Consider the following 144,179-nt stretch of genomic DNA (forward strand, 5'->3'; position numbering starts at 1 on the left):
CCAAAATTATGGTTGTAAGTTGTTGCAGTCATTAAGCTGGTCATCTTGTGACTGTAGCTAATTTTACCCTCTTTCCTATGGCAATCATTAAGTATATGCTGTGATCATTAAGCAAATCTATTTTATCCAATATCTGGTTTTCACTAGAAACCAAAGGCAAATAGTGGAAGCCATCAAAAATTGTCAAAAGCATAGTCACTTGACTGTGCTGCAAATGGCTCTAAAGATGAGCTGATTGCCAAGTGCCCAAAATGTGATCACATGACTGTGCAGGGTAATGTATGTGGTGATTGAAATCAGGTCAAGTGACTGCTTTTATGAAAAGCAAACTGCTTCTGTGATTATGCTTCCATGAATTTTTCTTGCTAGTTAATTTTGAAGCTCATTTAGCCATATTAAACAGATCCTTGATATGAGGCCTAAAACAAGCAAAATTAGTTTTCCAAAGAGATAGCTGATATGACATGTTTGGCATATTTGTAAAACAGCAAATATCCTACCTCACACAGAGTGGCTGGTATAAGTTGCAAATAGTAGCTTATAAAGTCAGATTTAAAGAGTCTGAAACAATAAGGGTTATCATCACATCAGTATTTAATGCAGCATTTCAACAGCTCTTTAAAGATAACAATAAACCCAAATAGTTTTTGCTTTTCAACCCGGATCTAAGGGCCTTTCCATATTACCATGCCTTCATTATTAACTGAATCTCTCAAGAACAATTTAACAATGACCCATTATAGTCTTAATAATAAAAAACAAAGAATAAATGAAGTTCACTATACTATCCTGAGCTGTTTCAAGTCCTATAATGAGAAAAATCCTCACACAAGGGAACAAAATAAACGGGAACTTGAAAACTTAGAATATTGGAGTTTAATAGACTAACCTTCTCTACAAGAAAAAGTAGAAATTTACAGAATAACTTTGCTCTGATGCCTACTGTCTTGATGGGGTTTCTTAGGAGCTGTCAAGGAGTGAAGCCAAAATTTTCCTTGCTAGGGTGACTGATACTCTGAACTTGGGAGGAAAGTTTTAGGCAACAGTTCTTTCTAGTGAGTAAAAGGCACATTAAATTGACTCTAATGCTAAAGTAATGATCAAGTGGCTGCAAAGTCAATTCAGGAATGATTCAGATATCTCCTGTAGAACCATCTTAGGTTACCAGCTTCAGGCTACAGATTCATCTTAATGATACCTGCTTCCTATTTCTTCTCTAATGTATTATTTACATCATCTTCCTACTGCAACTCACTGATTTTTTAGTAAATTTTATTACACATTATTTTACAGTTGCACCAGATTTTCTACATTACTTTAAAAACAATGCAAAGAAATCACATGGTATCTATGACAAATGTCTGTTGGTCCTTATAGAATAGAATAGAATAGAATAGAATAGAATAGAATAGAATAGAATAGAATAGAATAGAATAGAATAGAATAGAATATTCTTTATTGGCCAAGTGTGATTGGACACACAAGGAATTAAAGATAAAGAGTATTCATATATTTGAGTTTGAAATCCTATGAATAGTTTTGTTTGCTACCTTTACATTTTGGCCAAGAATAGATTTATTTATTTATTTATTTAGATTTTTGGTTTAAAATATTTTGCTTCATTAGAATGTAACTCTTTTTTCTTGTTGCCTTTTCCTCCTTTCTCAAATTTGTGGCAGATGAAATTATATCTGGTTTGTTAAGCCAATTGCCTTATGATGCAGAGGTCTCCAACCTTTCCAGGCTCAAGGACCAGAGGGAAGGAGAGCAGTTTCAAAATTGGTGTGTGTGCGCATGCGCACAAGGCCATACACACAGGCGCACTAGCAACTCCTTTCGCGCATGCGGCATACATTGGGACCATATGCATGTGTGAACGGCCATGCACCCTCACGGCGGCTAGCAGCCCATTCGCGCATGCGCAAACGGGCTGTGCAAACCACCTGGGCTAGCGGCACATGTGTAAACAGGCTGCGGATACCCACCCAATGCTAGCATTCCTGTTCATGCCCATGCACATGTGGAAACAGGGCCACAGGCACTAGCGCGAGTGAGGGGGGAAATGTGTGCTCACACGTGCGTGCACCAACCAGCCTTTTCCACGGCCCACTGGCCATGAGACCACGGCCCAGTCCCCAGCCATGGACCATAGGTTGGGGACCCCTGTTATAATGCATCAGGAAATAAACAAAACAAAAATATGAGAGAACTACTAAATCACATGTAAATTAGAGTGAGTTACACAGAAGAGGAGGAAAACAAAGAAATAATGTGATGCTTGAGCTTGCCACTAGCATTTAATAAATACGGTCAAGATGGGTCATTTCTGTAGGATTAAGATTGCCTCAAATTAATTATAAAGGCGGAAGTGGATATAACATGGCATTTTTACTATATTAGTAATAATTCGGCTGCTTTCTGACAAAATCACATACACATCCCTTAATTATTTTAATGAGAACCTTAAATATGTCCCACTGAAATGAACAATGTACAAAATTCCTCTATAATTATTTTGATCTTAATTACTTATTGCAATTAGTATCAGCCTCTGAAGGCTGTGATGAAAGAATGACATGTATGGATACATGTACAAATGTATGAATGCATGTAAGTATGTGTATTATGTTATTCTTATATGACATATCTCAGAATATCATATACATTATGTTACATTACACTATTTGACAAAGTAGACCACAACCTGCTGCTTAGTAAGCTAGAAAAAGGTGGAATAGATAACATCATCACCAGATGGATCTGTAGCTGGCTGACAAACCGTACTCAGCGAGTAATCCTCAATGGTAGTACATCCACATGGAGAGAAGTAAGCAATGGGGTATCACAAGGCTCCATCTTAGGCCCAGTACTATTTAATATCTTCATAAATGACTTAGATGAGGGAATAGAAGGGGAACTCATCAAATTTGCAGATGACATTAAACTAGCAGGAATAGTCAATACACCAAGACAAACTCAAGTTCCAAACAGATCTTGACAAACTTGAACAATGGGCCCTATCCAACAAAATGAATGTTATTGTGGAAAAAAGCAAAGTTTTACATTTAGGCAGGAAAAAATCAAAGGTATAAGTACAGATTAGATGAGATCTGGCTCAAAAACAGTAACTGTGAGAGTAACCTTCAAGTCCTAGTGAACTATCACTTGAATATGAGCCAGCAATGTGCAGCCGCCGCCAAAAAAATCCTGTGTTGTATAAACAGAGGCATAGAATCAAGATCAGGCAAAGTATTAGTACTGCTTTATAAAACCCTAAGACCACACCTGGAATACTGCAACCAATTTTGGTCACTATACTACAAAAAAGATGTTGAGACTTTGGAAAAGTTCAAAGAAGAGCAACTAAATGATCAAAGGCCTGCAGACTAAAACATATGAAGAACGGCTGCAAGACTTGGGCTTGGCTAGTCTAAAGAAAAGAAGAAACAGGGGTGACATGATAGCAGTATTCCAGTATTTGAGGGGCTGCCACAAAGAAGAGGACATCAAACTATTCTCCAAAGCAGCAGAGACAGGACAAGAAACAATGGTTGGAAGCTGACCAAAGAGAGAAGCAACCTGGAATTAAGGAGAAACTTCCTAACGGTGAGGACAATTAACCTGTGGAACAGCTTGCCTTCAGAAGTCGTGGGTGCTCTATCACTGGAGGTTTTTATGAAGAGACTAGACAATCATTTGTCTGAAATGGTATAGGTTCTCCTTCTTGAGCAGGGGGCTCTAAGGTACCTTCCAGCTCTATGGTTCTATTCCAGGCATGTCAAACTCACGTGACCTTGCACGATGTATCACTTTTTCCCCATTGCTGGCAATTGGGTGGGCGCAGTTTCAGCATGACGCATCCAGCCCATGGGCCAGGAGTTTGACATGCCTATTCTTTCTATTCTATTCTATTCTATTCTATTCTATTCTATTCTATTCTATTCTATTCTATTCTATTCTATTCTATTCTATTCTATTCTATTCTATTCTATTCTAATTCTATTCTATTTCTATTCTATTCTATTCTATTCTTCTGAAATATATTTCCATGCGTTATATGTGTACAAAATGTTGATGCATATTATTTTTATGTTTTAAACCGATCTGGGAAGATTTAATTCTAAAATGAAGCCTACAGATTAAATTAAATAAATTGATCATGTTTGTCCATATGCAGTTTTTTTTTTATAATTTAACATCTTCAACCGATACTTCCCTTCTCCAAATGCCTTCTCAATTGGAAAGTGTTAAGACATTGCTTCAATTATGAAATGTTTCCCCAAACATGTAAAAGTTTATCTTTGTAACATTTTAATTTACAATTCCTCTAATCTAAAAGTTTTTTATTTTTATTTTAATTATATTTGTATACCGCCCTTCTCCCGAAGGACTCAGGGCGGTGAACAGGGCAATACATGTTAAAAAAGTTGTACTGATGATCAGTCTTAAACCAATACCTTATAGGCTAGATGGACAATTGCAATCTCTCAAATGTCCAAATGTTATCAGCCTTAAAAATACATACAAAATATATAATTTTTAATAATAATATTGCCTGATTTTTTTTTATTGTTTTGGCCTTTTCAAGTCAATTCGATTGCATTGTTTTTTAGATCAATCACTATAGATTGCAGTTGTAGAGGGACTTTTTCACGTGTTCATGCTGGTGCTTCATCCGATTTGTTTCATTTTCTTTTGTTCATTGCACTGACAACACTGTTATTACACTTCTGTACAATTCCTGCATATGAAATGAACAAAAAGACAGATCAGCAGATCCATCTCATTTCACAATGAGAAAATGGAATAGATGGCCAGCTTTTTCCCCTCTGAGGGGAAATAAAGACCATACCTCACCACGTGAGGTAGCTCCGTACCGTTCTAACAAATCTGCCGGCAGGGACGGACTACAATTCCCTTCTCTCCTTCTTCTCTCAACCCCCTCCCCCCAATTGCATGCCGGGAACAGAACTGCCCGAGAAAAGAATTGCCAGGGCGGGTTTGGTTCTACAGCCTCGCAAAATCAGTGAGGAGACTACGAATCCCGGCATACCTCGCTGCTGATACCCATTTCCCCCACTGAAGTGGGCGGGTATTGCCTGTACACGTTACTGTCATGTGAGATGATGGAAGTCAGAGATTCCTGCTGAGTCTGAGGGAGTGAAAGCAGGAAAGAGAAAGAAAGGCATCGTGCGGCTGCCGGGGACTCTGAAGTTATAGCTGCTTCTAGGCTGCGAGGAAAAGATGAGAAGTCCAAGCTAAAGTGGCCTCCCCTTCTTATTCTCCCCGCAGCGACCCTGTCCTGTTAACTGGTGCGAACGTAGACGAAGGGGTCCCGCCCACTTCTGCCGCGAGCTTGGTGGTTGCAGGTAACTCTTGTTGGCGTCTCTTCCCTGGCCCGCCAATCTAGGGGAAGAGTTTCCAAGAAAAACCCCAGGGTCACGTGACCTGTTCCTCACACACAAAATAGGGGCCCCAACTTGGGATGGGGTAGCTTAGCACTGGCCAGCGTTTTGTTTCCAGCACTGGTTACTGAATTAACCCATTGATTAGTTTTGTAGAATTTATTGAACCACAAACTGACCATGAGATCTATATATGCGAATAAGATACAGCAAGGTCAACATAACCAACCTTGGCATTTTGTGCAAATTCCTCTGCTGGGTTTTATCTAATTAAAAATATTATAGGAACTGAGTTCTACTGTGTTTAACAAGTCTTGGTGCGTTGTATGTGCGCATAGGATTGCAGTTTTTCTTTATGTGGAAAATAATTGCTTGACTATCTCTAATAACTTTTTTCCACAAATGAGAGGATTTGTTTGTGGACTATTACTCTGATACACAAAATACTAAAGGCCAAGCATATATTCCTTTTCCTTCTATTTATGAGAATTCAAATTCTCTGAAACCTTTCTTTATAAATCACATTTATAGCTACCTAGGATTGTTATGAGTTGAGCAATGTATAAATGTGATTTATAAACTTTTCCTTGAAACTTCTCTGTGAATATCTAGAACTTTCAGTTTTGAAATTGTTTGCAGAGGTCACCAGAATCCTTTCCTTGTATATGCTTAGAACTGAATCTTTGTAATTTGAATTTGATTGTTAATGAAAGAATAAGGAGAAATTTAGAATGAAAAATAACTGACAGCATTTCAGAAAGGAAGGGTGCTCTTCATGGTAGTTATCAGGGATAATCAGACCAGATAACATGTTATTTTGTTTGATTTCTAAAACATGGCCAATACCAATGTATGTTTCAAATGAAAGATGCAAGAAACTGTTAGTGCTGTTTATGAATGGTTAGTTAAGCTTTGCAGAATAAATTGTAGGTTGGGGTAAGGTTCAGTTTGGAATATAGATATACCTCATTTAGTGATGGTCTCGTTTAGTGACTGTTTGCAATTACAGTGGTGATGAAAAATTAACTTTGCAACCAATCCTCACATTTATGACCTTTGCAAGTCTGTAAAGCAAATGAATGGTGAAGTAAGGTCTTAAACACAGTTGTGATTTCACTTGCGACTGTTCTCGTTCTGAGATTTGGTCTTTTAACAAGTTAGGACAATTTAATTGACTCCTGCCCTAATTATTTTTTAAATATTTTAAATCTTAATGGTTCTTTTCTGGATGGATTTGATTTAAAAAAAGTCGATTTAAATCAGGATTTAAATCAGGATTTAAATCACTAGTAAAAAGGTTCAATTTAAATCAATTTGATTTAAATCATAATTTTTAAAGAGCAACTGTCATCTCTGTCCCACAGCGGATTTTCCTCTGACCCGTTGTTGACTCACCGACAGTCCCACTCACTTTAATGGGACGGCTGGTGATGCGGCAGTGATACAACAATGTGAGGGACGTGGCTGGGAGCAGGTGAGTGGATGCCCACTAACAGGCGCTGCCATGATGGATCTGAAATGACAGGTGCTGTTTAAATGTAAGGATTCATTCTTGCATTTAGAAGTTAGAATCTTTAATATTACTATTTACAAACAAAATTAAGGTTTCCTATTTAGAATAATAAGCTGTCAGTTTAGTAAAACAGTGATTTCAGAACCGATTTTAGGTTAATAGGTTAATCACACATAGATGGAAAACTACTCAAATTCTTTAATTAAAACACTTAGAGCCTGGTACAGATGCATTTCTCTTCAAACAATCATAGAGTTTGTAGTGTACATAGATTTGCAAAACAATGGGATAAAGGAATATTCCTAAACTTTGTTTTATGATTTATCTCATGGCTACTATGAAATTGTGTGAATGCATCAACGCAGTTCATGTTATCTCAGCTTGCAGAGCTTGGATTCATTGAATGAGTTTACCAAAAATGTAAATATTGCAGAAGATACAGCTTCATGCTATATAACTAAGCTCCATTTAATGCTGAATAAAGTAAATTATTAATATATCTTAAATAAAAAAACTATATTTAGACAGATTTTAATCCAAAAGCATTTTATTAAAATAAATTTGATAAAAATAAAAAAATCCAATTTAAATAAAAAATCCAATTTAAATAAAAAAATCTGATTATTTATTTATTTATTTTTAAAAATCATCAATTATTATCCACCCTAGTTCTTTTAAGTTCCAGTGTTTCATAGGAAGACTCAGGAGTTACTAAGATGCTTTTTTAGTTTATATATTTCATATGCTCATCTCTGTCTCCTCCTTTGGTTTCTTTTTATATAGTATTTTATTAGTTTTCTAATTTTACAATTAAACATTTAAAAAGGAACGTGGTGGCTGGGTAGTCAATAATTCAATAACAGACATAAATCTTTAGCACAAATCTCAAGTTACAACATCAAATATTTTCTCTCTTTTTCCCTTAGTATCTACTATCTCATATTGAGCTAATATAGTTCTTATTGTTATCAACCATCTTTGTTACATTTATCAATAGTTTTTAGCTTATACATATCTTAATTGTGTTTGCATTCAATCCTTATACAATCAATGTCCTTTATTGCTTTTTTCCCCAGGCTTTAATTTCCCCTCAATATTCAAGTTAACATTTGGTATATTATAATTTCCAAGCTTTAGGTGACCAGAGTTTCCCTTATCTCAACTTCTACATTTTTCCCTTTTTATAACAAAATCTAAAATTCTAAATACACATCTTGTCTATTTGCATATAATATTATATTTTCTAAAAGTTATGTATTTTTCACAATATTAAACCAAAAGTCTATTAATTTTATTACACATCTTACCTATTCAATTTTAATATTACTTTATTTTCTAAAAATTATCTATTTCCACCATATTCAACCCACTAATCAATAGTATAAAATCCCCTCTACTAGATCAAAACCCTAGTTTCTTTCAGCCTTACTCTGGCTTTTTTCCTTTGCCAACTAACCTTCCACGTCAGTACTTTTGAATCCTCAAACAGTTTCTCCCTCTATTATTATATGTATTATTTGAAATAAGAAAGATCATTTAATTACAGTTTTTTTTGGAAGGACTAGCCCAATTATATTCATTTAATCTCCTCCCTATTACTCCAGTTTCCCACAATTGTCCTGATAAATTTATCTTCCATTCAATCTGTTCTTCCTTTTCCTCAAATTTCTTCTGATTTATGTAAAAGTCTTTTCCATTTTCAGTGTTGTCACTCTCTTTTCTAATTTTCCCGTTGGCCGGATCTGTTGGTCAGTTGGGTCTTCTGTCTTAGTATGTAGTTATTCCACTTCTCCTGTGGAAGAAGTTGCACTGTTAGTTCTTTGGTTGTAGTCAAGATCTGGGTTTGTATATCTAAGCAGCCATCTTGTTCCTTTATGTTGCCTCTTATTTTGTTACACGTTGAAAGAATGGTTTCAACATAACGAATTTTTTCCTGATCTTCATCCATATTCTCTTGAAAAATTTTAAAATCAAACATTAAAAAAAGTTTTTTTTTGTTTTTTATATCTAGGTATGGGATGTGTTGTAGGTAGTCTTTATAGTGGAAATTGTTTGCCAAATAAGAATTTATAATCCAAAGTATTCCATCATCTTGTATAATAACAGATACTTCTCATGTAAAGAAATAGGAAAACAATTTCCTACATATAGCTCTGAAAATCAGTAAAGGTTTATCTTCATAATTCAAGCAGGCCAGATATGCCACCCTGCAGTTCTTTCTTTACAGCTGAGTTTTTCACAGGTGGTATCTGACAAGGTCAAAGAGTTTTTTCTAAATTCTAGGCTTCAAGCCAAGTCTCTTTTAGTCTATAACAAGTTGTAATACTTTGCCACAAGATGTCACCGATGCCGTTTAAAACTTTTTAAGTCCCCCGTTTTTATAATAATTTTTCAAAGTTTATTTCTTTTCTTTTTAGATAAAAATCAGCGTATCCAGTGGAAATAGGAATAAGAAAACTTAGGAAAACTTTTTTGTCCCGAAATTTCAAAAGTATATGCATTCAATTAGATTAAAGTTGTTTTTATAATTGCTTTGTTTCCCCTGGGTAGTCAGTCGCCACTACTCTTAGAGGGTGGGGCAGGAATTCCCTTCCCTCTCTCCTCACAGGAGGAAAAATACTTAGGGCAGCTTTTGCAGGAAAGATATTTAGAATCTTAAACAGAAGATCAGATCTCACCCAGTTTCATCTGTATTGCTTTAAAGGTGCTTGGTAGTAATTTTGACTTCGGCTGTCAGCAGCTTAATGACGAGCCATATTGCTATGGCCGGTCTTTCTCCTGCCGGTTTGGAGAGCTGTCCCAGATCAAGCGGAAGGGCTACCGCCCTCCCGCGATCAGGCGGGGATGCCCTCCTCGCTCATCGCCCCTACAGGGCGAATTTCAACCCTTTCCAGGGTCCCCCAGTGGGATGAAATCAGACGCTGAAGACGGAGTTCGCCTCCATGCGTCCACAGGCACCGATGGCAAACCAGAAGTCCTTCTCCTTGAAACAATGAGAAGAATAACTTTAAAAATAATTAATGTATTATATTTGTTGAAAAAGGTTTGAGGCTGGAGAAAATGGAAAAACCTATTTGAAAGTTAAGTTAAACAATCAGAAATAGATGAACATATTCAAGATTTGATTTATGCTCTTGTACTACATGAAGATAAATTATCTTCTAACAAGTTTATATCTTTCTGTAAAAATTTGAAGATACCTGTTCTTCTCCCACCTACCTATCTGTCTGGTACTTGGCCTTCCTGTTACAATGCAAGTTTAAATGTTTCATTATGTAGAATCCTCTTCCTAAAAATGTATTTTCAGATACAACTCTTTGATTTGTATCTTTTGTCTGAAAGGACCACTTTTAGGTACCTATAATATTCCTTTTTATAAATGCTCTTCACAAAGTCTTCACCAGCTATCTCAATTAATATCTGAAAGCAAACAATATATCTAAAATTTAAGACAAGAATTTATGCTAAACTAAAATTGATGTAACTTATTCAAAGGGGAAGATGTCAGCAACTTCTGTAAATCTCTGCTTGAAACTTTTGGATGAAATGCCATTATCCAATACTCCAGCTAAAGCAGACTGAAAAAGCTCTATTTTTGTTACTTTTGTAATGATACTTTTTAGTGGGGCTACTTTTAAGTGGATTTTTTTTTAATAGATATTTTACTTCACTTGTTTTGGTTATATACTTTGCAATTACTTTGCCATACTGAGATGTGAAAATGAGATGATAAATATTATCTTAATATGGTGGAGCAGTGGGCTAATGCCTCCTTAAGTAACACCAGCTGCCTGCAACTAGTGCAGGTTCGAGTCCCACCAGGCTCAAGGTTGACTCAGCCTTCCATCCTTCCGAGGTAGGTAAAATGAGGACCCAGATTGTTGGGGGCAAAAAGCTGACTTTGTAAAAATGCCGCTTGGGGGGGGGGCGAAAGCCCTAGTAAGCACGTATATACATAGAATGAAGGCTATTGCTAAGCACATTGATTTGTGCTTCTTAGATTGCAAGCCGCCCTGAGTCTTTGGAGAAGGGCGGGATATAAATGAGATTAAAAAAAAGAAAGTTCAACAAAACATTGACAGCCCATAAGTCCAAGCTGTGCTCTTTTGTTTCCAAAATAGCCATCTTTAAGAAGAAATTTTAGAAAAAAAGCAGCTTTTTGGAAAGTTCTTAGGTTCAGCTTTAAAAGAATGGCATGGAAGCAAAGAACAGATGAACCTCTTTCTATGTATGCACCCCAGCCCTTTCTAATTTTTCTCCAGTATGTTGGAAGGCCTGCCAAAGCAGATGGTAGAAGGGTGAGTAGCAGGAAGGATAGAAGATTAAGAGGAAATCGTGTTGTTCTATGGAAGACAATTCAAACAAGATTGGATATAGCCCAATATTTTGTCAGAATTGCAAAAATCCAACAAATGCCATGTATGTGCATACTGGATGCTTAACAATGTTATGATTATTTTTATTTAGCTATCATGGAAGAACTAGCTGAAGATGATATTGATATCCTGAACCATGAAAAAGCAGACACTCATTACAGACAAGATGGACAATTTCCTATTCCAGTGTTTTCAGGAGAAGAATCAGTTGCTTCACATTTTGCCCTTGTCACTGCTTATGAAGATATTAAAAAGCGTCTGAAAGAGACAGAAAGAGAAAATTCTTTCTTAAAGAAAAGAGTAAGATTGTTAGAAGAAAAGGCAAGTATTTTTAGCAAAATATGCTTTCTTTCAAGATTATATCATTCAACATTATTGTTAGTAACTATGATTTTTTTTAAAAAAACTAGCTTTTATCTTAAGTAATGTGTAAAGTAATTAAGCAGATTCATTCAGTACTTGGAAGTCATTACCCAATACTTATGGCTGGGTCTAAGGTAATTCACCTGGTTTAACATTAAACAAATATTTGAAAGTGTTTAAATAATAATTAAGCCACATCTTGTTGTAATCTTTTAGCTTCTTGAATCCCATTTGGAAGAAGCAACAAGTTCTGTGGGTCGTGAGCAAGTTAACAAGGCTTATCAAGCATATCGTGAATCTTGTATTGAAAGAGATCATCTAAAAAGTCAACTGGATAAAACAGTATGTTTTGGAGTAGCATAAAAAAAACAAGAACGTTGCATGAATCTCATGTAAAAATATTTTAACATTATAAAGAAAATTAAGTTTGGATCACTGAAGACATTGAATATGATCTAGCAAAAGATACACACTAACATATTTATTTCTATGTATGGGTTTAAAATGAGAGTATATCCTTTTTTAACATCAAAAGAACTCGATTAAGGAATACTTATGTGTGGCTTAAATCATTCCTAGATTTTTAAAAATGTTGAATTTCTGCATCTACTTTCATTGATATTTTCTCTTTTTTTCAGTGACCCCATTTGTTTCCTAACTGTTCTGTTATTAAATGTCTGAATTTGCTGTTTAAATAAATGAAAGGGAGATTCACACAAAAACATAGTTGTCAAAGCTCCAGTGATTCAGTACAAATGACTACAGGTAGTCCTCGATTTACAACAGTTCAATTAGTGACTGTTTGAAGTTACAATGGCCCTGAAAAAAGTGATTTATGACTGGTTTTCACACTTAAGACTATTGCAGCATTCCCATGGTCATGTGATCAAAATTCAGAGGCTTGGCATCTGGCTCATATTTATGACAATTGCAATGTCCTGGGGTCATGTGATCACCTCATGTCACCTTCTGACAAGCAAAGTCAATGGGGAAGCCAGATTCACTTAACAATCATGTTACTAACAACTGCAGTGATTCACTTAACAACTATAGCAAGAAAGCTCATAAAATGGGGCAAAACTCACTTAACAAATGTCTCATTTAGTAACAGAAATTGTGGTGGTAAATTGAGGACTACTTTATATATGTTGTTTAAAAATTAAGTGGAATGCAGAAACTTTGTAGGATGAAAAATAGATTGAATGAAAAGCTGGTGATCAGTTTGGAAAGCATGCCAGCTACCTGAGTTCAGTTTGATGTATTATTTATTTAATTGATTATTAATTAGCAATTAACAAGATTTTTCTTCTGCCCTAAAAGCAAAACAATATTTTCAGGGTGCATAAAAAGTACTCACATGCTATTTTTTTCAACTGGTAAGGCTTTTGAAACAGTAAAAGTAGCACAGTAATTTGGCCAAACCTTTATGAAGTACCAGCTGATCTTTAGAATCGGACTTCAACTAGAATAATAATAAAGTCCTGACAATTTCTATATTTCTCAAATTAGATGAAAGAGAATACAGAATATGTGAAAATCTTGAATGAGCAGTTGCAGTCTAAAGAAGTAGAACTCTTACAGCTAAGAACAGAAGTGGAAACTCAACAAGGTGCACTTTGTCTGAGTATATAACAGTATCCATATATGCCAAGTGCTGTGACCTGCAATCTTTTTTAAAATTAATAATTAATATATTTAATTAATATTTTTATGTAACTAAGGCATTGTTATTTCTGGTGTATAATGTAGTATAATGTTCAGTAGTGATTAAGGTATTGAAAGGTATTGATTAAGACTAAGAGACCCAACTTCAAACATCAGCAATGAAAGCTCACTGGGTGACTGTAACAGGATATAAATCCAACAAATAATAACAAAGTATTAGAGCAATTTCAGAACATGTGAGAATTTAGTGCAAAACATTTCTTTTGTTATAAAAACTTAGAAACAAGTCTTAGAGTTAGTCCAAGAGTAACTAGCTGGTATGTGTCCATCTCACTGGAGAAAGAATTCTGTAAGCAAGAACCAATTCTAAGTAGGCCCATCTATACATAAAAAAGTAAAGGTAAAGGTTCCCCCGCACATGCGTGCTAGTCGTTTCCGACTCTAGGGGCCGGTGCTCATCTCCGTTTCAAAGCCGAAGAGCCAGCGCTTGTCCGAGGACATCTCCGTGGTCATGTGGCCGGCATGACTAGACACCAAAGGCGCACGGAACGCTGTTACCTTCCCACCGGAGCGGTCCCTATTTTTCTACTTGCATTTTTACGTGCTTTCGAACTGCTAGGTTGGCAGAAGCTGGGACGAGTAACAGGCGCTCACTCTGTACCTATATAAAGATAAGGAAACTTGAGACATCAAGACATCAACATCTCTAAGCTACTTTGTTTTAGTAATAAAAACAAGGACTTTTGAGTTGAGCCTGGAAATAAACTGGATTAATTTTATAGTTGGCAACAAGCAAGTAAGATGTTAATCATGATATATCCCAGTTCTGCAACCTTGTGGTTATATTTTGATCTAATTGTAGTTACTGAATCATCTTTAAAAGCAGATTCACAATTAGGAGCAATATAATTCAGTAATAAACTCAGTGTGGCTCATTGAACTCGTTCTTTCTCATCAGATGAATTGAGGCTAGTACACCTATCCATGCTTCAGAGACAGGTTAATTTTTTTTTATGACAGCCTTGGCTTGGATCAGTGACATCCTAATATTGCAGACTTCTTATTGAGATTTGTGGGGGGGGGGGGAGTACAGTCTTCTCAAGCACAGTATGACTCTATTAATTTGATCAAAAGAACCATTTATCATCCTAGCCTTTTTTTTCTTGGATTGAGATTCTGCTTATTCACCAGGAAAATTCCATTGTTGCATCCCTGCATCACTTAATGCTACCATAACTTTACATGTATTGTGGAAATATACAATTAGGTGATACCCATATATAGCTGATAAAATTATGAAATATTTCACCCCAATACATTCCATTCTGATTTTGTTGTAGACTACTCCAATGTCTGAACAGGTTGTTTTGATCTTGAAACATTTTGCGCTTCTCTACTTTATGATGCCTCACCCCAGACTTTTTAATAGTTTCATTCAGAAAGATGTTGACATCAGAAACTCAGAAGAGGACAAACTAAAGTGATTTCAGGCAATGAAGTCACTGTTTACCCAGCACCTTTTCTGAACTTGGCTGTCAAAATAATACCCAATCTAGATATCCTATGCTGAAGAATGTCCCACTTAAAAGCTACTAACAGTTCTGGAAATCATGCTTTGTTTTCTTGATTAGAACAGAGCCAGTGCCAGACCTAAATATTAAGAGTGCTTAAAATGGATATACCGGTAATTCTTGTTTATGCGATAGTATTTGAAGTTTTAGAAGAAACTACTAATTCAAATACTATGCCTTAGAAACCAAATCTGGCTGATAAAAAGTTTTGTGGGGGAAAAACACTTCAGTAGTAATTATATTTTTGTCTCTTAAGGTAGATGGGGCTACTCTCCCTCAAGGAACTATTTTTTTCTAGACTTAGCTGAAAAATCCTTACTGCTGATATAATAATAAACACACATATAATAGTATGCTGATAATACCCAACTTGACATATTGACTCCTGGCTGCGTAAGTGAAGTTGTTGAATACCTGGATGAATGTGGTATCTATAGAACTGTCTTCTCCCAACAGTATTTGAAGTTCAAATAACATTATTGCAATCATTAATCAGAAAAGAGAAAAAAGAGAATACAGTATTCAAATACCCAGAACATCCAAAAATAAATAAATGAGGAGTGATACATTAAAAGTATGCTGAAAACCTTCATTCTTATCCCAGCAATATTTGCCTGTTTGATAAGATCTAGTATGGCAGGCTATTTATGTGTTTCATCAGTTAGAGATGGCGGTCTTCATGGACCATGGAACCACAGCTTCTTATCTGTTAACTTCCTTTCCATGGAATAATATCTCCTGGACATTCAGATTTGCCTGTTTTACCAAGCCATGGGGGTTGGTTTGCTCTAATTATTACTCCTAAATGTGTACTGATTTTCTATTTCTTTCAGTTTTATGCTATTATAATATATTGTTTAATCCCAAATATATATTGGGGAGTTGCATGTCACCCAGAATCAGTCAGCTTATTAGAGCAGCCTATACACCCTGTAAAAATAAATGATTAAAATAAATAAAATAAATTCTTATGATTATCCAGTTGGTGTGTTAGTTTCAAGCCTCAAAAAAATAAAACCCCTTCATTAATATTGGATAACTGTTCCCTTGGATAATTCCATAGACTTGCTGTGTCAGTCTTTTCTTTTTCAAAGTACCAATTAAAAATTCACTGGTTGAGATTGTTATTGAGGATTCAATGATTTTTATATTGTAATCTATATGCACTTCGTTATTAAGTAATATATTCAGGTTTTCTTAAAAAAATTAAAGATTTTGTGTCTAGAGATTAATATCAGAGAACATAGACAATTACAGTATATTTCTATGTGAATATTCCTTTGCTAAAGGTTTATCAACACACTCACTTGATGATTGGTCAAAAACTTTACACTTAAAAAGTAAGATTGGATTCAAATTTACCACTGTACTCACAGAAAGATATATGAGAAACGAGTTTTAGTTCCATTTTATTATCTAATTTGACTATTCTGAGGAAATAAAGGTGTTTTCTTTCAGTGATGAAGAGTTTCAATTCTAACCCATCTAACTGGGAAATAGACAGACTGAACAGTGAGCTGAAAATACACAATCTGGAGCTGGATTTGGAGAAACAGAGAGAAGAATGCAACCATCTTAGGAAGGAATTGCAAAAATCTGTAAGGAAAATACTTTTGAATTATGATTTTTGTTATGAGGAGAGTACATAAAGGGGTAAAATTAAATGTTGATATGTACAATTTCTAGTTTTGAGTTTAATGGAATCTACATGGCTAGGTTTTGGTAAACTACATGAATGCTTACTGAGACTTCTAATTTTTTGTGACTTTTGGTAACATTTCTAAATAATGTCAAAAACAGGCTTTGTCTCTTTATATCTTTAGTTCATTTTAGTGTATTAGGTAATAAGATGATTACAATTACTGTTACTTTGGTAGATCTAAAATGTACTTTAGTTTAACTCTTGCCCAGGTGAAATTAGACTGCATATTTTGAGAACTCCACTAGATGGTGATAAAAGCAAGATGCCAAAAGTAGCTTAATAATTGTAGCTTGATAATTCTCTTAGGAAGAAAATTATTTTCCAATCCGTTGCCTAAAATTTGCTGAACTATGTAATTAATGACACTTATTTGTGAATCTATTAATTACAGTAGGACTATTCATTTCAACTTTTATTCCAGTTGTTTCTCAGAAAATCTAAGTTTCATTTTTAATGTGGGTTTTTGACTTGCTCATCCTTTGGAGCATGACATACATAGAATCCCAATGATTATATCAAACTAAAATTTAAATCTTAACCTGTATCATAAGCAATCTTGATTGTACAATGATGTTTATTTAAATTGCTAATGGAAGTAGTAGTAATTTAGTAGTAAGTAGTAATTTTTAAAAAGACTTTGATATTTAAAACCAAGGTTTCATACATGTTTTAAAATTAATTTAAGTAAACCAGAGGATACCAGTTATTGGAAAGATTAGAAATGAAATAATTTCACTAAATCATACTGTGATTTAGGGGTTTTTTGGCTTAACATATGGTGTGATTCTATCCAATTTGACTTAGCAGTATGAATGAACTACAAAACTCTTTTCTTGTTCAAGAAATGATTGTTAAAAAATCCTAGGCTAACTTGAAATGTGAATTTAGCCATAGTCTGAACTGGTATGTGTTAATATGACCAAAATAATATGGTCTTAGGGAACTGTACTTGGGAACATTTGAATTAGAATTAGAGAGGTTAACTTGTGCAATAGAAAAAAAATGGAAAGATTTATTTTCTTAAAATATTGTTTTTCTGCAGTAAGAACTATTTTTAAAAAATGCATAATGAATAATGTGGTCAGGCAAATGTCCCTTATATGGATCTGAAATATGAAAGCATATTTAAAATGTTATGCTTTCAGATAATTCATTAATACGTAGGATACAAAAACATTATTCAGTTATTATGTCTCAAAATATTTACCAATATTCCAGTAAAAACAATTTAAAACATATTAAGCATTTTTCTATCTAACCTGAAAAATATTCAATACACTAGAGTTCATGTTTGTTTCTAGAAGTTACTTTCAAATCACTGAATATAACATTGCAATTTTAATTGTGGTTTCCTGTTCTCTTTTCCTTATCCAAACAACGTATCTACTGTTCTTAGTCATTGGATGCTTATACAATATGTAATATATAATTAATTTGGCACTGTGAGCTCAATATGTCAAATGGAAGAATCAGATATGATAAATTAATAAATTACCGTATATACTTGAGTATAAGCCGACTCGAGTATAAGCCGAGACCCCCAATTTCACCCCCAAAAACTGGAAAAAGTTGTTGACTCGAGTATAAGCCAATCCGCCGTTCTGCAAGCCTCTGCCGCCAGCAGAGGCTCGATCCGCCATTTTGCAAGCCTGAATACACAGGAATACCCTGTGTGGCCGCGGCTCTCGGGGAAGCCCTGGCTGTCCGCTTCCTCGCTCCACGCTGCCATTCGGGGCCCGCACGTTCCCCGGGCAAATCGCGGCGCCCAGCAGGCGAGGAAACACGCCCGCTCGTCGCCCCCCCTTCCCTCAGGAGACGCGAAGCAAGTGACCGCCCGGAGCTTACCGAGGACTTGCTTCGGTGCTTCCAGGATCGCGCGCACCTCTCCCAAGCCGCCGCCGTCCGGAGACCTGCCGAAGTTTGGGGAGGTTTGGGGAGGTGCGCGCGCACCTCCCCAAACCTCCCCAAACGTCGGCAGGTCTCCGGACCTCTGCGCCCTGCCTGCCTGCTTCTTTCCGCAGCGGAAAGAAGCAGGCAGGCAGGGCGCGGAGGAACGGAGACCTGCCGACGTTTGGGGAGGTTTGGGCACGGAGGAACGGAGACCTGCCGACGTTTGGGGAGGTTTGGGCGCCTCCCCAAACGTCGCCGGGTCTCCGTTCCTCCGCGCCCTGCCTGCCTGCTTCCTGGCTGTCCGCTTCCTCGCTCCACGCTGCCATTCGGGGCCCGCACGTTCCCCGGGCAAATCGCGGCGCCCAGCAGGCGAGGAAACACGCCCGCTCGTCGCCCCCCCTTCCCTCAGGAGACGCGAAGCAAGTGACCGCCCGGAGCTTACCGAGGACTTGCTTCGGTGCTTCCAGGATCGCGCGCACCTCTCCCAAGCCGCCGCCGTCCGGAGACCTGCCGAAGTTTGGGGAGGTTTGGGGAGGTGCGCGCGCACCTCCCCAAACCTCCCCAAACGTCGGCAGGTCTCCGGACCTCTGCGCCCTGCCTGCCTGCTTCTTTCCGCAGCGGAAAGAAGCAGGCAGGCAGGGCGCGGAGGAACGGAGACCTGCCGACGTTTGGGGAGGTTTGGGCGCGGAGGAACGGAGACCTGCCGACGTTTGGGGAGGTTTGGGCGCCTCCCCAAACGTCGCCGGGTCTCCGTTCCTCCGCGCCCTGCCTGCCTGCTTCTTTCCGCTGCGGAAAGAAGCAGGCAGGCAGGGCGCGGAGGAACGGAGACCCGGCGACGTTTGGGGAGGCGCCCAAACCTCCCCAAACGTCGGCAGGTCTCCGTTCCTCCGCGCCCTGCCTGCCTGCTTCTTTCCGCTGCGGAAAGAAGCAGGTAGGCAGGGCGCGGAGGTCCGGAGACCTGCCGACATTTGGGGAGGTGCGCGCGCACCTCCCCAAACCTCCCCAAACTTCGGCAGGTCTCCGGACGGCGGTGGCTTGGGAGAGGTGCGCGCGATCCCGGAAGCACCAAAGCCTCGGCCGCGCACAAGTCCTCAGTAAGTTTTTTTTGTTGACTGGAGTATAAGCCGAAGTGGAATTTTTCAGCCCAAAAAGTGGGCTGAAAAATTCGGCTTATACTCAAGTATATACGGTAAATCCCAATTCATTGAGAATATCCAAAGCCCAGAAGTCTGCTCCTAGTATGTGGGTTAGATTTGCACACTTAATCTTTTTTTAAAATTCTATTGCATTTATAATTGTTTATACTATTTATAAGACACTTTTATAGGATTTGTATTCTGAAAGGGAAATTAAATGCAACCGCAAATTTTTTAAAAAATCAAAACATTTTATTAACACTAACCATTTTTGGTATGTCTGGAAAAGGTTTTTTTTTCTTTGTACAAGTGAGGCACATCTTTAAAAAGCCAATAGGATCTCTTTGTTTTGGCTTCCTTCCAGGTTGAATCCCAAGGAAGTTTAATAAATGGAGAGTTTATCCAACAGCAAAATATCCATAGGTATGCTTTTATTTATTTTTAATGCATTTCAGCTAAGTCCCTTTGACTAGCTTATTGAAGTCCAAGAAAATTGTTTTGGATAAGAATTATGTCACTCAAGTAATGCATCTCACATTTCAATAACTCATCGCTGTCTTTGATAATTGGTCAAAAATGCAGAGCAGGCTATATAAGACATTGTACTCTGATACTCAATCATTTATTGGTTTTCAATAAATGTTGTTGATTTTGATTTCTGTATGGGACAGAGCAACTTTAAATATTGTCTCATCATCAATCCACCTATTCAAATTGGCCAGTTATTAGTGATCTTGCAATAAGTAACTTTTTCTTCTCTCAGAAATTTTGATAAATTGTTATGAAGGATAGGACAGATCTTTCTTCTGAAGGTATGTTTTACTCCATTTTTAAAATTAGCTTTTCTCAGCTTTGGTTTTCTAATACCGTGTTTCCAAGAAAATAAGACTTATCCCGAAAATAAGCCCAACCTTGATTTTTACGCATGCGCCTAATATAAGCCTTCACCCCAACATAAGCCCTAGTTTTGGGATGAGGCATGCGTGTTAAAATCAAGCTAGGGCAAGGTGAGAGGGTGGAGCTGACCCGTACACAGTTACCTTAGGACTGCTGCAGCCGGGCCTCCCACACCCCAAGACCTGTCGTGTTGCTGCCCAAGTTCTTTTGTTCGCAGCTGCACGCTACATGGTGCATTGCACCAGTGCTGCCGCTCCAGCAGAAGGCTGTGTGGTTCGTTGCACTGATCGTGGCGGTGCCGCTGCCTGCAGAAGGTTGCAGGGTTTACTGCACTGGTACTGCCACACGTGCACCACATGCGTGCACCATGCAGCCTCTTGCCCTGATCAGCAGCACCGGTGCAATTGGCGCCACACCAGATGGCTTCTTGCCAAGAATTATGGCACCATGCGCCATATGGCCTCCTGCTTTGAGGGGCAGCACTGGTGCAATCGGCGTGATGAGGCATGCGCCTCCTGCCACAAGTGGTGACACCAGTGCGATGTGCCAGGAGGCATGCAGCCACAAGCATTCACAGAAGAACTCAGGCAGTGGTGCAACAGGTGTCAGAGCGTGGGAGGCCTGACTACAGCAGTTCTAAGGTAAGCGCAAAAATAAGAACTGATGCCTCTTAGAGGCAAAACAAATATAAAACTGGGTCTTATTTTGGGGGAAACATGGTATGTTGGGCGCATTTCTTTAGTTGTGGTTGGGAATTTTGATAATTGCAATCCAATAGTACATGTAAATAGCTTGAGAAATATTTATCTAAATAATGTGCAAAATAGTTTGCTAGCAAAGCGGAATAATTTCTAATGTCTTAACTGTTAGGCTTATGTAAGTTACTTGGCTCTTTATTCACTGGTCCCACGGGTGCTATTTTGGAATATTGGAATAGATTGATCTAGATTTACATTTAGAATTTAATTGCACCACTTCTTGATTTCACTTGTTAATTCTAAACATGACCAAACTTGCATCCAACACAGTGCTTTTAGTTCTGTAAATGAAAAACTGAAGTAGAAGTAGTTTTGAACAGATAAACAAGATATAAGTGTAGGTAGGTAGGTATATCATGGGATGAAAATATAGAATTTGAAGCTGAAGAAAAGTACCGTATTTTCCAGCGTATAAGACGACTTTTTAACCCCTGAAAATCTTCTCAAAAGTTGGGGGGTCGTCTTATACGCCGGGTCGTCTTAAACGCCGGAAAATACGGTATATTTTAGAAAGTTGTTATCAATTAACATTTTCTCCATCTAAGCCAGAGTTGTCCAACTGCCGGCCCATGGACCGGATGTATCATGGCAAAACCATGCCTACCCCATTGCTGGCAATGGGGGAAAAAAAGTCTCACTACATCGTGACACGCCAGGTGACGTTGCGAGTTTGACACCCCTGATAAGCCAATCTTTCCTGTGATCTAGCTTTTAGAGCCAGCTTTTTAAAAAGCCCATAATTCAGATGGCAAATAGTAATTGTGTCTATTTGAGACATACAGTATTGAAGGAATGTATTTACTGTATTTAAAATGCTTATAGTTTATGTTTTAGTTAGAAAGTGATTCTCAGGTGATTAAAAAGAGATAATCGTTACTTTTGGTTTTGCTGCTGAGACATATGTCACTTAAAAAAATAACACTCAACTTTTATATAGATCTTACCATAGCTGGCAATTATACCATCTTCTTAACATCAGTACTTGCAGGTGGACGTTGCTGCCATTAGAATCTTAGTGAACAATGAATTATATAGCACAGTGTCATACAAATGTCACAACTTATGTATTTGTCTGATGACATCGCTGTACACATGCCACTTTAATATCATGAGAGTTTGCTGCTGACACTGGTAATCATGTTAGCTGGAGACAGAGGGCAAATTCTCCCTTTGTGTGATGAATGGCTTTTAGGGAAAGGCTAAAGAAATGTGCTTTCTTTGCCTCTTTTTCTGATCTGGCAGAATCCTACTTAAGGTGGTATTCCATATGAATAATACGAACAATTGCTCTCATAGATATTACCTCTGCTGAATGACTAAGCTACCTACATAAGATTTTAATATTGAAATTAGAGTGGGGTGTGGAATTATTTTATTCCTTATTTTTGTTTCTGATGGTATATTTTTTAAAATGTTTCTATAGTGAGTTGTCCAAAATCAAGGAATTGGGCAGCATACAAATTTAATAATAAATGTGTTTAAAAAACAGACCCATTAAAATTAGTAAAATATATCTTACACATATGTATAAAGCCAACAATACTCATTCTCTGTTTTAGCAATTATAGTACTGTTTTTGTTTCTGGCAGTTGAACATATAAGATGCTCCAAAATTTGCAAGAATAATGCATTTTGATGAAAATAAAGCCTAATGTTGCATTTTATTCAACCACTGCCTTTTTCAGAAAGCTGTAGGAAATTGTTTCTTGACAGTAGTTACTTCTTAGAATTAGTAGCTGCTTGTGTAGTATTCATTGCAAGACTGTGAATGAATTCACAACAAAAAATTGGCATGGTGACAAAGTAAAGTAAACCTGTTCTAGTGCTAGTGTATTTTTCTAAATATGTTATGGGGGTAGTTAAGTCCACAATAATGCAGGTTGAGACCAAATAGATATGGAATTCAATTGCTAGTCCTTTCTTCAGAACATTGTTTATACAGTTGTTTTTTTAGAAGTTAAGAAAATGATATACAGGTGAAACTCGAAAAATTAGAATATCGTGCAAAAGTTCATGTATTTCAGTAATGCAACTTAAAAGGGGAAACTAATATATGAGGTAGACTCATTACATGCAAAACAAGATAGTTCAAGCCGTGATTTGTCATAATTGTGATGATTATGGCGTACAGCTCATGAAAACCCCAAATCCACAATCTCAGAAAATTAGAATATTACATGCAACCAATAAAACAAGGAGTCTACATAGAACAATATCGGACCTCTGAAAAGTATAACCATGCATATGTACTCAGTACTTGGTTTGGGCCCCTTTTGCAGCAATTACTGCCTCAATGCGGCGTGGCATGGAAGCTATTCAGCCTGTGGCACTGCTGAGGTGTTATGGAAGACCAGGATGCTTCAATAGCGGCCTTCAGCTCTTCTGCATTGTTCGGTCTCATGTCTCTCATCTTTCTCTTGGCAATGCCCCATAGGTTCTCTATGGGTTTCAGGTCAGGCGAGTTTGCTGGCCAATCAAGCACAGTAATCCCACGGTCATTGAACCAGGTTTTGGTGCTTTTGGCAGTGTGGGCAGGTGCCAAGTCCTGCTGGAAAATGAAGTCAGCATCCCCATAAAGCTCGTCTGCGGAAGGAAGCATGAAGTGCTCCAAAATCTCCTGGTAGATGGCTGCGTTGACCCTGGACTTAATGAAGCACAGTGGACCAACACCAGCAGATGACATGGCTCCCCAAATCAACACAGACTGTGGAAACTTCACACTGTACTTCAAGCATCTTGCAGTGTGTGCCTCTCCATTCTTCCTCCAGACTCTGGGTCCTTGGTTTCCAAATGAGATGCAAAAGTTGCTCTCATCAGAAAAGAGGACTTTGGACCACTGAGCAACAGACCAGGTCTGTTTTTCTTTAGCCCAGGTAAGACGCTTCTGATGTTGTTTGTTGTTCAGGAGCAGCTTGACAAGAGGAATACGACATTTGAAGCCCATGTCCAGGATCCGTCTCTGTGCGGTGGCTCTTGATGCACTGATTCCAGCCTCAGTCCACTCCTTGTGAAAGTCCCCAACACTTTTGAATGGCCTTTTCCTGACAATCCTCTCCAAGCTGTGGTCATCCCTGCTGCTTGTGTGCACCTTTTTCTTCCACACTTTTCCCTTCCACATAACTTTCTGTTAAGGTGCTTTGATACAGCACTTTGGGAACATCCAACTTCTTTTGCAATTACCTTTTGAGGCTTTCCCTCCTTATGGAGGGTGTCTGATGGTTTTCTGCACAACTGTCAGGTCAGCAGTCTTCTCCATGATTGTGATTCCTACTGAACCTACTGATTCCTACTGAGAGACCATTTAAAGGCTCAGGAACTCTTTGCAGGTGTTATGGCTTAATTAGCTGATTAGAGTGGGACACTTTGAGCCTAGAATATTGCACCTTTTTACAATATTCTAATTTTCTGAGATTGTGGATTTGGGGTTTTCATGAGCTGTAACCCATAATCATCACAATTATGACAAATCACGGCTTGAACTATCTTGCTTTGCATGTAATGAGTCTATCTCATATATTAGTTTCCCCTTTTAAGTTGCATTACTGAAATAAATGAACTTTTGCACGATATTCTAATTTTTTGAGTTTCACCTATAAATCTGAAAAAAGGCATCAGAAACATAACCAATGAATTAATATTTTCAGTTCTCACAAATGCATTTTTCTTGTTTTCCACTTGAGGGAGGAATAGGACTTGATTACAAGAAGTTATTTTATTTGTGACTTGTGTCAGAAAAGAAGTGAATGGGTAAAAATATATTTGGTTTCCATTCTATTGCTATCTCATTTAGTTTGTCCCTTAATCTTGACTATTTAATTAGCTAGCCAATGTTTTTGCTTTTCTTTTTCCCCCACCAAATAGGTATTTGATATGTGATGCTATCAATACATCATTATTACAGTTTTCTTTTTAAAACATCTTTTCTGTATTAATCTTTTATGCAAATTAGATATACACATTTTGTATTGTAAAACCAGCTGTAATTCATATAACCTGTGAAAACAAGTCTACAGTTTTTTTCACACCTAAAGGAACTTGTTTGAAATGTTTGTTTCAGCAAGTACCCTTTGATTTAATATGGATGCCAATATTTAACTGCTAATATTCTTGTAAAAATTTTGTCACTTCGCAGTGATAGGAAAGTATGCGATCAACTATGAATGTTTAATTTTAACATTTTTATACATGTTTGTGTAGATGTGTATACGTTGTGTTGGTTCAAAATAATTAATTTTGATGTGATTAACGAAGTATGTGACATTGCTTTTATGTATAGTAAGAGGTTAAAAACAATAAAGGCTCTTTACCTTTCATACAGATGTTAGGTTTACCTTTTGATAAATGGCTGTTTTGTGATTGCAGTGGCAGGTATTTGGTTACATTACCCAAACTCTGCTCTTAAATTTGTCTACAGCTTTTGGCCAAAACATTGTCCATTCCTTTAATTTAAAAAAGGTAGATCCTTAAAGTTACAAAAGCTATCAGTTCAGTGCACTAAATGCTACTCTAGTAGGAAATTTTAGTAATGGAAAGTATACAGTACTTGCTCTTTGTCTATAAACTACTTGCTTAATCTGTCTAATCCAGACATGTCAAACACAAGGCCCGGGGGCCGGATCTGGCCCGCAAAGTGGTTTCATGTGGCCCACGAAGCCATCCTGGAAACAGTGAGGGAACGGCCCCCACTGCCTTGGCCCTGGCCCAGAGACCCTCCTTCTGCCAGAGACCCTCAGATCTGTCCCACTCCTGCTCAGGCCCCCATAGGCACCCTTGATGCGAACGCTGTAGAGCTGGCCACGCCCACCCAGTAAGCCATACGCACTCTAGCCACGCCCACCCAGTAGGCCACGCCCACCTGGCCCCCTGAGGGCAACCGCAATGCTGATGCGGCCCTCAATGAAATTGAGTTTGACACCCCTGGTCTAATCCTTCACATCAACAGAATAGGAGCATGTTTCCCAAAAGTAGTTCCCAGTGATGAGTTAGTTGACGAGATGTTTTCAGAGATGCAGAGACTCTTCAGGTTTGATAGGCAGATACGATCATTCCCATTAGAAATACAAGAATTAGTATTTCTTAATTTCTGGGTAAATTAGTGGTTAAAGCAACAGAGTAGAAGGATGAGTTCTTGTCTCATTTTACGCATGAAAGCTTGTTGGATAATTTTCAGCCAGTCAGTTTCTCTTAAGACCAACTAATTGTTATTGTAGAAAAATGGGAGGAAAGAGTATGTTCACCACCTTGAATTATTTATAAAAGTAGTAAAGATGAGATTAAAAACAATTTTTTTTCACTCAAAGTCGAGTCCCACCAGGCTCAAGGTTGACTCAGCCTTCCATCCTTCCGAGGTAGGTAAAATGAGGACCCAGATTGTTGGGGGCAATTAAGCTGACTTTGTAATAATGCCACTTGGGGGTGTGTGAAAGCCCTAATAAGCAGGCATATACATAGAATGAAGGCTACTGCTAAGCTTGTAAGCCGCCCTGAGTCTTCGGAGAAGGACGGGATATAAATGGAATTAAAATAAAAAAATAAATAAAAAAAGTAACATTATGGAATTTTCAGGTCTATTTCCATGCTTTAAGAGAAATTACTCCTGTTCAGGGATTCAATCAGCTTGGAATGAGAGCCCTCTAATATTTTTATTCATCTATGAAGATACTGAGTTACTGCCTTACAAGAAGGCAGTAGGAACATAAAAGTTAAACATGTGTGGTTGCATAGCAAGAGATAGGCATTTATGGAGATCGAATCATCCTTCCACACTGCTATTTAGAATTTAAACTCAGAGTCTGTTTTTCCCCATGACCATTGCTATAAACTGCAATACTCTTTTCAGCTACCCACATTTTTAAATTCTTTTATTAGCTATCTACACATACTAGGTCACAATTTTGAGGAAGGACTGTATGATGCTTAAAGCTAGTTATTAGGGAAAGACGAAAAAAAATATTTTAAGCATCCTGATGCTTAGTTGAGATGAGAGTAATTTGTATATTTTTTCTAGAGGTTAAGTATTAGACTAGGAACATGGACATGTGACCTGCTTATGTTTGGAAGTTAAGTGGGTGACTTGTGGCCAGTCATTCAGCCCTTGCAACAATGCAGTGGCAAACCACTTCTATAAATGGTGCTTAGAAAACTGCAGAGACTTGTTTATTTAGTCACCAGAAGTTAGATCTGAGAGGAAAGAGTCCTATATTTTACAGTTATAAGAGATCAGTGGTAGGGGGTGGTAAGTAGCAAATTATTTTTTCTCTATAATTTTAGAACTAGAGGTTGCCCAATGAAGCCATTTGTGGTGGTTCAGGATGAGCAAATAAGTGTGCATGTGTATCTTAAAATAAGATTGTTAAGCGAAGGCCATCAGTGTCAAAGACAGAATTAAAACACATTAAAAAGATGCAGATAAGCACTGGTAGGGAGCCATTATTAATACAGGTAGTCTTTGGCTTACAGTGGCAATTGCAACCAAGTTGCTATTGTTTAGTAATTCCAGTAGGCCTGATTGCTGCTCTTAAGTAAGGACCTCATGTGACTTTTGAATTCCCGCTAGCTTCTCCGTTGACTTTATTTGTGCAAAGCTGGTTGGAAATTGTGGTATGACCGTGGCTTGCTACAATGTTGTAATTGTGAGCTGGATACCTGGATTGCAATCATGCAACCATGGGGACACTGCAGAGACTGGAACTCTGAGGACAAGTCTTAAGTACCATTTGTTCAGCACACTGAATACATATTTATAAACTAAGAATTACATGAACATTTTTTGCATTCATATGCTGAAGCTGTCTGATTTAATCAGCTGTAACTTTCTCTTCATCTCTTGCCTCACAGCATTTTTGTTGAACCAGTGAATCAAAAGTATAATTTGTATAAATTAAGGAGTTAGACCTTAGTCTTTTATAGCAAACTATTGCAGCTTTCCTTTTTGTTCTTTGAATCATTATCTTTTCTTATGAAAGTTTCTTATCTGTTTTAAACTCTTAAAATGTGTTTTAGTGAACACATTCAGCAGGTATACAGGGAACTGAAGAGGGAGATGTCCAATTTGCATCTGGTGACTGAAGTACAAGCTGAGATGCTAAAGAAACTGACTCCATCTACAACTAAGAAAGGCAAGTTTAGGTTTGCACAATCAGAAATCTGAAAACAAGGTGTAGAACAATACTAAATCATCTTAAAATGCAGCTTGTTACTACATCTTACCTCAGTTGCATCAATTTAGTCTGATAAGCCTAATTTTTTATTGTGAATTCCAATCTACTTTCTCTAACTGGTCGACTTCAGACATAAAGGTATTGCTGATGGGCCTTTCCTTTCATGCTGTATCCTCTTGTCACTTTCCCCTCTCAATAAGATCTTAATTGTACAAGGCGAGGTATGAGTTGTATTTGACCTTTTATTGTAACTATTTTATATTTTTAGAAACACCAGAAACACTCTTCAGTTTTCAAATGTACTTTCACACAAATAGTAACTTTTTAAGAATATTAAAAGAAAAATCTATTATTTGTTACATTTTACTATGGCAATTTGTTAACCTTAAGCTTCATATTATATACAATATTTCTACAGAGAAACTGTGATTCCAAGCTTATTTTTAAATGGAAAATTCTTGACTGCTCAGGAATTTTTTTGCATTTTCAAATCCTTAAGTCACAATCTTTTTTCCTACATTGAAAAGCACTTGAATACAAATTGTCATCTGTTTTTGTGTGAATGGAAGCCAAATCAAATATGTATGTTTAATTGGCCCATGCTGATGTGGTCATAAGGTGAAAATGAAAGGCGCACTTAAAAATAATTTTAAGAAAATGTACAGGGCCAAAACCAGTCTGCTGTCTGTGTTATCTCATATACTTTGTTGAGAGATTCTCTCTGAGGCTGCTTGTTTTAAGGAAGCACAGGGCTAAGTGTTAAAAGTTTGGGGTGGGGAAAGAGTTAGCTCCCGTTACTCCCCTGGTGTGTTAAAAGTTAAAAAGGCCATCCATACTGGATTAGCCCATATAATACAGGTTGTGTAGGAATAAATATGAGAACTAATCAAAGGAAGAACAAGCTTCCTACAGTCTCATAGCAGCAAGAGATAAATCTGTAATTAGAGGAACAGATATTTGGTAGGTACTGTTAATAGCATGTGAACTGTATTAAGTGTAAATTATTCACATACTTGATTCTTTCCACAGTGCCATTCTATACCTCTGTTCAGTGTATTGAAGATCTTGAAAGGGACGCTACCAACCTCCATTTAGATGCTTCTGGAGCCATATGCAAAAATAGATTACTTTGTGATGATGTTTTCAGTGATCTTGCATCTTCCTCACCATGTACTAATGAGAAATTTAGCTCTGCGTGTGACTCTCCAATTCTGGAACATAACTCGTATGGAAAAAATTCTCTGGAAGATAATTCTTGGGTATTTCCAAGCCCTCCAAAACTTAGTGAAACAGTATTTTGGGAAAGGAAAAACAGAGTGACTCACTTAAACTTTCCAGGAAACAACTTGGATCAGTATAACCAAAACTGCTTGCATAAGAGCTAAGAATAGTAGGGGGAACTTGAAAGTAGTCCTGAATATGGTCTTGTATTTGTTAATAGAAAATAAGTAATGGGGAGGAGTATAATGAACTTTCAAGTTGGATGAGATTTTCCCTGTTATCTAAACTTGAAAAACACTAAATTCAGAAGAATATGATGATCTGTTATATCCTCAATTTTCTGATTCCACATTGGCAGATTTCTAAAGTATTAAATTATGGAATAAAACAGAAACAACATGTGGTATGAATAATATTACTCCACAGTATGTTCATTCAAACATTTTGACAGACTACGAGAAGGACTTAGTTTTTGGATAAGTTCTGATTTAAACTCAGGTAATTAATATATTCAATTCTTAAGCAGTCTCTGTTTTTTTTTTATTAATGGACGATATGCGGAAAAGGAGCAAATGAATTGTGTAGAAATTACTTTCATTCCTTTTTTCAATTTATCAACTTATCCTCGTTACCCTATGGTGAAAAAATTGAAATAGTGTAAAATGGAAAAGTTTCTAAATGCTGTAGTAAAATATTTCACCACTTCACAAATAATATCATGTACTTATTGCTTCCCGTATTGAGGATTTCCTGTCCAAAATAGTTATTTTGAGGTGAAATATCCAGGCTCCTTAATATATAGCCAGGAAGAACTGTAACATTCCAAATAATGTCATCTTTCCACACTTCTGATATTCTATAACAGACATGTCAAACACAAGGCCTGGGGGCCGGATGGGACCCGCGAAGTGGTTTCATGTGGCCCACGAAGCCATCCTGGAAACAGTGAGGGAATGGCCCCCACTGCCTTGGCCCTGGCCCAGAGACCCTCCTTCTGCCAGAGACCCTCAGATCTGTCCCATTCCTGCCCAGGCCCTCATAGGCACCCTTGATGCAAACGATGTATATGGCCCAGTAGGCCATATGCACTCTAGCCACGCCCACCCAATAGGCCACGCCCACCCTGGCCATACCCACCCGGCCCCCTGAGGGCAACCGCAATGCTGATGCGGCCCTCAATGAAATTGAGTTTGACACCCCTGTTCTATACTAAAGATGCATTGAAATAATTTTGCATCCTTTCTATCTCATTTTATTAGCAGTAAATCTCAGCTGAACTCTTAAACCCTCAAGTCAGTAGAGATGCTTTTATTAGCATATTGTTGGGTAGATTTCCAACTCTAGTTTTATGTACCTGGTCTTTAAGATGCAGAGGGAGGGAGGGGGGGAAGGATCTAACAATATAATGATGGACCAGCTGCAAGTTTTGTTTACTTCATTGCTCAAATCTCACCTGGTCATTCCCACATGTACAAATTCATGTATGCTGCCCTTTCCCCTTTGTTTCTGAATGTGTATTTGAAATGCGAATAAGAGAAAAGTAAAATCTGTAGTGGAAGAAATAATTGTATGTTTCTGAAAGATAAAAACTTCCCATGTGGTTGTGCAGATGAGCAGCGCTATCTTCCCTTCCCTTTCTTTGCATTGCATTTTGTATAATTCAGTACTGATGCTTTCTTCCTTGTCATTACTGAAGAGAATATAATCTGTGGAGGGAAATGAAAGGGTGGAGGTTTTCTTCCCCGCCCCTGTATTAATGAATGGCACACCTAAATAATGTTCATCAGATTCGTCTTGTTCACATATCCTACCTTGTCTGTGATTAATGGAAATGGTGTCAGCTGCAGGAATTCATTCTGACCAATGAACATAACTGACTCAAGGGAGTACAATCTTCCTGTAGAGTAATAGAACAAGCCCCAATATGCATATAATAAATCTAAGCCACTGACTTCAGCTGACAGAACCAACTACCTGTGTAATAACAAAGTAGCAGCAACCATTTCTCATGTGGCTGCATAGCTGTAATGTTTTCAGGACTGCTTTTTTGGACTACAGATCCTTGAATAAGTTACCATTATTCAGCATGCCAAGCTGCTTCGTGCTTTTAACAATGCATTGAGGATACAGTCATGTTTTTAAATAAGTTAGTTTTTGTTTGAAACAATTGTATGCTAAGTGGTAGAAACCTTTTTTTTAATTTTGAATGCTCTGAGCTGTATATTCACCTATACTAATTAGAATCCTAAATTAGAGCAAATTCTGATTCTGGCCAAAATTCTGTATCTGAGTAGAAAACAAATCCTGTAGTAGTCTTTCATTGTTATAATTAAGAATGTATAAACTTCCTTCAGTTTAGGAATATAGCATTCTCTTTCCCTTTCAAATCAAGATATTTTTGGGATAGAAGGGCTTTAAGTTGACCCTGACATTTGATTATTTGATTTATATATCTATAATACCAAAATCTTACTTAAAATTTATATTTTTAAAGAGATCAATGTAGAATACATTAGAAAAGGAAGTGGGGGAAAAAGCAAATATAACTCCAGTACTAAACATCAAAGCCTGGGTGAACCATTTATAATCAGTGCTGTTGTGTTTTATGAGCTGCTCTGATACACTGAAATAATGTTTTCATCTCTTAAAACTCCTTGAAACAGAACCCTTGAAAGCCTATATTAATGTATTTTCTTAAAGGATGGCTAATTCTAAATGGCTAATTCATAGAAAATAAACAATTTTTTTGATCTGAGAAATAGTCACTTTTTGATTCTTGCTACCATCGTGAGAAACTGAGTTCAAAGTCACGAGGGAAGTGTATAATGAAGCATTCATGAAATTATGAATTTGAAGTGCTTACAGGTAGATTTAATCAGTTTGCTTCTTAAATCTATTATTCTTACTCATGTTAATGAAAAGAGAATACGTTTTCTTTCAAGTTTCATGCAAAAAGCACCATTTAAAAACTTTTGAGCTGCCAATGTGCTCTTGGAATGAGAATTTCTAGTGTTTCTGCCATAAGCAATAACTGGAATTAAAGATCAGCTACCCCCTTATTTTTTATTCCGTAGCTACAAAGGTAGGTTCAGGATACACTATGTTAAATGCTACAACCCAAATTGCAGAACATTTATTTTAAAAATTGTTGTATGAAACAACTGGAATACAACAGCTCTTTCAGGTCTTCTATTAAAAATCTACATAGAACACCATATGATATGATCTAAAACAATGGTCCCAACCTTTCTGGCTTGGTGGACTGGTGGATGGGGGAAGAGGGGATAGTTCCATATGAGCAGCAAGCACGCACATGAGCATGCGCAACTCCATTTGCACTTACAAGGGTGAGCTTCATTCACAAGCACAAACACCCACTGCTCACAAATGGAGCTTCATGCATGAGCATCAGCACCCATCGATTGTGCAAGTGCAGCTGTGTGTGTGCTCACCCACTTGCACAGTCTGATAGTGGAATGCGGCCCAAGGTTGGAGAGTCCTGATCTAAATGACTGCATTAGCATTAAAAGGAGACCAGAATTATTTCCTTGTTTTTAAAGCCCTGTGGCTCAATTTTCTGTAAGCTCTCTATTTTCTTTTTAATTGATAGCCTGCTGATGCTTAATTGCAAGAAATTATAGCAGAACTCTGGAGCTCACAGACTGCACATGCACACCAAAACGTTCAGCAAGTCCTTCAAAGATCAGCACACTCTATCTTCAGCAAATGCACATGCTTGTGTATACACACCCCAAACTGCTTGCAAAGTAAACTGCAGTACAATATTCATGGAATCTACCCAATCGTTCATGGGCTTTCCCATAGCAAAGCTCAGAGAAAGGCAATTTTCCAGGCAGATGTTTGACCATGTGTTTAAATATTCTTTCAACACTTCACTGCCATATTCATTCTGGCTAAAACTGATAATAGGGACTTGACTTACCTCTGTTGCATTGGTTAGAAAAGTGCAAAAAAGCAGCCAAATCAGAAGTCATAAAAGCCTAACTGTAGGACTCAGAATGGGATTGTTTTGTTTTTCATGGACAGCACACTCAGCAGTAGTTAAGAGAGCATGTTCCAAAATCATGTTTTACACCTCAATGTTCTTTACTGATTAATCATTTGCTGCCCTAGCACCTTATTTCAGATATTATAAAAAAGGGACCATCTATTTTATATATAGAAACTCAACCAGCTGATCATTATAAAAGAATGTGAAAGCTGGAAATATTCTGTAGTGTGCAATATATTTCTCTGCAAATGAAATGAGGAAAAAGTACAAACAATGAAAAATCAGTTAAATTTCAATCAATTTTGAGATGAGTCATTACATACCACTTATTTAATATGACATAAGTGATACAATATATTTTGTGAGATGTTCTTCACATTAGGGGGGGAAGCAAAATGCTAAAATTCATGAAGCTTTATTTTCATAGTTACTGGATGAAAATAAATTCCCTGAGAATCAATTTAACCCTGTATTTGCATACGCAGTTAAATAAAGAAACATTTTTTTTAATTTGATGCCATTAGAATAGCCCCACATTATAAAGCTCAACCTGTGAGCACTTTTTTCGGTAGCATAATTCTGTTACCTGCTTTTGTCTCGGCTTTCCACATTACCTATTTTATAATCTTTATCTATCCTTTGACAGGATATTCAGTTCTATTTCTTTGCATCTCAAAAAAATAATATCCTAACACCACAATACTGTACATTTTGAAGGTAGAATTGATGAATATCGGATGTAAAATGATGTTGACACTGTCTTCCCTCTTCAAATGTTGGATTTTAAATCTTCTCACAAATCCAAGCTCTGCAAATGGATCAAAATTTATTTCCCTAAATACCACAAAAACAACATTGGGAAATATTGCACAAACAATAAATTATATGACTAAGAAACCTATGAACTCTTAGTAATTTGTTTGATTAAATGCAAAGGTAACATTACATCTTCTGAAATTTGCAGCATTTATAACCAGAGATAGTGGATTTTTAGCGATCTATTTGCTTTTATTATTTATTTTTACATCTTTCTTCTAAGGAAATTATCCCCACAAGACCTAGCATGGTGGTCAGGAATAACGGAAGTTATAGTCTAATAATACCTGGAGGATCATAGGATTTTTCCACAATTATTTTTTTCTTTTGAAAATGAGTACTTGTTCTGATTGAGATGAGAAAATATGGGAATAAAACTATTGAAAAGTATCTAATGATAGGGCAATTTGAAAAAAAGTCCTTATTCAGAATGTACTGAAATTCTGAATATAAGGAAGACTGTAGACTAGGGTTCTACCTCTACTTTTTTGAAACAGGAATGTTGCTTGGAAGAATATTTTAGAATCTATGCAAAGTAACAAAAACACAGGCCCAGGTTTCTTGTTACAGTTTAACCAACTAGGGGTTAGACGATAACGTGGCAATCCCCACTGCAAAAGTCAATGAGAAACCTGTTTTCCATGTACAAAAATGTCTCAATAATAAGAGCAGTAGAGCCTTAAGAGCAAAACACAGTTTGGTATTCAACAGCCCATTATTCCATGTGTAACTTACACTAATCAGTCAAAGGCACTATACACTTACAATCGCAGTAAGGATGCAGACTGAACTGTATTATTCCTGTACATGTTTTCTTGTTAAGAGATATAATTTACTGATGCATATAACAGAAAGATTAGCAGAATGGCTTATTTTCATCTTTAACAAGCAATTTATATAGGTAGTCATCAATGTATGACAACAATTGAGCCCAAACTTTCTGTTGCTAAGTGAGACAGTTTTTAAGTGAGTTTTGCTCTATTTTACTACCTTTCTTGCCACAGTTGTTAAGTGAATCACTACAGTTGTTAAGTTAGTAACATGGTTGTTAAGTGAATTTGACCTCCCCATTGACTACTTGTCAAAAGTTTACAAAAGGTGATCACATGACACTGGGACACCACAACTGTCATAAATATGAGTCAGTTGCCAAGGATATGAATTTTGATCATGTAACCATGGATTGATGCAATAGTTGTAAGTATGAAAAACATTCATAAGTCACTTTTCAAGTGCTGTTATAATTTTTAACAGTCACTAAACTAACTTGTTAAATCATGGACTACCTGTATTCACTTGTGGGTGTTTTTTTTTTGAACCATTCATTTCCCTTCCTAAAAGCTTTCCAGCAGCCTTTTCAAATTCAGTGATTATTAGATGGGTTGGGATTTCAAAATGAGGATTATATTCTTCATATATCTAACATCCATCAGGTGGCAATCTATAGGAACTATTCTTAAACAATTCTATTTTAAAAAAAAATTGTGTGGAGTTTCTCCTAAAGTGAGGATCTGAAAGATCGGCATTCAGTTCAGATATATCATCTTCTGGCGGACATTCATTGGCAAACCAAACTCTTTGAGGGTTTGAGAGGGAAGAAATCTTGCAAAGGGCCTCTCCTTTGTTACTTGCAGATATTAATCATGTGCAATCAAATAGTTCACTTGTTATAGACAAAAGTGGAATGCCATTAACATTAAAAAATAACCACTGGAAATCAGCACACGCCTTTCTTCCCAAAGAACTACATTCTATCATATTTTAAATATTGTTACATTTATATTGTCTAAATAAATAAGAATAAAAGATGGAGATTTATTTTGCAGCGTCCTGAAAAATAGGTACATATAGTGATTTAATGTGTTGTGGCACAGCTGCATGTTTAAATGAACTGAGGAATTACTACTGATGTACCAAACTGAATACCCAGATTTGATCAGCATGTCCTTCAGGATTTTTGTATTTTAGTTTCATTTATTTTGAGAGATTTAGACTGAGGAAGTCAGAAAGAAGTTGATGTGCTTACATAAGTTCAGGTTTAAAATGTCACCCATACAACTTGCCTAGGTGCTAGTAGAATGTTTCTGATGAGGAACACCTTGTGTTGCCCTGTATTCTTCCCTGGCTTTCAAATACTCAGCCTTGCATTCTTCATAAAATGCTGGATCACTATAGCTAAAAAAATAGGCAAAATATGTGCATTAATTTCTCCACTCAATTACATAGATAACCTATAGAGCAAGAAGGAATAGTGCTGAGAACCCACTGATACCAATTACAATTATATACCTTGTTTCCATGAAAATAAGACCTAACCAGAAAATAAGCCCATGCATGATTTTTCAGCATGCTTGTAATATAAGCCCTACCCCCCAAATAAGCCCCAGTTAAGATTCTCCGCATTTAGTACCGTATTTCCCCCCAAATAAGACATAACCGGAAAATAAGCCCTACAGTGTCTTTTGGAGCAAAAAGTAATATAAGATTTGGTCTTATTTTCGAGAAACACGGTATTTTATAGAAATGCCAATCACTTCAGCCTTAAATGTTTAAATGAGAACCTATCTGCTATGGCAAAATACTTTAAAAATAATTCTCTATGAGGGACACTAATTTTCAGAATTCTGTGTCTTCATTGTCTACCTAAACACATAAACATGAGGTGTATATGAAATAAAAGACACTTAGGAAAAACAATACATGGAATTATAAAAATGTATGATGTGCCTCTTGCACCCATGTCCTATGGAAGGCTCTATTAGGCAGCCCTGGATACTTTGCAGGTATTCTTTGCACACACAAACATTTTCCCTTGGACTGGAAGCCAAGTGCTTGTGCACAAACATGAATGGGAAAGCCCATAGGGAAACTCTCAAAGCAGCTACTGTTATGTTGAACCTTCTGGAGGATGTGGATGTCACAATAAACCAAGGAGGAGGGCTTAATGTTGGACTTTGTAAAATGCTTTGCAAAGCCCTAATATGGAGATTTCATAGGCACAAGTAAACAATTTTGTCTATGAAAACATAAAGCAAATAACCCAGCAGGTGCAATTTCAGTAATAGAAGAATATAAACTTCCCCACAGGGAAGAGAAAGAGTACAGGAAGTCTTCACTTACTGATCAAGTATTTCAGTGACCAAAGTTATGATGGCACTGAAAGAGGGAACCTATGACAGGTCCTCATAGTTATACCCATCACAGCATGTACACAGTGATTTCATTGTGATTAGAATGCTTGGCAACTGATTCATAATTATGATAGTTGCAGTGATCCTATAGTTATGTGATAGCCATTTGTGACTTTCATTGCTGGCAAAATCAATGGGGAAAGCTGGCAGAGGGTTACAAATAGTCATCACATAACTACAGGATGTAGCCATGCAAAATTCACTTAATGATGGCAATTGGAAGGACCACAACCACTGTCAAAAGTTGTTGCTTTACATTCATTAACCCTTAGTTGTTGGCCCTAATTACCACTGTTAAACAAAGACTACCTGTATTCTATCCAAAATAGAATTCTTAATTATTTAACCAGATACTTGCCTGTATTCTCTGACATTTCTGGTAAACAGTATTCTGAAGTTTCAAATTACAGAACCTGATACATGTAATTAAATTTACATTTTGTCCTAGCCCCACCTTTTCGGTTTTTTGCTGTGACACCTAACTTAGGTTGACTCAGCCTTCCATCCTTCCGAGGTAGGTAAAATGAGGACCCAGATTGTTGGGGGCAATAAGCTGACTTTGTAATAATGCCGCTTGGGGGGGGCGAAAGCCCTAATAAGCAGGCATATACAGTACATAGAATGAAGGCTATTGCTAAGCACATTGATTTGTGCTTAGATTGTAAGCCACCCTGAGTCTTCGGAGAAGGGCGGGATATAAATGGGATTAATAATATTCCATAGTAGTACAGAACATTTCAGATCCCTTCATGAAACTGAATCTCCATATTGGCTATCTTAGTGCAATTAACAAATTTTTTTGAAAGTTTCTTAACTTTGGAATTTTTTTAAAAAAAATAAATAGAAGAATTCCTATCCAAAATAGTCTTTTTCTCCAAAACTAAATCTTATTTATGTATTTTTTTATTTTCCTTACAACACAGTTTTTTTAATTTTTTGTTTGTTTTACGTTATCTGTTTGGTTTTGTTTAACATTCCCTTAATGCTCAGTATTGTTGCTACAAATCAAATCATTTTAAAAATAGAGACCATAAGTATCTTTCATATATCATGAACTTTCTGAATAACTCTAGCAATTCTACAGCTTTCAAATACCGTATTTTTCGGACCATAAGACGCACCCAGTTTTTAGAGCAGGAAAACAAGGAAAAAAATTCTTTCTCCTTCTCTCTCTCTCCGTCTCTTTCTCTCCCTCCCTCTCCCATTGTCCCTTCCTTCCTTCCTTCCTTCCTTCCTTCCTTCCTTCCTTCCTTCCTTCCTTCCTTCCCTCCCTCCCTCTTTGTCCTTCCCTCTCTGCATTAGAGCAGTACCCGCGGAGGCGGCCCTGCAGCCTGGCTTTCTCTTGCAGAAAGCAAGCTGAAACGGAGTGAGGGAGATTGCCAGAAATGCAAATCGGCCAATCTCGCGCTCCTGCAAACTCCCTCACTCGGTTTCAGCTTCCCTTGCTACAAGAGAAAGCAGGCTGAAATGGAGTGAGGGAGATTGCCTGGAATGCGAATCGGCCGATCTTGCGCTCCTGCAAACTCCCTCGCTCGGTTTCAGCTTCCCTTGCTACAAGAGAAAGCAGGCTGAAACGAGGCAGATTGCAGCAGCGCGAGATCAGCCGATTCGCATTCCAGGCAATCTCTCTCACTCCGTTTCAGCCTGCTTTCTCTTGTAGCAAGGGAAGCTGAAACCGAGCGAGGCAGAGTGCAGGAGCGTGAGATCAGCGTTTCTCAGCACGTGCCGATTCGTGCTCCTGGCAATCTCCCTTGCTTTCCACTTGCGGAGGTTGGGGCTGGCCATATGGATCACCTTCGGACCATAAGACGCACCCTCGTTTTCCCCCCCACTTTTGGGGGGGAAAAGTGCGTCTTATGGTCCGAAAAATACGGTATATGGCAATACAGAAGTGATTCTGATCTTGGATAATGAACTACAACACAACACTTTGTCTCCCCAGTGTGTTAGGCCAACAGCTCCCATTATCATAGACCACCATAGCCAAGCTGGCTGGAAATACTGAGAGTTATAGCTTAACATGACTGGAGAATGGCTGGGTTATAGATACTCCTCCTCAAAATGTCCACCATGAAGAGTTGTATTCTTTTATGAAGAATCTGCTACACTGATGACAACAAAAGAACAAAAGGAAGAAAAATCAACTCACAAGGAACAAATAAATAAAAACCAGTGCAAATTATCTCAGTGTCCTGATATTATAGATTTTCCCAATTTAGTGCCTTCTCAGATTTGTCAGTCAGTCAAACTGATAACCAATACACTGCTGATATCAAAGAATTAAAACAAGATCTGTATCATGCCATTTTTCAAAATAAAACAGCAGGGTGGGGGCTTCCAATTCAGTGCCTTTATACTTACTAGCCAGTGAGACATTCTTGCAGGAGTTTGTTTTTCTTTTGGCACTTTACCACCATAAGAAAACCTGTGTCTTTGCAACATTTGGTAAACTCTGGAAAAAAAAACAGATGCAAAGTGGTTATGCTTCAATAAAGAAACAGGTTCATATATCCTCATGAAGATGAACTTTACTTTTGACTGGTGCTTAAATTATTCATTCAAAGTAGGAGGAAGAACAGGTTAAAGGATGTATAATAAAGTGGGCTAAGAATTTTTGTTATACTATACAGATGAATCAACGGAAAATATGTTATTAGCAGATTTAAATTTATGTTATATTAAAATGAATTCTTATAAAATGATGCACTGTTTGGTACATGACATCAGAGAAATTATCCAGAAAGTAGAAAGGCACTTCAAATGTATGCTCAAAATGTGAACAATGTCCATCATGTTTGGTAAACATGTAAAAAAGCTAAAAAAAAGGATTCAACTATATGTATTGATACAGAAAGTTTTAAATGAATAATTAATTGAAGCTAGAACTTTTTCTTTTAGTATTGATGGGTAAACAGAAAAAAAGGCTTATAAGATTATTTCAATTTATAATTACTGTGATTACCGTATATTACTATATGCACTAAGATGGAAATATTTGGCATTACTGACTGTGGAGGAATCTTTGTGAAATTTGTGTTATGGACAAATGGACTTCTTTGAGAAAAAAGGTCATTGCTAAAATTCATCACTGACTGGAAATCATGTATGGGCCTTTTGTGTGAGAAAGATAAGGATTTTGTGATTTACAGTTTTGATGATTAGAAAGAATAAGTTATAAAAAGAGGAGAGTTATGATGTAATTAGAGAAAGTGGCTTGACTAGGGTTGTATGCAGTGGTGGGATTCAGCCGGTTCACACTGATTCAGTAGAACCGGTAGCTAAATTTTGCTGCATTCTGAGAACTGGCTGGCTTCCATAAGTCCAGTCTAGCCTCCCAGGCCTAGAACGGCCTGCCAGAATGGCATGGATGCCACTTCTGGAAGTCTGTTCTAGGCCTCGGAGGCTCAGGCCTGCATCGAATAAGAGAACCAGTTGTTCAGATATTTGAATTCCACTAGTTGTATGCATTTCTGACTTTCTTTGTTTTTTGCTTTATTTTTTTCTTTTCTTTTTCACACTTATCCTGTGTATTTTATATGACTGTATGGGACATTTTCTATATGATTGTAAACCGCATAGAATTGCCTTGGCAAGATGAGTGGCATAGAAATCTAATAAATAAATAAATATTTTTTATTCTTTGAATGTATTTTATTATCTATATAAAATCTATTAATAAAGGTTATTAGAAAAAAAGTATTCATTCAGAGTAGGCAATTTGGTTTCCAAAAAGTTTAACTACAAAAATGTTACTCATTTTAAAAAAGTGTTAAAGTTTTATATTTGTGTAGAATCTCTTAAATGCTGAAGCTAAAGGCAAACAAGGTATAATTGGAAGTTTCTGCCACATCCTAGCAGTAAAATAACTAGGCGTGCTGGGTTTTTTTTTAAACTAAGCCAGAGTTCAGAGTCCTCCAATGCAACCTGTTTTATTGGAGCTATCCCTGCCCTTTGATACGATGTCATGATACACAGTTCTATCTTTTTCTGACACTGGGAACTAAAATTGTTTACATGGAAGGAAAGAGAAGAGACAAGTATATCATGGCTAAAAACAGTTGTCAGCCCTGTTTTCATGGTACTTTAGTGGTTACTGTTAAAGAAACTATTGGGCTAAAAAAACCCCTAATATTGTCACTATTAGCATCTTTCACCTACAATCATAAAAAGCAAACATGGCATTTGTTTATCCTATCACCTACCAGCAACTGAAACCTGCCAGTTTCCCCTATAAACACAGTAGGAAATGTACAATTCAATGATTCACATAGATTAAATCTGATTAAAACTCCAACTTTCTGCAATCTGTTCCTCCCACTACTGGAAACTGATCGTAGGCATATTATTTCTGACCCTGGAAATAACATAGGCTGGGTGCATACTTTATACTGATCATAAACTTATTTGCTTTTACTAAATAGAAAGGATAAAGCTGATATTTATGGTTTAATGTTATGCATGAATTTATCTGCTGTTTGTGCTGGCTTAGAGTAATGTGTGAGCAGAGCCAAAAGGTTAATCAAAAGCTGGTTCTACAGCTTTTGTCAATTAAGAAATTGGAGTCTAATGTTTTAAAGAAGCCTTGGTTCAGATCTCTCCTCAAAAAGCCACAGCTGGATATTACCATACTGGTCAATGTTCCTTTAATGGGAACATTGTAAAGAAAGTAGTTGGATAAAATAGATTATGTGGCTCCCTTTCAGTCAGAATTCAGGCTATGAAATGGGATGAAAAAATAGTATTGGTTATGCTTTTGGATGACTTCTGGAGGAGCAGGATTGGGATAGTGCATCCTTGGTGCTCTCTGCTAGCCCTGATGATGTTACTTAGTTGGGTAATGAAACGTCTGCAAGAAAATAAGCAAGCTCAGAGAATACCAAGGACCCCTTCATTTCAAATCTGAGCTACAAATACTCTCCTGTATTGGTGTCAGTTATATATTTCTTCCCCAGTGTCAGGTAAGTGATGTTGTTGATATCCTTTCTTGGTGCCTGGAAGCTGTGAGGATCTGGATAGAGAATACCTCGATTCAACTAAAACCTGGCAAGATTGAGTCACTTTGGTTTTCGGGATTTCCTGTATCTCTGCATTTACCATCTTTGGTGCTGGATGAGGTTGTAGTGCACCAAACATAGCTGCAATCTGGAAGTCCTTCTGTACTCATGATTCCTGCTCACAGAGCAAGTGGCCAGGAGGACCTTTGCACAGCTTTGTGTTGTGCACCAGTTACGTCCATTCCTGGATCAGGAAGCTCAACTTCATCCTCTAGTCACCTCCCAAATGGATTACTGTAATGTGCTCTATATAGTTTCCTCTGGAGAATATCCAGAAGCTTCAACCAGTACAACATGCAGCAGCACAGGTATTTATATGTGTTCCAAGGACTGCACCCATTACATCTCTGCTTTGCAAACTGCACTTTGCCATCTTCTTTTGGGATCTAATTCAAGGAACGTGCTGGTTATGAGTTTTAAAATCCTAGCTGCAAAGTTATTTGAGGGACTGCATGTTCCTGGTTGCATCTTACCAGGAGAGACATGCCATGTCTCATCAGCCAGAGAATTTTGCTATGTGTGGGACCTAGCAGGAAAGATTTTTCTGCAATGGCCCCAACCTGCAAAATATAATTCCCCGCCAAGGTGAGGCTGGCTCTGTTGACCTTCTAGAAAACCCTTAAAACAAGGTTTCATCCACTGAGTTGGGAAACCCATCATTGAATGGACCCTGCTAGATGGTTGTAAGATAATTAATAGGAATACACTCTCTTGCATATTTTTTCACCATCCTATTTTTACCACTTTTGGTTGAATTTTAATGTTTTTATATATTTGGATTGTTTTATTATGTATGCTGCCCAGAGTCATCATGTGAAATGGGAAGTTATATAAATGTAATAAATAAAAATACTTCATGCAAAAGAGGGAACCCATTGCTGAAATTATATGATGTAATTTTAATTTTCATAGAACTAAAACCACTTGCTTGTCTTTTACAACTGATATCCATGTTCATTTGTTATTAAATTTGATGCTTTAGGAGAACAATTTTTTTTAAAAAAAAAGCAACAGGGCCATCTTGAATCTAGGAACTATTATCTGTTCCCGGTCTTCTATGCTATTCCTTTTGGGGTCCTACCTTTTAGATTGTAAGCTTGTACCTCCATAAGATGGCGGCGCCTGGAATGGCTGCGGCTGCATTGGCTGTTGAAGGTGAATAGTTTTGGGAGGGATAGTAAGGGCTATAGGCCACATGATCAGGAAGATTTTAATGTGTTTGAGCAACATGGTGGAACTAAGGTAACATACGACATTACGACCAACAATCTTTGCTGGCATGGCGAGTTTCTAGTTGTTTTGGAACTGTTGGTGAGACCGTTAAAAGTCATTGGTGCTGTTTGAATTTGTTCTACCAGCAGCAAGATCTGACTGCTGGCCCAGTGATGGATTGTATTGCAAATCAGGGCTGTTTCCAGAGGAGGCAGAGGAGGAGAGGACCTAGAGCTTATGGGGCGAAGGAACTGGATGAGGCTGTCGGCAGGCCCAGAGGAAGAGAGAGAGGCTTTTGGAGGAGTTGGTGGTGGTGGCAGCGTGCTCCAGGGGCAAAAAGAAGCAAGGCCTCTTTAAGGAAAGGGTGGAAGAGTCAGGATCAGAAAAAGGAAAGAAGGCGAGGTTGTCAGAATACAAGCTAACTTGAGAGCTAATCCACATGGAGCCCCATTTCCATCTGTCCTGTTTGCCATCGTTCACTCCCTAGAGACTAAAATGGACAATGTGAAATTTGAGTGGGCCCCAAACAAGGAGTATATATCAGAGGTGGTGACCCTTTGAGAGCTGTATACAATGAAATTTCATTTTGATGTATGCCGATTGGTGTACATTCAAAGTGACAATAAAGTTATCATGTTGAGAGGATGGACTATCTCATTGCTATATTCATCTTTGTAAGATGCAAAAGGATATAGAGCAGACATTTTTTTTCCCTCAATCAATCTGGGTAGACAAGGAAGAATGCTCTTGAGTTATTCCTGAAGGTATAAATTATGACACATGGCATACCAGAGTGCACAATGCTTTGGATTCAATTCTGAAAGCCTTGGAAGTATGCAGGAAGGTCGATATTTACTTATTTAAAAGATTTGTAAAGCTACCCATTTTAGAACAGAACTCTGAGTAGTTTACAACAACACAGCAAATGTCTGCAACTCTTTAAAGCAGACTTGTATTTCCATACAAATGTCACTATTGGGGTTGCTTTATTTTAGAGAGTCGCAAAGCAATGCACGCTATAGCATTTGGGGGATACTGAATCCAAAATTTGCATGGCCCTGCTGTAGGGCCATTTAGTAGTTAGGCAAATCTCCCCAAATCTATTGGCCTTCAGAAGTGATGGGATTAAATCATTCATTTTTTTAAATCTCATTGGGATTATATAATTGAAGAAATCTTACAATCAACGGATTAGAAAAAGGATGATCAAAATTCTAATGTAAAAGCAGTTTTATACATCTGTTTTTTCAAACAAGGATCTTTGCCCTTGTTTTAATTAAGGGCAGTATTATAGCATAAAATGTCTACAACAGCTTCTTAGTGAAGCATGCAAACCACACAGAAACATTAAAAAAAAATTATTTTAAGCTATATTTTTTTTGCATCAGCTGAATTGACCAAGGTCTACTAAAAGGATACTCAAACAAAAATTCCATAACTTCATTAATTTCAGTTATGAAGTTATGGAATTTCCCACAGACCTACTTTCTTCCTAGTCAATTAAAAATATTATTTATCCAAGAATATAAATCTTCCTATGCAGTTTATTTCATAAAAAGGAACCAACTTCTCTTTTATTAATAAAAGGCTTAATGTAAAAACAGAATTACTATAGAAAAATACAAATCACAACCCAAATATAAGTAAACCTTAATGTGGTCTTTTTGTGCTATCTTCTGTTGAGAAGCACAGCAATAGCAAAACCATTCTTTACAAGAGCTACTGATAGCATTTTAAAACCTGAAGACATAGTATTTAATCCTTACAATGCTGTCAAATTTCCTGAATTAAGCATCTTAACTTAATCATCTTGAAGAGTAATGACTTATCTATTCACCCCTTCCATTTCTAGCAGAAGAGGTCTAGAATATTTTCATAGCTTTGGCATGAGAAAAATATTACATTTGACTTTAATAAATTATGAAAAATCCAAAAGGTTGTTGAAATATAGCAGGATTAAAGTCTTTTAAAATGTCAACCATCTTGCAATTTCACCATATTTTGCCAACAACAATAACCACAAACAGCTGCACGTATTTTAATACTTTCCTACAATTGCTTACCATAATTTTTAAAAAAACCCTCAAAGTTCCCAAATCATGAATCCAGACTGAATTATATTCTGTTCAATTCTGAATTTCCAATTTGAGTCACAGTGGAGCTCATTTGCATAGACCTAGAAAATGACTCCTAGTGGAGGAAATATTTCATTTTCTCATTTAATGATGCAGTCTGATCTGCAAGCTTAGCCTCTCCTGGCCTGCTGCCTCAAGCTTTTGTAAGGTCTTTCTCGCTTGTTTAACAACAGGGTTTTAATTAGGATTTTCTTATCACACTATGTAACAAATTAACACAGCTCATAGTTGACTTTCTTTTCAATATTATCGAACTATTTATGAAACTGTATTCCTTTCTAACAAATTCAAGAGTGAAAACTTTCTCCCTTTCATACTGCTTTCAACAACTCACACTCCGTGTGATAACACTGTTGGCCTTTGCATAGTATTCTGTACTGCTGTTTCTGATGCTCAGAATCATGCAATCTACGGTATTTCTTCTGCAGTCAGAAAGCCAGTGAAACTTCACACTGTGCAGAAAATACAACATATATTTTGTCACACATATAAATACTCTTTAACGAAATTCTGAAAATGAATGGCTCTCATATAGCAGACACACCAGAGCTCCTGTTATGCTGATGTGTGCTAGAAGCATCTCATTACACATCAGGTTATCTTCTTCTTTTATTCTTAAATTTCTTAAAGAATAAATTACATATGCCAATCTCCTATAAGAATTGTATTCATACTAAAAAAATGAATCATTTTATAATTATGGGTAGTATATTAAATTGGTTAGATTAATTAATTTAGGTCAATTATTACAGGTGCTTATTTCACCATGCTGGCTCAGGAATTCTGGGAGTTGAAGTCCAGGAGTCATAAAAGAGCCGAGGTTGCCTACACCTGGACTACACACTGCAGACATTTTAAGGGACAACCCCCTTTATTATTTTACATAATCATAATCACAATACCTCAAAATATTACTAGATCTGCCTTCTTTGCTTACAGTTGGTGAAACTGATGGGACCTAGAATTCAGCAAGGCTGAAATTATATCAGGAAGACCCAGGTTCTAATCTACCCTTAGCCATGGAGACTCTCTGGGTACCAGTGTGAATACAATCTTGTACCCCAAATTATTTTATGGAATTGTTGTTGTGTAGATAAAACAGAATAGAACATTCTCATAAACACTTGACAGGACAAACTGCTGAAATATAAACAGCCAAGCTCAGAGACCTCACTTATATATTCACAGACATATTCACTTCTCCCAAAGCATGTGGTTTTAACAGATATGGCTCCTTTAATCTCTATAAATATATGCAAATGCCATTAATAAAACAAATCAAATATTAATGATTAATATTCTCCAGCAACAATCCTATTTTATGTACAAAAGACAGAACTAAATTTAAAATCTATTTTAAGGAGATATAGCTTAGACACATGGTATCCAATAGTTTAAAAGTCAGCCATATCCCAACTTCTATAACCTCTTAAAAATATATAGCCCAACTGGCTTGGAGCTATACAAGCATTCTCAGCAAAAACATATAGAGTTTGGGTGGATCACAAACACAGATGTTTTCATCATTTCAAATAAACATGCTGGCTATAATTAGCAGGAAAAAAATGTTGTTGGCATTCTCAAGCTTAACATTTGGTCCACAGAGCAATTGGATTTCTGCTTCCCATTGGTGCTTGTTTAAATAGCGCAATAGCCTTGATACAGTTTTTCTTCCTTTTGTAATCATTCATCCTGAAAGCTGTGAAGCAAAAACACATGTGTGCACACCCAAGCAAAATAAAATAAAAGCCTGAGACAATGGGAGGTCTCTCTCACTTGTTAAGTTACCAGCTTCAGCTGGTTAAAGGTGTGATAGCCTAGTGAACAAAGAGTGAACTGACTACAGAGGGAGCATAGCCCAAAAAGACCCACTGCAGATTGCAGTGGATGGGCCACAGGAAGAATTATCACAATGTGATAAAAAGGCTTCCAGATACAAAACTTTATGTTGTTAATGCTAACTAAAAATGAAAAAGGAAGAGGAAAGGAGCAGGCTCAAGAATACTAGAATCCCACCAAGGGACATATGCAACACCATATAATTACTATGAGCTTCTGTAACCTCAGTCTTTGCATCTTTCTCTTTCTCTCTGCTAGAACGGACTGTAATTCAGACCATTTTCAAATATTTACTAGAAGCTGTCAAGGAATCTGAAAAGTAGTGCTCATCTTTATTAAACAGTTTTGATCATTCAAGAAATCTTCTTCCCCCATCCTGGATATCTGCCCCCAGAACAGCTTCCCGATTAATTTTTAAAAAGGGAAATGCTGACATATGCATTTGAAGAGCAAAATGGGAGTTGACACATGCTTGGGTGTGCATGCAGCACCTGTGAAGAACCCTGAAGCTAAGCACTTCCTTTCCCAATATTAGTGGCAGCTGTGCAAGCCCAGAAAAAGATATAGCTGCTTCAAGGTGTTCCCAACAAGTAATATCACATGTCGTCATTTGAATCTGGATCTCTGCCCAACCTTATTAAAAAAAGACTCAATTCTCACAAAACCTAACTTGAAGAAAACAGACTCTTTCTTCCCTCTGGTTTCCTTTTGTACTTATTTCTATATTGAGCATGGTCAAAAACTAGCTGTACTAATAAAAGCAAACTTCAGGAAGATAGCCTAAAGATAAACAATGTGCTTAATGTTTTCACAGTGTTACTCATAATGCAAAAATTAAAATAATAATTGCAAGGCACTAGACATCTAACGATCAGGCTGAATAATCAGAATGTTAAGGAAGGAACTGTTGGTCTTCAAATCCAGTCTCACACTCAAAGACAGGAAAAACAAACCATATAAGAATCCATTGTTAATTAATTTGAGCCTGCTTTAAAAAAATAATGACTTGTTGCAAAAAAAAATAAAACCAATTTACTAAGTTTAAGAAATTACTGTATTGCAAATGAGAAAAATGTCTGTGAGACTACATTTCTATATAGCTTTAAGTCACCATTCAAAAGTCTGGGGCCATTTTTCTTTTAAATGCAATTACCTTTCTCACTTTTATAGCAACAAATTACATTCAAAATATAGTACTAGTAACAGTAGTAACAGTGATGGAAAGAAATAAAAAAACACAAATGAAAATTCCAAGATTAAACAAATTGCATACTTTTAATTAATATATTTCTTTCAAATTGGATCAGCCAGCAACATATTGGCTTTGACTTGTAGTTCTGGGAAGTGCATTAAGAGTTCCTTCATTTAGTGAAAACTGAGTCGTCCTCATTTAGTGACAACCCAGACATTAAACAAAGTGGTGGCTCAGTGAAACTATGACTGTGCTTACAATGTTATTTCACCTTACTTTTGCCTTTCTGACATGCAAATGTTGTAAATGCGAGGGTTGGGGACAAAGTTACTTTTTCATCTGCTGCAACTGTGAACAATTTCTAAATCAGTCAGTCAGGAAAGAGGGTTGGTTACCTGTGTCTATTTAATGTATTACAAACATATAGCATCCAGCCAGCCAGATGCTGGCCATATATTATAAAAAATACTTTTCAAATATTCAACAAATTAAAAAGCTTCTCAACTAGCCACTGCACATCTTGAATATAAAATGTTAAATCTCTTGTATGTTCAAACTACAGTTTTTCTCTTATGCCAAGATTAGTTTCTAATAAAGCCTACATGACATATTTCAGCATTTACTCCATATGATCTTTAGCATAGTTGTTGTTGTTGTTGTTGTTGTTGTTGTTGTTATTATTATTATTATTATTATTATTATTATTATTATTATTATTATTATTATTATTATTATTATTATTATTATTAATTGGATTTATATACCGCCCCTCTCCGAAGGGACTCGGGGCGGTGTACAGGGCAATTAAAACACTATAAATAACACATAAGGTATAAAAATTAAAACAGAATTAAATCAAAGCCCTAAACAATACACAGTTTAAAATTAAAAAATTTTAAAATTTAAAACTAAAACCCCAATCCCTCAGTCCAGGCCAGCAAGTTCAAATAGCCAGGTCTTCAGGTCGCGGCAAAACGAGCGAAGGTCAGGAGCCATCCGGAGCTCAACCAGAAGCTGATTCCAGAGGGCAGGCGCGCCCACAGAGAACGCTCTCCCCCTGGGGGCCGCCAGTCGACATTCCCTGACCGATGGCACCCTGAGGAGGCCCTCTCTGTGGGAGCGCACAGGACGATGGGAGGTTAACGCCGGCAAAAGGTGCTCCCGTAAATAACCCGGACCCATGCCATTTAGGGCTTTATAGGTCATCACCAGCACCTTGAATCTCACCTGGAAGACAACTGGAAGACAATGCAGCTCACGGAGCAGAGGTGTTACATGGGAGTATCGGGAGACCCCCATCACAACTCGCGCGGCCGCATTCTGCATCAGCTGGAGCCTCCGAGTGGTACTCAAGGGCAGCCCCATGTAGAGAGCGTTGCAGTAGTCTATCCGAGAGGTCACGAGCGCATGAGTGACTGTGCGCAGGGCATCCCGGTCCAAATAGGGCTGCAACTGGCGCACCAGGCGAACCTGGGCAAAAGCCCCCCTGGTCACAGCTCCTATATGATCTTCAAAATTGAGCTGTGAATCAAGGAGGACGCCCATGTTGCGAGCCCTATCTACGGGGGGTAACACCTTACTCCTATAGATAAAGATGGAATAGAATGGACAACCCGAGATGCCGGTATGCACAGCCACTCGGTCTTGTCGGGATTTAGACGAAGCCTGTTCCTCCCCATCCAGACCCTCACCGCCTCCAGGCAACGGGACATCACGGAGAGGGCATCACTGAGTTGATCTGGGGTGGAAATAAAAAGCTGGGTATCATCAGCATACTGATGATACCCCACCCCAAAACCACGAATGATCTCACCCAACGGCTTCATATAGACGTTGAACAGGAGGCAAGAGGACCGACCCCTGAGGGACTCCGCAAACGAGAGGCCTCGAGACCGACCTCTGCCCTCCTGCCAACACCGACTGCGAACGACCCAGAAGGTAGGAGGAGAACCACTGTAAAACAGTGCCACCCACTCCCAACCCCCTGAGGCACCGCAGTAAGATACCATGGTCAATGGTATCAAAAGCCGCTGAGAGGTCTAATAGGACTAGGACAGAGGAGCAACCCCTGTCCCGAGCCCGCCAGAGATCATTCACCAGTGCGACCAATGCCGTCTCCGTGCTGTACCCGGGCCTAAAGCCCGATTGGTAGGGGTCCAGATAATCCGCTTCCTCCAGGAACAGAGGAAGCTGATGAGCCACCACACTCTCAACAACCTTCGCTAAAAAGCGAAGGTTGGAGACCGGATGGTAGTTATTCAAAATGGCCAGGTCCAGAGCAGGCTTCTTGAGGAGAGGCCTCACCACCACCTCCTTCAAGGCGGCAGGGAAGCTACCCTCTCTCAAAGAAGCAGTTATTACTGCCTGGAGCCAGCCTCGTGTCACCTCCCAAGCCGCATAAACCAGCCAGGAGGGGCACGGGTCCAGTAAACAAGTGGTGGAACTCAGCTTCCCCATGATCCTGTCCACTTCTTCAGGAGTCACAGGATCGAATTCTTCCCAAGTAATATTTCCAAGACTGCTCGATTCCCCATCGTCAGACTCTGCCCAGTCGGAGTCCAAGTTACATTATGCTGCCCCAGTTTTTAATAAGGTAGTCCTTTAGTCACAAACGCTATTGAGACTGGGACTGTTGCTAAACAATGTAGTTGTAAAATACATTGTCACATGCCCAAATCACAGTGATGAAAATCCTGGTCCCAGATGCTGCTGTAAACTCAGGACTGTGTGTGTCTTTAAGTGGGAAGAGGTAGGAGTCCCAGGCAAAGAGCCAAGGGCAGAAGCTACAGAGCATAGGTGTGTTGATGGGTGCTGCACATGGCTTGTTAGAGATCTGGGGAGAGCTGGTGGAGGTCGCATATGAGAAGGGGAAGCCAAGGCTACACAAGGGTGGGAGGCGGCTGAAGGTAAACATTATGGAGTATGAGATTCCTGGACTCAAGAGAAAAAAGTGGTGGGACCAACTTACTGGAGTGACTTGCAACCTTCCCTGGCAGTTCTCCTTTGACTCTGCTTGCAGGAAGCTGATAGGGAAAGACACATGGTGATCACATGTCCACCACTTACTGTGTCATAATTGTGATCCAGGCACTCAAGCTTTTCATTCATTCAAGGACTGAACAAAATGAGAAGAATACGCATGTGTGAGTTCAACATCCATCCAGAAACACAGTATCTACAGATTCAACTTAAAAGAACTCTCCTTGTTTTGACATACTTGGCAGAGGAGCATGTCAGAATAGGAAGAATGTTTCCATAAGATCCAACACACATCACTGTTTCTTTATACACTAATTTGTCCAATTTATGCCTTATAAAAATAAGCTTATGTGGAAAGGAACTATTTAAAAAGAGGGAATCTAATATTAACTATAGATTGCTTAGTATACTATAAGGCATTTATATTGTACTTAGCAGACAAACTATTTCAGAAAATAATTTGCTACTATTATGCCATCATCTCTACAATAGATATGGTATCATATAGCACGGGAAAAGGAAAATGCTAGTAAATTATTTTATTTTGTGAGGGGAAACAGATTCAAGAATCAGAAGTTAGCTGAATGGAGCTACTGACAACATTGAATCTATAGCATATGAGTACTAGTTCTCTGGCAGTGCTTTGTATTTACTTACTGGCCAGACAAAAACTGATTAGATGATAGCTATTCTCAAACTTTAGATCAAAAATAAACAAACATCACTGGCACATAGTTTCTTGATGTCCAAATAGATCTGTGAGTAATCAAATGCAGATGGGTATCTATCTTGGGTATATGTTAAACTGGAGTGAGAAAAACCTGAAGACATAAACAATAGTATGTATGTGAAAGCCATCAAGTAGACTTTAAGAAAAGAACAACATACAAACATAAAGCCACAACCCTCCCAAACCAAATTCTTTTCATTTGCCAACATCATCATGTCACTACCTCCACCCTCTGCAAATCAAGGTCACTTCCCCTCCTCCAAAGCTCAGTTCTTTGATGCTGAAATTTTGTCTATCCTCTTTACATTTTTAAAATGACATAAAAATATTTTAAAAATTGAAACCACATAAACAGGTTTTCCGTTGTGCAATTTGTAAACATGTGCATTCTGCAAATTAATCAATCTATGGCATGACACAAATAGACTTTAGTTTTAACTACATCTTACAATTTATCATTCAACAATCAATTCAGTCAAAATTAATGCCATGAATGGATTAATTTTCCAATATCTATATTTACACTTCTAGCTTGTCAAAGATCAAAAGAAGCCGTACATTAAAACTAAAATGTTGAACATGTGACACTCCAAAATATCATTGTATATATGTATTCTTATACATTCAATAAAATCCAATCATTACTTATAATCAAAGCTTCACTGACAATAATCTTAGAATGTACTCTCCAGTTTATATAAAGGGTTTACAATTTTACTACTTAAGAACTGGTCCTATGGAGGTGTTATCTCACCATTTATATTTTCTTCAACACTTATGATATTGCTATCACACTCTTAAAATAGGAAAACATCTACCATGAACCAGAACAAGCTTAAAGTTATATTCTCCCACTGCGACGTGTGTGTGTGTGTGTGTGTGTGTGTGTGTGTGTGTGTGTGTGTAAATAATATTATTACCAGCCTGAATCAACCCATTGCAGGATGAAAGTCTCATCAATGAAGGTTATGGACTGTAATCTACCACACTGATCCAATACGATTTGGCAGATTGATACTTCTCGACTTCCCATTCTAGGGCTGAAAAGCTTGGGCTGACCAAATTCGCCTAGCCAGTTTCCGTGCTTAAGAATACCAGATCTCCCTATTTCTAGCCCAGTAGCTTAACTATTACAGTATATCTCCTTTTTTCTCTGTCATATACAAACACATATGTACACATATTCTTGAAGATTTATTTTTTAATAATACCATTCAATGGAGTCACAGGCATTGAAAAATAAATAGGAATTGCACAATATGTTGTTTATTTGAATCATCTGATTGGGAAGACATCTAGAAGATACTGAAATTTTAAAAAACCAACAAACATGCTCTTTTTAAAAAGATGTTTTAATACATTGTAACTATTAGGTTGTTTGAGTATTATATATTTACAAGTAGTACATTTATGGATATACTTAATGATACAAATTGAAAGTACAGCAAACATGAAAAGATTGTTCCACATTTTAGTGCATAAGCTATTTGATATTTCTGACACAGTACAAAAGGCGGCTTCTCTGTAGATTGATCATGGTTCAGTTAACATCACTGAATATCTAATACCTCCAACTCAATTAATTCTCACCTGATTAGGATCAGACTGATATTCAAACTAAATCAGGTCTCCAGTCAAGTAGAAATCAATATTTCTTATTTTACTTTTAAATTATAGCAACAAATAAAATATACACATCATCAGTGTGCCAGGAATGGCTTTCCTAGCCTGGCCCACTATGGCATGCATAACAGAGCTGATTAAAGAATTATTCTAATTTGAGCAGGAACATATAGTAAAGCAAGATCAATCTAAATATGGCAAAGTAGAGAGAATTAATTATGAGGCCAGCAAAAGACTGATATAGCATAAAGTCTTATATTCTAAAATATACTTAATTTTTCATATATCTGATCATGCATTTGCATTCACAATCATATCTCCCATTCTGTGCTAATAATTGTGTACTACATAATGAACATTTCTTCCTAAAATCCCTGTAGCTAATTGAATACATTTATCTTAACATACCCATTCAAAGTTTGGAAAAACGTATTGACAAAGTATGGAATGTTTCAAGAGAATAGGAAACAGATTAAAATCTTACTATAGAGGAGATGAAATTGTGATAGCAATATACTACAGCAGAGTCTCCAACCTTTCTCGGTTAGCAGACCGCAAGAAAAGGGAGAGGGAAGCATTTTACGCACACGCGCGCGCATGCATATACATACACAGAAACGTACACACGAAGCAAACAGGGCGGTGCTAATGCCTGTGTAATAACTGCTAGCACCCACTCTGTTTTTGCTGCTCGGGCACTAGCACCACCCTGTTTCCGCTGCACAATGCCCTGTATTTGCCACGCAGTGCTAGTGAGAGTAGGGGTGAGTGCCTGCGCACACATGTGCGCACTGGCCAGCAGGCCACAGCGCAGTAGTGGGCTACAGTCCACAGGTTGGGGACCCCTGTACTACAGCATCATATAAAAGAAAGTTCATCATTCAAACAACACAATGACGAAAATGAGTAGGTTGCAGGTTGTCCCTTCTCAGGACATATAATTCAGTTATCTCACCGGAGCTAAAGTGGTCTGAGAAGGAGAAAAAAAATCCCAGGCTGCCTTTAAAATACAGGATGTCAAAAGTTGCATCTTTGAAACACCAAGTGACTTGCAATTTCAGGCAGTCCTCAACTTATGACCACAATTATCATTACTAAGCAAGGCAGTTTTTAAAAGAGTCCCATCTGATTTTATAATATTTTTGCCACAGTTGTTAGGTGAATCTTTGCAGTTGTTAAGTGAACCATGTGGTTATTAAGTAAATCCAGCTTCCCCCATTGACTTTATTGGTTGGAAACCAGCCAGAGAGTTTGAAATGGCAATTATAGGATCCTGAGATACTGCAACTATCATAACTACATGGCTGTTACCAAGCACTAGAATTCTGATCACACAACTGTGAGAATGCTGCAATAGTTGTGTGAGAGAAAATTGACTGTAGGTCACTTTTTATGCAAAATAAAAACTTTAATGTCTCAAATATTCAGTTAGGTAGTTATAGCAGTTGCAAATTCATTGCAGAAAGCAAGGATGCCAGTGGAACAAGAAGGGTTTGCAAGCAAAGAACATACTGGCTTGATATAAAATCTGATACAAAGTTGAACATCAATAACTGAAAGAAGCTGTGCTTGACAAGTACTGGCATTTTTTCATATGACAAAAGATGAGAGTCTGGTCCTAACAGCACTATTTACTCTGAACATGCATAACTGATTTTCTTGACTTCCTTTGGCCAGGACCTTATTTTAGTTTTATTAAAGAAAATTTTGAAGATTTTTCTGAGAGTTCAAACAACTGCACTTTTTGCAATTTTGCCATTTCCCCCCCAAAAAACCCTCTCACAAATTATACCCAGCCGCATCTTAAAAACATAAGGGGTTTGGCATCTCAGTTCTCCACAAGGTGGCAAGTATGGTATAAAATATTGGGGTAATGTATAATTCCAAGAATCTCATTTCTTTTTGAGCTGATAATTCAGTCAAGCTGAAAACTTACCAAAGCTTGTCTTGGAAATGTTCCTACTGTAGCTTACTTCATTTGCTTTTCTGACAATTTCTAGAGGATACACAATGTATACCTTCCCTTCATATCTTTCTTTTTAGGCTAAACAGACCTACTGGAGATATTGTTCTCAAATACATCATCTTACAGACTTTTTCCTCACATCCCATCACCTGTAACAAAAAAGACTGTCACAGAACAAATTTAAGTTATGTGACAAATGTAGACCTTTTAGCTACATTCAGCCTTGCTTTTTTTGAAAAGAACAACTATCTCTGGAAAAATACACTTTTCAGTTTTGTTTCCTGCCTCTGTATGAAAAATTCTTGACATTAAGCATTAGAGCACTAGTCATGCAAAAAAGAAAAGTACTCTTCAGCTTTCACCTATTAGTACCTTATTGTTACATTAACTAACCTATGTCAAACTCCAGCACAATGATATAGCCTCAGTCTAATTTTTCTCATATTCTTTAAGATAAACAGTTCCCCTTAGAAAAAAGTAACCAGACAATGACAGATGTGATATAGAGACTAAAATGCAGACTGTTCATTGCAGTAAGATATAGAAATCGCCCATACTAATCTACAGTAAGCACAAAATATAACAGAATAAAATAAAATCCAGTCTTCAGAAAATTTAAGTGCTGGTATATCAGGTTAAAAAAAATGCATGCTTGGTGGCAAATTTACTTCTTTTCACCACAAGATGGAGATAAAGGAGATTAAACTTCATTGTTGCATCTGCTTTTAAGTTTTTGTATTTTTTTTTGCTTCAAAGTTCTGCCCAAACTATCATTTTGGACTGAGCAAAGAACTCATTAATTCTCATCTTTTTTCCATGAACACATATTTTCTGCTCAAATAAAAAGATGAAAGGCATTCCATTCATCTTCTCACTTAGTTGAAATAGACAGCAGGCCTATGCCTAATAGAGCTTAAAGAAAAAAAGTTAACTTCATTCTTTCGCAAGTTTTTGAACTCGGATCAGGAATCACCCAAAAGGCGAGCATGTAATTTAAATTCACAAAGAAAGTATGAAATGTACCTTTTGATTGACTGTACATATAAATCCTCCAGAGTGTCCATACATTTAATATAAAACATATAAAATTATTCCAATATGCTTCAGGAAATCTGGGAAATGGTAGTCATTAAGATGTCCTACTCTATGACATATAATTTGTAGTTTGTTCAATCTCATAAGATTGATATAGATATCCGAGACAAATCTGTGGGAAAGGACTGTGGATGGATTGAGGACATGCTAGATATTTAATTGTGCTATTGTAATAGATCAGATTATGGAAAAACTGTGCTTATATACACATAGATTGGATATATTTCCATCAGGCCAATTCTAAATAATAATAACAACAATAACAACAACAACAATAATAATAAAACCTTGGAGGTCACCTAGTCCAACCCCCCTGCTCAGGCAGGAAAGCCTATACCATTTCAGACAAATGGTTCTCCAGTCTCTTTTTAAAAACTTCCAGTGTTGGAGCAGTGGAAATATACTATATACTATACTATATAATATACTATTTCAATGTCTATCCAGGACACATCCCCAAAACCAAAATTGACTTGAAAGAGCAACATATTTATATGCTTTGTTCAGCACATGAAGCTAAACAAAGTCTTTAGAGATTATGTGATGTGGAGTACAAGATCCATGACCATATTCTATCAGAAATATAATTTAATTTCTTAGCTTCTAAGCATAAATAACAAAACAGCCCTTCAAACTCTGTAATTCTTAAACAGAAATTTATTCATTTAAAAGATTTATATGGCTGCCCATCTCAAACAACTCTGGGCAACTCACAACTAATTGAAATTGGACTGGTAATGGCAGAATTTCATCAAAACAATGGGAATACATTTGTTCAATTTTACCATGAGCACTGTTAGTGAAGAGAGTATCTATATTTTGGGAAAAATTGTGCATGTTCTTTTAGCTTAAACTACAAAAAGAAAATCTATAACAAAAGTTGTTCTCATTAAACTTCTATCTGTTTTTCTTTTGCTATAAAAACAGCTGAGGAAATTATTCAGGTTTAATCATTATGTTTACCTGCATCTGTCATTCCCCACATCACTCAGTTTTTCATTCTAGGCAGAAATAAGTTTTTTGAACCTATTTAGTTTAACACAAGTGCTGTCATATGTTTTTTATCAGGCTGGACCTAAAAGAATGAAGAAGTAAACAAGAATTAAGGAAACTCTGATAGCTAGATTAGAACTTTAGTAGTTCAATAAGTATTGAATAAGTAGTAAATTTTAAACGCTATTAAAAATTACAATGTTAAAATTTATTACATCATTTTCTCCTGCTTACTTTGCATAACAAATAATTTGGGGTGTGTGTGAGAGAGAGAGATAATTTTCACCTGTTTTTTGTCCAAGTAATGGCTCAATATTGTACCAGGATGTTTACTTTTGGCTATATGAGAATTAACTTTCACAAGTATATTTTAGATCATACAAATTCAACATACCTAAAGGATATACTATTTAATACAAATGACTAGTTACTTAAATGCTTAAAATCCTTTATCTGTAGAATTTGGTCAAGCATATTGCCTAAGAATACAGTACACGTCCTGCCAGGAAATCAAGAGGAGCAAGATTAAATGGCAGGATTAAACTTTCGGATTAATAGAAACCTGCTTATGAAATGCCTATTTACTTTGAATTAATTAAATTCCCAGGACCAGATAAATTGGAAGCTAGGGCATTAAAATAACTTTTTGATGGTCTTTATTAGGGCTATGTAGCAATCCATTTGTGTGTGTATGTGAAGTTCATCTTAAATCTGGGGGGTGGGGGGGTGGGATTTTATGCTTCAATAGACTATTCCAAGTAATTAGGCAGCAAGATGAGATGTAGCATATTGTAATGGAAAAGATAAGGGTTTGTTGGCTATTCATTGAAGAAGGTAACAACTACCTGTTGGTTACCATTCTGCTTTCAAACAAGTTCAACCATGTTTCCTTCTCACAACCGCAATGAAGAATTAGAACCACTTTGCCTGCCACTCTTTTCCTTCCTAATCATTACAGCAAGATTTTATAAGCAGGAAGACTTGCAAAATAAATACTATAGCAGCAACTATTCCTATATTCTGGCTGCACACACAGCATACCTTATGAAAGAAGCTGTTTTTGCTTTGCTGTCAGTAAATCAGAAGAATGCAGATGGAATCCGTATAGTGAGCTTCTTTTAATCCAAATGGACCTCATTTTTCTGGAGTTCTTTGAAAGAAGGCAAAAGAAATGGCAAAGGCTTTGCCCATCTCCTGTCTCAATGCAAACCCTTCCCATTTACATATGGAAGGCAAATACTTTCTTTTCTCCTTTTCTCCTCTAATTATCTTTTTTACTCACCTTCACTTTTGTTACTCCATTTCTGTCCCCTTCCTTTCCAGCACTTATCTCTTCTCCTTTCCCTCTTGCTATCCTGCTCATTCTTTTCTTTTGTTAAATCTAATGTAAGGGTGTGGGTATGTGTGTGTGTGTCTGTGTTTGTGGTTTTGTATCTCTGAGAAAATGAGGTCTGACATTTACTTGTGCAGCAAATGCAGAAAGATGAATTAAGTCTATAAATGGTGTGCTTCATTTTCTGCGAAATGATTTTAACCAACAGCTACTAATTCAATTGCCACCGGATCCTTCACTCTACCTATTGTTTTCCTGGAGTGCAATTTCTAGGCAATTATGTACAAATATGTAAGCGTATCACATACACACATTTATTTGAAAACAATCTTTTAAGTTTGTTTTCAATTAGTTATTAATCAAATGGAAAATGTATAGAAGCTGGCATTATGCAGAATTTTTTATGCATATATATTTGGGGCAGGGGGGAGGGAATCTTTGACTAATTTCTAACTGATTACTTTTCGATAATAAGACTTCAGAAAATCTTAGGACTATTGGTGGAAGGATAGAAAACCATCCTGGAAAAAGAAAAAGACATTGTATATCACTTTGAGCTTTTGTGAAGTTAAAGGTGTGATTCAGAAACAAATTGACTGATAGTTGATACAGTATTTTTAAAATGTGCAGTCAGTCTTACTTACTCTTTTGAATTACTAAATTATTAAAGAAGCTATTCTTCATCTCTCAAATAAACAATTTCCAGGAAAGATATAAGGAGACAATTGTAATAAAAAATAACTTATTCCTACTGCAAAAATAACCTTGTTAAACAACTTACATTCCATATAAATATTCTATATACATCACTACATTATCTATATACTTAGATATTTTTAGTAAAATATATTATCCAAATATAAACCAAATTAACCTTGGTTTACAACATGAAAAGAGGAGCCTAATGATTTAGAATACAGTAAAGCACTAATAATTGTTTTCATAGTAGCTGATTTATAGCAAATGCCCTCATTTTCTGATTTTTATTTCTTTGCAATTACTGACATGTTTACTTACTGCCACTATCATGACAACATATCCCTGCTATGTAATTTTTAGAATAGTGAAGTGGCATATACCACAGCATTTGCCTATATTTCTATTCTCAGTTACATGCGCAATATTAATTGCTCACAGACAAAACCAGGTCCTCAAACAAGCAACAAAAACAGTGTAAACAAGTAAACAAATGTCATGTAGGGATGGGGAGAAGTACAAAAATCAATAAATATCATCTCTAAAAAACCGTGTGTGTGTGTGTGTGTGTGTGTGTGTGCGCGCGCGCGCACACACACCCACACCCGCACCCCCCCTCTTCTTATGGTTATGACAGCTAAGGGAAAATATGAAGACTAACAACAGGAAAAATCAACCCTGCTAATGGGGAGGCAAATTTTTAAATGTGAAGAAGCACGAGCATTTTCTTAAAACCATGTAATGCTACAGAGAGTAGGACTAAGAACAGCTGACATATTCTAATAATTGTGAGCTTGGTAATTACCAAAGCCAGGATTTCTATAATTTGGGTAGGGTAAAACTTGAGAACATTGACACAATATATGTTCATACAACAGAAATATTTTTCAACATGGTAAGCCAAAACTCTCTCAATATTTGTTCACTGTTCACAGATATGATGACTAGGTGATACATGAAAACATGACTATCTTAGAATTAGTGCTGCCATCTCTTTGATATATTTGAACACAGTCCATAGTTTAATAGACCCATCATCACCATTACAAATATCATGAAATCCTGGATCCTAAGTCACCTCACTCAGTTCCTTTTTTCTTGAAAATTTAATAATAGGTTTTATAGACTGTGAGGCAGTGCTCTGGCTCAGTGATTAAGACACTGAGCTTATTAGCTGGAAAGCCGATAGCTTGGGTTCGAGACCCAAACACCACGTGATGGGATAAGCTTCTGTTACTTGCCCCAGCTCCTGTCAACTTAGTAGTTCGAAAGCATGAAAATGCAAATAGATAGATAGGTACTGCTTCAGTAGGAAAGGTTACTTTCTGCATTGTTAAGCTGGTCACATTATGATGGAAATGTTTGTCAGACAGCGCAGATTCCCACAACTGAGAATCAGAAATGAATACTGCCCCCTTGAGTAATCATGACAGCAAGGGAAACGTAACTAAGACCAAGGAGCTTATAGTAGATTATAGGAGGAATAGATCAGACATTCAGCCCCTGATCATCAGCGGAGACTGTGTGGAGCAAGTGGCCAGCTTTAGGTTTCTGGGGGTTACCATAAAGGAGGACCTGGCCTGGAATGCTCATGTAATAGCATTGGTTAAGAAGGCCCAGAGATTATATTTCTTGAAACTTCTCAGGAAACAACTGAATGAAAAACTGCTGGTGACCTTCTACCGTTGGTCCATGGAGAGCATTCTAACATATTGCATTTGTGTGTGGTTTGCTTGCTGCACAGTAGCAGATAGGAAAACGCTCCAGAGGGTCATTACCATCACCCAGAGGATTATTGGCTGCCCTCTCCTCTCCCTCCTGAACAAACGGTACAGTTCCCGCTGTCTTAGGAAAGCGCAAAACATTCTTAAAGACTCATCTAATCCCCAACATTCTTTTTTTTTAACTATTACCATCTGGCAGACGGTACAGGATAATAAAAACAAAGACAAATAGGCTGAAAAATAAGTTTTTATCCTAGAGATGTAACCGTATTAAATACCACTGTATAGTGCAACATTGAAGTGCAATATTAGGGGCAGCGCAATGGTGAATAGAACGTGAAGGATATGTGTATATAATGTATGTTCTTATTTGTGGTTTTTACTTGTGTGTAGTGTGCACTGTGGACAGCACTTAATTTTGTTGTGAGTTACACAATGACGATAAAGATATTCTATTCTATTCTATTCTATTCTATTCTATTCTATTCTATTCTATTCTATTCTATTCTATTCTATTCTATTCTTTAATTATACACTGAAATAGTGCAGCTGTGTTAACAAAATTATAGACCGAAGACAAAGGTTTATTCCTCCCGTTTATGAATCTGCACTATAAAAAAAATACGTCAGGTCAACTTTTCCATGTTCCTTCTATAGATACAGGTAGTCCTCCAGTTGTGACAGTTCATTTAGCAATGGTTTAAAGTTACAACACCCATGTCAAAAGTATTACAACCCCAGTCCCGAAGTTATATTATGTAGCAAGCCACAAGAGTTGTTCACTCTTACAACTGACCAGAGAGACACTGCAACATGCTCCCTGCCTATTTCCCCCCCCCCACACACACACACATCCTGCCCTGCCATGTCTACAAAGGCATTGGGCCTGCTTTCCTAGCCCAGTTCCATGGGTTCCTCCCCACCCCGTCACAGATTCATACTTACCTTTTGACGAGGTCCAGAACAGGCTGGCCATGTAGCAAAAGAGCAGCCCTTTTTCTCTCAGACTGAACTGACCTGGCTTGCTTCCATCCTTGACAATGGCGCTGCAAGAGGCTTGATTTTCCCACTGCCATCCTGGCCAGCTATTCAACCACCCACAGTACTGCCTCCTCCTCCAGCCAAAACTAGATTTTGGGCCACAATCCCCAAAGCAGCTGATTTGAATCAGTTACCCAGCAGCACACAGAGAGTGCCTGCGGCGCTGCATAGGCTGGAACCAAAAAAGGCCTACAGGGACACGATAGGTCTCACATTCTTACAGATGATTTCATCTGTGTGCAAAAATGACAGAACATGAGATCTAAGGGAAAAAACTAGCATTGCCACAAAAGTTGCCCACCGCATGGCCCAGCCTGTTCTGGAGATCTTCAAAACCTGAGTGATCGATAATAGGGGGTTGGTGTGGAGAAGGCCAAAGCAGCCATGGGGGTCCCAAAGAATGAGAAGAGAGATATATCTCAGTGGGTGGGGGGAGGCTTTGAGTGGCTGGACGCAGGTGGTCTTGTTCCTGCACTAGCTATCCCATGGTCTTGCCATTCCTGAAGAACCCAATGTGCACTTATTCCATGCATTCGGTTAACGAATGCATTGGGAGAGGAGGGATGGGGCTTGTTCATTTAACATGATTCAGTTAACTTTATGACCAGTGGTGGGATTCAAATTCAACCAGTTCTCTGTGTGGATACCGCTTCCGGAAGTCCATTCTGGGCCTGTGCAACAAAAAAATTAGCTACCAGTTCTGCCAAAGTGGTGCGAACTGGCTGAATCCCACCACTGGTTATGACCATAATGGGCAGACTCCAGTTCGGTCGTACCTTGAGGATTACCTGTAATTGAATGAAGCTAATATTTTCTGATCTAAAATATTATTGCTTCTCTATTGCTGGAACAATCTGGGCCATAATAGCAAAATAATATTGGACAGGATAAAATTGTGATGTTTTTATTATAACTGCTTGAAAATTGCAAACCTAATCTCCAACAGGCAACAACAGCACAAGAATCCAGAATGATATCAGTGGTATAACAATTACCAGCAGCGTAGTCCAAAGGATAAAAGTCCAAAGATAAAAGTACACAAATTCTAGAACCATAACACATTAAGCAGCAAAACCTCACCAAAATTCAACTGCGAGCCATCACTGAGGTTTTTGCAAAATGCCTTTCCACATAAGAAATTTTGCTTTTATCTCTTTAAACCTGAATTTCTAGGCACAATCTTTTTGATACTGACATCCTTATAATCAAGAAGAGGACATATTTTTTTTCCTCGGATCAGAGATAAAATCTCTGTTCTCCCCTTCCCAAAAAGACATGATGGAAGACGCTTCTCCCCAGAGACAGAATTCTCCTGAACAAGCTCAGCATTATTAAAAACAAATAGTTTTCCAGGGAACTTCAGATCTTCTGTTGAATTCTCCAGAGGGAACATGTCACCAATTCAGAAAAGACATGAATTAACAACAGTTTAAAATAAGAATGCTAACATTTTCTAAAGCTTTTCATTCTAGAAATGTGAGCTAAAATCAATGCTGTTAAAACTCTACTTCTCATCAATGGGAAGAATTATGAAAATTAAACAGTCGATTAATACTTTTGGAACATACAGTTTCCTTCTTTGGATAAATTCTTATTCTATTAAAGCTTAGTGTTATAAATATTCAGCCAGCAATAACATCCCACTGAAAACAATAGGTTGTTTTCCAAGAAACATGTGATCAAGCTTCATCATTTTATAGCCAAGAATATTCTGCTCTGAACCTAGATACCCATGTTAACACATCACCACATTGCTCACATATCATCAGAATATTTAATGATAAAGATGTGCTTAATTAACAAGCTACTGTTTAAGCCTCAGGAATTGGCTGCATGAGAGTTCTTCATTTGTATATTAATGCAAATATATTCAGGGTAGGCATCAGGATTAAACACCTCTCAGTTAATGGCAGCTTTAACTCAATGGCTTAACTACCTATATTACAGTTATTAAAATAATAATGACATATTGACCTCAAATTATACAAAACGCTGAATCTTAGCTAAAGCTCAAGACTAATGTCAATTGTTCAAAGAATTAAAATGAAAGTTGAAAAATGTAAGTAAATCTTCATTATGTGGGCCACTTTTAGGTATGACACTGGAGAATAGGAAAGATGCAGTTACAAACGTATTAAAGGTAATATAAAATTTAAGGTAGAACTAATTGTAATAGAGCAACCTGGCTTAAATTGATATTCATTAGGGTATTCCTTGTATGAATAGGAACCATTTGGACTTGGTAGTCTTTATAAGAGCCCCAGCTGGTAATGGTTGAAGGTTAATGCTTTTACCCTATTCTGTTCAATTTTCTGTCCTAATTAGTCATCTAAATCTATAGCTGTGAGCACCAAGTGTCTGTGCTCAAAAGAAACTAATTAATGCTAGCAAATTAGATCAAGTCCAAAGATCCAACAGCCAAACTCTTAAATGCTCCTTGTTAATAGGAAGTGTAGCTGTCAATAACTGCTGTTGGTGGCTATAATGAGGTCTCTTTCTTTCACTGAAAGTGATTTCATTTCTCTTTGTCCTCACAAAAGCTGTTCCGTTCCTTTTTTTAAAAAAAAGTAGTTTCAATAAGGATGTTAGCTGCCTGACCCATTTCTTGTGATCAGCTGGAATGAAATGACATGGAAAAAACAAGAAGGATAAGTCTCTTCATACTCATATTATGTTTCAAACAAGTTTCCTTGTTTGAAGCCCTGATTCTGGCTTTTGAATATCAAGTTTTCTTCATCACTGAATATTTAAATGAACTGTTGTGGAATCTAACTGTTTAGTTATTATGGAAGGCAATATCCACAGGAGAAGGAAGCAATAGTATAAAAAACCTTTATCTCTGAAATACAATTTTAATGTAAAAAACTGGAGATTCCTCACACATCGTAAGAGAATGAAAGATACTGAAGATTCAGCATAGATTCTTGCATACCCAGTGACCTACGCAACAATATTTGTTTCTTCCATTAGGCTTATACTGCAATGCATGCTCTCTGAATTCAACAATGATGTTGAACTCATATAGCTAGTTATATGATCTAGATGCATGTAACACATTTTGTGTATCTCTCATATAGTTTATTGTAGCAGTGGATTATTAATTTATTCTTGGACTACACTCCGATCCACACAAATATGAACTAAAAGAATATCAGAGGAGTATTAATTATCAGTAGTAGTTAGGATTGCAATTTCCTATTAGCCGCAACTATGAAACAGCAATCTCCTCTCCTTGCCTTATCTTTAGCTAGCATGTGTTCTAAGAAAGTTCTATGAGCTGAAGTTGGAACAGCATAGTCTGTTTGAAAGCCCTCTATTACTGACTCTAGTGTTGCCAAAAATACTTCCTATTATAGGTAGTCCTTGACTTACAACTATTTATTTAGTGATTCTTTGAAGTTACTATGGCATTGAAAAAAGTGACTTACAACTGATCCTCACCACTGTAGCAACCCCATGATCACATGATCAAGGTTTGGGCACTTTGGTAGCCAGCATGTATTTGTGACGATTGTACCATCCCAGGATTACATGATTGCTATTTGCAACCTTTCCAACTCTTTGCTTCCAACAAGCAATGTCAGTGCAGGAACCTGGAGTTGCTTAACAACTGAAGTAATTTGCTTAACAACCATGGCAAAAAAAGATCATAAAATTAGGCCCAACTCAACAACTGCCTTGTTTATAATAAAAATTTGAGTCCCAATTGTGATTCTAAGTCGAGGACTACCTGTATTCCATAAATAGATGTCAGCTGTTCTGTAAGTATGGCTGTCATGGGAAAGAAGGGATGAGCATCTGTGGTAAAAGAAAAATAAGGCCATGGATGCTGAATGTTATCCACGATTGCCCATTCATGCTGTAATAAGTGAAGAAATTTCAGACTTAAACAGATTCAAGTTTTACAGTTCATTATGTAGAATGAAAAATGAATGATTTACCAAGAGCCATGGTGGTGCAATGGTTAGAATGCAGCGTTGCAGTCTAACTCAGCTCCCTGCCAGGCATTTGATCCTGACTAGCTCAAGGTTGACTTAGCCTTCCATCCTTCTGAGGTCGGTAAAATGAGGATTCATTGTTGGGGACAATATGCTGACTCTGTAACCCACTTAGAAAGAGCTGCAAAGCACTATAAAGTGATATATAAATCCACGTACTATTGCTATGTTTACTCATAATAAAATAGGAACTAGGCTATGTTTTTAATCAATTAATCAATTCAAACTGGGAAACTGTCCTATCTGTACACAAATCACTAGTCTACAAGGACAGATTATGTATCTAGGGTCTGTAATCTGTGCTCTTCAGGCAGAAATTAGGTGTCCAGTTCAGTCCTTCTATTCTACTGAGCCTGCACACTATCAGCCCCCTCTACCACAAAGATCCTGCAGGAGAAGGTCAGTGTAGACAACCGTGGGATCTGGCAGGGTGAGAGCTGTGAACTATAAACACAAAACCTTTGCTGTGTCCCTGCATAACAGATACAGTGCCCTTGCTGACCTTAAAAGGGACATTAAGGAAACAAGTCAAAGTAGTTGTGATGATAACTCAAATAAGCAGGGGACTGTGGTCTGAGATGAAGAATTTGTTTTTCACAGGGAGAAGTGTGAATCAGGTATTAAACATCAGTCATGCAAGAAGAGAAAGGTATCCAAAAAGAGAAGCCACCTTCTGGTTGGTGATTCAATTATAAGGGATGCAAATCTAGGAAAGGATACAGAGGTTTCAAAAGAGGTTAGGTGTCTTCCAGATGCTACTGCCAGGGACAAGAAGCTTATTTTTAAAATAGCCAAGAACGCCAGCAAGGACAGTGGTGTGGATGCCATTGTACATCTTGGCACTAATGATCTGTCCCAAAAGGATGTACTCTCTGTGCAGAATGATTTCCAGAGCTTGGGGCAGGAATTCAGCAGAATAGGCTGTAGGCTTACTTTTTCAGAGGTTTTACCAAAATGGAAAAGGCCAGTGTATAACAGAATTCAATATGTGGCTAAAGGTGTGGTGTAAAGGAGAAGGCTTTGGTTATATTAGTCACGATGTCTGTAGCTGGTCCAATTAAAAAAATGTACAAAAGAGATGGTTTGCATCCATCCAAGAAAGGGACTGAGTTACTTGGCCGTAAATTCACAGATTTTCTGGAGGAATATTTAAACTAAACAACGGGGACAGTGAGTTAATTGATACAGAACACCCCAATCTAAGAAAATAGGGGAACTCAGGCACCACATAAGTTATGTAGAAACTAAACACAGGGTCAGTCATAAAGGACTCAAATGTCTACACACCAATGCACAGAGTATAAACAGTAAGCAGGGTGAACTAGAAATTCAGATAAATGAAGGCAGATATATTGTTGCCATTACGGAAACATGGTGGGACGAAACCCACAAATGGAACACACAGCTAGAGGGATTTAAATTATTTAAAAGAAACAGACCAAACAAACGAGGAGGTGGAGTTGCTCTCTATATAAGAAATAACTATATCTCCACAGAAATAGAGCACAACAATGATGAAAACTGTAATCTTGAATGCATTTGGGTCAATATAAAAGGGGGGGGGGAAATGACATTGCTATAGGTGTATACTATAGGCCGCCCAACCAAACAGAGGAAATAGATGAACTTTTTGCTAGTCATCTATGTAGGAAGCAGATCAATATAGTAATGGGGGACTTTAATTACCCTGACATCAACTGGGAGAAAAACTGCACCAAGTGGAAGGTCTAACAGATTCCTGACAAACCTAGCAGACAACTTTGTCTCCCAAAAAGTAGAGAAGGGAACTAGGGGATTAGCCATATTGGATCTAATCCTCACTAACAGAGATGAAATGACAGAAGGTGTTGAAGCCACAGGAACCTTGGGGGGAAGTGATCATGCAGTATTGGAATTCAACATTCTGGAAGCACAAGCAATAGAAGACAGTCAAACTAGAGTCTTGGACTTTAAAAGAGCTAATTTCAATAAACTTAGAGAGAACTTGAGAAGGATTCCATAGATGAGAATCCTAAAGGGGAAAACAACTCAAGAAGGTTGGGAAATTTTGAAAAGTGAGATAATAAAAGCCCAGTCTAGCACAATATTAACAAAGAAGAAAAACAACAGCTTCTCAAAAGAAACCAGCATGGCTGCATAAAGAACTCTCTGATAAATTGAAAGATAAAAAGGACAAGTATAAAAAGTAGAAAGAGAGGCACATAATAAGGCAGAATATCAGCATATAGCCCATGCCTGCAAAGATGAAGTGAGGAAAGCTAAGGCACAAAATGAACTAAGGCTTGCAACAAAAGTCAAAAATAACAAAAAAAGCTTCTTTCAACCCGTAAAAAAACAAGAAAAAAGTTAAGGAAACGGTTGGTCCATTAGTGGGGGAAAGTGGCAAGAAGGTGACAAGCAACAGGGAGCAAGAATAATTATTTAACTCGTTTTTGCATCTGTCTTCACACAAAGGGAAAAAACAGTCCAACCTATCAAAAACAATGCCATAAAAACAGAATAGAAACACAACTTAAAATAGGTAAGAAAATGGTAAGTGAGTACCTGTGCAGCCTAGATGAGTTCAAATCACCAGGACCAGATAGATTACACCCCAAGATTCTGAAGGAACTGGCAGATATGATCTCAGAGCCACTAACCTATATTTTTCAAATATCTGAAGCACTGGGGAACTACCAGAGGACTGGAAAAGAGCTGATGTAGTTCCCATCTTCAAAAAAGGAGAAAACTACAGACCTATCAGCCTGACCTCAATACCTGGGAAGATTCTGGAAAAGATAATCAAACAACGAATCAGTGAACACCTTGATGCAAACAAAGTCATTACTAAAAGCCAACATGGGTTTGTCAAAAACAGATCATGCCAGATAAATCTTATTGCATTCTTTGACCAAGCGACAAAATTAGTGGACCAGAGGAATGCTGTGGATATAATTTATTTGGACTTCAGTAAGGCATTTGATAAAGTAGATCACAACCTACTACTTGATAAGATAGAAAAATGTGGGTTAGACAGCATCACCACCAGATGGATTCGTAGCTGGCTGACCAGCCATACTCAGCGTGTGGTCCTCAATGGAACTGCATCTACATGGAAGGAAGTGTGTAGTGAGGTGCCCCAGGGCTCTCTTCTAGGTCCAGTGCTCTTCAACATCTTCATCAACGATTTGGGCGAGAGGATAGATGGGGAACTCATCAAATTTGCAGATGACACCAAGCTAGTGGGAATAGCCAACACTCCAGAAGATAGGCTAAGATACAGGAGGATCTGGACAGTCTTGAACACTGGGCGCTATCTAACAAAATGAAATTCAGTGATGAAAAAAGTAAGGTTCTACATTTAGGCAAGAAAAACCAAATTTACAGGTATACTATAGGTGGTACCTTGCTCAATAGTGGCAACTGTGACAAGGATCTCGGAGTCCTAGTGGACAATCACTTAAATATGAGCCAGCAGTGTGCTGCAGCTGCCAAAAAAGCCAACACAGTGCTAGGCTGCATTAATGGGGATAGAATCAAGGTTACGTGAAGTATTAATACCACTTTACAATGCCTTGTTAAGGCCAAACCTGAAATACTGGATCTAGTTTTGATCACCATGATGTAAAAAAGATATTGAGACTCTAGAAAGAGTACAGACAAGAGCAACAAAGATGATTAGGGGACTGGAGGCTAAAACATATACGGAACGGTTGCTGGAATTGGGTATGTCTAGTTTAACGAAGAGAAGGGTGAGGGGTGACATGATAGCAGTGTTCCAATATCTCAGGGGCTGCCACAAAGAAGAGGGAGTCAAGCTATTGTCTAAAGTGCCTGAAGGCAGGACAAGCAACGGATGGAAACTAGTAAAGAAGAGAAGCAACCTAGAACTAAGGACAAACTTCCTGACACTTAGAACAATTAACCAGTGAAACAACCTGCCTCCAGAAGCGGTGAATGCTCCAACAATTGGAAGTTTTTAAGAAGAGACTGGCCAGCCATTTGTCTGAAATGGTATAGGGTTTCCTGCCTGAGCAGGGGGTTGGACTAGATGACCTCCAAGGTCCCTTCCAACTTTATTATTATTATAATAATAAAACTTTTATTCATAAAGCATGAAACTCAGTCAACTGAACACTCTAATTGACTGGCACTAATGGTTGACACGGGTTGCTGCCAGCATCCTAGGCATCAACCAGGTATCTCCTTAAAATGTAAGATGTTCCGAGTAGCACAGTTTTTTGTAGCTTTGCTGGAGTTATTACAGGAAACTGCAATTTCTTGATGTGTTTTGCAAAGTTTTTGGACATAGTTCCCAGTGCCCCGATAACAATGGGTATCACTGTTACACGTTTCATCCATAATCGTGCAGTTTCGATGGCCAGGTTGTGGTATTTCGTAACTTTTTCCACTTCTTTTTCTTCCACTCTGGCATCTCCTGATACAGCGATATGAATCAACTGTACGCTTCGGTTCTCTACAACTGCGATATGTGGCGTGTTGTGTTCCAAATGGCAATCTGTCTGTATTCGGAAGTCCCACAAGATCTTCACCTTCTCATTCTCGACAACTTTTTCCACCCTATGTTCCCATGACTTTTCGGACACAGGCAAGTCGTATTTTTTACACAATGCCCAGTGGAGTAGTTTAGCAACTCGGTCACGTCTAGCTTTGTAATCAGTTTGCGTGATTTTGCTGCACTCACATATTAAATGTGAAACAGTTTCAACTTTGTTGTTGCAAAGTCAGCAATTTGGATTGTCAGTAGATTTTTGTATCTTTGCTTTCATGACATTAGTTTGTAGTGCTTGTTCTTGAGCAGCCAGTTAAGCCTTCCGTTTCTTTCTTGATGGTTCCCATCTTAAGCCATGCCCTTGTCAAGTTGTTATCACATTTTACTTCAATATTTTTCAAATGTTGTCCATGCAACGCTTTGGTTTTCCATCTATTTAATCTATCATCCAGCCATTTTTCCTTATATTCTGCCTTTGTTTCTGTTATTTTGATAATGCTCTCTGTTTTCACAGCCTGCAGCAATTTTTCTGTACTTTGATTCACATAGTCATTTAAACTTCGTTTTTCTTCTACAGTTTGGTGGATTTGCAGTAGCCCTCTGCCCCCTATTCTTCTTGGCAGGTATAGTCTGTCGATGTCACTTCGTGGATGTAGAGCATGATGCATGTTCAAAAGTTTACGTGTTTTTCGGTCTAGGTGTTCCAATTCGGCCAATGTCCAGTTGATAATTCCAGCTGGGTAGCGTATCACTGGGACTGCCCATGCATTAATTATATTTCCAGCATTCAGCTTTGATTTTAGTATTTTGCAGACTCTTCTGATGTATTCCTCTTGTGTTGATTCTTTGACTTTTCCATTCAAGATGTTATCTGCTTCCAATATGCCTAGGTAATTGTAACCGGCATCCTTTGCTAGTTCTTTCATAATACTTCTGTTTCCCAGTTCTATGCCTTCTATTTTTCCCATTTTTCCTCGCTGCATGGATAATATAGCACATTTTCCAAGTCCAAAGTCCATTCTGATGTTGCTGCTAAACAGATGAACTGCGTTGAGTATTGATTCAAGTTCAGTGTGGCTTTTCATATACAGTTTACATCATCCATGTATAGTAGATGGTTTATCTTGCCATGCTGGCTTCAGATGTGGTATCCCAGTTTTGTGTTTTGTAATATTATTGTCAATGGAATTAATGCGATGTTGAACAGTAGTGGTGAAAGTGAGTCCTCTTGGAAGATTCCTCGTCTGATGTTGATTTCACCAATGTTCTCCCCATTTGCTGCTAGAACTGTTTTTCATTTTTTGCATATTTGCTTTCAAAAATGTACAGATGTTTTTACTGATTCCAAAGTTTTCCAAACACGCATTAATCCAACCGTGGGGTAATGAGTCAAATGCTTTCTTGTAATCAATCCATGCCATATTTAAATTTGTTTTTCGTCGTTTTGCATTTTTAAGTACCATTTTGTCAATCAGCAGCTGATCTTTTGTTCCTCTTGATTTTTTATAATTTCCTTTTTGTTCTGCCGGGTACAAATTGTTTTCCATCAGATGATTGAATACTGAATTTGCCAGTATTCTTGTAAAAAGTTTGAACGTTGTTGGCAGACAAGTAATTGGGCAGTAGTTGCTTGGTTCTGTGCTCTTTTCAGGGTCTTTCATTATCAAGTATGTTCGACCAGCTGTTAACCATTCTTCACTTGTGGCATTTTGAAGCATTTCATCAAACTGAGTGACCATGCGGTGATGGAGGCTGGTGAGGTGTTTCAACCAGTATCATTGCAACTCATCCAGGCCAGGTGCACTCCAGTTCTTGACCTTCTTTACTTGTTTTGCAACCATATCAGTGGTTATTACAATATTCTCCATTTTGTTTTGCGTTGCTTGTTTTTGGATAGCTTTGATCCAGGAGGCAGTTTTATTATGTTTAAGGTTTTTTCTTTACATGATAGAACAGTAGTTTGGACTTTATTTTCATCAAGTGACTGATAGAAGAGGTGCTGGTTTCTTCTGAACTGGACGTTTTCACAATACTGTTTTATTCATCCTTCATATCTTTCAATTTTCTTTGCTGTTGCTATTACACGCCGTTTTAGGTTTTCCATTATTTCTGTTATTGTTTTTTCCTCCAGGTTATATTTTTTGTATAAACTATTTTTCAGCTTTTTGTTCTTTAGTTTTCCTTCAATCAAGTATTTCAATTTGCTGACATCTCCTCGTAGTTTTCTTGTTTTATTTTCAAGTCAAATTTTACACTTTTGTGTTCCAGTGGGTTTCTTTTTTGGCATTTTATAACCCAATTCTGCGGTTATAATGGCAGCTGTACTGTACATTAGTTGGTTTGTTTCATACAGTGTGCTGGATGGGATGAAAGTTAAAATGTTGTTCACAGCATTTAGTAGATCTTTCACTCATTTGCTATGCACTTCACGGATGGCAGGCAGTCTTTTTCTTTCTGTGTTTTCTTTGATGTGGTTTTCAATCTTTTCTTTCAGCATTTTTGCTAGATTACTTAGCTCTACACTTTCGAGTTGTTGCACAGGGGAATCTTCATCCTGTGTGGTGGCTTCTTCCGCTGGTTGGTCAGTTTGTTGGTCAGTTTGTTGAGGTATTGGAACAATTTCTTCAGCCTGTTCATCATCAATGCTTGTTGTTTTCTTTTTAGACATTGCTCCTAGTTGTTGACTGACTTTCCACATCTGTAAAAACTTTATTACGGATGATGAAACGTCTTTGATCCATTAACTGTTGTTCGGTTATGTCACTTTCCGGATGCTTTTCCTTCCACTACTACTACTACTACTACTACTACTACTACTACTACTACTACTACTACTATTATATTATTATTATTATTATTATATTATTATTATTATTATTATTATTATTATTATTATTATTATTATTATTATATTTGTACTGACAGTCCTATGCAACACATGTTTTATGAATGATCCACATCTTCCAACACACAAGATACTATTTTTAACATACATATATCTACATCTAATGTATAATTCTTGCAAGAAGTTAGGACAGTAATTTTTTAAACAAACAAATAAATGAAATAGAACCATGCTTATACAATATCATATAAGGGCATATATTTAAGCAATCAAAACATTTTTGGCATTTTGAAGTCCATATCCACAATATAAAATGTTAGTCAAATCCAGTCTCTAAACAGTAAACAAATATATTATGTGCCTTTTTAAAAAAATATTTTTCTGTAACTCAATAAACTAGATAATTCTGTATGATTACGTTTATATTTACACCATAGTTTACTGTGACAGGAATGGTGGTTACATTTAAAACATAGTTTACTAGAAATATGATTACACTTAAGACTATAGTTTACTGTGATTGGAACAACCTAGCCAGTGATGGCGAACCTTTTAGAGACCGAGTGCCCAAACCGCAACCCAAAACCCACTTATTTATCGCAAAGTGCCAAGGCAGCATCAGCATTGTGGGGCCCTCAGGGGGTGGCCCACTGGGTGGGCGTGGCTGTGGTGGTCATGGCATATTTGGTGGTCATGGCCACCTTGATGTTGCTCATGGGGGCTGGGCAGGATTGGGGAGATCCAGGGGGTCTGTTGTGGGTGGGTGGTGGGCAGGAGGCTCGTCCTGCAGGGTGAGGCAGGGGGTAGGGCGGGGGTGTCATTGCTGCAGGGCAAGGCAAGGCGAGACAGGGGCGGCCGAGCGCACTTCCACTTGAGCTTGCGAGAAGTCTGCTATGCCTCCTTTGTGCTAGGTGGGGCTGCCGCTCCAGGTACTGGTGGTAGCCTAATGGGCCTGCGCAGGCTGCTGGTGGCAGTGGCAGGCATGCCCACAGAGAGGGTTCTGAGTGCTGCCTCTGGCATGCGTGCCATAGGTTCACCATCACTGACCTAGCAATTCCATTTTGTCCCCAGTCACATATTTCAGGGATAGGACCCAGAGTTTGGAAAAATTTGCTTCCACATATTTGCAGCTTGTTTTTAACTTGAAGAAATCAAGAAACTTCATTTAGTCATTATGGTAACATTAATTAAGATTATTTCAAATAAAAAAAACTGTTTTAGTTATTGCTTGAAATGGACTAAAGCAAGACTTAGCTATTTTTTAAATTCCTGTGTTACATTTAAAACAGATTAGGAGCTTCTGGGCTTCTGTTATGGCACAAGAGTAAACTATATGTATTTTTTTTGTAAAGGCCCAAGACTGAACATGATTAACAAAAACATAATCATACAGCGTACATGGTTCTTCACACTATGTGGATTCAGTTATTGTTAATGGCTTTATACTCTTCTAAAATGCCATATTTCTGCATGCACAAAGGGAAATGAAATAAAAAATAGAATAAGAATGACTGATTCTTCTTCATTCTAATACCAGTTTTTTAATTAATAAATGTAGTCTTGTGATGTGATGGTCTTCATAAAACCCATTTTAGTACATTTATTCCATTTGGGAGATCTTTTTACTTAAAATCACTCTTTCTCCCATTCTTAAACAAAAATTTGTAACTACAAGAAGTTGAAAAATGGTAATTCTATCATGTATGATCCAAATTAAAGCCTAGCCTTGCAATATAAATCAAATACAGAATCTGAAAAATTGGCTGGCTCAAAGAATGACATAAGATTTTACTTCGTCTCTTAAACAGGAGCAACAAATATCATTTTAATTGTGAAAATGTATGTTTTCAAAAATACTGCTAGCTGGGCTTCTGGTTTGTGCGCGCAGCGCTTCTGGACGTGAAAGAACAGCCTGCTTCCTGCCGTCCGTTTCTTTCTTTTTTGGAGGACCCTGAAAAGGGTCAAAAATTGCCCTGGAGGGGCGATTACCAAGAGGAGGACTTTCCTGCGATCGCGGAAGGGCGGCAGCCTTCTGCTGGAATCCGGAATCATCTCCTTTGGCCCGAAGAAGAAGAGACCAGCCATAAAGATGGCCGATCATTAAGCCACTCCCTGCTGAAAGCCAAAGCACTACCTAGCACTAAGAAGCAATCTGGAGGACCTGGGTGAGCTTTTACCTTTCTTATTCCCTAATCATCTTCCTGTGGGACTTTCCTGAAAACCTCCTTTCCCATTTTTTGAGAAAACAACGAATATCTACTCTGGGAACAAATCTTAAAGCCTCAAAGCTACAAAAGAACTTTAATTAATTCAGCAAAGAAATTAAGTAATTTCATCTGTATTTACTAAAAAGCTTCTATTTGTTGCTGGGAATCCACTACCCTATCTTTTCTCTAAGCTGTGAATTAAGGAAAAAATTTGGACTAATCCTACAAAAGTTCTATATTAATTTGGAAAAAGAAAAGAAAATTCCTACATTGCATGTTATATGTTACTGATGACATCTTTTGGCGAAACCTGGTACAGCAAGTAAATTTCCTTTTTTTGTTGTGAGAGCTCACTGAATAACAGAGCTGCCCTTGACACTAAGATAAGGGTAGGAACACCTGGCACTGAATACAACTCTTCAGGAGGTGGAAAATCTATGACTCCCATCGCAGCTTCTCTTACCTCTCTCGTTCTTTTTCTCCCCAATGTCACAGCATGGGGCTGCAAGAGGTGAGACTCCCCGCCATGCACGCGCATGCACACAGACACACTCACACAAACATGTGCACAGATGTGGGAAAGGTGGGCTGAGAGTCATGCAGAGGCCTTTCAGGAGCAGAGGCAATGGGGGGAAGGGTTAAAATGGACAGCCTCCTGCCCGGAGGCTTGGGCAGCTTAAAAAAATAAACCTGTGAAGCATCAGAGTGCTGCCCCCAGGGACGCCCAGGCCCCACACACTTCCTCACCACCTCCTGTGCGCATGGCAAGGGAGTGAGGCAGCCTGTCGCTGGTTCCAGGGCTGCCCCGTTAATCCAAGGCTGAGCATGTTCTGGCTTTGATGATAGGTATGAGGTTGTAAATGAGCACCCGGTTGGCCTGGACTGGTCTTTGGTAGGGAAATGGGGATTTGGGTTAGGGTACAGGAAAGGTTAAGGGTAGGGGTTGGGGTTTCCCCCAGTAACCTTCAATATTTGGCAAACAGCATGTTGTCTGGGTAAATAATTTTAATTTTAACTTTAATTTTTAATTTTAACGGGTTTTTATTTTCTCTCAGGGTTTCATTTAATCTTTTTTAATTGTTTTAACTTTTATATGGATTTTCTTTTAAATACCCTGTAAACCGCCCTGAGTCCTTCGGGAAAGGGTGGTATATAAATCTAAATAAATAAACAAAAAAACAAACAAACAAACAAACAAACAAACAAACAAATAAATAAATAAATAAAACAGCCTCCATGGAAGATTTAACTGCAAACAACAACGAAATGGATGAATACATCCATCCACTTGATTAAAACTGATATTGGACACTATTTTGGCAATGACAGAGCAAATTAAAGCCAAATTGCAAGAAAAATCTGACAATTTAAAGCCACCAAATCAAATTTTGATTTTAAATGAGGATAAGATAACCCAAAATCAAACAGAAGAAGTGGAAACTAATACTAAAATAGGAGATTTCAAAGAACAACAAAAGCAACCTACAGAAGACCTTAAAATCCAAACTGAACTTGTTTCTCTTTTGGGATTACTAAAGATAGACTATAAAAATATCTTTTTTATGGATTAAGGGGAATCCCTAAAAAATATAACTGATTTTACATTTAGCTTTTAGATCTGTAAAGGTAAACAAATGTAAGCTTTTAGAATATAACTCCGAACTATATCTTAGAACTTGGAATGACATATCAAAAGATAGTATTTTAATAACTGATGTACGGTCAAGATGACTTATAGAATATTCAGTGGTTACTTTTGAATCATAGTATAGAACCTAGAATTTTATATATAAAAGATAGTATTTTAATAATTGTTGACTGTGGAATACACTGTAGTCAGTTAATAGACTCTCGTACTGTATGAAAGCACAAAAGATGGCCATAAACCATAGCACTTCCTCTTAATATACATTTCTGATGAAAGAACTTAAAACATTTATAAAGTCTTACTTAAGATGCCTTTGGGTACTTAAATAAAAGAGTGTCAACATTTGTTCAAGCATTGAAATTGCTTTCATTTTTAGAACTTGATATGTCAGGTGCAAGGGTCATACTCTAGTGCAGGTAGCCCCTAGAGCGACACATATGATCCCAGCTATAGGACTGTTGATTAACTAGATAATATTTAAACTATGGTTGACATTGGCCTTATTTTACTAAGGAAGCCTGAAGTGGTGTTTCATTCCATCATGTTTAGTAAGTATCAGTGTAGTCCCTGGGGAGAGAAAGAAGGATGGTATTTGGAAAAGATCTTTGTCACAACACTTTCCAATTCTATCTGCATAGTTCATCAAATATTTATAATTATATGGGATTAATCAAACATAAATACCAACAAGTATTTGTAATAATTATGTTCTTCATTAAAGGTACCGTACTATACCTGAATAAAATTCTATCATTGATTCCTCATTTAAACAACCATTACCCACAATGATAAAACTATCTACTTTAGAAGTCTATCAAGTGAAAGCAGAAAATTATTTACATATTTAATTTATATCCCACCTTTATTGTTTTTATAAACAACTTCCAAGGTGGCAAATATATCTATTCGGATATGATCGATATAGAAGTTTATACAACCATTAAAATGCCAGGTTTTAAGATGTAAAAAAAAATCAGACCAAGATGAATCACTTCAGAATTTTTTTCCATCTTTAATATAATATGTAAGCTGTACAATTCAGTTTAAAAACAAGCTGAAAAAGTAGCAATAAAACAAGTACAATAATGTGGTTGCATAAGTGTGCACACCCTTGAAACTAATACTTCATTGAAGCACCTTTTGATTTCATTGACAGCTTTCAGTCTTTTAGGGTGGGAGGCTATCATCATGGCATATCTTGCCTTGACAATCTTTGCCCAACCTTCCTTACAAAAGCACTCAAATCTGTCAAGACTGCAAGGGCATCTCCTATGCGCAGACTTACCTTCACAGATTTTCAGATGGACTCAGGTCCAGGTTCTGGCTGGAATATTCCAAAACTTTGATCTTCTTCTACTGAAACCATTTTAATGCCATATTGAAAGGTGAAATACCACTTCAGTATTTTAGCACAGGCTTCAAGGTTTTGGGCCAAAATTGACTTATTTGGAACCGTTCATAATTCCTTGCACCTTGACTAAAGCCCAGTTTCAGCTAAATAAAAAGACCCCCAAAACATAATGCTACCATTGCCATGCTTCACTATGGGTACAGTATCCTTTTGGTGATACGCCACAAATACAATTTTGGAATTCTTCAACCTTGGTCTCATCAGACTATAACACATTTTCTCACATGCTTTTGTGAGATTTGGTGCCGGTTTTGCAAAATGTAGCCAGGCTTGGATGTTTTTCTTTGTAAGAAAAGGCTTCTGTCTTGCCACCTTGCCCCATAGACCAGACATATGAAGAATACAGGAGACTGTTGTCACATGCAGTACACAACCAATACTTGCTAGAAATTCCTGCTGCTCCTTTAGAACAGACATATGAAGAATACAGGAGATTGTTGTCACATGCAGTACACAACCAATACTTGCTAGAAATTCCTGCTGCTCTTTTAATCTTTCTATAGGCCTCTTGGTGGTTTCTTGTAGTTTTCTTATTTTTTCATCAGTTTTGGAGGGACATCTAATTCTTCGTAATGTCACTGTTGTGTCATATTTTTCTGCTTGTTGATGATTGGCTTCATTGTGTTCCATGGTATATCCAATGCCTGGAAATTTTCTTCCTTCTCCTCACTGATAACTTCCAACAATGAGATCCTTTTGAGGCTTTCTAAGCTCTTTCGAACCATGATTTTTCCTGTAAGTGATAACTGAGTAAATGTCAAAAAAATCCTACTAGAACAGCAGAACTTTATATGGGCTTGATCAGAATTAGAATTACTTTAATTGAAGGTAGGTGTGAACTGACTATTTAACATTGGCTTGAATATAACTGGTTAATTCTGAACACAGGCACATACCTTCTTATAAGAGGTGTGCACACTTATACAGCCACATTATTTTAGTTCTTTGTTATTTCCCCACCCACCCAAAAAAGATTCAGTTTTTCAATTGAATTGTACAGTTAATGTGCTATGATAAGGTGGAAACAGTCTGAGGTGATTTATCTTGGTCTGATTTGTTTACATCTCAAAAACCTGGTATTTTAACAGGGATGTGTAAATGTTTTGTATCTACTGTATGTAGTAACTAAATCCTTCAAAACAAAATGGCTGAGCTTCTATGTGTAACATGTATACAAAGAATGCTGTAGCAACTTCTAAAGCAGCTGCAGGAGCCTGGCAAAAAAACATTGATGTTTTAATAATTCAAAGAAAAGCCATTTATTTGTGATGCATTTGAAAATATTTATTTTAAACGATTTTTCCACAGCTCTCCTTAACAGAAAACATTAGCACAATTTTAAACGATATGCAAATTATTAGAAACCTAGCTTTCTGCCAGGACTTACAGGAAAGTGTTTTGGGCTTCCTGCATGATTACAGTAGTACTATGTCTGGAAACATAGTTCTTGTTTACTGTTTTCCTACTTTAAGCTGAAGCTCCTCAGTCGTTCTGGAGTTAGCTTCTCAATTTATAAAAATATTTATGATGTTCACTATTTAAAAACATCATTAAGAAAAATAAAAATATCACAAATTAAAAACATACCCAGCTTTTGGGGAAGGAGAGGGGAATGCAGAGACACTGAATACAGTTGTCTACCTAACTTGATCTTTTTCTTCTGCTAGTAATTTCTTCCCAAATTCAAAAACAAAAGCATAACAAATTCATCTTAGAGAAAGTGTCTGTGTATTAAAGCTTAGGTTTCCCACATTATTTTATCTGACTTAAGTGTAATCAAGAGGAATTCTTAAGCTTTCAATGCCTGATAAACTCCATTCTCTTTTTTCAAAAATATTAATATGGGAAAAAACACAATTCATACCAATACTCCCTTTTTCAAATAAATATTTGTCCAACTCAAAGATCACACAAAACTTCAGAGAAAAAACTGGAAACAAAAAAAAAGCACTACTAAGAGTGCTACTATTCAAGAGTTGATACAAGATAGAGGTCTCTGGCAGGTTTAGATCTCCAGGAGATGAGTGAATAAACATAACGCTCAAACACTGATTGGTGACTTTAAAAGGATACAGTGACACTTTCTAATCACTTTCAAAAATTGTTTGTTTATTTATTTATTTAATTAATTAAATTTCTGTTGTTGTTGTTGTTGTTAGTTGCGAAGTCGTGTCTGACCCATCGTGACCCTATGGACAATGTTCTTCCAGGCCTTCCTGTCCTCTACCATTAAATTTCTATACCGCCCTATTCCCGAAGGACTCAGGGCGGTTTACAGGGCAGCATAAAATACAATATAAAAATAATATAGAATTAAAATACATTAAATTAATTAAGCCCAATTAAAACAACATTTAAAAAAGCTAAAACCCCTTCAGTCCAGGCCTGATAGATCGAAAAACCAGGTTAACTGCTTTTCAGACATTGGGAATCTGTGGATCAACAAAGATGAAAACCCCAGGCAAGCTTTCGTCAATCTTTGGTGAAAGAAATTTTAAATGCAAATTTAAGAACTTTAAAAACGTAACTTTGGGTGGGGGGAGAATAAAGAGCAAAAAGGTGATTAGAACTTTGATTTTGGAAAATTACAAATGGATTAAGTGTTTAGATGGATTTGAAATAAGATTTCAAAATTAAATATAAAAATTCTTCATATGGAAAAATCTTTTATTTTGAATTCTTTTCAAGAAAGCAGTGTGGGACTTTGAAGATTGGACACTAACTGGAATAATAACTAAAAATTACAATTAAAGAAGAAGATATAAGTTTCTCTTACAAATACAGAATAAAGCAAAATATTTAGTACTAGACATGCTGAAGGATATTTTTTGAAGTTTGGACCCAGAGGTTAATTTTAAGTGTGTCTACCTCTACAGACAGACTATGTTTAAAAGAAGTTATAGAAGAGGATCATGGATCAGTAATGGTTACAGAGCTCCAATTTGAGTTAGACACCAGCAAGGTGGAGGTGAGGAAATGGTGTAGGCTAGTAGTATTAAAGATGAGCATGTTGAAGCTTTTGGGGTTGAAGATGGACTCAGAATCAACTCCCAAGCCTACTGCCAGTTTTTAGAAGACACTTTCTTCAAGCAGTGGTAAAGGAAAAAGTCTGCATCTTTCAAGACCATGATTTTTATGCAGGACAATGCTCAATTGTATGCATCGAAGTACTGTGTGGCTAGCCAGTAAAGACCTCAAAGATGAATGAATGGCCCCCTTCCTCAACTGACCTAAACCCTATTGAGAACATTTTAAATGGGAGATTTACGATGAAGGAAAATAGTACACCTTTCTCAACAGTGTCTGGAAGGTTGTGGCTGCTGCTGCACAAAACATTTATTGTTAATACATCAAGAAAAAAATCCATTAATGGAAGGCTTAAGACTGTTATTGAAAAGAAGGGTAGCTACATTGGTCACTGATTTTTTTTTGTTGAAATGTTTATTTGTACATTTTGAATTGTTTGTTTATTCTCAGTTTAACAGATGCAAATAAATGAGATGGGCAAATGTTCATTTTTCATTTAGTTGTATAATAATTCTGCACGCTAATAGTTGCTCAATTATTGTACACACATATTCTCCTAAAAAAGCCAAAACCTCACTTTTACTTTCTTAAATATTCGGGTTTGAACATGATAACAGGAAAGATATATTTCAGTTTGGAGGAGATGGATAAATTATATTCAGAACAAATATGGGACTAAAAAGTTCCATTTAGCTTATGAGTAGATTTTAGTGGGATATTGTTATTGGTACTTTGTTTGTAGTTATGTTAATGGGGAGTTAAAGCACATTATGAATTTGGTTAATTGTATATTATGCATACTTTTTATTTAGAATATGATTATTGTAACTATAATCCTGTATTTAGCTCTGGGAAGTGGGGGGGGGGAAGTGGGCAGGTTTGGGGTGGGAGGGATTTGGGGATATATTGTAAAATTTTGTTTTTGTAAAACTCTTTAATAAAAAAAATATTCGGGTTTGAGGTTTATTAATATTTTGGATTGATCAAGAACACTGTGGTTGTTCAATAAGAAAATTAATCCTCCAAAATACAACTTGCTTAATAATTGTGCACACAGTGTACATATGTGTATTATTATATTCTTATTTTTTCATGATTTTTATTTTTTCCTATTTTTTTCTTTTCTCATCTTCTATTTTTCTTTTCATTTTTATATTTTTTTAAAGCTGGCATTAGTTTTTATTGTTGCAATTGTAATTTTTTTTAAAAAAAAGTGCTACTAAAAATCACATATACATTCCAAATGTTCTATCCTACCCCAATCTTGGCTATCATGATTTAGTTAATAAAAATATCATCAATTGTCTGTAAAAGATATATAGGTCCTATACAAGACTTCTAGAGGAATTAAAACCCTTATAAATATATACTCCTTAACATATTTCAACCCTTCCCTCTTGCCAGCATATTAGATATATCAGTAACATATCTAAAATGATTTTTTTTGGTGAAATTAAAAAAAAAATAGAAATAGAAACAGCCTCTCAATATCCTGGGCCATATACATTTTCATAAACATTTTTAACAAGTATACAGGACAACAAAAGACAGCACAAAAGCTATTCTAATATGCTACCAATGATCCAGCTTCCTCAACAGGTGGTCTGCAGCATTAAGTACTAGCTTAAGACTTTACCTAACCATCATTGACAACCTCATTACAAGCTACATTTCAGTTGTCTGGTCTCCATGCTATAAAATAGCCATAGTCAATACAAGTATTTTCCAGAATGCTGAGTTCAATTCACTGAATTCTGAAAAATAATATTGGATGGTTGAATTTGGAAGTTGAAGTCCAAGAAAGTTGGTTGTCACAGGAAGATTGAAAATTGATGGTTCTGATTCAATATGTCAAATTAAATGTCATGTTAGTGAATATAAACATGGCTCCCTGTAAGATGAAATGTGTAATAATTTATTAATATGGTATATAGGAGGAATCTCAGTGGAATGCTAATGCTCTATAAATAAAGAATATTTTTTATAAAAAAATAAGTCCAATCATGTAAGCCATATGGGTTACACACACACACACACACACACACACACACACACACACACAAATGATAATGATGACAATATGCATTCAAATATATGTGTCAGTATTGAATATTCTCTCTGATGTTGGGGACAAAATAAAAACTCTGTATCAAAGCAATCAGATTAATAGAAATGTATGGAAAGAGAATTCTCTTTGTTTGTGTTTTATTCACACCTAAACAACATGATCACAATACATATGTGAAAGTGTAAACTTGAATACTGTGAATTTTACAATGTATCACAATTATGGGAACACCTATATTCAATATTCCATAGCTTTCTTAACAGATTTCAGTGCAGCTGGGAATGCAACTTTTTAATATAAAGGTAAAACCAGTATAAGACAGAAGGCGAGGGCAATTCTCACCACATGAAATAAAGCTGTCCCATATCATTCTCTGGGTGTTTCCCTTTAATTTTCAGACAGAGATTTTAGAAATTATCAAGGGAGTACTTTATGCTGGGAAAACTAGGAAAATCTATTTCTTCAAGATAATTCTACAGTATTTGCAATGAAATTGAAATATTTATAATATGCACAGTTGTGCCATTGATTAACAATGCAATTAAAGTCCTTTCAGAAGTGATGCATAATTTTTATAAGTAAACAAAAGCATTTGTGTAAATTGAAAAGGCTTGCTAAGGCCTAACATTTCTTCTACTATAATAATATAGTGTATATCATGATTGTATTCTAAACCTTCTGAACTAAAACTTTGTGTGATCTTTAACTGTGGATATTTAAATATTTTAATCATTATTTTATTACTAATTATACCCCAATTTTTCATGAGCCTTTCTAGCACTTCTCTTAGATCATAACTTTGCTAAGATATATCCAGAGACTACTTCAAGTAGCGACTAAAGCAACCTTTCATTAAAGAGGGAGTTTGCAGTATTTAAATTTTTGGAGATAAAACTCCTCCTGTTAAATTTGTTTGAATGAATAGAGGTCTGCCAAATCATCTGAGAAGCACCTATTAGAAATAGGTTAGCCTCCTCTTCTTACACTAGCAATATTTGTTGTGACAGGAAAAGAACTACTGTAGTTAACAATAGTTGTAAATCAGGCCGAAGAAGTACCACATGGTTCTAAATCTATATTTCTAATAACTAATACAATTTGCTTTTGCTTTCTATTATAAAGAATACCCTACTCTAAAATGTTATCATTGCCTTTTTCTTCTTATTACTGTGTTCCATGGCTATGTTCATGAACATGAATATTTTCTGTCAGATCACACAGTAAAACACTATCATATTTTTTGCACTTTTACAATTCTACAGCTACTTACATTATGAATTGTCTAACATTTAAATAATATATATTTTACTGTATATAAAGCACTAATTGTACTGTTATACTGATCTGCACATCTAAGCTAATCTTAAGACAACCTTGCAATTAAGGAACTACTTCAGCAACTGGAGCTTCTTCCCTTGAGTGAATGCTTTTGCTTTTTTACTTCTCTCCTGGACACAGGACTTAGGTAAATTTATAATTTTCACACCATCATACTTACTTTACACTAAACTCCAAAACATATGGGGAGTTGCTCTACATAATGACAGTTTAGCAAAAGACAGAAATGGGAGTCTTGTGCCATTTTTAAAGCGCTCTCATTTCCTCAGCTGTCATAGATAATTATAAATAATTTTAATTTATTTTTATTCAATAACCATTGTAGAATATTAAGTATATGGAAGACTAAAAAGAAGACAAACCTACACTACTAATTCAAGACAATAAAGGAGAATTCAATTTTAGAATTCTAGTAGTGGTAACTGTTAATATCTTACCCTAAGCCATTAGCATACACTGTACCTTACAAAATAAACAAAAACAAACAAGACATCTGACCTAAAGCACCTCTTTCCTTTGCCTTCTGCAAGGAAGCATATGTTGTAGCTGTGATAGAAATTTTATCCTTCTCTAATTATTAAAGCATGCGAGGCTAATTTTCACAGTCCTACACTATGTCCATCTGTGTCCTGTTTTAATGTAGAACGCAATACTATTTCCAGAATCATTTCCCCTAGCCTGAAACTATATAGCCATGGTGGCGAACCTATGGCATGCATGCCACAGGCGGCATGCAGAGTCCTCGCTGTGGGCACATGCACTATCATCCCAGTCCTAGGCCTTCAGACCTGTCCATGAGCAACCTGCATCAAAATCTCCCTGGGCAAGTGGCTTTTTAAGCTGGGTTTTATAAAACCTTTTCGCTTTAGGCCTCTGCCTCCGTGTGCAAAAAAAAAAGTTCAATCAATATCAACTTCTCGGTAAAAAAAAGATCTCGCAAAGTTGGAATTGATTGAACATTTTTTTGCACAGGGCGGCAGAGGAAGTGACGCATCGGAGCTGGAAAGAAGGTACCGTGTAGGGGTGGGGGGGAGGCAGGAGCAAGGCGTTCCATGAGAGGGGTGGGGCAGGGCCTGTGCATGGGGTAGAGAAACAACACGGTAGTAGACCAGTCACTTCCCTCCCCCTGCTAGACATATGCCGAAGCCGCGCAAGGTAAGGTTGCTGCGTCCACCCCGCCCAGATGCCCCCCTCCCCCAAGCATTTTTTTACTAACCTGCCTTTCAGCTGCATTCCGTTTCTCCGTTCGCTTCTCAGCCTTCGCCACATGTTTGTGGGACTATTGGTAAAAAAAAATCATCAGACTTTCTAACTTCTCACGAGATCTCAAGAAGTTAGAAAGTCTAATGGAACTTTTTTTTAACTGATAGTCCTACAAACATGCAGTGAAGGCTGAGAAGCGAATGGAGAAACGGAATGCAGCTGAAAGGCAGGTTAGTAAAAAATGCTTGGGAGAGGCGAGGGCACCTGGGTGGGGGCAGGCGCAGTAATCTTACCGTGCATGATGGTGGGAGGGTGGGGCGCGTGCCTTCCCGTGCCAGGCCAGCCCCTGCAGCCCCAGGCCAGCCATGCTGGGTGGCAGTGGGCAAGGCGTTAAGGTGGGGGCTGGCAGACCGATCAAAGCAGCAGGTGGAGCGTGGAGGCTCGAGGAGGGAGGGTGAAGTGGGCAGTCGGGCCATTGACAAAAGCAGCGCTGTTGAGCAGAAAGTGGCCTCAAAACAATCAGGGCAGGTAAGGAAAGAAATCCTTGCTCCCCCGAGAAATTGCCTTTCTTTCCTTACCTGACTCCCTGCCCTGTGCAAAGTTGGAATTGATTGATTTTTTTTCCCCAAAGAAACTTCCTTTGTTTCCTTGCGTGTGATGGCAGAGGATCGTGAAGGAGAAACGGCATGGGGCTGGGAATCAGGTAAGGAAAGAAAGGCAATTTCTGGAGGGAGCGAGGATTTCTTTCCTTACCTGTTCCACTTGTTCTGAGGCCGCTTTCTGCTCAGACATGTTGCTCTTGCCAATAGCCCAACTACCCACTTCAGCACCCTCCCTTCCCAAGCCTATGGCACTCTACCTGCTGCTTTGGTGGCTCTGTACGCAGAGAAGAGAACTTTGCAGTTCTGCCTACAGAGCCACAAAAGCTGTAACTCAGGGGTCCTCAAATTCCGGCCTGACCTGTCTTTTTATCCAGCCTGCCTCAACCTCCCAGGCAAGCTGTCCAATCGCGAGGAGTGTGGGTAGATGGTGGCAACAGCCCCAGCCAGTGGTGGGACGGCAAGTTGATGGGAGATGTTTTTTCCCCTGTTTCTCCCTCACGCACCCAAGGGTGTACTTGTGCTTTGGCCATGCCCCCTTCCTCTCCTCCTCTCACCTATTCGTGTTTTTACCTCAGGGCTGGGCTGAGAGGTTTAGGCCGGCGTCAACCTCCCTCCGTCCAGTGCGCTCCCACAGAGGGCCTCCTCAGGGTGCCTCCGATCAAAGAATGCCGATTGGTGGCCCCCAGGGGGAGAGCGTTCTCTGTGGGTGCGCCAGACCTATGGAACCGCTTGCCGGTTGAGCTCCGGATGGCCCCTGACCTTCGCTCCTTCCGGCGCGATCTAAAAACGTATCTATTTGAGCAATCTGACCTGGTCTGGTGGGTTAGGGTCGGGGTTTTAATACGTCTTAATTATTGTTTTAACCTTGGGCATTTATTTAATCATTTTTAACTTTTGTATTCTGTTTTTGTATTTATTGCCCTGTACACCGCCCTGAGTCCTTCGGGAGAAGGGCGGTATAAAAATATAATAAATAAATAAATAAATAAACCCCAGCAGTGGTTGGAGTGGGGCTGCTGGAATGGGGTGCGTTATGGGTCTAAGGGGAGCAGGCAAAAGATGAGGTGTTTGTGAGGGGCAGCTGGGGTAAGCGAGAAAAAAGGAGAATTTGCTCCTGGAAGTTTATTTTGGGGTTGTGAGGGGTTGTGTGGAGCTGAGGTGATGAAAGGTTGGGGGAGCCGCTGGGAGGGAGGATGCAGTTGGCCTTTGGAGGAGCACCCCAATCCAGAAACAGGGGTGGTGGTGCCGCGTCGAGGTGAAACCCCGAGAGGTAGGCAAAGCTGAAGATGGTGGAGCAGCTCGGAAGAACCGGAAGTGCCCATATTGATGGTTGAAACTTCATTGGCCTTTAGGGTCCAGGAAATGGTGGAGGAAGGATGGGGACATTGGGATGTGCCCCATGGGAAAGAGGAATGAGGTCCTGCCAGGCAGGTTCTTCTGCCTTGAGATGGTCCGGAAAGCCTATCAAAGAGGATATTTCTGGCTCAGAGTTAAAATGAAGGGTCCTTAGGGGTGTGTCTCTGAGAATGGTGGTTTTCTTGCAGACATTTCAGGACCCAAAGTGGGATAAATGAACTAATGATGTTACCTAGTTTGGGTCATGAGATGTCTACAAGAAAGCCATAAAGCTCAGAGAGGACCAAGGAACCCACAACCGCCCTCCTCCTCCTCTTCTTTTCTTCTTCTCCACTCCACAAACCCCATTCTCTTCTGGCACTGCTGATGTTACCTAGTTTGGATCATGAAACGTCTGCAAGAAAGCCAAGCCACCAAGCTCAGAGAGCAGGAAGAACTCTACATCGAGGTGGCCACGCCCACCCCGGCCATGCCCACCCAGCCTGCCATGACCACTGCAGCCACACCCACCCAGTGGCCATGCCCACCCAGTGGGCCACCCCCCAAATGATAAATAACTGGGGTTTGGGTTGCATTATGGGCACTCAGTCTCTAAAAGGTTCGCCATCACTGCTATATAGTATTGACTAATGCTATTTTTTATTCTTTTTCTAATGCATTTGTCCATGAATGTATGTCAGAACAGGGATCACTGTATTTTAGGTTCGTTATTCTAAACAGATGACTGCATTTCCCAACTTCCAAAAATCGTCATCTAAAAGTAAAGAAGACTGCCCCACAGATTCCCAGACTGGGTGACAATATATAACTGAGTGCAACTGTCCAGTGTAAGTACAGGATATTTTGTCATTTGAATTTGCTCCACCCAATCAGGAAGAGGTGTATCTGCTGCCAACATCTGATTTTCTTCCCACCAATGATGGTTCAAAAACAAGACCTAAAGAAGGAAAATATTTTTTCCCTTCCACTGATGGAGAAATAAAAATGTACCTTGCATCAAGATCCGACAATAAATCTGGAGAGAGACTTAAGGCTTTGGAGGCAATTATTAGTTTACAATCTCTCAACACATATTACAACTACAGTTGTGGGCTTAAAATACTAATTAGGATATCTTAATAATACCAAAGAAAACAAGTGTATGGCTTAAAAAAAGGGCTAGGTTTCAAAGGAGGAAGAATGAACAGAGAATAATGGATAGGCCCATCTAAGATGGTAATTAGGCTTTAAAGAAATACTGTCAGGCAAGACTTGATTTGATTATATAGAAAAGAAATCTGACTTCTAGTACTACTCTCATCTAGTTATTCACAGCACCTAAAAATGGGGGAGAGAAAGCAGCTATTTCTTCCTCTACCTTACAATACTTTACCCCACAACTTGAGAAGGTTTCAAGTTTTTTCTTTTCCTTAACTTACTGGAGGCTGGAAGAACTGGTAAAAGATCAAGATTATGGCTGCATTCTGATAATAAAGGGAAGCAATAGAAGTTTATTTTGTCATAAGTTCTTGTTACAATATGAATCTCTAGTTTCAGCTCCAATTTACAAAGTTATCAACATAAAGATAGTTTATGATAATTTACTAAATATCACAATTATTATTTTGTATTTCTTCCATGAATGAAGGCAAATGGATCCTGTATTATCTTTTCCCATAATGTCTACCAGACTTCATGCTTCAATGTGACATCCCAATTAACATCCCCAGGAAGAAATGTGTTCCGTGGTCATTTTTATACAGTTTTAGCCAATTCAGATGTTCCAGACTGATATATCAACTGGAACAGATGCTGAAATATGCATTTCATAGAACGCTGTTCATAACTCCAAATCCATACCTAGATACCCATACATATATTATAAACACATGCACTAACAATCCATCTCCTAGATAAAATACATGGTGTGCATGTAATGCAATAGAAACATGGATAAAAATATAGGTGCATTTTTTAATTAGACAGTTGATCCTCAAATAGAAATGACAGTATGCAGTTTTGGTTAGAAAATTAAGACTTTGAAGAATTCACTAAGCAAACTATTTTGACAAATTATATATATTTATGATCATACTACATAATAATGAATTTGCAATATAATAGATTGCTTGCTACTGTGGCAATCTGGCCAGAAAAGAAAACCTTAGAAAATTAAAATTCAGGTCACATAAATTCTTTGATTTGATATATAGTTGAATTTCACTCTCACCTTTCACTTGTTCAGAACACAGCTCCTTGGCTTTGTCTTTCATTATTTTTGGAATCAAAATATCCTTTTCTACATGTCTGAGCTTTGGCTCCCCTGCAAGAAAAAAATATACATAATATTTCCAACCTTAAATAAAGGTCACAGCTGAATTTAAAAAATAAGATGCAACATGTGAAGTCCAAAATTCTGAACAAGAAATATAATTTCTATTTTTAACTAGTTTTAATTTATCAATTCAGAAGTTTCACTGAGATTTTACTACTCACTATATTTGTAAATAATATATCCAAGAAGGCTACTGGCTAGGATAATCCCATTTTATCTTCACACAATTCCTGGTTTCACTATATCTAACCAGCAAGCAATATCTGAACTCTGAACTTGCCAGTGAAATTCTACTACAATACACTAATCACTGAATCACTTAGATTCATGACTATTAACAAACAATAGGGTTTTCAGAACTATAGCCGAATAAATATAGTAAAATGAAGATTTAAAAATAACTATTTTAATATATTTAAGTACAAAGCAAAGAATTACTCAGGCTGTTTCCATTATCTTAGCTAATATGATACAGGCAGAAGAATGTCTTATAACATCTGAAGCTATTACTGAAGGGAAGGATGGAAAAAAATAAATAAGGAGCAACAGCAGCCACAACTCTCTTTAGTTTTCAAACCTATACTGCAGGAGACCAGAAAACCTTCTTTTCACGACCACTAGTTGTACCTTTGGCTGCTTCAAAATCTAGGAATTGAAGTTCCTTACTATATAGAAGACATCACTTGATGAGAGCAGCATTAAAGGCTCTCTCACATAAGATCAAAACGTCAACATCAGTTGAGCATTAAATTGATAAAAGACTGTAACAGGAGATGGGAAGCCCTGGGGGAAAAAATGAAAAAACTTGGGTGGGGGAAAAAAAGGTTTTTCCTATTTGTTTGCAAACAAATGGAAATAACTGGGTTTTTTTTCCCCACCCAAGTTTTTCTGTTTTTTCTCCCCAGGGCTTCCCATCTCCTGTTAGGTTTGGGGGGCAGTGGGGGTTAGAGTTAATGTACGGTAGGCTTGGCAGCGGTATTGAGTGCGACGTGCGAGGCGGCAAACGGCCACTTCATGCTGAAACCAGCCGTTTGCCACCTCCTGCCCAATGCTGCTGCCATAAGGCTGAGGAACAAGCCGGGCGGCAGTAAAGAATCGGTATAACAGCATGTGGGTCAGAAGGGGGGAGGATTGTTGGCTGTGACTCATGAGGCGGCAAACAGCCATGGCCAGGGGCTGGTAGCAAATGGCTACATTGCATCAAAACTGGCCATTTCCCGCCTCGCGTGACACACCCATTGCCGTCACTATGAGGCCACGAAACAAACTGGGCAGTGGTGAGGAACCGGTATACCAGTACCATGGGTCAGAGCCCCCCTCCCTCATCGCCTTCGCCTAGTCACAGAGGCAGGCCATCCATGCAGGCGCTTAAGTACAGCTTACTTTTGGGGGGAGGACTTATATTAGGCCCACCCCCTGAAAATCAGCTGGGGCTTACTTTTGGGGCAGATTTACTTTCGGGGAAACATGGTAGTAGGCTGTTTTACCTTAGTCAAACATCAGATCCAAATAATTTTGTTTAACAGTCTCAATGCTTTATTAGTCTTGCATTTATCTGATTAACAATTATGAAACCAAGGTGAATTACTATAATTGATTGGGAGTGAGTTTACTAAATTAGGTAACATTTCCAAATGCATGAAGTTTGCTTTAATTTCTAGCTTAAAATTCTTCAGAAAATTGCATATATTTTTATTATCCTTAACTTTTAAATTTTGAGATTTTACTACTTTACATTTGCATCAATTTAAATTAAGAGAGAGAGTAAGGATGACACTACCAGGAGAAAAAAATTCAAAGCTTTAACTTCTCACTATGCTATCATCACCTTGAAGTCAATTTTCACCTTTTTCACTGGCTGAATCTGTTATCTTACATTTTGCTTTGGGGCTCATGTGTTCTTGCAATATAGCAGTACTGGATTATGAGAATTCTGACAAGCATGTTTGCTAAAAAAAAAAAAGTCACAATGCTTATATTCTTGAAGGTAGAAAATCAGATTCCGAAATAATTCTATGACAATTGGTGAAATAAATATAAAATATGTATAGAGATTGAGAGCAAGTATACAAGCAAATCAGTGGCACGGGTTCAATAACACAAATATAAAAGTGAAAAAGAACAATTAAAAGAAAAATAAATACATCAACCATTAATTCTTACTTTGGCCAATACAGTACTTTCAACAAGAAATGAGAGATTAGTCAAACCTTTGAAACTAAAGGAAACTACAATAACTAGAATGCAGGGATACAAGTGTCAAAGAAAAAAAATCCAATGAAATTTTGGGGATCACAACTATCAAGAAAAGAATTAAACTTCCTTGCATGCTGCAACTTTGATGTAAGTTCTTCTTGTGTTCAGTATTAGTTAAAAAGCATTACATACATTCTATGTAAAGTAATAGGTCAGCTGGCTTCCAATCACAGAGATGATAAATTAATTTTCTGCATATTATTCTAATTGAAGCTGTGTGGGAAAATATCAGTTAGTGCATCTGAACTTAAACTAAATCTATTAAAATCTCTAGGATTTAAATAAGCTTAATTTAGTTTAATAACAACCATACTTATATCAAATGTTTCAGATTAAAAAAGTTTTGTTCAGAACTTGAGCTTCTCAAATATTCCTTATACATAACTATATCACTTCATTCCCCTTTCTCAGCTTTCCAAGATGCTACACAAATATCAAATATGGTACCTCTTATCATAATCCTTAGCCATTCCAAAGGTAATGTATGCATCTCTGAGCATATACATGAATGTAATTATGGAAATGCAAAATTCCACAATTACAGAACAAACACACTATTAGGATATAGGTGATTCCCCCAAGGCAGTTATCTTTCAAAGATGCTGGATTATATCTGTCATTCTCTTATTCACTGGGAATACTTGTTTAAATTAACACAACTAGAAGGTTCCAAGTTAGAAAAGAGGGACCTGGACTTCATAGCTGTTTTAATATGTACCATCAGAAAAGGGACTTCCAAAAGAACATCTTTCCATTATTTTAACTCTACAAAAATTAGGTGGAGATGGGGGAGGGTGTTAAAGAGACCTAAAAGCAAAACTAGTATTAGTAATAAGTTATCTATAATTATATTTCTCATTATTAAATTTTACAAAACTACTTTCCGAGTCAACGGAAGAATTCAGTATAAAACATAACTACAACTAATGCAGCATGTATATAAAATATTTGGTAGTCAAAGGACTGCAATCCTGTTATGTCCTAATCTGAGCTCTGAATTGAGTATCCTGCTTGTTCTAGAAGTGGTTCAATCTCAAAACAGCTACCACAATTTATTTCACAATCAAAATAGTCATTCCAAAATCAGACCATTTCTGGTAGCCATGAAATGTTTTGATCATGAAATACTTTGTACACTTCTATAGTATTAACTAAAAGGGACGCGGTGGCTCAGTGGGTTAGGACGCTGAGCTTGTGGATCAGAAGGTTGGCAGTTTGGCGGGTCGAATCCCGAGTGCCGTGTAGCAGCGTGAGCGCCTGTTACTCGTCCCAGCTTCTGCCAAACTAGCAGTTCAAAAGCACGTAAAAATGCAAGTAGAAAAATAGGGACCACTACGGTGGGAAGGTAACAGCGTTCCGTGCACCTTTGGCGTCTAGTCATGCCAGCCACATGACCACGGAGACGTCCTCGGACAAGCGCTGGCTCTTCGGCTTTGAAACAGAGATGAGCACTGGCCCCTAGAGTCGGAAACGACTAGCACGCGTGTGTGGGGGAACCTTTACCTTTACCTATAGTATTAACTATACAGACCAGTTGAGAAGTAATATAACATGCTAATCAAGCAAAATGAAAAAAAAACTATTTTTAAGGAAATCATAAGTTCCTGAAGTAGCAAAGAAACATGGGGAGGGGGGAGATACTTAATACCCTCCTTTTGAGGCTTTTATTCAGATAAGTAAGCAAATTACAGGAAATGCTCAGATTGCTCAATTCACTAACCATTTCAAAATATTTTTTTTCTATAAGAGGCACATATAAAAGAGTGCCCTACAAGTGAGAATGCTCCTCAACAGAATGTGGTATCAAGAACTCCACAAAAATGGAAGTATTTTTATAGAGAAAATGAAAATATGAGACCGAACCTTTATACCTGCCACTGTTGCAGTAGGGAAAATCAAGATAAACATGTGAGTTAATGAAACATGCTTCAGGAATCAGCATGGAAATGAAATCAACAAGTTCAACAGTTAGGGGATGTGTGGTTCAAGTCAGTTTAGAACTAGTATGGATTTCCTCTAAATTTAATGCTAATCAGTTTGCTTTTCATCTGTTTTTCATCATTCAAGCCAAGTTTAGATTGAATTAGTTTTATTTTAGACAGGGTGGGTATAAATGTATTTTAGCTTCTGTAAATTGGACTGAGAACATCTCCTCCTAGAGCTAAAACAAAATGGGAAAAAGTATAGAAGTAGGAAGACGTTGTTTCCCAAAGTAACTGGGAAGTATGATGTATCTATCAAGTAAGTATTGGAGACCTAAAATGGAGTGTTTTAAAAATATAACTGTAATAAGTCCATGTTTTTCCCATACAGATCTTTCTTGTATCCTACTGCTTAATAAGCCAGACTTGTGAACTGCATGCATTCAATTAATGTGCAATACTTTTTAGTATTTAAACAACTAAAGTTATAATGGCCCTGATTGAAATCAACTTGTGAACCTGCTGTTCACATAGTATAGCGTATTTCTACTAATAATAATGGAATCTTTCCTTGCTACGTAAATAGCTACTTCCAAGAGACTTTTTACATAAGAACATACGGTAATTAAACTTTTTTTCGTCCCATATCTACCCTTTTTTTTTAAAAAAAGTATGCTAATTGCTTTTATTTGGTTAATATTAAATTCATTAATGTGAACTAAAGCTATTTGATAAGCTTTGGAACTTTTCAATTTTCTCCTTTGATAAGTACTGATACACAATGTAAAATCAGCATTAGCATTTATGAAACTATAAGATAATTTGTTTTATGTTATGTAAGTGGAAGAATATCTAAATCAGCCATAAAAGCCTGGGAGAATTTTTTTTATAGTATTTTATTGGTTTTCCAGTTTTATATTTGAGTTTTTAAAAAGCAACGTGGTGGCAGGGTTAATCAATAATTCAATAACAAAATCTTTAGTACAAATCTCAGGTTACATCAATCAAATATTTCTTCTCTTTTTCCCTTAACATTTGCTATCTCATATTTAAGCTAGTACATTTCTAATTGTATCAAATCAATGAAAACATCATTATTACATTTATCGATAGATTTTTAGCTTATACATATCTTAGTCTTCATAAAACAATCTATATCCTGTTATTAATTTTTACCTAATTTTTAATGTCTCATCAATATTCCAATTAACCTTTAATATCCATAATTTTCAAACTTTGGGTAACCAAAGTTTCCCTTATCTCACTTCATAACCAACTATAATATCCAAAATACACATTTTACCTTTTTAAATGTAATCTTGTTCTATTTCCTAAAAATTTTCTATTTCCCACCATATTAAATCATCTACTTAATAATAGAATATCCCCTTTGATAGATCAAAGCCATTATATATATTGGCTGGGTTAATCAATAAATCAAACATATTCCTGATAATTAATTTTCATTTCCCTTTTAAATCTAATTTTTCAATATTAAACAAATCAAATCCTTATTTTCCACTGATTTCCAACTATTTTGAATCTAATAACCAAAATTTCCCTTATCTCAACATCTCCTTTTAACCCTCTAATTGACAATATAAAATCCCCTCTAATAAATCAAAACCCCAATTTTTTTCAACCTTATTCTAGCTTTCTTCCTTTGCCAATTAGGCTTCCATATCAGCGCTTTTAGATCATCAAATAAATCTCCTCCATTTTTATGTATGTTATTTGAATTAAAGGAGACCATTTGATTGCCAGTTTTCTGGAAGGATTGTCCCATTTGTATTCATTAAATTGTCGCCCTGTTATTCCAGTCCCCCATATTTGCTCTGATATATTTATCTTCAATTCAATCTGTTCTTCTTCTTAAATTTCTTCTGGTTTGTATAGAAAGTCATTTCCATTTTCAGTATTGTCACTTCCTTATCTGGATTATCCATCAGCTGTACTTGTTGGTCAATTGAGTCCTCTGTCTTAATATTTGGTTGTTCCAGTTCTTCTGTTGTCTTCTGCATTGTTGATTCTTTAGTTGCAATCAAAATTTGGCTTTGTGCATCTAACCTGGCATCTTGGTCTTTTATTTTAGGTCTCATTTTATCACAAGCTAAAAGGATAGTTTCATGTATTGCTTTTAGCATGGAAAGGATTTTTTCCTGGTCTTCATCCATTTCTTTCACGTGTTTGTAAACAATCTTTCTAGTAAAAGTTGTTTGTTAAGCAAAAGTCAGTAAGGGTTTACATTCACAGTTCAAGTAGGCCAATTTCACTGCCTAGCTGTTCTCTTACAGTTGAATCTCTCACAGATAGTGCCAAGGTCAGGAAAGTCTTATCTAGGTCTGGGCTGTGAGCCAAGTCTCTTTTTTAGGAAATAACAAATTGCCATACCAAGCTTCACCACAAGATGTCACTGGTACCATTTAAGGTTTTTTAAATTCTGAATTTTTCTAAGTTCTTTTCCCAATTTTATTTCTTTTTTGAAGATAATAACAAGAATTTCCAGTAAAAATAGGACACTTTTGGGTCCCCAGGTTTCAGAAGCATATTATTCCAATTTGATTAAAATTGTTCTTTTTGATGCTTGATTCCCCTGGGTAGTCAGACGCCACTATTCTTAGAGGGTGAGATAGAAATTCCCTTCCCTCTCTCCTCACAGGGGGAAGATACTTCAAAAAGCTTTTACAGGAAAGTACTTAGGGTAAAGAGAAGATAAGATCTCACCCAGCTTCATCTGCGTTGCTTTCAATGTGCTTAGTAATAAGTTTGACTTCAGCTGTCAGCAGCTGAGTGACAGGCCATATTGCTATGGCCGATCTTTTTCCCGTCGGTTTGAAGAGCTGCCCCGGATCGAGCGGAAGGTCTGCCACCCCTCTGCGATCAAGCGGGGGTCCTCTCCTTGCTCGTCACCCCTACAGGGTGACTTTTGACCCTTTCCAGGGTCCTCCAGCATGATAAAACCGGACTCTGGTAACGGAGCTCACCTCTATGCATCCGCCAACGCCGCAATGGCAAACCGGAAGTCCCTAGGAGAATATTTTAAGCAAAGATTTAAGCCCATCTCCAGCCCTTACAACTTGTTACAGTATGTATATAAATACAAATAAAATAATTTATAAGCGAAACACATAGGTGTAAATGCAGCCCAAAAAGTATCAGTAAATTTGATTTTCAATTCAACAATTTTTTCAGTTTGTTCCAAAAGAATGTGTTTGTATTTTCAATTCAACTATTTTCAGTTTTGTTCCAGAAGAACATATTTATGTCATCTTTTGTTTGACTAACAATTGTTAATGCGGAATGTGGAATATGCATGATATGGCTAATATTCAATGCTTCATATTACATACAAGAATTCAAGCCAATTCAGAATCTTATACATACATATACTAACAAAAGGTTGGTTTATGTGAATACAAGGCCAAATTAAGGGGGTGGAGCATTAACTCCTAGATAGGTGTAGACCAACCCCCCTCCTTCTGTTTTGACAGTTCTTATGGCCTAAACCCTCTGCCACTTTTCCTTCAACACTTGGCACTCCCTGTGACCATGATTGTCAAAAGCCAAGCATGGTACTACCCACAACCAATTCCACAATCCTAAAGCAGCATGAACCAAGCATAACATTTTGATATTTATTTATTTATTTATTTATTTATTTATTTATTTATTTATTTATTTATTTATTTATTTATTTATTTTAATTCCATTTATATCCCGCCCTTCTCCGAAGACTCAGGGCGGCTTACAAGCTTAGCAGTAGCCTTCATTCTATGTATATGCCTGCTTATTAGGGCTTTCACACACACCCCAAGCGGCATTATTACAAAGTCAGCTTAATTGCCCCCAACAATCTGGTTATAACCATGAATTGAGAGGGGGAATGAAAATCTATTCTCCACCTATCCATTTGACATGGCTCCGTTTACTTTGTATTTTATGTCACCCTCTGATAATGTCAAATGCATCAAAAACAGATAGTCTTTGCTCAGTGACTGCTTTAGACAATGACTGCTTTGGAGGGTGATGAAAAAGTAACTTTACAATCAATGATCACATTTGTGACCTTTGTAGCATCTCTTAATCAAGTGTTTTCCTGTCAGTTAATAAGCACTGTCCTGTGCAAAATCATAGGCATACTAGCAGTCATATGATTTTTTTCATTTAGTGATTGAGGATGGCTTAGAAAGAAAGCTAATTATTGGAGTGGCTTCTATCGGTCTAACTGCAGCATATGACACTGTTTATTTATTTATTTATTTATTTATTTATTTATTTATTTATTTATTTATTTAAATTTATATACCGCCCTATTCCCGTAGGACTCAGGGCGGTTTACAGGGAAAATTAAAAGTTAAAATACATCACATACAATTAAAATCGATGTTAACCATATGTTAACCATATTACTACACAAGTTAAATAATATCAGAGATAATAAGCCTACCAGGGTTATTGGCAGCTTCCTCCAGAATCAAAGATTTTATGTATCGCTTAATAGTAAAAACAGTAGATGAAGGATGCAGAAGAATGGGCTGCCACAAGGAAATGTATCGTCTCCAATACTGTATAACATATATACAAACGATCAACCAGTCCCTGACAACACACATCTATTCATCTAAGTCGGACTTGTCAAACTCACGACATCACGTGACATCACGAGAAGTATCAGAACTATTTTGCCATTGCCAGCAATGGGGTGGGCGTGGCTTCCAGATGACCCATCCGGCCCACGGGCCAGCTGATACAACAGTGGCTACACAAGGATTAACTTTTGATGAGGTAGCCAGGAAACCTATGTACCACTTGAAGAATTGAGACATTATTACACCATCAGCCATTTAAAGCTCAACCCAAACAAGACTCCACCACCAAAATTGAGATGCAAGGGAAAAGTTGGATATTATGCAGCAAGAGAACCAACTACAGACTGTCCAACACCAAAATATCTCGGCATGACACTTAACAGGACACTCTCTTTTAAAAAGCATTACCTGAACACTAAGGCTAAAGTCAGTGCATGGAAGAATATCATCAGGAAATTGATAAGCTACAAATTGGGAGCTTAATCATCTACATTGTGCACATAGGTTTGGCCTTGAGTGTCTCTGCAACACAGTATCTGCTCCAATATGGGGCACATCTACACACATGAAACAAGTTAATATCAGTGTCAATGAAGCAGTAGGCTTAGTGACAGGTTGTCTCAAACCTACATTGTCTCACTGGCATTGTGCCACCTAAGATCAGGAGAAAGGTAGCAGCAGATGCTGAGAGAACTAAGCAAGAGAATGATCCTCGATAACCTCTGAATGGACATATGCCCAAGCCTGTCAACCGAGATCTAGGGACAGCTTTATGGCAAGAACAAGCATTCTTGAGGATACACATGAATAAAATCAAATTAAAGATGGAGGAAGATCATCGAACAAGGAATCACATTAAAGAAGGACATGGCTGAAGGATCTGATTACCCTTATACTACGTGGAGGGTCCTGAATTTGTTGAGAGTTGGAGTGCCTAAATGTAAAGCCAATGTGCTCAACTGGAGGCTCTTAGCAAATAACAACATGCTATGTGAATGTGGAGAGACAGAGACCAGCACATCTGCTGATATGTTGCTACTACCAGAAACATGTACTGATAACAACTTATTTTGGGCCAATGACAAAGCCAAGAAGGTGGCTTTACTCTGGCAGTTTAAACTTTGATCGAGATACAGAAGAAGAACTTAGTGATTGTTTTGCTTAGTCATCAGTCACATTTGTGGTCACTGAATGAGGACTGCATATATGGCCTTGTTCATGTTCCAAAAGTTTCTCTTACTATGGAATGGAAAAGCAGCTTCCAAATATATACAGCAGTTATCTCAACACATCTGAAGCAGAAAAATAAAGCACTCTAAAAAGCTATTATTATAAGGCATAAGTTTATTATATTTTGAATTAAAATGGTCTACCTATGTTACCATTTCAAATAGAACCACTGTGGGCCTAGAAAGGACAGCAGATTTGTAATTATTCTGAATGCAAAATATCCCTGGTTCATTTTATGTATGTTTGATTAAAAGATCAAGTAATAGAGAGCTAAGACTTCTGGCTGACAACCCAACAAGCTGCTGTTAGAACAAAGGAGATTAGATTAAATGGAGAACTACAGTATTCACACATTGCACTAAACCATAATACAATGTAGTCAACATAAGCAAATTATGCTTAAAACAATGCTTTCAAATGTGGCAACTTTAACATGTGTAGAATGCAATTAGGAGTAGAACTCTTAAAGTTGCCAAGTTTGGAAAACATTTACTTAGAACAAAAATGTGTAAGTATGCACAGGTTATAGCACTACTTATATATATTTGTCTGATTGCCACGGTAGCTTTGAACAGGATTTCTTTCAGCAATGGCATTCTGGATTGGAGAAAAAAAAACATTATGGAAGTCAAGTAAAAGATATAAATAAAACCTTAGCAACAACTTGGGGGGGGGAGTGGAAGCAAAAGGGAAATAAAAGCAGTTGCCAACTATGTAACATGTTCAATGTTATCACAGCATCATACAGTTTATAAATATTGAGGGGCATTTGTAGCATAGAAGATATCATACAAACCACTAAGTTATTTGTTTGAGACATGTATCTACATTGCCTCCCTTAGAAATCTATTATCTCTGAGTCACCATTACCCTCAGCCACAATGCACTCCATTACCCTCAGCCAACCCTAACCTGATGATCATTCCCTTAGAAATTCAAAAGTTGCACAGTATTCTGTAAATCCAGACACTGCTAATAAAAATAGTGTTTTAACATAGTTTTAGGTTATTTCTCTTCTAAACTAAGGTTTAGGACAGTTCCTTTTATATATTTATGTTAAGTTGCTACATTGTTTAAAGAGAACAAGTTACATGTAAGCATTCTGATTATTTGGGAACACAAACGGTTTAAAACTACTGCATTCTGACTTTATTTAAATGAAAATAATATTCCTTGATCAACATTTTTGGCACCATTTTTGTCCATTAGAAAGTGAAATATGTGGGGGCACTAAAACCACTCACAAATCTAGTCAAAAAGCAACACTGCTTCTTTAATATAACTTCAATCTTTAATGACTTAACAATAACTCAGTTTCAAGAATGGTACAATGAATGTGGAAATCTGATTACTAGGAAAGCATGGAACGTTAAAGCATTGCTTTGATAATCTCAGTATTTTCTCCCTCTAAAAGTCATCTCCAGGTGCAGTGAGAATTTCCACCCAGCGTGGTCTTTATTCCTTGCTGGCTAGGAACCGTAACCCCAACTTATCTGGAAAGCCTCAGTGTAAAGACAGAGAAAAAGAAAAACAGAATTACAACATATAAGAGGGAAAGGGCAGGTGCTGCTGATTGTAGAAGCCCTCCACGACATTGCTGAAGCCCTCCACAACGTTGTGATTCACGTGCATTAAAGAGCAGGGGAAACAACTGCCCCTACCTGCAGTACTACTGACAGACTCCATCGGCAGCTTCTTTGCCATAAGGAGCAGTTACTACTCGAAGCAGGAAACAACCCATACGCAATCTCACAGCCCCGGAAACGCCCGGTGGAAACGCCGCGCGACCTCTACAGCGTTCGTCCTCTACGTCACCAGACAAAAACATCCTCCTGAGCTCGTACGGCGCCTGCGTCAAAGAGTTTCTGCGGCGAGTACAGAAGGAGCGGTCCCGCAGAAAGTGCGAAGCAGCGGCCCCTAAGCATCGGAGGGTATTGACCAGGGAGAGCCAGCGCTGGAACTGGAGTCGCTCCGGGCTGTTTCGTTGTGTTTCTAAAAAAAAAAAAGAGAGAGAACAAGAAGAGTTAAAAGAATCAGTGTTGCATCTTCTCCCTTTTCAGGAAAAGATCACGGGTGTCTGTGTAAATTGAAAGACTGAGTGAAGTTGGCACCAACAACTTTTGAGGGGATAGTTCCAAGGACAAATCCATGCAGTTTCTTATGCAAGGAGTTGTCATTGTCTTCTGCATAGTTTAGTTCTGTACGTATTCATTCAATACCCATTTATTCTTAATTCTTACCTTTCTTAGCTTCCTTACAAGACACCTCATAATACAGAAAATAATTTACTTGCTCTTGTTTTTTTGCCATTCCTGTTTATCCTGCACTATTTCCTTTCTGTGAAACAACTATTGCATCTTTGAAACATTAACTTTTAGTACAATATTCCTTATGCAATACTATATCTTTGCAGCATTAATTTGTTCTGGTATATCTCTTACTGCATTACTGCAAATATCAGGTCTCAGTCAACAGCACAGTACCTTCTGCCTAAAAAGTACACATATATTCATACTATCTACACACTTTCACAGGCACTACAACATTTGTTTTGCATTTATCTTCAGATACATTAAGCAGCCAGGGGATGTCACACATTCTTGTTTTAAAGAATTATTCTTAATTCAAGGCAAATTTGTCAATATGTTAATTCCAGTCTATGCTCTAACCACAAATATTAAGGAAGCCAATACTAAATAATTCTATGCTAATTTGCAACACAATATCAGTACAGTGCAAAAAAGCTTAATATTAATTACATGTAATGCTAAAATTGGTAGTAAATAATCATCTGGAATAACAGAAAAATAGGGATTTTGTATATGAAATAAAGTATGTGATGGACTAGCAATGTTCTGCCAAGATATAGTAATGAGATTTCTCTTGAAAATACTTTTTTCTGATAACCTAAAAAATAACTTTACCTAAAGAGATCATCAGATGGATATCAATGAAATCAAATGGATGTCCCAAAGGTGTTTTTTTCTGAAGAGGTGAAGAAGCTTCTTGGATGAGAAGCAAAATGTCTTCAAAGGAAAAAAAAAGTCAAGTTGCCTTTTGAAAAGCACCATTGAACCATGGTCTAGATGACTGAACTCTCCATAGAAATCAAATGGACTACATACTTTGAATGAAAACTTAGAGGAGCTTTATTTAATCAACAAAAGGCCTCACATTCTGGAAATGAACTTACATGGCCCCTAGAAAATATTGCTAACAATAGGGCTTCAGAAGTTGATAAAATATAAGGGAACTGTTTAAAATCTTATGAAGTAATGTAATTAATGTGCTTCATATAATTTGTAAATATGTATAGAAAAAATCATAGCTGAGGGATTAGGAAAAAAACTTTTTTTTCAAGTTACATTCAAGTTTTCCAAGTTATATTGCAATATCAAAAAAGATGATATAAAGAATGCTCACAGAATCAAAGAGTTGCGCTTATCTCATCAGTTAAGATAACACTCAGGACTTTGCAACTATGAATTAACAATACATGGAATGAGAAAGCCCAGATGTGCAAACTGGATTCAGAAATGGTAAGGCATTTAAGATAGTATTGCTATCATCTAATGAATGATGGAAACAGCAGAGAAGTTCCAAAAAGACATCTATTTCTATTTAATGTATGGCAACATGCCTTGTATTAGGTTTATGTGGAAGTAGAGAGGGGTTATAAGGGGACAAAAGTCCATTATATGCTCTAATCAGGTATGAATATAGCCCTAAAGTAAATTCCAATATTTCTTAGCAACTCCTATTTGTTGACCCTGTTTGAAAGCTGGGCAAAAACTAACATACTGTTGCCTGCATCCCATCAGGTAAGAACAATATACAATCTACAAACATATTCAGGATGGGTATGTATCTGGTTGTGTATGTGTGTGTGTGTGTGTGTGTGTGTGTGTATACATACCTGCTCATACATGTGTACATACACATACATGCATACATACATATATAGTAAAGGTAAAGGTTCCCCTGCACATGCGTGCTAGTCGTTTCCGACTCTAGGGGCTCATCACCATTTCAAAGCTGAAGAGCCAGCGCTTGTCCGACGACATCTCTGTGGTCATGTGGCTGGCATGACTAGACGCCAAAGGCGCACGGAACGCTGTTACCTTCCCACCGTGGTGGTCCCTATTTTTCTACTTGCATTTTTACGTGCTTTCGAACTGCTAGGTTGGCAGAAGCTGGGACGAGTAACAGGCGCTCACTCTGTTACGCGGCACTCAGGATTCGACCCGCCAAACTGCCGACCTTCTGATCGACAAGCTCAGTGTCCTAACCCACTGAGCCACCGCGTCCCTTACATACATATATACATACACATATAACCCATTGTTCTGTGTGGGAGGACAGAAGGCAATGGTAAAAGGAAGTATGATGGATAGCATATCTATATGAAATACTTGTTAATAAACTTTTTTCCCCATTTCAAAATAGAGACGTTTAAGTCCTTTGGCTATTTTAGTCATTTTTGGAGCAGCATCTGTTACAAAGAGAAGGATATTACACCTTTTTACACCATCCAGCCAGAGCAGTTTCATAAAATCATCAGAGAGGATAGCATTAGTGGAATTATTTAGTTTTTGCAGAGATTCACGTTAGACGAAATACTTCACCAGGACTTATCATATTTCATAGTGCCAATAATAACACTGGCTACATATCATTCCACTTACATGTTTCATCTATTGAAACCCATCTCTTATTGTTGTCATCATCAGATCTTATCTTTCCTAATTCACTGTCATAGCAGGCAGAGATGTAATTTTTCCTTGGAGCTGATTCATTTGGAATCAAGTGGCTGGTATACTTCTCAAAATTTCCCAATTTCTTAAAAAGATATTTGAAGAACCATCATTGTACAGAGATCCCTACAAAATTCTAACTGGGTATTTGATCAACCTGCAGTTGTAGAAAAAGCTCTCAAAAAAGAGGCCTTGTCTATTTTCAGTGAAAGTAAATTTCATTAAACAACTCTTGTATTTCGCGGGTTCACAATGTTGAATATTAAAATGATTATGGGCCGGTTCCTTAACTTCACACAATTTACAAAACAAAACATCACCATCACTACTGAAAATCTCCCCAAATTCTTAAACAAGACGCTGTAATTTTACACTGGCTGAATATCTACTTTTAGGCATGGTGAAATCAGATTTCAACTTTCATGTGACCACCTTCTCAAACATGCACACACCTGAGTTGTGGAACAAATAAGAAAGTAAAACAAGCAAATTTCTCTAGTTTTTTCCAGACCTGGTCAGGTGAAAACCTCCCCCCCCCTCTCTCTCTCTCTCTCTCTCTCTCTCTCTCTCTCTCTCTCTCTCTCTCTCTCTCTCTCTCACACACACACACACACACACACACACTGCTCTCTGAGTTGGGAAACTTAACAAGCAAATTCTCACTTTCTTTGCTGGCTTACAGAAGGGTTGCCAAGGACAAAAATATGATCAAATATGACATTTGTTACAAAATTAAGCAAAAATATGACATTTGTTACAAAATTAAGCAAAAATATGACAACACTTTTTTAAAAGTCAAAATATGGCTTTTCAGGCAAAATAAAAACATTTAATTCTCACCAGATAATTCCAAAATATGTTTTAATTTACTTATAAATTCAAATATAGGTTTCACAAAAAATATGACATGTCATAGAAATCCTTGCCCTAATCATTACAGTTCACTGTTTGAGTGAACGTGGCCAAAGGAAGAAATAGATTGCCAGATTAAACTGGTGCAGGACCGTAAGGATGAAGCTGAATCATATTGAATACAAAGCCACAAAAGTACAAGAAATTGCAATTAATAAATAACAATGAATACATTTCCCGTGGACAAAATGTAGCTGCTCATAAATAGCTCCACCTTGCAGTCATTTTTGTATTTGTCTACCATTCATATTGTCATTTGATTAACTAATCACCCGTTTTTTAAAGTGCGAATGTGTTTTTACACTTCAACCAAGACAGTGTTAACTATGAAACTATAGATAGCAAAAGAGATTAATTATCTATTTCAGAAGTCTCCACACCTTCTGTATCTGAGAGAAAGGGAACTATAATATATTCAATGTGTGGTTAACAAAATAAAATAAAAAGTCAAATCACTCTGGACAAAGAGTTCAATAATATCTAATGAAATTGCAAAACATAACTATGTAACTTTTTTCTAAGCCTCAATTAAATGTATTGTCCTCTAGTGAATCATGAAAGGACCTTAAATAAGAAGCAAAAGTAACCAATGTTAATGGCATTCAAAGGGACAGGGAAGGTTGGGAAATTAATTACCACTTTGGACATGCATAGACTATTATTTGGTAGTTTTTCAGGTTGGTTGTAGAGTCTTGATTCTTAGTACAATTCTTTCTCTATATGCTCTCAAGATATGAAGGATACAGTTAAGAGTTCATTAAGATTTATGAGGATGCTGGAGAAAGCATTGTTTGATGGACATTGTAAATGAATGTTAAAAAATTCTGCCATGGATATTTCAAATTCATTTTCCCACAAAAGGGATTTTAGTAATCCAACTAGACTTCCAGAGCATAAATCGCTTCAAAATATGTATCTGTTTAGATAGATAATCACTTAGCGACAACTGGACAGTTGAGATATTGAATCCATGAGTATGATGAAAAATAAATTTGAAAAGTGAACTTGATCCTATAAGAGAATACGTCTTTTCTGGGGGAAAATAAATACAACAGGTAAAATGAATTGGAAAAAAAGAACCATCCATCAAATACTCTCTCTAAAATTGAGTCTCAACTGATTAGACTTGTTCCAGACCATTACTATTGCTTTTGTTATTGTCATGCAAAAAGAGAGGACCAGTTCATTTGTGCCTTGGTGAAACCTCAATCTTATAAGAACTATGATGCCTACAAAGAATGCATCATTTGCTTTTTGATTTCATACAAATTGCCAATGTGTTTAAAAGACCTAGAATTTAGAATGAGCACACCAATATTTTTCTGTTTTTCTCCCCAGGTTGCTTGATTAATAGTAATATGAATAAAAATTTGTTCAAATGTAATGTGAGAAGGCATTGATAGATTTTTTTCCTTCCACGTATTATAATCTGGAAGAAGTAGAAAAATGAGAATAACTGAATCATTTAAAGCCATTTTTATTGGAAATAACTGTAATGGCACTTTCCTCAGCTAAACTAAATATTTGATGCTAATCTAACTTTGTCATTTCTTATGAAACATATTTAGATTTAAATAAATGGAAATTTATGAAGGATAGCAGAGATTTGTTCTGATTCCCCCCCCCCTTCTATCTTCAGTCTGATTATTTGTTGGAGGAACCTGGTGTTGAAGGCAGTCTCAAGGTTCCTAGTTATATAATTTTTCCATATTTAGTTGAGTGTGGTTACTTCTTTGTTACAGACTTTCCCTGTCAAAAGTGTGATCCTTCAGTGAATAGATTGATTCATTTTGAGATTTCATAAATATACCATTAGGAATTAGAGCTTTACCTGGTTAAATTTCCCAGTGAACTTGGTGATAGAAAAGATTCTTGCAACTCATTGTGAGAAAGACAAACCATAATTATTAAGAGCATTATCTAAACTGGTAATAATTATCTATTTGAAAACAGTATGGCCATATTTGCACAACAGTCTGACCACATCTTCATTTAATTGTGGTTTTCTCAACCCATTCTCTGGATTTTCAGAATATATTGAATCATGGTTCTGATTCTACAAAATGGTTTATAAAGTATAGTAGTGGCTTATAATACAATTTGAAGCCCACTATAATCCTGAAGCTAAAACTCAAATACTTTGGCCACCTAATGAGAAGGAAGGACTCACTGGAGAAGAGCCTAATGCTGGGAAAGATTGAGGGCAATAGAAGAAGGGGACGACAGAGAATGAGGTGGCTGGATGGAGTCACTGAAGCAGTAGGCGTGAGCTTAAATGGACTCCAGAAGATGGTAGAGGACAGGAAGGCCTGGAGGAACGTTGTCCATAGGGTCGCGATGGGTCGGACACGACTTCGCAGCTAACAACAACAAATAATCCTTTTTATAGCACAAGATCCTCCCCCAGAATTTGTGGGATTAAATATTTGGAGCTTTTCTTTTTTTTGCATATTCTGATTCTAAAAATCTCTAAAGTACTTAATATATAAAAATAATTGAAATATTTGGTAATCTGGAAATTTTTCTGATAAATTTGTTCCTTTGCCATTATCTCAGAGATACGTATACCGGTAATATTGATATGTCTGTCAAGAAGCAACAAAAATCAGTTATTTAGTTTGCATGTTTTATTAATTTTTATAAGTATTACTTCTAGTAGTATACCATTATACCATTTCCTTCTTTGAATAGAAGTAAATGCAATCTAATCTTGACCATTGTAGAATTCTTATTTGACCCTTTGTTGGAATAAAACTTTCTATATTGTAAAATTCAAAAGGTTTGTTAGGCCAAAATTATAATTATCTGGAAAATAGAGAAAAATAACTCAAGACTCATTTACCAAAGAGGTATTACTTTAAAGTACCTGGATTCAATTTTTAGAGTTCCTTTTCTTTAAAAGGATCTTATTTCACAGCCTACCTCTCGCAAGAATTTAGAGGTGTAGAAATCATGTTGTATAATAAAAATTCTGACATCTTAAATTATTGCTGTATTTTTGGCTTTTAGTGATAACTTATCAATGAATCTGGTCAAAATTATAGAATTCTCCATTAGGGTTCATTTATTAGAAAACCTTAAATCCATGAAAAATAAACTCAAGAGTTGTCTCACATTACCTGGCACCTTATTAGTACTATTATTGCATCATCAGAAACAGAGTTTTATGACCTATAGATCTATTGTGTCCTCATTTTCATTTTGTCATGCTTACCATCAATTATGTTTTTTTAATTTTCTTGTAATATTTTTTATTGTTGTGAGCCACCCAGATTCATTGATAAGTCTGCTGGCATACAATTTTCATAAACTATGTGTGGGTAATCTACTGTTAGATTCACAATCTGAGACTGCTGGAAACTTAATTCAATACTAATCAAGGACCTAAAAATAGAGGACTTGCAAGTGGAGTAGGGTGTTTTTTTTTGTAAAATTAGGGGTTTCAGGCTTGATAAAAGTCAATATTGCAATAAATTATTATTGTTGCCACCAAAATAATGGATTGTCACTATCTTGTATGATTATGGAATTTTGAAGAAGGCACTCATCAGATGCACTAACACATTGTATTAAATCATGTGTATAAACTTAGCTAGGGTTAGGAGAACCTTTGTTCAGATTAATCTCATGCATCACTCACAGTCACACATGGCTTAATCACCTCTCTTTAGGGCTGTTGAATTGTTATGTTTCTGAATGCAGTGACACAGAGTTACAGTTGAGTTTTGATATAATGTGATACTGCTGCTATATGAGATGCACTGGTTGCCAGCTGTCTTCTGGATGGAATTCATTGTGTTAATGGTCATTATTAAAGCTTTTCATGTTAGGGTCTGATTATTTGTGGGACTTCTCTCCAGTTGTCTCTGTGTACCCTGTAAGGATTGGCTGAATTGTCATGTGTTGTATCTTCTTACTGAAGAAATATCAGTTTATAGGATCTCGGAAATATGCCTTTGTAGCTGCTCCTGTCCTCTGGAACAATAATCCACCTGAGATCCACATGAATCTAATCCTGAAGTTTACAAAGATCCAGCTGTTCCAACAAACCATAGTCATGCATTTTGTAATTCAACTACTATACTGTGTCTGATTTCCCCCCCCAGATAATTATTTGCTGCTTAGTTCTTCCACTGTTAGCCTTACAAATTCAATAAATTTAAAATCTGTTTTAATTTATTATTAAATTAATAAATATTAATATGTATTAATAAATTTATTAAATTTAAAGTATTAAAACATAAAATTAAACTTATTAAATTAAGTTAAATCATTATTAAATTTGTGACTGGAGAGTAATTATACTTTCTATGTTTATATTAAGCATAATAATATAAAATCAAATTTAGTTTTTCTCCTAGTCTTATCCACTATATTCTGAAGTGTACTGCAGCCACAAAGTGTGCAATCCTCAGGCCAGGGAAACTTCTCTTATGAGTTATGTATAAAGCAGGACAGTACGGCTTACCCAGCTACACAGTTCATTGAAATGAGTTTACCTAGCCATTTACTCTCTCACACATGGACTAACAATTTCAATGCAGTATTATGAAGAAAAGACATGTCATGAATAATCCTGCCAATCCTGTTTTATTGCAAGGGAAACATTCCTTCAGCGTACACCTCACATAGTCCTGTATTTTCTACATATCATCTGTATTCTTCTTCTGCTGACTCAAGATTCACAAAGATGGAAAATTGTTGGTATATAATAGTCTGATAGTTGCTTCCATACGTAATAGAAAATACTTCAATGGAAGTCTGATTTTATTATGGTGGACAACATTCTTGTAGTGATGGTCTCTCTTAGATCTTTTTCTTCTTCAAATAATAAGTAGTGAGGTTGATTTAAGAAAAAAATGATAAGTTACAGGATTCTTTGGCAATTTGAAGGCCATGTTTGATTTTTTTAGGCAGGCAGAACATTAATGCTTCTCTCAGGCTGTTTTTCTTCTTGTCCCTTCTTTGTTTGTAGATTTAAACCCACCTTGAAGAAGGGAAAGGGTTAGCTTTCTAACGGGTTTTGCTATAGGCAGGTCGCCTATTGTATTTTCTTGGCATGACTTGCCTCAAGGCACTTTGCACATCTGAAGAAATTATGGAAGGACGCCGATCTTTTCTTCTCAGGCGTTCAGCTTCCCCAGAGACTTTTCTATAGATGCCATCCACATAGGAATGCAGCATACCCCAAGCATCTCTGCTCATTCGGATCTTCCTGGGTTTTAATCTCTTTGGCAATTTAGAAATTATTCTAGTTGAGCGGATGTTCCTTCGGAACCTTTTCTTATTCCTCATCCTTCTCTTTCGGGCAAGCTGTCTTCTCCGTCTGTCCTTTACTCTGTATCGTGGTCTTCTACGCATTGTTCTCCTTGAAGCCATTGTTTCATATACCAAGATTGCTTGCTTGCTTATCTGCCTGCCTGTCTGCCCGCAAATGCCTGTGACTTCATCCTAGTTGTACTCTTTTATAAGGGTAGGAATTCAAATGAGCAACTGCTTCTCTGACCAATGATTGGCTGCTTAGAACAAAGGTCCAGTTCCATATGTCATACTGCTATATTGTGATGTAGATTGAAATGAAGCTCATACCATATACAAAGATGACTAGGTCATGAGAGACATATTTTCCCAGTATCTTCTTTACTTTTTGAAGCCAAATTATAGCCTTGTAAAATAGTTTTTATTTTAGCTGAATGTGTTTTGTGTATTTTAATACAATAAACAATTGTCCTCTACACAATTATACACCAATTTGGGTAGGAAGAGAATATGAGTGTGAAATTTATTGAAATAGATTTGAATCAGAAGAGAATTGGAGGTAGTAAAATATATAAGTGGCGTTAACTAATTGTATGATTAACCATAATGAAAATCAGATAAAATTCTGGTTCAAATATTCATTTAGCCATTGGAGATCATTGTGTAACCTTGACCCATTCACTATTTTTATCTAACTTATTTTACAAAGTTACACTGAAAATAAAATAGGGGTTTATATAATTTCTTCTTCAATCAAACCTCTTGTTTCACCATACTGGCCGACTCATATGTGGCTAGATCTTCTCATTGTTTTCCCTTTTTTTAACTTTGCTTGCTGATCATCTTGCTTTGCCTAGTTTCCCTCGTGTTTGGGTGAATTGATTCCTTCACACCTTTCCCACATTCTCTCTTTTGACATAAATGCAGACTTTCTTTTTTTCTACTTATATGTTTGTTGCTCTCATGCTACAATAATTAAAGTATACAGCTCTTTTATTCTTATATTCCACTGTAGGTTTATAGAAATTTTCTAGCCAATCAGAGCTCGTGTTGTTACTAAAATGAAAAAGGACGTGGAAGTGCTGGCAAACAGTAGTTTTGAAGCAAGTAGAGGGTGCTTTGCAAGTGACTAGAATGAACATTGTCACTTCTTCTTACATTTAAGCAGATGGTGTCCATAGAAGTGCTACAGCAAGAAGAAAGTGCACATTTATTCTGAGTTTCAGTTATTTAACAACTTGTGTTTGATGTCTCTCACTTTTCCTGAAAAGAGAAAGGAGGGATCAGTGGCTAGCTTGATTGTACAGATAGAAAAAGAAATGAATGAATGAAAAAAGCATGTACATATTTAATAGGAATTTGGAAAGAAGGGAGGAATACAGATATATGATTAACTTGTTGGATGTAGTTTTAGCTATCTAGTCCTGGATCAGTTTCAGCTAGCATTGTGATATGGCACCTGCCTAAATATTGTGTATAACAGAATGGTTCAAGTTTTTCCTGTCATGGTTCCGATAGATGAGACCAGTAAAAACAGAACTCCAAGGCAAAAGGTTTTCTTAAAGAACATATTTATTGGCTACAAAGTATCGGCACGATCAAAAGCGAAACCATGACTGAAATTCCGTCCCAACTGTTACAAAGTTACAAAGTTGAACTTCCCATCCCAATAAAGGTAAAGGTAAAGGTTCCCCCGCACATGCGTGCTAGTCGTTTCCGACTCTAGGGGCTGGTGCTCATCTCCGTTTCATAGCCGAAGAGCCAGCGCTTGTCCGAGGACGTCTCCGTGGTCATGTGGCCGGCATGACTAGACGCCAAAGGCGCACGGAACGCTGTTACCTTCCCACCATAGTGGTCCCTATTTTTCTACTTGCATTTTTACGTGCTTTCGAACTGCTAGGTTGGCAGAAGCTAGGACGAGTAGCAGGCGCTCACTCTGCTACGCGGCACTCGGGATTCGACCCGCCAAACTGCCCATCCCAATAGTATGTCATAAATCACATTCTCCAATAAACTACATTGGCGGGCCTTCTAACAGAAAGCTCAGGCTGCCAAAACTCAAGCAGCAATGAGCTTGGTTCCCAAAAGACAACTTATTGTTATGTCTAACCTTAAAAGCACACATCCCCCCTCCCAACTGTGGCAACCGAAAACAAAGTTGCAGCGTTGACAGTCGGATCCTCTAGAGAAAAGAGAAATCCTGTAGAATGAAGAAGAATTAGAGTTAGGAATCTCCCTGAGGCTTATGAGGGTGCATATCGTAAAATTTACATATCAATCTATCTGCTTTAATCTCAGTACTTTTTATCCAAGTGGCCTCTGACAGTGGGTACCCTTTCCACTGTATCAAATATTGTAATTTTCCTTTGTATAACCTAGAGTCAAGGATTCGTTTTATTTCATAATGGGTCTCTCCCTCCACTGTAAGGGGACCAGGTGCCTGTCTTGGAGGAGGTCTTAAAGAGGGCTCCCAGTAAGGTTTCAAGAGGCTGCAGTGAAAAACAGGATGGATTTTCCCCAAAAGTTGGAGTTTTAACTCTACTGTGACAGGGTTTATAATTCGAATTATGGGGAAGGGTCCAAGGAATTTTGGTCCTAATTTTTTACTAGGCAATTTAAGTCTTAAAAACCTTCTTGTAATTCCATGCCAGCCTGTGATCCCGGCAGCTGAGTCCGGGGAAACAGGAGGAGGAGCAGGGGCCTGGGGAGCCATCAGAGTCAGAGGAAGGCTCTGATGAGTTACAAGACTTACAAAGTGAGGAAGAACCTGGCCCCTCCACTCGTGGTCAAGCCAAAAGCCAGCTGTGCTGAGAGGATGAGTCAGACTCAGAGGCAGCACAGCTGGAAGACCTCAGAGATGCACATAAACATAGACAGGTCACACAAGTAAATCAGAAGGAGGCAATGGGTCGATTCCAGGGGAGAAGGAGAAAGCAGTGAGAAGCCACACCTTGGAGGCTGCGTAACAAAAAGGGTATGTGTGGGCAGGGCTGGTTGCTGGAGGCAACCATTTGCAAAGCAAAGAGATGATGGACTGTTTATTTTACCAGTGATTTATTTCCTGTTGGCTCGTGCTCTGTTTTGTTTCTGGACAATGTTATGTCGTGCGCGGTCGCGTGGACACAATAATGAGCCAACATCATACGTGATGTTGTTTATTGATTACAAGATGGAAAAAGATGTAGCCCAACCCCCGGTGCCCCCTTTTATGCAACTGATGCCCCTGAAATCAGCCAACCCGGTTGCTCTGTTTTCCCGCCGGCCAGGTAACACCCAACCCAGTGTTGTATCTTTCCCACCGGACAGGTTGACCAATCAGGCCAGCTGACCGATGCCACCTGGTGTATGGTGTCTACACCAGCCTGGCATCATTACATTCATAACACCCCTTCCCGCCCAACGAGAACAACTACTATTTTGAATTCCTATATCTACCTACCACCCATACCCCTTTAAGGCCTCACACAGTCCTTGAGGTACGCCGGGCTTTTCTGAGTCCTGGTCGGGTACCTTCCCGGCTGTTTTCCAGCCGCTGACTCACTTTCAGGAGTTACTCCCCCTGCTAATGACTGATCTGTTGAAATTTCCTGCTGTGGCCATTTCGCTGATACTGTTCTACTGTCTGCTTCTGTTGACATTGTTGGCCTTGATTGAGATGGAATTGGGTTTGCTACTTGATGAGCTGCTGCAGGAAGTGGTGGTTGTACTCCATCCGTTAGACCCTCATGTGGTTCTGTAGTTGGCCCTTTTGGCTGCTGAGTGTAGCCCTCTTGTTGTTGTTGCAGGTTCTCCGGAGCCCTCTTCCTGAGTTGGTCAATATGCCTTCTGACCTGCCGGCCCCCTTCCCCCTCCACAATGTATGACAAGGGCCCAGTTTTGTCAACCACCACCCCTTGCAACCACTTCTCTCCCACCCCATATCTTCTGGCCCATACTAATTCCCCCACAGACAAGTTTCTGGCTGTGTTGGGTTGTTCCACCTCTGCGGCCACCCTATCTGGATGCAGTCTATCCAATCTGGTTAATAGTCTTCTTCCCCAGCGCAGCTCGGCTGGGCTCTTACCCGTAGCTGTACAGGGTGTTGTGTGTTGAGCCAATAAGAATTGAGCCAGTCTCTGATGCCAATCACCATCAATAATTCGTCGCAGTGCATCTTTCGTTGATCTTACCATTCTCTCTGCCAAGCCATTATTGGACGGGTGGAAGGGTGCAGCCATTGTGTGTCTAATCGAGTTGGCCTTGATGAAATCCTGAAATTTGGTAGAGGTGAATTAAGGCCCATTATCAGATACAATCACATCAGGTAACCCATGTGTGGCAAAGAGCCCCCTCAGCACCTGTATGGTCTTAGCAGACGTCATACTTTTCACAGGCACCACCTCTAACCACCTAGAATAGCTATCCACGACCACTAAGAAAAGTTGCCCTTGGAAAGGTCCAGTGTAATCTATATGTACCCTGGACCACGGGTTGTACGTGGTTTCCCACCTGTGCACAGGAGCATGTGATTGCTCAGGTCTGGATCTCTGACATTGGTAGCATCCTGCTACTTGTTCCTCAATGGCTTTGTCCAGGCCTGGCCACCACTAGTAACTCCTTGCCAAGGCTTTCATGCGCACAATTCCGGGGTGATTCTCATGCAGGTCTTTTAAGACTCTGCTTCTGAGCTTGTCTGGCACTATCACTCTGTTGCCCCATAACAGACAACCTTTGTGGGAGGACATCTCGTTCCTCCTCACAAAATAAGCCTGAAACTGGGGGCCAGGGTTTTTTTCTTGCCAGCCAGATTGAACCCATAATGCCACTCTACTGAGCACTGCGTTGTTTGCTGTGCTGGCTGCAATGTCTCTCACTGTGAGAGGGCATTCAGGGAGTTCTTGTATGGCTAAGACTTGACCTGCTGGCGCAGGATCAGGGTGAGTTTCTGGTAAGGGCAATCTGCTTAAAGCATCCGCATGCCCCATCTCCTTTCCCGGTCTGTAAACTATTTTGTACGTATATGCAGAGAGGAATATTGACCATCTTAGCATCCTTGGGGACATGATTTGAGGTGTTTGTTTGTCTGCCGTAAATAGTCCCAGCAAAGGTTTGTGGTCTGTGAAAATAGTCTGTCCCGGATCCTCTCATTTAGGTCCACAAACTTGCATCGACATGCAGCTTCTCGTACTGCTGCTACAAAGTCTGTTAGGGACTCACCCGGTAGCTGGCTCCGACACTTGAATTTTCTTCTCCAATAGAGCTCGGATCATCTAGGCATAAAATGTTGTCTCGGTCTTTTATTTAGTTTGGTGTACGAAACTGAGGTGACCGCTGCCAGGTGGCACAGTCCCACAGCTATCTTATAAACTGCCGGTCCGCTGAGGGCTAATAACGCTGCTGCTTTCCTACAGTCCTCATTTATGCCATTTACTAACAAGTAGCCCTCGACTTGGCCCACATGGTCTTCCCATTCTTCCGGGTGTCAGACGTCGAACTCCCTCATGATGCCGAGCTTCAACATTCTTCCGCCTTAGTTGATGGCTTTTTAAATTTTCCCACGGTGCGCAGCTGTCTCTCCGCTCTTTGCGGCAACGCTAGCCAGCTTTTCCGGAATCCTTTCTTAATGTGCTTCACAGGATCCCACCTTCGTCACCACTGTTATGTTGTGCACGGTCGCGTGGGCACAATAACGAGCCAGCATCATACGTGATGTTGTTTATTGATTACAAGATGGAAAAAGATGTAGCCCAACCCCCGGTGCCCCCTTTAATGCTACTGATGCCCCTGAAATCAGCCAACCCAGTTGCTCTGTTTTCCCGCCGACCAGGTAACACCCAACCCAGTGTTGTATCTTTCTCGCCGGACAGGTTGACCAATCAGGCCACCTGGTGTATGGTGTCTACACCAGCCTGGCATCACTACATACATAACAGACAAGGTCTGTAACTTCAATAAAAAGGGGTTTATTTATCTAGTCTACTGCTAAATTAGGGGTTGCCTTGTGAAGTAACAAGGAGGCACATAGGCTGGGACAGAACATACTTGTAGAGAGATGGACTTTTACCCCCCCCCCCCTCAAATTGGCTTCTAGGGACCTCTTTTTTCATCAGCCTGCTCTTTGTAATTTTTTAAGGCTTTTTTTTTGCATTGTCCCGAACAGCTTTCCAGGAGGTCACCCACTGATCTAAGGTTTGAGAAGTGGGAGGGTCCTGCGGGAATTCAGGCATAGGAATGAACTGTCTATAAGTAGCTATCTTAAAAGGGGTGAGCCCAGTGCTGCTGTGTACTGTGTTATTATAAGCCACGTTAGCAAAAGAGAGGTCAGCCCAGGTCATTTGCTGGTAATCAACATTGTTCCACCATTGCACTCACTTTTTCAGCTACTCCATTCATAGACGGATAAAAAGCCAACGATAGTCCTTGTGTGAGTCCAATCAGTTTAAGGAAGTCCCTCCAAAATCTTGCAATAAATTGGATTCCCCTATCCGAAATAATCCGTTTTGGTGCTCCATGGAGTCAGTATATATGTTTAAAGAATATTCTAGTTAACTTCTTTGTGGAGGGGAGACCAGAGCAGACTATGAAGTGAGCCTGCTTTGAAAAAAATGTCAGTAACAGTCCATATTACCGTATTTCCCCTACTTTCTGGTAATTCCATGATAAAGTCCATGGAAATCTCTTCCCAGGGTTGGGAAAGATCTGCAACTTCTTGTAATAATCCAGGAGGTTTACTGGGATGTTTCTTCATAGTTGCACACATTGAACAGCTTTGCACATAGTTTTCAACATCCTTTTTTAAACCTGGCCACCAAAATTGCCTCCTAATCAAATGTAAAGTATTTAGGTATCCAAAATGACCAGCTTATTTGGTATCGTGACTGCGCTTAAGGGCTTGAACTGTATTCCTGGTAAATACAGTTCCAGGCTACCCCATCTCAATAAGTTAGTTTGGTTTTATTTTCCTGGAACCAGGAGTGGGTTTTCGATTCCTCTTTAAGATTTTTTTGTTAATGGACTATCTGGTTCAGGTGGTTTTGCCTGCAGTTGGCCACCCACCCAGGGTATCTGAGAGATTGACTATGGTTGTGGAATCATGAAGTTCACAATTTCTTCGCGGCGATTCTTATACTGAGGCATCCTGGACAGTGCGTTAGCCAAGAATTTTTTTTCTCCCTGGGATATACTTTAGTGTAAAATTAAAATTAAAACAAGAGCCTTGGTGGAGCAGTGGGCTAATGCCTCCTTAAGTAACACCAGCTGCCTGCAATTAGTGCAGGTTCGAGTCCCACCAGGCTCAAGGTTGACTCAGCCTTCCATCCTTGCGAGGTAGGTAAAATGAGGACCCAGATTGTTGGGGGCAATAAGCTGACTTTGTAAAATGCCGCTTGGGGGGGGGGGCGAAAGCCCTAATAAGCAGGCATATACATAGAATGAAGGCAATTGCTAAGCACATTGATTTGTGCTTCTTAGATTGTAAGCTGCCCTGAGTCTTCGGAGAAGGGCGGGATATAAATGGGATTAAAAAAAAACAGCTAAAATATTTCTCCCAGCAGACTTGTTTGGGAGATAACTTACAGGAGGTTTTCAGTCCCTCTAAATTTTTATGATCAGTCTATACTTCAAAAGGCACCTTTCCCCCTTCAAGGAAATGGCGCCTAGTTAGTAGGGAGGGAATTTCAGTCTTGGTTTAATGTCATGGTTCCAATAGATGAGACCGGTAAAAACAACTCCAAGGCAAAAGGTTTCCTTAAAGAACATATTTATTGGTTACAAAGTATCAGCATGATCAAAAGTGAAACCATGACTGAAATTCCCTCCCAACTGTTACAAAGTTACAAAGTTGAACTTCCCACCCCAATACTATGTCATAAATCACATCCCCCAATAAACTACTTTGGCAGGCCTTCTAATGGAAAGTTCAGCCCGCCAAAGCCCAAGCAGCAATGACCTGGGTTATCACATCCCCCCTCCCAACTGTGCAACCGAAAATGAAGTTGCAGCTTTGACATTTCCTCTGTAATCTCTCTTGCTAGAGTCCCCTCAGTCTCAATTCCCTTAGAATGTATTTGCCATTCAGTACCCTGTGGCAGCTCTGAAGATCTATTGGGAGGTTTCACTGAGGGACAATGCTGTACAAAGTTTCATATACAAAGAGAGGACAATTTTAACCAGTGAGCAGCTCTTAACACATGGATTATATACATTATAAAAATAATGAAATATATAATTAACAGGGTCCAAAGGATTCAACATTTAACAAACTATTTTTGCTGTACTTTGATGTGTATATTTGATACTTTAAAGACTGAAAGCCATGACAAAACTCGGTCTTGTAGCATGGTATATAAATATTTAATCTAAGTTACAATGATTACATTTAAGAATTGCTTCACCTCACCAGCTACCTGAGCTCAAGATATTTCTTATGTTCCATTTTGTTCTGGAAATTGTGACTCAATAGGAAAGGCTGGAAAGAATCCCAGGAACAAAAGGGATTTTGATTGCATTAGTTATAAGTATTTATGAATCCTGAATTATGGTAAGAGATGCATATCTCCATTGATTAGATACACAATATGCAGTGTGTATTGTCTATCTAAGTACTATTTCACTTGCCATCAAAAGCACTGAAAACTGAACTTTTCAATTGGCCAAACTAAATTCAATTGCTGGGAGGAAGCAATCCCATTATGAAATTTTATACCTCTGCCCAAGTCACAACAGTTCGTGACACCATAAAAGCTAGTATGCAGCACAAGGATGACAGGCTTGTAAGCCTTCAGATGTTCCTGAACCACAACTCTGACCATCTCTCATTACTGATCATGTTTGCTAGGACTGCTGACTCTGTACTACAGTTCTTCTACAGGTTATGCACTCTTGTGGACCTTTCTCTTCCTTCTATTTTCCTGTCCTTAGACAAAGGTGCAATCAAGCAAGTTACTAAGAATTTCTACTTAACAGCCAAAACATATTTGCTGCTTTTTGTTCATCCAATGAACAAAACATTTAGCCTTTCAATGTCATTATTTGGAATTCAGTAACTATATTAGAGTCCAGGTATTTGTCCACTTTTGGTCAAACTTAATCTGTAAATATGTTGTATTTTCCAGACAAATTCCAAAACTTTATTTGGAATTTTGTGGTTCTTTTCTAGTATTGTAACCCAAGTTTTTCTTGTTCCTACCCAGATTTCCATGCTGCTACATTTTTGCCTTATTTGGCAAAGCTGTTTTCTTTCTATATTTAATTGGGATATTTCAAATTATACCTGCTGAGGTTAAGTAAAATTATTTTTTCCTCTGCAAATGCTTGCATATGCTATCATGTTTGTTATGTTAAAAATAATACTTATTCAAACAAGAGGGTTTTTTCAGAAATAGAAAAAAAACAGGGTTGTCTGTTGTCTGCATGCCATACTTCAAATGAAGTTTCTCTAGAAAGGCTCCTGGTGATAGGTTTCTATCCTTATACATTTGCTTGTGCAGGGGAACCAAGGAACTTCTGTCATTCCACCTAAGCTCATCTCTCAAATCTTCGTTGTACTCTCTGTCAACTCTTCAGAGAAGATTTGAAGGTATGCAGCAGATAAAGAAGAAAATAAACAGCTTTTTATAAAGCCCTTGTAATTCTGCTTTTGGAAACCTGTGAATTCTCACTGTATGCTTGAGATTTTTCAAAATCTATTTCTTGATTTCTTTTTCAGATGGCATGAATCATTTGTTAGCTCATTAAGGCAATGCTTCTTCCTCTTTACAGGTTCCACTTCTCTCTCATTAATTGTGTATGCTGTGATATCTAATACAATGAAATGACAATTATTACAAACAATAACTTGCTGCCAAAGCTGAATTGAAAATCAGACTTCAAAATAGGCTTCCAATTCTGACTTAGAAACAATTTGTGACTGGTTTATATTGTAATTATAATTTGCCTGATTTGAACTATTGTCCAAATTGTAATTATTGCAAAGCAAGGAAGAGAATTAAGACATTTAGGAAAAGTTCATAGACCTGATAGATGGGCTATGAATCAACTGAAATACTAAAATCACATCACACTTAATTAACCAGGAACTAAATTTGCACAGCCTAGAAGAAAATACAAATATATAACATGCTAAAATCATTACATGTCAGATGTTGATTCAAAAGTGATTGTAGACTATAAGTTGGTTTCAGTCATACTCTATTTCTTAAAGCAATGCTATCAAATTCTTTTTTAGTTAGCCACACTTGCCCTCATTTAGTTTGGTTGATGATTATGGGCAACAGTACTGTAGTAAACAGAACCAACTTTGCATGTGTGTTCTTGCATTTTTTTTGTTTATATTGAATCACATCATCCTATTTATCTATTACAACTTTAAATTTATTTCAGGCTGATAAAAAGTAATTTACAATAAAATACAATAATAAACAGTAGTATTCACTCATAGTTTTACTATATCTGCTGACGAATGAGATAGCATAGGGTTTGAAAAAGGGGGTGGAATTAAAAACCAGGTGCACACCATAATTACATAGCATAACATATAATTCTAGAACTGCTTTTCCCAAAGTAAAACTGTATGGAATGACAACTCCTATTATGCTTGGTCTAACTCAACCATAGAACATTAAGCACTCATTTGGGAGAGGATGAGCTAGTGATTATTTTATTAGGACTTGAGTTAAAAGTAATAATAAAATAATAAGTAACCAAGAATACATTTACATGAAATATCTAATTTAAAATATACTCATTTAAAATAAACTATCAAGCCTATTTGCATTTTAAACTGAAGGCAGATTTGTGCAATTAACTCCTAATCAAGAAACTTACTTTCTGTTAGTCTGGTAAAAGATTATTACCAAGCACACCCATTATTTCTTACTGCAGTCTTTTTAAAAACTGCCTCATAGCAGTAACCTTGATGTTGTCATTGCCAAAGTAAATTGAAGGAAGAGAAAAGAAAGATTAAGACTATTTGTGCTTTTTTTTACATTAAGAAAAAGAAAATGGCCTTAATCCAGTTTTTAAATAATCTTTTGCAGGTCATCTTTATGGATAATTGGTATTGAAGCTAAAGCCTATCACCAGTCAAATCTATTTTTCTTGTGCATCCTCTTTATTGCACAAACATGTAAATCTTTTCCAGCATCTTAATCTGTATTCAGATAAGATCCAAAAGACTGATTGAAGTGTGATGAATCAATTCCCATGATAAGAGACATAAGCTGGTGGATGCTGAATTTCACCACTGTCTGGAAATATAACATCAGATTATGGCATAACATTTAGATATTAACGTATACACATTTACAGCAAATAATTTCAGTCCACTATAATGAAATTCTTAATCATCTTGTCTGCATGAAATATTTTTCTTTCTGTCTGTCTGCCTATTTATCTACCCATGTACCTTTTCTTAAATTACCTACCATTGTTGTACATAGAAATATAAAAGATGAAAACTAATTTTTGCTTAGCAAAATATAGTAATTGCCTTTGTGAATTAATTTATGTTTACTGAAGTTTGACTTTTTTTTCCTGCCATGTATGCTTGAGCCTTGCCAGTATTTGCCTACTGTTCTATCCTTGCCAGTTGATCCAATTTATACAACCACAGGAATTCTGCAAGGTCAAAGAGCTTCCCAGGCATTTAAGAACATAAGTAGAATCCTGGTGGATCAGGCAACACCCACTTAATTCAGTATTCTCTGTCTTATTGTGGACAAATTTGGGCAAGAAAACAGTATGTTTCTTTTCTTTTTTTTTTAAATCCAACCTTATCATTTTTATAAGTAACTCAAAGCTGTGAACATATGTAATACTTTCTCCTCTTATTTTTCCCACAACACTACTTCTTTTTAAATTCTTTAATTGTTGCTTTCCATCAGCTGGCACTTAAGGTTTGTTACCTTTGATTTAGACATTATACAAATATCAGCACTAATAACTATTGATATTACTGACTAGTACTCCAAGAATTTGTGCACCATTTCCACTTCAACAGAATCCATCCACCTTGTTGCTGGACATCTTCTCTTTGCTTACATCTTTCTCAGCATTATAAACTTTTCAGGGGACCAAAGTCTTTGCCTACTATGTCCGACCTATGCTAATTTGAGCTTGGTTATTTGTGCCTCAAGGTAGCATCCTGGATTGATTTGTTTTAAGATCTATTTGCTTTCTGGGCTTTCCATGGTATTGTTGAAGTATCTTTTTGAACACTAAAAATGTAAAAGCCTAAAAAAATAAAAAAATAAAATTCTGTTCTGCTGTTTCAGAAGCCAACTTTAGTTTTCATAGAATGTCACAGGAAAGCCTATTGCCTGCATGGTTCTGATGATTGTTGATATAGACACATCACAATATCTGAATTATCTTTTCCAAAGGCTTCATTGGTGCCCTACAAAGTGCTAGCCTGTGATATAGTTTTTGACTGCTGATTTCTTTACTAGTGTTAGCCAATTCTGAAACATAGAAGCTAGGCCCCACTTTGATGATTTATTGTCAGTTCTAGGTGCAGTTGCTATACCTGTTATCATTAGCCTGACTTTTTTTATGTTAGTATTATTTTTCTTGACTTTTGTTACTAAAGCTTCCAGATAATTTGCATTTTCAATTTAAATAGTGTCATCATGAAAGTGCTGATCATTTGTTTATTCCTCTAGTTTAAAAGGGAAATGGTGGCTCAGTGGGTTAGGACGCTGAGCTTGTCGATCAGAAGGTCGGCAGTTTGGCGGGTCAAATCCCGAGTGCCGCATAACAGAGTGAGCGCCTGTTACTCGTCCCAGCTTCTGCTAACTTAGCAGTTCGAAAGCACGTAAAAATGCAAGTAGAAAAATAGGGACCACTATGGTGAGAAGGTAACAGCGTTCCGTGCGCCTTTGGCATCTAGTCATGCCGGCCACATGACCACGGAGATGTCCTCGGACAAGCCCTGGCTCTTCGGCTTTGAAATGGAGATGCATGTGCGGGGGAACCTTTACCTTTACCAGTTTAAAATTGCGCTCTTCATCTTCCAATGTAACCTGCCTCGATAGATATTCAGCTTATAGGTTGAATAAATGAAGAAGAAGGTACAGCTTGTTTCGCTCTTTTGCCAATCTAGAATTTCTCCATGTTCTGTTCAGAGCATCGCTTTCTGCACCATGAATAGATTTTGTGTTAAGAGTAAGACAATGAGATGTTCTGGGATTCCCCCGAACATTCCACAGCTCAATAAGGTCAACACAATCAAAAGTCATTCTTTTATCAGTAAGGGGCATAGTGAATTCATATTGGTATTGCTCATGCAATACTATGTCTCTTGTTTCTTTGCGTTTTCTAAAATGCTAAGGAACATGTAAAATTTTACTTTCCATATATCTGTGTTGCCTGACTTTAAAAGTTATTTGGCTAACATGCAAAATTGTTAATTTTAATGTAATTCCTTTCTTAAAATTCTTAAATCAATTATTCTCCATTCATTGGTGTCTGTTAACAAACCAAACTAAACCAATGCCACATTGGAACTTCATTCTGAGTTTGCAGATTTTGATAAAGACTTTCCTTCTTTTTATATAACTGTGTTCATCTGTGATATTATTACAATTGTTGTTGCAATACTTATCTCTTTTAATACTTCTCTCTTTTAATGGTTCCCTAAAATTTTTCTTTGATTTCATTTCACAATTTTTCTAGTTCTCTTTCAACAAGTTTCATGACTTCAAAGTTATTCGCAATGTTCTTGAAAACAGTGGATATATGCTTAAAATGATATCAGGAAAACCGGTTTACTTTTTTCTTGTATTTTAGCTTGATTTGGAACTGCTCAGATCTATTCCACAGTCAGTCTCTGCCTATCTACTATTATAACTGAGCTCTTCTACATCTTTACACCAGTAACAAATTGGGGTTTTTTATGCTCTGGTGATGTCCATAAATATTTGTTCTCTTTGTTTAAATATGTGTCAGCAATTAAGAAATCATTGGACAATCAAAACTGATAAATCATTATCTTCATTGGGATTGGTGTGAATGCAATTGTAAACAAGATTATGTTCCAGTAAGTTTATAATGTGCTTTTAATGCATTACCAATCAAATTATGCTCTGTGTATAATAAATATATGATCTTAAATAATCTGCTTTATGTTTTTTCTATAAAGATTAAAAAGTTAAAAATGAAGTACTTATGGGAAAATGTAGGTATTATTAATATACAAAATGTAATAAAGGACTGCAATCCCATTTCAAGTTACATGCTTGACATTTGAACAAAAAGCAAAAATTCTTGCCCCCACATACATTCCCAGGCATATTGTATTCTCCAGATTCAGAGCTTGAACATTCAGCATTCACTCATTTTTTCTTAAAGGTCTTTCATTAATTAAGGAAAACTGGAGAACACTGGAAAGTGAAGTTTTTTTGTGTGTTCACTGAAGTTTTTAAACTATCGGGAATTGTTTGAATGAGATATCTGAGCTGACATTGGCAAATTGAATACACTTTTGCAGTGTATTAATATCAACGTGTTTTCTAAATAATTTGGCACCCAGTTGAAAACCATTTAACATCGCATATTCTCAGTTGTACTTACTCACAATTTACCTATAAGAATTTTTATTACTAAGATGTTATATGTGACCTTTAATTGAATAATTATGTAATGGGAATATGATACATTTGAGTTAAGAATGCATTATCTATCAGCATCTTGGCAAATCTTGAATGTACTTAAGACTTTTTTTAGAAAACTCAAAGAAAAGGGGGAATCAAAATAACCGATGCTCAAAACAAAGTGGCATGTGGTTGTATAAAAGGGGAAAAAAAGTGACTGACTAATTTTATTCCCTCCTGAACCCAGTCCAAATGATCTGAGTGCATCAAAAACTTCATCATGCACCAGAGGTTGAAAATCTCTGGGAATACTAAGATGTCTTATGCCACTCCTAGTGGAACTGAAATTGTAGTGAAGAGAATGCTGGAACCATGTTGTATTATCAAAGGACACAAAACCACTTATTCCAACTAAACATTTTGTGCTGTCATGCTGGTGTGACAGGGAATGGCACTAAAGCATAGACAAATAATACCTAACATTAGGTAAAAACATTAGTTTGTCAAATCCCTTTTTTTAGATCTGCAAAACTGTTAGTGGAAATTGCAGATATTAAAAAGTAAGACAACTGTATTTTTCTTAGAGGTCATGTACTTTTAGTAATTTTTTGAGTAGGGAGTGCAAGGTAAGGGAAGCATGTTTTTCAGGAGTTTAAAACTATAGTGTCTGTTGGGCATAAAATTGGATACATAAAAATCAGATAATCCTTTGGATGTGAAAAGATAATTATTTCAGTCATAGTACGTTTGGGGCCTTTATCACTAAAAAGATGTCTTCAGTCTATGCAATACTTTAATTCAGAAATTATATTCTTTCCTGTAATGCGTGTTATTTAAACAACTGTTTTAAAACTTAGTGGCTAATATTTTACTATTATTTCATTCCTCATGTCCATCCTTACATAATGCTACATTTTAAAATAAAAAGAGGCTTGTAAGTCCTCTGAATTGTTAGTTTTACATTCTGTGAGAAAAGAAATGTTATAGTTAGCATTATATCAGTCTGGTTTAGACAAAATATTAAACTTAGGGAAATGACATCTGAGCTACAAAAAAGCAGCTGACCACAAGATGGCAGCAAAGAGACACAGGAAATGATTTTGAGGCCATCTAGTGCTACATAATACCTTATTGCAATTTTCCAAAAATATTTAACTTGAAGGCATATTTCTAACATTGGCTCAGTTAATATAACCAATGGGAAGATTAACCACAATTTAAGATTCAGCTGATGCACTAAATCAGGGGTGTCAAACTGCCAGCCTATGGGCCGGTTGCATCATGTGGAGGCCGCACCCACCTCAGCTCTGGCAATGCAAAAAGAGTCATGATACATCGCGACATGTCACATGACACAACAAGTTTGACACCCTTGCACTAAATGATGGATTAAAAGACACATGGATTTTCTAGTCTCTTGCACCACAGAAGGAAGAATCACTGCATAATTCCAAAAATCACTGAAGCATTTTCTGATCATTCCAATATGTAATGGGAGGAGTAGAAAGCAGTATACTTTCTAGAATTCAAAGCAAATGGAATTTAGATTCAAATGCTGTGAAATTTAGCAAGTACAGCTAGACCAGTGATGGTGAACCTATGGCACGCGTGCCTGAGGCGGCATGCAGAGCCCTCTCTGTGGGCATGCGTGCCATCGCCCCAGCCCTGCCTCCCCCCTGCGGCCCCCTGGAGGAGAGTCACTCCCAGGTAAGGCCTACGCAGAGCAGTGCAGCCAAGGACATGGCAGCCAGGCAGCAGGGACAAGACTCTGCCCTTGCACAGGGCATGGGCAGAGGGCATGATTGCCATGGTGCTGCAGGGCCACTTGCAGGCCATGGAGGCAGTAGGTGGCCCTGTGGGTGGGCGGGGTGGGGGGCAGAGCGGTTTTTGGGCACTCTATGTCTAAAAGGTTCACCATCACTGAGCTAGACATTCAAAACCTGCATGTGCGCTACTTCTCCTTTCAATGTAATGGTGAAGCATGTATAAAACCATTAGAAAGCTATAGACAGTTTAATTCTTTACATTCAGTTACGTTTCTGAAACAGGACGACGAGTTGAAAGCCACTTGAAAAATGTATAGTCCAAGCCTTATACTTTGGGATGTATGTATGTACGTACGTATGTATGTATGTATTTACTGCTTTTATTATTTTTACAAATAACCTAAGGCAGTAAACATATTTGCCCCATCACAACAACACTGTGTGAGAGAGCAAGTGGCCCAAGGTCATCCAATCAGTTTTCATGAATAAGATGGGACTAGTACTCCTAGTTCCCTGTGCCTTAACCACTTGAGCAAACTGACTCATTAAAGAACTAAATATTGGCATTTCTTGCTTTTTAATTGTCTTCTGGAACCTGCTTCTCATGTGAAGAGCTAATGACAAATTGAATGAGATAATATGATTGAATTTATATTATAAGAAAATAATGAATGATTTATTTACTTTATTTATAATCCCTTTGTTTCCTATTGGTGATCATATTTAGATTTTAGTTATTTTACAATATAGAGCCTTGGTGGAGCAGTGGGCTAATGCCTCCTTAAGTAACACCAGCTGCCTGCAATTAGTGCAGGTTCGCATCCCACCAGGCTCAAGGTTGACTCAGCCTTCCATCCTTCCGAGGTAGGTAAAATGAGGACCCAGATTGTTGGGGGCAATAAGCTGACTTTGTAATAATGCCGCTTGGGGGGTGTGTGAAAGCCCTAATAAGCAGGCATATACATAGAATGAAGGCTACTGCTAAGCTTGTAAGCCGCCCTGAGTCTTCGGAGAAGGGCGGGATATAAATGGAATTAAAATAAAAAATAAATTCAGAATGGTTCACATTTATTAGCTTATTTACTTATTTAACTTAGCCTTATGCATACTTAAAATTTTTGAATGCTCTGGATTACTCACTGAGCTTCACACTTGCTGTCTACTATTCTTTAAAGAAGCCATTTTTCAGGTTTTCTCATGGGCCTGAAAACTTTAATTACTTTTATGTACCTTATTCCAGACTTTTCTGGAAACCTGGGGAAAAAAACACTTTTTTCTCAAGGTATGGTTGGCTGTTTCAACAAATAGCCGAGAGATGCTCTGCGCACCCAAGCTTTGAGGAATTTCTTTGGAAACAAACATTGCTGAAGTATGCACAATCCTCTTATAGCCCATTTAATAAATATGGGTACTCCTTGACTTATGACCATTTGTTTAAAGATGGTTTGAAGTTGCAACAGTAACATATCGGTCATCCTTGAAGTCATTATTATCGCACCACCCCAACCATCACATGATCACAAGTCAGGCTCTGGACAACTGACTTGCATTCCCCACCAATGCAGTATCCTGCAGTTAAGTGACTGTGATATGTGGCCTTCCCAGTTAACTTCAAAGTGGGAAACTGTATTTAAAAACCACATGATTTGCTTAATGACCATGGTGAGTCACTTAACCATGGTAATTATTGTAAAATCAGGTCTAATAATGTGATGATTCACTTAATAACTGTATTGCTTAGCGACTGAAATTCCAATTCTAATTGTGGTTGCAAGGTGAGAACTACATGAAAGCAAGTTGCTTTGCTTCTTTCAGAGCAAGTTCAAAGATTCCGCCTTACATTTTATGCAGGTATATGAGTCCTCTGAGGTGGTCCAGAAAACCAAAGCCCTGAGTACTAATGCTATCTTTATTGTGACATTAGAGTAACAGAATCTTGCAAGTTTGAAAGCACTTCTCCCTTCCTTGCTTTTGCTTTCCACAGAATTAGAAATCTAAGATGTTTCCTCTCTTTATTCCTTCTGTGGACTGAGATATCTCTTGTCTGACTGTTGCCCTGACTGCAGCTCTTCCTTCTCTCTCCTAAATTTATTCTCATAGTCCGTTACATGATTCCCTATTAAAATAACTTAGAAAATAAAATCTTAAAGCTCAGTTTCTAATTTGGATGTTTTCCATGCTAGTGATTTATAGTGTCACTCAGTCATCAATTTGGTGATAAACTACTAATGTAGATCACCATTGTGATGCAATTAACAGTATGAGAAATTAGCATATGTTTTCAGTAGCAAATAAAGTTACGAGCTGTAGATTGAATTTAGAGAAAGTTTTCACTAAGATGATTAGGGGCTACCTAGATGAAGTGTCACTTTGATTTTGGCTTGAGGTAAACTGTTGATGAAATGATGTCAGAATCAAGGATTCACAGTAACTTCATTTATTCACAATCAGAGAAATTTTGGTTTCAAGGTAGTTGCTGTCCCTAAAATTGATACATTCCATCTCCCCACCCATCCTTGTCCAAAGAAACAGTTTGACCCTTTCTGCCAGGGGTGTCAAACTGCTGGCCCGCAGGCTGGCTGCATTTTGCAGAGGCCACATCCACCCCAGCTCTGGCAATGCAAAAAAAAGTCGTGATATGTCGCAACACGTCACGTGACGCGGCAAGTTCAACAACCGTACTGTCTTCTCCTAAAGAGAAAGACTTTTTCTTCTACGTCACTTGGAATAAAACAGATGTTTTCAGCTGGTTTGCCCCTAATTAATGCTGGTTAATTTCACCACTGCTTTTCCTAGGCTACTGTACATGGGGGAAGACTGAGAGAAAGCTAGATCCATGAATTTTCAAAATAGCCTGGCTGGGTTTTGGGAGTATTTTATACTGGAAGGGAAGGAAGGAAGTGTCCTTGAAAACAGTAGAACTATTTTAGAGCTAATCTTGTTGTCTTAGCTGTGTGATTAAACATCCTTGTTCTTATTTAGAAGAAATATCTAAAAGAGAGAGATATCAGAACCTATGTTACTCTCCTGTGAATGATGTTAGGCATTGCATATTTATATCTGGAAAAACTTAATGTAAACAACTATGGTAGTCTATGCAAACATTATATTTGGCAGATGTATTTATAAATTTGTAAATGCTAGTCAGAAACAAAATTCTGAATACAATTGGATACCTGAACTCCTATCGCTTGGAGACTGAGGAGTCATAAAATTTGTTAATTACTATGGTTTTTGCATTATATATGTAAGAATTGTTAACGTTTAATAAGTTAGAACAGTTGTATTATAGTGAGGTAAACACCATGACAGCCGAACACGCGGGAGTTTTGACAGCTGTCAAAACCACCAAAGCGAAGGCGCAGGCGCAGCCAGTTGACAGCTAACCGCTGTCAACACAAGCACGGAACCACGCATGTGCTCCGGCCACACGGACGAAGGAGCTGTCAAACACAGCCTACAGCGGATTGGCTCCTGAATCCCGGCGGGAGAAGAACAGCCGCTGATTGGCCCAGCCGGCCAGCGGCCGGCTATAAAAGAGCTAAAGCCTAACACCTTTTTGTCCAATTCCGAATAAACCTGTTGAAGTTAAGCCTGCTGTCTCAGAGTGGTCTGTCAGCCACTTCAGTTTTCAAAATAAAAATCTTTGTCTTATCAGTATTTTAATGCTTGTTTTTATGCTGTTGCTCACTGTAATGTGTAGCTTAAGATACTGTCTTTCAGAATCTCATTACTTCCTCAGGAAAACCCAGAATAAGCATAATCTTAATGTGTATGCTACACCTGGTACATATCAGCAGTTTTTCCACAGGGCAGAAGCACTGTAAAATTAGTGAATTCACTCTTGATACAGTACTAATATGATGCCAGCCTAGCAAATTGACAGTAGGGTGAACATTCAGTTTCCCTTAAATTTTTAATTTTTAAAGAAAGTTGTTATGTATCTCTCTACTATGGTTGGATAAAGTAACTTGCAGCAAAGCTGGAGTGCCCTTAAGAAACCTAGTAGCACTTTAAATCACATTTTACTCTTTGTGGGGAAGGCCAGAAGAGATCTTTCTGGTGTCTGCACTACTATAATTATAAAATGAGTGAGGCTGGGTGCCTGAAACAGTGGTGATTTTATTCCAGACTTTTTACAGATTTTTTTTCCTTTTTTTGTCTTTTGAACACAAAGTAATTGTTACATTTTTATGATTATATCCAGTAATATTTGTCAAATAAATATTTCTTTTTCATGCAATTACGAACATATATCAAAAACATGATTTAGTTTTTCTAGGACTTGCAGATCTTGACCACCCAAAAAATCCATTTAATGGGAGGAAGTCATAATATTGTTGTAGTAAAGAGCTACACTTTAGAAAAAATAAATATATCAGCTCAGGAAAAGAGAATCTTACAACAAACAAAATCCCTAACAAAAGCAATGGGTAGCACAATATTGTTTTCCTATTCTGAAATACTTTGCTTAATCTCATTATGCCCTATTAGGCAAATACAGTTTCCATTTTCTCAGGATTTGAAGTTGGTGAATATTAAAAGAAGCAAAGCAGGGTCAGACTTGGTTAGTTTTTCCCCCTTTTTAATTTTTAACTGCCTTATTATGTACCCTACCAGCATATTACTGAAAATTGCATTTTGTACATAAATTACTATTCTTAGAATTCACTGAGCATGGCAATGAGTATTGTACTAATCTTTGTAATATCAATCAGAAGAACTTTCTTAAACTCATGCCTCTTGTGCTTTTGTATAATTGTATTAGGTTGGCTGAGGATTATAGGAGATATAGTCTCAATGAATCTGACTGGTGGATTTGCCTGAGCTAGCCAAGATCAGAACATGAAATCCTTGCATTTGGATATATCTCATCTGTAAAATATTTTTGAACTCTGTGGTAGCCTTTCAAACATTGGACAAATCTCTATAACAATCCATGAGCCTTCCCATGGACATCATTGCATTAAAAATATTTCATATCATGTGCAGTATTCTGTGATTAATTCAAGGGAATACATGTTGATTGGTGAGAAAGATTATACATCAAGGCCATTTTTAAGACACTCAAGAGAAATACACACAAGTGGTAACCAAGATTGTCTCTTGAATGGAAAAAATAGTTTTATTCATTCCAGTAATTCCTATAAAATAGTATCTATTTGTTTCTGATACTAATTCATCATCTGTATTATTGGATGAATGAGCCTGGGAAACTGATTTTCACATAAGGACTATTATTAATATACCTATAAGACACTCAAGAAAATGCTTAAAGTTTTTTCCCTTTACAAAAAACAAGGCTACCAGTTACTTCTTTCCCCAATAAATGCAAACTATATAAATTTAATTTTATGGCATAGGATTAAAATTCATTTTTGTGTGACTCTATTAGCTCTCTTCTAATTTTATTGTTTGGTGCGGTTTAATTAGAATATTTAATATATCAAATTTTGTAGAAGACATACTACAAGCAAAAATTCTCTTATGCCCCTTTACATCTATGCAGTTTCTATTAAAAACAGACTTTAACAAGCTAATTTTCAAAACGGAGACATGCTGACCCATTCTGTACACACTTCTTAAAGCATATGAGTCTACTAAGGAACACTATCTCTTTTGTTCAATAGTGAGATTTTTATTATTATTATTATTATTATTACTATTTCCTTCTGGTCTTTTCTGGTTTCTGGTCTTCAAATAAAGCTAATTACAAAAAAGAAAAAAAGTTGGAACTGGTGGAGAGTGATCATTTAAAGCCATTTCCTTTGCAGAAAGGAACAAAAAGAAGTACCGAGGGCATGGATAGCCCTGTAAAAAAGAAAAGAAAGGAAAAGAGAAAAACCATCTAATGAGGATGTTGAGATAAGTGCTTGTGAAGAAAACTGGCAAAAAAGAGCTTTTAGTCTAAAATCCATAAATAAGTGGGCATCAGATGGGTACTAGAACATTTATAACAAGAGAGGCCACCAAGCTACATCCCTCTATGCAAGAGTTGCAACCTTAGAAATGTTCTTTCTTAACAAGCTATTTTCTTTTCTTTTCAAATATTAATTTAAGGGGGGGGGAAATACTTGAAAATTAAGGCTCTTTATTCATGTCTTTGAATCCATTATAGACCGAAGCAGGCAGGCAGTAGGACTGCTTTATCACTACAGTATAATATAATGTTGAAAATGGGCAAAGCCCTTATGCGTATGCACAAAGGAGCTATTTGAGGATTGGCCCTATCCTTTGGTGATCATGATGCTTCTGAAACTGGAATGGTATATGTTCTGCAGATGTACACCTTTAACAGAAAGAATTAAAATGTCTCATCTTGTATGGTGCTTTTTCTTTCATCCCTATCCAAAGATATATGCACACCAGATATTTAAGGTTCTGCCTAATTATAGAGAAGGATTTGGTCCTTGAACATTGTCTAAATCAGCATTTAGTACTTTTTTTGGAGAGCATAAAAGAGAAAAACAATCTGAAAGGGTAAATGGACATAAAAGGGGAAGAACAGAAAATTTCTTTTATAGTCTTGGGCTGTTTTGATTCCTGCCCACCATTTTGAAGCTGGAAATAGACTTGATCGAATCAGCCAAAATAATCTACTCACAGTCTAAGTACCAGTAGCCCAGCCTTACTGTGTTTTAATTACTGTGATTTCTATCTTTCCTGACCTAACATCTTTTCAACATATAGGATATCAACATCCATTGCTAACCTAATTGGTTGGTAATAATAGATTTGATATCCTATGCATTGGAATGACAGTGTGTTGGAGAGGTCTAGATGAAACCTGTATGCTTTTTTGTAAATTGTTTTATCAATTTGAGCTGAAGATTTGTTATGTTGAAGTCAATAATCAAGAACTAAACTGTGTTGACACTAGTTGAACGAAGGTATCAACATGCTATTTAAATAATCAGAAGGAAGCCTGACCATCTTAAGTAGGATGAACTATTTTTGTTCTTTGTTTTGCAGCTCTTTTCCCTATAACTCCTCTCTCTTTTTTTCTCAGAAACATCTATTGATTTATCAATTATAATTATAACCAGTCTCAGTTTAATTGCTAATTACAAATTTCATCAATAGAGTTTTCTGTACTGAGAGATGCATATAACAGTTTGATTTTTGGCTGTGTAGTTTATTTATTTGTTACCTGAACATTTAAAGAAGCCTTAAGTGTAGCATAGAAATTTTAGCTGGTTAATAAAGCCTGTATATAAAAATACACAACCAATTAGACTGGAGAACACTTCAACACTAAAGATCCTCTTATTTTCAAAGAAGCTAAGTATCTGTTTTCAGGTATTGCAATATTAGACTATTAAGCATTTTAAAAGTGATCAGCAGCACTTTGAATTGAGCTTAGAAACAAAAGTGGAGTCACTATGAATTCTCCAACACAATATACCTCCACAACTTGGTCAGAATCTTAGTTGAATTTTGAAGTTACTGAAATTAATTTTCAAGAATTAGACAACATATCACGCATTATATTACTCAAATCTGGAAGCTCCTAAAGAAGCATTCATTTGCCAAAGATCTCATTGCTCAACATAGTAGTTCTTTCCTTGGCAACACAGGTCAGGCTTTACTGACCAACTAAAACAGGGCTTTTCAACCTTTTAACCCATTGTACCACTTTTAGGATATGGCAACCTCTGAGTACCATCAGTTGCCTAAGCAAGGTGTCAAAAACTTGATGACCCCCCCCAAAAGAAAAAAGTGATAAAGTACAGGTAGTCCTTCACTTACAACAGTTCGCTTAGTGACTCTTTGAAGTTACAATGGCACTGAAAAAAGTGTCCCCCAAGCCACAGCCGAGCAAGACACCTGCCTGCCTGCCCGGCGGCGCTCTTCCTCTGTCTGAGGTTTTCACTGTTGTGAGCATTTCTGTTGAAGATTCGCAGTGGGGGTGGGGTGGGGGAATGTTTGGTTTTTATTACCCCCATCTGCTGGGTGGTTGCAGCAGGTTTTGGTCAATTCACATGACCCTGGGACACTGTGTCCATCCTAAATATGAATCAGTTGCCAAGCATCTGAATGTAAATCACAAGACCCTGGAGATGCTGCAACATTCCAGCTGATCAGCACTTCTTCTGGGCTCAGCAGAAGCGCCAGGATCAGCGCCGAGCTCCAGCTGGAGCCTGGCGCTGATACTCTAGCACTTCCATTGAGCCCTGATAGCCCTGAAAAAGCACTGATCCTGGCGCTTCTGCTGAGCCTCGACAGCCCTGCAGCTCCAGCTGTCTCTTGCTCAGGCTTGTGCGGTGCTGCCACCGGTTCAGTTCATTCCCCTCCCCCGCTACCACTTTTCTAGGATGGTCATGTACCACCTGCCAGGTGCCAATGTACCACAGGTGGTACCCGTACCACTGGTTGAACAGCCCTGAACTAAAATAGCAACAGCAGTTTCTTTTCAGCTTTTCCAGCATTCCATCACTCCCCTTTTTCTAAAAGTTGAGATGTGCTTGGTGACAATGTATGAAGCATTCATAATGCACATTTCCCGAGTTTTATCAGTTATTTGATTTCATGCTTTATTTGTATTAGTAGGAAACTGCCATTACTGGACAGTTTTTTTTAAAAAAAAAAGACATTCAAACATGTTTTTGTTTTCTTTATTTACTTTTCTAAATAATTTCAGTGAGGTTTCTTGGCAATGAAGCTTTAGGTTGTACATTACCTAGTCTTCACAAATTCCCATCACATTACCTATTCTTCACAAATTCCCATCACATGTTGGCATTAGCTAACATTGTCTGTTAAATGAGTTATAAATTATAATTATAAGCTGCAGCACTTTAATCGAGCAATCATTTGGGAAAAGCCATGTTGAGACAAGAAATTAAGAGTCAGAATGGGGAAGCCAAGTGCTGTGAATTATATTGATATCACCAGATTAATTCTGGTGAGATGTAAATATGATGATATTTTTCATCAGTGATGATTTTTTTTATATTCTAGTGCTTTCCTTTTAAAAAAGCAACATTTCAATAGCACAGCTTTAAAAACTGAAAATACGGTGGCTATAATTTGCACTAAGATGCTTGTGGTTATTATAATTTTCCTAATTAGTTGAGGACTTAATGTTTAAATATATAAAAATATATTATAAAGCTGGGGTAGAACAAGGGATCTTGTATCTAATTTTTAATACATGGCTTAACATTTAATTTTGGGTACAGTTCTGTCATGAGATTACTGTTATCAAAGAAAAATGTAAATCCGCTGGTATTGCATGTAAGTTTCTATGATACAACTAATGAAGGAAAGCACATGCTTAGCATATTGTCTGGTGAGACAATGCAAGAAGGATTTGAGCATCTGCAAGGGAGAAGAAGACTAATAATTTATTAGTCTTCTTCTCTTCTGCAGAGAATAGGTGCTCAGATGTTGTTTGCTGCCTATTTTTCTTAGTAAAGTGCTAAGCAGCCACTTCATTCTATCTATAATGAGGAAAGGAGAATGTAGGAAGTTCTGAACTATCTCCTCCCCAGGGTGAAAATGACATGTTGATCTGTTATGAAGTTAGGGAGGGCAGCAGCAACAAATAGTAAGATCATCTTGTGTAAAAAGGAGTCAAGCTGACCATTCCATCTGGGTTCAGATAGTGCCATAATATTGTGGTGTTGCATCTCTCTGCCTTCAGCCAGAAACTCACTGGGTAATTTTGATCCCATATTTTTGAGTCCAATCAACTTCACAGAGTAATATTATTACTGGGAATAAATGGGCAGAAGGAATGTTATGTAACAACAAGAACAACAACAACAACAACATAACACCCCGGACTTAACAATTGTCAATAAGAAAGACAAAAAGTCTGGATAGTGGATGTGGCAGTGCCTGGAGACAGCAGAATAGACAAGAAAATACTGGAGAAGATAACAAAATACAAAGACCTACAAATAGAAATAGAAAGACTGTGGCAAAGGCAAGCAAGGGTAGTACCAATAGTAAGAGGCATCTCCAAAACAACTGGAGCACCACTTGAACACCATTGGCATTGACAAATTTGCCATTAGTCAATTGCAAAAGGTGGCCTTACTAGGAACTGCTTCCATCCTGTGATGATATCTGTAATACCATCAAACATCCACATCTGCCTATCCCATGTCCTTGGTAAGGACTCAATAGGTAGACAAAAATGCCAAATCCAGTCTGAACATCTGGCTGACTGTGCACAGATCAATAATAATAATAATAATCGGGTACAGTCCCTATGGTTATGGGATTACCAGTCTTCGGATTGGTAGTGGCTTAGCCACCATGAACCAACGCAGGTACCTCCCATCACCAATGATGAGAAGAAATTTTTAAAAATCCATACCGGATTGGTTGTCACCCGGGTCAACAAGGACCATGTCAGAAGCTATGGCTCCTGGACATCTATTAAAAAACGGGCCACAGGGCTCAGTTGTTACTACTGGGGAACCAGAGTGTACAACTGTAAAGCAACTGGAACAAAAGCGCAAAACCTGGACAACCGAAGAAAATCAAGAAATCATCCAGTGCAACTACCAGGCAGAACCAACAGCCAGGGGATTTCAAAAAAGAATGATGCAACTGTGGAAGGAAAAGCATCTGGAAAGTGATGTAATCAAACAACAATTAATGGATCAAAGACATTTCATCATCCGTAATAAAGTTTTTACAGATGTGGAAATTCAACATCTAGGAACATTGGCTAAAAAGAAAACAACAAGCAATGATGATGAACAGGCTGAAGAAATTGTTCCAATACCTGAACAAACTGACCAACAAACTGACCAACCAACAGAAGAAGCCGCAACACAAGATGAGAACTCCCTTGTGCAACAACTCGAAAGTGTAGAGCTAAGTAATCTAGCGAAAATGCTGAAAGAAAAGATTGAACACTGCATCAAAGAAAACACGGAAAGAAAAGGACTGCTGGCCATCCATGAAGTACATAGCAAACGAGTGAAAGATCTACTAAATGCTGTGAACAACATTTTAACTTTCATCCCATCCAGCACACTGTATGAAACAAACCAACTAATGTACAGTACAGCCGCCATTATAACTGCAGAATTGGGTTATAAAATGCCAAAAAAGAAACCCACTGGAACACCAAAGTGGAAAATTCAACTTGAAAATAAAACAAAAAAATGTCAGCAAATTGAAATACTTGAAGGAAGGAAAACTAAAGAATGAAAAGCTGGAAAAAAGTTTATACAAAAAATATAACTTGGAGAAAAAAACAACGGAAATCATGGAAAACCTAAAACAGCGTGTAATAGCAACAGCAAATTAAGAGATATGAAGGACAAATAAAACAATATCATGAAAAAGTCCAGTTAACAAGAAACCAGCACCTCTTCTATCGGTTAATTGACGAAAATAAAGTCCAAAACTACTGTTCTACCATGTAAAGAAAAACCCTTAAACTTTTGGAAAGAATTATGGGGAAACCCAGTGGAACATAATAAAACTTCCTCCTGGATCAAAGATATCCAAAAAAAAAGAAACACAAAACGAAATGGAGAATATTGTAATAACCACTGATATGGTTGCAAAACAAGTAAAGAAGGTCAAGAACTGGAATGCACCTGGACGAGCTGCATGGATACTGGTTGAAACACCTCACCAGCCTCCATCACCGCATGGTCACTCAGTTTGATGAAATGCTTCAAAATGCCACAAGTGAAGAATGGTTAACAGTTGGTCGAACTTACCTGATAATGAAAGACCCTGAAAAGAGCACAGAACCAAGCAACTACTGCCCAATTACTTGTCTGCCAACAACGTTCAAACTTTTTACAAGAATACTGGCAAATTCAGTATTCAATCATCTGATGGAAAACAATTTGTATCTGGCAGAACAAAAAGGAAATTATAAAAAATCAAGAGGAACAAAAGATCAGCTGCTGATTGACAAAATGGTACTTAAAAATGCAAAATGACAAAAAACAAATTTAAATATGGCGTGGATTGATTACAAGAAAGCATTTGACTCATTACCCCACAGTTGGATTAATGCGTGTTTGGAAAACTTTGGAATCAGCAAAAACATCTGTACATTTTTGAAAGCAAATATGCAAAAATGGAAAACAGTTCTAGCAGCAAATGGGGAGAACATTGGTGAAATCAACAGCAGACGAGGAATTTTCCAAGGGGACTCACTTTCACCACTACTGTTCAACATCTCATTAATTCCATTGACAATAATATTATGAAACACAAAACTGGGATACCACATCTGAAGCCAGCACGGCAAGATAAACCATCTATTATACATGGATGACTTAAAACTGTATGCAAAAAGCCACACTGAACTTGAATCAATACTCAACACAGTTCAACTGTTTAGCAGCGACATCAGAATGGACTTTGGACATGGAAAATGTGCTATATTATCCATGCAGTGAGGAAAAACGGGAAAAATAGAAGGCATAGAACTGGGAAACAGAAGTATTATGAAAGCACTAGATGGCTGGATGATAGATTAAATAGATGGAAAACCAAAGCGTTGCATGGACAACATTTGAAAAATATTGAAGGAAAATGTGATAACAACTTGACAAGGGCATGGCTTAAGATGGGAACCATCAAGAAAGAAACAGAAGGCTTAACTGGCTGCTCAAGAACAAGCACTACAAACTAATGCCATGAAAGCAAAGATACAAAAATCTACTGACAATCCAAATTGCCGACTTTGCAACAACAAAGTTGAAACTGTTTCACATTTAATATGTGAGTGCAGCAAAATCATGCAAACTGATTACAAAGCTAGACATGACTGAGTTGCTAAACTACTCCACTGGGCATTATGTAAAAAATACGACTTGCCTGTGCCCGAAAAGTCATGGGAACATAGGGTGGAAAAAGTTGTCGAGAATGAGAGGGTGAAGATCTTGTGGGACTTCCAAATACAGACAGATCACTATTTGGAACACAACAGGAGATGCCAGAGTCAAAGAAAAAGAACTGGAAAAAATTATGAAATACCATGACCTGGCCATCGAAACTGCACAATTATTGATGAAACGTGTAACAGTGATACCCATTGTCATCGGGGCACTGGGAACTATGTCCAAAAACTGTGCAAAATACATCAAGAAATTGCAGCTTCCTACAATAACTCCAGCAAAGCTACAAAAAACTGTGCTACTCGGAACATCTTACATTTTAAGGAGATACCTGGTTGATACTTAGGATGCTGGCAGCAACCCGTGTCAACCATTAGTGCCAGTCAATTTGAGTGTTCAGTTGGCTGAGTTTCATGTTTTATGAATAATAGTTTTATAATAATACCACTTGAACACCATTGGCACTGACAAATTCACCATTAGTCAATTGCAAAAGGCATCCTTACTAGGAACTGCTTCCATCCTGGGACGATATCTGTAATACCATCAAACATTCACATTTATTGAATAGGGCTGTAGTATTTAATATTTTTTAATTTTTGTACATTGTATTTTATTGTATTGCCCTGTACACCGCCCTGAGTCCTTCGGGAGAAGGGTGGTATATAAATTAAAATAAATAAATAAATAAATAAATAAATCTGCCTATCCCAGGTCCTTGGTAAGGACTCGAGAAGTAGACAAAAATGCAAAATCCAGACCTGAACATCTGCTGACTGTGCAATGAATAATAATAATAATTAATAATAATAATAATAATAATAATAATAATAATAATAATAATAATAATAATAATAATAATAATAATAATAATAATAATAATAAAAGTTAGAACAGACCTTGGAGGTCATCTAGTCCAACCCCCTGCTCAGGCAGGAGACCCTATACCATTTCAGACAAATGGCTATCCAGTCTCTTCTTAAAAACTTCCAGTGTTGGACCATTCACAGCTTCTGGAGGCAGGTTGTTCCACTGATTAATTGTTCTAACTGTCAGAAATTTTCTCCTTAGTTCTAGGTTGCTTCTCTCTGTTGGTTAGTTTCCATCCATTGCTTCTTGTCCTGCCTTCAGGTGCTTTGAAGAATGGCTTTACTTCCTCTTCTTTGTGCAGCCCCTGAGATATTGGAACACTGCTATCATGTCCCCCCTCATCCTTCTCTTTATTAAAGTAGACATACCCAATTCCAGCAACCGTTCCATCTAGGGTGAACAGGTGCTCCCTTACCATTTTCTTGGTTATCTTAACTTGTGTTTCTAATCTGTTTTTTATGGTACTGTTTTTGATAGGTTGGGCTGTTTTTTCCCTTTGTGTAAATACAGATGCAAAACACGAGTTGAGTAGTTCTGCTTTTTCCCTGCTGCTTGTCACATTCTTGCCACTTTCTCCCACTAATGGACCAATCATTTCCTTAACTTTTTTCTTGTTTTTTACATGTTGAAAGAAGTTTTTTTTGTTATTTTTGAGTTTTGTTGCAAGCCTTAGTTCATTTTGAACCTTAGCTTTCCTCATTTCATCTTTGCAGGCTCGGGCTATTTGCTGATATTCTTCCTTAGTTATGTGCCCCTCTTTCCACTTTTTATACTTGTACTGCTTTGAGCTTCTGAAGGAAAAGTCGGATCTAAAGCTAACAATACATTTCCTTGTATTGGGTGAACCAAGTCATTGTCATTTCAAACCATGAGTAATAGCATGCACTGCTAACCAAATCCGACTATTTCTTAATAACAATGGTTGAAAGTGATAGGAAGACTAAACAACAAATTATTCTCTGGATTTTTTTAGCCTAAATCTTTTAGCTATAATTCACTATATACAAGAGAGAACATAACTGGTAGCTGTAACAAGTGTGTTTATTATTATTTTTATTCAAGTCAATTGAATATATATTTTCCCAGTTTTGAAGAAGGCAGTGTTTTACTTAACAATTATGGCAAGAATGATCATAAAATTGGGTGTAACTCACCTAACAACTGCCTTGTTTAGCAGTGGAAATTCTAGACCCAATTGTGCTTGTATGTCAAAGAATACTTATTTGTGGGAGATGGGGAAAAGGTTAAATCCTATTTGTCACACAAAAACATAGATATAATTTCTTTGGGTTTTTTGGCATGATATTATATATGAATCTAGTCATTGTATAAAACATGGTTTTGATTGGTGTTGCAAAATGGTAGTCATATCTGGTCACAAAGACTCTGTAATTAGAGAATTGCTATTTTTAAAGGAATTGGTTGGAAAA

At 37.5% G+C, this 144,179-nt stretch overlaps 2 protein-coding genes across 9 annotated transcripts; one reads left to right on the forward strand and one right to left on the reverse strand.

Moving 5' to 3' along the window:
- The first annotated feature begins 5,134 nt into the window (after window positions 1-5,134).
- On the forward strand, window positions 5,135-31,473 carry AZI2 (5-azacytidine induced 2). 3 transcript variants are annotated; one of them, XM_081344147.1, is made up of 8 exons: window positions 5,135-5,369; window positions 11,386-11,615; window positions 11,874-11,999; window positions 13,167-13,266; window positions 16,352-16,491; window positions 19,986-20,044; window positions 28,279-28,394; window positions 29,466-31,473. In XM_081344147.1, the coding sequence occupies exons 2-8, from the start codon at window positions 11,391-11,393 to the stop codon at window positions 29,819-29,821; spliced, it is 1,122 nt and encodes a 373-aa protein (XP_081200273.1). In that variant the 5' UTR covers window positions 5,135-5,369; window positions 11,386-11,390; the 3' UTR covers window positions 29,822-31,473. The 3 variants fall into 3 exon arrangements, with proteins under 3 accessions (XP_081200273.1, XP_081200275.1, XP_081200274.1); XM_081344149.1 differs by lacking the exon at window positions 5,135-5,369 and adding an exon at window positions 6,767-6,943; XM_081344148.1 differs by lacking the exon at window positions 5,135-5,369 and adding an exon at window positions 6,767-6,879.
- On the reverse strand, window positions 11,483-103,590 carry CMC1 (C-X9-C motif containing 1). Of its 6 annotated transcripts, none has more exons than XM_081344154.1 (6): window positions 103,456-103,570; window positions 103,147-103,287; window positions 91,693-91,785; window positions 40,038-40,128; window positions 36,549-36,660; window positions 33,907-34,477 (listed from the first exon to the last, which is right to left on the reverse strand). In XM_081344154.1, the coding sequence occupies exons 3-5, from the start codon at window positions 91,733-91,735 to the stop codon at window positions 36,549-36,551; spliced, it is 246 nt and encodes an 81-aa protein (XP_081200280.1). In that variant the 5' UTR covers window positions 91,736-91,785; window positions 103,147-103,287; window positions 103,456-103,570; the 3' UTR covers window positions 33,907-34,477. The 6 variants fall into 6 exon arrangements, with proteins under 6 accessions (XP_081200278.1, XP_081200279.1, XP_081200277.1 ...); XM_081344155.1 differs by having other exon boundaries at window positions 103,147-103,296; window positions 103,456-103,508; XM_081344152.1 differs by lacking the exons at window positions 33,907-34,477; window positions 103,147-103,287 and adding an exon at window positions 11,483-11,552 and having other exon boundaries at window positions 36,512-36,660; window positions 103,456-103,590.
- Window positions 103,591-144,179: the final 40,589 nt, after the last annotated feature.

This window comes from Vipera berus, assembly GCF_964194415.1.
Source record: "Vipera berus genome assembly, chromosome: Z".
NCBI classification, from domain to species: domain Eukaryota; kingdom Metazoa; phylum Chordata; class Lepidosauria; order Squamata; family Viperidae; genus Vipera; species Vipera berus.

What these genes read in the sequence shown, in the direction of transcription:
- AZI2 (XM_081344147.1), top strand. Translation starts at nt 11,391, where the DNA reads ATGGAAGAACTAGCTGAAGATGATATTGATATCCTGAACCATGAAAAA. An exon ending in AAAGTCAACTGGATAAAACA is followed by an intron (nt 12,000 to 13,166) that starts GTATGTTTTGGA and finishes TTCTCAAATTAG; the next exon opens with ATGAAAGAGAATACAGAATA. An exon ending in CAACAGCAAAATATCCATAG is followed by an intron (nt 20,045 to 28,278) that starts GTATGCTTTTAT and finishes AATGTGTTTTAG; the next exon opens with TGAACACATTCAGCAGGTAT.
- CMC1 (XM_081344152.1), bottom strand. Translation starts at nt 103,498, where the DNA reads ATGGCAAAGAAGCTGCCGATGGAGTCTGTCAGTAGTACTGCAG. An exon ending in GTGTTCTGAACAAGTGAAAG is followed by an intron (nt 40,129 to 91,692) that starts GTGAGAGTGAAA and finishes TTTTTTTTCCAG; the next exon opens with AGTTTACCAAATGTTGCAAA. An exon ending in CAAGAATGTCTCACTGGCTA is followed by an intron (nt 36,661 to 40,037) that starts GTAAGTATAAAG and finishes CTATTTTTTTAG; the next exon opens with CTATAGTGATCCAGCATTTT.